Source organism: Ranitomeya variabilis, chromosome 3 (genome assembly GCF_051348905.1).
Source record: "Ranitomeya variabilis isolate aRanVar5 chromosome 3, aRanVar5.hap1, whole genome shotgun sequence".
NCBI classification, from domain to species: Eukaryota; Metazoa; Chordata; class Amphibia; order Anura; family Dendrobatidae; genus Ranitomeya; species Ranitomeya variabilis.
In genome coordinates this window covers 675,767,173-675,911,351 of record NC_135234.1, presented here as the reverse complement: position 1 = coordinate 675,911,351, position 144,179 = coordinate 675,767,173, and the positions used below count along the sequence as shown (strand labels likewise).

The following is a 144,179-nucleotide window of genomic DNA, read 5'->3' as shown; positions in this document are numbered from 1 at the left end:
GCAGGTCAGGGGTCCCCCAATAGCCTGCAGCCCCCCTCACACAACCAGGTCGCCTACCACAGAAGTCCACCACAACAGCCAGCAGCAGTCCCCCCCCCACAAAATCCCACAATAGCCAGCAGCAGCAGGTCCCCCCAAAATCCCACCACAGGGGTCCCCCACAAAAGCCAGCAGCAGCAGAGCCCCCCAAAATCCCACCGCAGGGGTCCCCCACAATAGCCAGCAGCAGCGGAGCCCCCCAAAATCCCACCACAGGGGTCCCCCACAATAGCCAGAAGCAGCGGAGCCCCCCCAAATCCAACCGCAGGGATCCCCCACAATAGCCAGCAGCAGCGGAGCCCACCAAAATCCCACCACAGGGGTCCCCCACAATAGCCAGCAGCAGCGGAGCCTCCCAAAATCCCACCGCAGGGGTCCCCCACAATAGCCAGCAGCAGCCGAGCCCCCCAAAATCCCACCACAGGGGTCCCCCACAATAGCCAGCAGCAGCGGAGCCCCCCAAAATCCCACCGCAGGGATCCCCCACAATAGCCAGCAGCAGCGGAGCCCACCAAAATCCCACCACAGGGGTCCCCCACAATAGCCAGCAGCAGCGGAGCCTCCCAAAATCCCACCGCAGGGGTCCCCCACAATAGCCAGCAGCAGCCGAGCCCCCCAAAATCCCACCGCAGGGGTCCCCCACAATAGCCAGCAGCAGCCGAGCCCCCCCAAATCCCACCGCAGGGGTCCCCCACAATAGCCAGCAGCAGCGGAGCCCCCCAAAATCCCACCGCAGGGATCCCCCACAATAGCCAGCAGCAGCGGAGCCCACCAAAATCCCACCGCAGGGGTCCCCCACAATAGCCATCAGCAGCGGAGCCCCCCAAAACCCCACCACAGGGGTCCCCCACAATAGCCAGCAGCAGCGGAGCCCCCCAAAACCACACCGCAGCGGTCCCCCACAATAGCCAGCAGCAGCGGAGCCCTCCCCAAACCCAACCATAAGCAGGTCACCCTCACTAAAAGGGGTCCCCCGCACGCAGGTCGCCCCCAAATCACACCACAGGGGTCCCATCATCCCACCGCAGGGGTCCCCCACAATAGCCAGCAGCAGCGGAGCCCCCCAATATCCCACCGCAGGGGTCCCCCACAATAGCCAGCAGCAGCGGAGCCCCCCAAAATCCCACCGCAGGGGTCCCCCACAATAGCCAGCAGCAGCGGAGCCCCCCAAAATCACACCGCAGGGGTCCCCCACAATAGCCAGCAGCAGCGGAGCCCCCCAAAATCCCACCACGGGTCACTCCCCACACAGACAAGTAGGTCGACCACCACAGGGCCTCCCCCCCCAATTGGGGTGGGAGACCTGCTGCTGGCTATTGGGGTGACCCCTATGATGGGACCCCTGTGGTGTGATTTGGGGGCGACCTGCGTGCGGGGGACCCCTTTTAGTGAGGGTGACCTGCTTATGGTTGGCTTTGGGGAGGCGACCTGCTTGTTGCGGGACCCCTTTTAGTGGGGGCGACCTGCTTGTGGAGGGGTGACCTCCATGGCGTCCACAAGCTGTCATGCTGCTTTCCTTTGCCGCCTTGGAGAACACGCCCCCCTCCCGATTAGGACACGCCCCCGGAAATGACGTCACACCTGGAAGGAGCCCAATACCCATACGGTTGTGGCTAAATCCAAGTCGGCTAAAGGCCCAGGTCCCTCTGTTCACTGTAGTGATGGGCAGTCCGGCTCTTTTTGGTGATCCGGCTCTCATGGCTCCGCTCACCAAAAAGAGCCGGCTCTTTCGGCTCACGAACCGGCTCTTTTTGGATCCTAAATGGATCCCTATTTAATATCTGATCAGGCGTCCGAAACTCCGCCCACCTACCGCAGAAACTCCACCCACTTCTTAGAGCCAATTAAATTGAAGAGAGGGTGGAGTTTTGCTCAGGTGGGCGGAGTTACACATGCCGAAGTCCAGGACTTTACGCCCAGTGAGAGCCATTCAGGAATTTTAGTGGCTCTCACTGGTGTGCCGGCTCCCATCGTTCACAGCAGGGAGCCGGCCCTTTGTGTCGGCTCGTTCGTGAACGACACATCACTAGTGCACTGGGATTTAGCTTTCTCACACAGAGTCGGCTATTTCCCAGTCGGCAGAGGGACCAGGGCCTTTAGCCGACTTGGATTTAGCCTGCTCTATATAAGAATGCTAAATCCCAGTAGATAGAAGGACCCTCATTGTATATAGATATATATGAATCCTGTCATGTGATTTTTTTGCAGTAATATTGAGCCGCAGACTAGATCTGACATCTGATTACACATTTATTTACATGTGACAATTATACACACGAATTTTCCCCGTAATCCCAGTGTGTACAATATTCTGCGCCAATCTCATCCGCGTCCCGTTTTATTTACTGGTGATCATTTTTGTAGATCACACAACCACAGATTTTTTTCCATGCATGCACCTACAAGTGTTTAACCCTCGGGCGATTTTCCGTTTTTTTTTTTGTTTTTTTTTTAAATTTCCTTCCCATAACTTATTTTTCCATCCACATCGCCATTGGGATTTTTTTTTTATTTTGGCGGGACGTTCTTATTGATACCATTTTGGCGCGGATACCATGTTTTGATCACCTCTTATTTCATTTTATTGCAATGTTGCTGCGACCAAAAAAAAACGTCATTATGGCGTTTCTAGTTTTTTTCTCGTTATGCCGTTTACTGATCAGATTATTTTACATTTTGATTGGTCAGAACTTTCTGAACACGTCAATTCCAAATTTATTTTTTTAAATGGAGCAAAAGCGATATTTTTTTTTCTGATATTTTTATGATATATGACGTAGCTGCATCATGCGTTGTGAGGGGGTCAATACTATACTTATTGTCCAAATGGACCAGGTCCTTCTGCCGACTTGGAAATAGCCTGCTCTCTGTGAGAAAGCTAAATCCCAGTCGGCTAAAGGCCCAGGTCCTTCTGTGCACTGGGATTTAGCTTTCTCACACAGAGTGGGCTATTTCCCAGTCGGCAGAGGGACCAGGGCCTTTAGCCGACTTGGATTTAGCCTGCTTTATATAAGAATGCTAAATCCCAGCAGATAGAAGGACCCTCATTGTATATAGATATATATGAATCCTGTCATGTGATTTTTTTTGCAGTAATATTGAGGCGCAGACTAGATCTGACATCTGATTACACATTTATTTATATGTAAAAATTATACGCAAGAATTTTCCCCTTAATCCCAGTGTGTACAGTATTCTGCGCCAATCTCATCTGTGTCCCGTTTTATTTACTGGTGATCATTTTTGTAGATCACACAACCACAGATTTTTTCCATGCATGCACCTAGGAGTGTTTTATCCCTTGGGCGATTTTTCCGTTTATTTTTAATTTTTTCCTTCCCATAACTTATTTATTTTTCCATGCACATCGCCGTTGTGAATTTTTTTTATTTTGGCAGGACGTTCTTATTGATGCCACTTTGGCGCGGATACCATGTTTTGATCACCTCTTATTTCATTTTATTGCAATGTTGCGGCGACCAAAAAAAAGTCATTATGGCGTTTCCAGTTTTTTCTCGTTATGCCGTTTACTGATCAGATTATTTTACATTTTGATTGGTCAGACCTTTCTGAACACGTCAATTCCAAATTTATTTTTTTTAAATGGAGCAAAAGCGATATTTCTTTTTCTGATATTTTTATGTTATTTGATGTAACTGCATCATGCGTTGTGAAGGGGTTAATACTATAATTATTGGCCAAATGGACCAGGTCCTTCTGCCGACTTGGATTTAACCTGCTCTCTGTGAGGCCGGGGTCACACATGCGTGTTTTACGGACGTAAGAGCGCAAAAACTACGTCCGTAAAACTCGCATTACATACGGCACAATGCTTCTCAATGGGTCTAGTCCTATAAGGCGTATATTACGGATCCGTAATTTACGGAGTTGTACGGGCGCAGAAAATCGCAGCATGCTGCGTTTGTCAGCGTATCGCGCAAAAAATACGCCAATGCAAGTCTATGAGAGAGCGTAAAATACGGAATGCTTACGGACCATGCGTGTGCCTTGCGCGAAATACGGATTTACTGGCAGATGTCCTGAAATGTCCAAAGGCCTCAATCAGGCAGGTGAGACATGCTAATTAGCTGAAAAAGCCAGACAGTGAACCCGGAAGTCTGCTGCACGCCTCCACGGAGTGATATTCAGCATGGCAAACATTGTCAACGCGGACATGCTCATAATTTTGGTCCAAGAGAGGCCTGTAATCTGGGACCAAAGAGACCCTAATTATGCAAACAGGGCACAAAAAGAGGCAGCATGGAGGAGTGTGTGTGTGGCCCTCTTCCCACATTATGACCAGCAGCCACGTCAGGCACAGCGACAGATAAGTAAGTACACCCATGTTTGAAATGTAATGTTCTTGTGAATTATCAGGCCCTTACTACTTTGAATTTCTCTTCACGAATTTAGTAAATATTAATGAAGGAACTAGAAAGCCCACCAGTAGATACATGGTGTTGTACATGAGAAACGGATTTCATTAATGTTTAGAATAGGTGTCCCTTTTACTTACTAACAGTGTTTCACATTATTTGTCCTTTCTGTGATAGAGGTTAGTGGACTCTGTCCTTGTGGCTTTGCTTGCTAATTGTGTTTTTTGGGTATATTTATTCGTAAATCTTCTCCACAAATGCCTATTTGGATGCTACACTTAAATCTCTGTAGTCAGTTCCACCTTTTGTGAGCTCACTGATTAATGGCCTAAAGAATGTGTGTTTTTTTTGTTGTTTCAGTGGGTGATGTTACAACAAGGTGGCGGAGTATCCGCGACCAGTACAGGAGGGAGAGGCAGCAGCGGGAGAGAAGTGGAGCCGGGGCACCTCCTAAAAAAAAAAAAATACATTTATTTTGACCGACTCAACTTTCTTAATCCCAGCATGGACCTCAGGCTGTAAGTAACCATATTTTGTGCAATTTTTTTGGTTTTTGTCTTATTTTTGGAGCTAAAAAATTTTTTCTTTTTCAGAACTCAGTCTAACCTCACTGACAGGGAGACAGGGTCTGACTCGGAACTTGTCATTGACCCAGTTGGGGAAGTTGAAGAGGTGGCTGGTCCATCTGATGCTCCCTCTGGCTCCATCCCTCCTGGATCCTCATCTGGTCAGGCAGCTCCATCTGCCTCCGTCCCACACCCTGAGGACCCACATTTTGCCTCTTCTGCAGCAGCCTCATCAGCAGCACCACCACCTAGCCAGGAAGACCCTGGAAATAGCAGCAGCCCAACTGTTGCCCTGGCTCCATCCCCACAGGCTGCAGGCAGACCACAGCGTGCACTCCGCAGAAGAGAATTGCTCCAAAGGCGCCAAAACGTGGATGCTGGGGTCCTGAGCTACTTGGCCCGTGTTCGAGACGATGATGGGGAGGAGGGATTTACCAGGAGCATGGCCCATTACTTAAGGTCCCTAGAGCGTGAGTTAAGGCTTCGTGTGAGAGGGTGTTTTCAGATCCTTGTTGACGCATGCACCCCCCCAAATAACCCATACAATCTCATGCATCAGATTGAACAGTGGCAGATGTCACCTGAAAATCTTCTGCGGCCTCAGAGATTACAAGGCCTGGCAGCTCAACAAGGATCTGAAGCACCCCCTCCACGACAGCCAACACCTCAGCCCCAACCCACATCAAACACACAATGGCCACCTCAGCAACATATGGCGGGATATCTTCAACCATCCCAATATGGCCACTTGTCCACACCCAGTGCTGGAGGCTGGTCCCAACCTGGGTATGGACAATATGGTCATTTTGGGTTGGGTTATGATTCCCGGCAATATGGTTATCACCAGCAGGGGTATCTACCAAATCCTCGGCCCACTCTTCCAAGTTCCCAGCATCATAGCTTGGCAAATGTCCCTCAGGCCACTACAACATCTGCCCAGGGTGCAGGACAATTGGCCCTACAAATGCCACCTGATGCAGACAATGAGCAACCTACTTCTCCTGCCCCAACCTACCAGGACTTGTAATTTTTTTGTTTTTGTTTTGTTTATTTTTTATTGTTACTTTAAACTTTAGTTTTTTTGTTTTTAATATGATTTGGATACAATATTTCCGCTTGTATTGCCACTACAGAGCATGTTTTAATGTGGTTGTTTGCGCTCTTTTTTTGATCTAAAGAAAAATAGGCCTTTATAAGGCCATAAAAAGGTTCAGAACAAAACAGAACCTAGAAAGTAAAAAAAGTAATTCAGTAAAACGTTTTATTACTACCAATCACAGTCTGTATGCGCTGGCTTCATTCTTCCATCACACACACATGATATGCTGATAACCATATGTGAAAAAAGAAAATACAACACACACAGTTGGAAACTTGATTAACACATACTTTAGAGAGCTAATTAATTACACATGCAAAAAGGCATAGTCTTGCCAGGGAATAGCACCTTGAGGAGTCAGAAAATAATTTGTAAAGATATCACGAACTCTCAGTCCAGAAAGTGGACGACGCGGAGGAGGGACATATGGGGTAGGCCTAGGAACATTGTTCATGAGGTTATCTTCAAAATTTGGAGAGGAACAATCATGTATTCTTGTGAAATTATGGAGAATGACACAGGCTTTGATCACCTCATTGATTGTAGCCTCACTCAGCTGGATGGCAGACTGAAGAACACGCCATTTGGCCACAAGAATCCCAAAGGCGCACTCAACCAGTCTCCGTGCCCTGGCAAGTCTCAAGTTAAACACCCTCCGCCGGTGGTCAAGGTTGCGCCTGGGGTAAGGCCTCATGACGTGCCTCGACAGTTGGAAGGCCTCATCTCCAACAAAAACAAAAGGCACTGCTACCGCATTGGAGCCTGGGAGTTGTTGTGGTGGTGGGAGGTTCAACTGGTTGTCACGTAGCCGCCGACCCATTATGGACGAATTGAAGACCCTAGAGTCTCCAGTTCACCCATAGGCCCCAATGTCTACAATTACAAACCTGTAGTTACTGTCAGCAACTGCTAACAGAACTACAGAGAAAAACTGCTTGTAATTGTAGAATTGGGAACCAGAGTTCGGCGGCTTACGCACCCTGATATGTTTCCCATCCACAGCTCCAATGCAATTAGGGAAGTCACAATTATTTCGGAAACCTGTGGCGATTTTAAGCCAATCGTCCTGTTTTGGCTCCGGCAACACAGCTTCATGTAGTTTCTGCCAGATTTGGGAACAGGTTGTCCTAACAATGCCTGAAATGGTCGACCGCCCAATCAGAAACTCCAGGTGTAGACCCGCATAGGACAATCCTGTCGACAGAAAGCTGCAATACAACAAAAAGGGAAAAGAACAAAACATGAGGACGACGAACAAAGGAATAAGCCCAAGTGTATATTTCATTTACTATTACATTATTTACAGTATCCAAATTTACAGTTGACAAAAGAAATAGACTAGAATATTGCCAAAATTCTTTTATATGTGCTTGTGGCTTAATGTCAAAGTGAAGTTAATTAAACCGAGTAGAACACCACACATTTGGAAAGAATCCCCAAAAAAAGACAGTATTTTAAAATGTGGAATACATACCGTAAGGTTAGGAGCAGACGCTCCTCAGCAGAGATGGCTTTTCTCATCCAGGTGTCCTGAAAGGTGAGCCCAGGACGTAAGATCTCCAACAACATGTCAAAAGTCAGGATGGACATGCGAGTATACTGGTAAAACTTCTCTGGATGTGCCCTCAAAGCTGAATATAGTCTCTGGAAATGGCCTTTACTCTGGCGTTGGGTCAATAGAGGATGTACCCACAATCTTCGTCTCCTCCTTCGCGGATCCACATTGACCGGATATGGCTGGCCAAAGCGACGAGACAACACCCAGTGAAGCAACACCCGCTGAGTTGTGCTTAAATACACAGGGCCAGACATGTTTGTAATCTCCAAGCACCACAGCCAAAATATGCTAGAGAACATATAGGGCAGATGGGAGGGCTCCACCTGTTGTAGAGGGCTTAAATAGTGTGGTTAATGATGGTTTAAATGATTTGCAGGCCTGAAAACCGTTAAATGTCCATTTTGTGATGGTGCGTGATAAATACGCCATACGGATCACATACGGATTACACACGCACAAGCACATGCGCAAAATACGCGACCACACCTAAGCAACGCAGGAACTACGGAAGTCGCTTACGGAGACATTTTGGCGTATTGAACGCGTAGTACGGACGTATAATGCGTGGCGTATTGTCTTACGCCATGTGTGACTCCAGCCTGAGAAAGCTAAATCCCAGTCGGCTAAAGGCCCAGGTCCCTCTGTGCACTGGGATTTAGCTTTCTCACACAGAGTGGGCTATTTCCAAGTCGGCAGAGGGACCAGGGCCTTTAGCCGACTTGGATTTAGCCTGCTTTATATAAGAATGCTAAATCCCAGTAGATAGAAGGACCCTTATTGTATATAGATATATATGAATCCTGTCATGTGATTTTTTTGCAGTAATATTGAGCCGCAGACTAGATCTGACATCTGATTACACATTTATTTATATGTGACAATTATACACACGAATTTTCCCCTTAATCCCAGTGTGTACAATATTCTGCACCAATCTCATCCTCGTCCCGTTTTATTTACTGGTGATCATTTTTGTAGATCACACAACCACAGATTTTTTTCCATGCATGCACCTAGGAGTGTTTTGACCCTCGGGCGATTTTCCGTTTTTTTTATTTTTTTTTCCTTCCCATAACTTATTTTTCCATGCACATCGCCGCTGGGAAATTTTTTTATTTTGGCAGGACGTTCTTATTGATACCATTTTGGCGCGGATACCATGTTTTTATCACCTCTTATTTCATTTTATTGCAATGTTGCGGCGACCAAAAAAAAAGTCATTATGGCGTTTCGAGTTTTTTCTCGTTATACCGTTTACTGATCAGATTATTTTACATTTTGATTGGTCAGACCTTTCTGAACACGTCAATTCCAAATTCGTGTATTTTTTTAATTGAGCAAAAGCAATATTTTTTTTCTTATATTTCTATGATATATGACGCAACTGCATCATGCGTTGTGAAGGGGTTAATACTATAATTATTGGCCAAATGGACCAGGTCCTTCTGCCAACTTGAATTTAGCCTGCTCTCTGTGAGAAAGCTACATCCCCGTTGGCTAAAGGACCAGGTCCCTGTGAGTGTTTTAATACTAGACCTAGCAGGCTAAAGGACCAGGTCCTTCTGCCAACTTGGATTTTGCCTGCTCACTGTGAGAAAGCTAAATCCAAGTGGGATAAAGGACCAGGTCCCTTGGAGTGGTTTAATACCAGACTTAGTAAGCTAAAGGGCCAGGTCCTTCTGCCCACTTAGATTTAGCTTGCTGTATATAACAAAGTCTAGTGGGCATTGCAGTCCAATAGTGATTCACCAATCTGATGCACTGTAATGATCCCACTGGTTCACTGTTGGACTTCGGTACTGTAGTGCCCCTATGTCACGCTGGGGACAGTCCGGCAATCCAACCTACTACAATGTTTGCGCCAGGTTATGCGTATTGCCGGTCACTGTGCTTCTTGAGTTCACCTCCAGTGACAGCTCAGAGGGTGCTGTGATAACCGCAAACTGTAATCTCCGGTGACCTCACAGGTGGCGGCTTCCATGCCACCCTTAGTGTGTGTACGGCGGACACGGGGAGGGGTCACGTTTTATGATGTCACTGTGGCGTCTGTATGTATTGGAGCAGGGGATCGTCTTGGGACCTCGATGTGGATTACGCTGGACCTTGTGGATCTCATTGAACCTGCAGGTGTTTTTTTTTTTGTAAATGGGTGAAAGAGGGTGTCTGTTTTTATATTTTAACTAGATGGGTATTTCCTGAAGGAACTACAGATAGTGCTTTGGAATGGTGCCCGGGTTGCCCCAGCAAGACTTTCACACTTGGGTGCCCCTCAGGCGCTGTTTTGGTAGTTGTAGCCACTCTGGGTCCGATTTGGCGGGCGGCGCCTCTGAATCCAAATTTGAAAAGCAAGCTGAAGACCTCCGAGAAAGATTTAAATCTAGGGGTTATAGCAATAGAAGTATTAAGAGAGGGTACTTGAGTGCGAAATCCCAAACACGCGAGGCCTTATTATACCCCCAAAATAGAGGAAAACCCAAGCAGGATAATGTTATCCGGTTTATATCTATATACAACGGAGAATGGACCACCATGAGGGACTGTCTCCAGAAACACTGGAAAGTGCTGATGACGAACCCAACACTCTCTGGATTTCTGACGGAACGTCCAATGATGACGTCCAGAAGGAACAGATCCTTCTCATCCTGAGGTGCTGCCCAACCGGGATGGCTCTGATCGTACTACCTGGGTGACTCGAATCTGCATGTAGCAGGGAATTGACGGAGGTGGACTTCCTATAGACATCAGTCTGCAGGTAACGAAATTCATCCACCTCAATTTTGACATCAAGGAAGTCCACCGCCGTTTTACTGGTTTGATATGTTAGTTTAATATTAAATCTATTATGATTCAAATCCTGCATGAAGTTCTGTAGCTCATTCTCAGATCCCTGCCATATTATAAGTAGGTCATCAATGTACCTCAGCCAGCACTGCACATGGTCTGCGGCCCGGGCGCCCCCCCCCCCCCCCCCCCCCCGCCAAAAACCTCTCTCTCCCAATACCCTAAGAAGAGATTGGCGAACGAGGGCGCACAGGCCTGGATATGTTGGTTTCCAGTCATTACGTCCCCTCTCTTCCAAAAAATGCGTTTGGTTCTAGAGGCCCACCCATGGGATGTTTTCCATGTGGAGACTGCATTTCGTGCAAAAATATTAGTCGAACATCTGTATTTGAGTCAGTAGATGGAAAGAATTATCACATTAAACATCACATTACGTGTCATACGACTCAGGTCATCTATTATGCAGTATGCAGTTGTCCTAAAATCTACATTGGGCTAACTTCAAGACGTTTGGGTACCCGTACGCGGGAGCATGTCAGGGACATTATGGCGGCGAAAATAGAAAAGGACATCACGAAATTGAAAACCATCCCACGCCATTTTAAGGAACATCATAGATGTGACCCTGACATGCTCCGGGTTAGGGGTATTGAACATATCCAATGTGGGATCAGAGGGGGCGATATACATCGTCTATTAGCACAGAGGGAATGTAGATGGATAACCATTTTGGGGACCATTACACCAAAGGGGTTGAATGAGGCGCATGGCTTCTCTTCCTACTTATAATACTTTTGATAATCCTCTTTTCCTGAAATAGCCCATTCCATTTGAATAAACTCCATCCAGATTTTACATTCTGTCCTAGTTTTTATGTGATTTTAATAGTGTTTTTGTCTTTTTTCAGTTTATTATTTTAGTCTATTTAGGAATGATGGATACACTATGAACTTTGTGGATATGATCAGTACATCAGAAGATGTCTTACCAGTAAGATGAAGAGGCAGCAAAAACATTGGTGTCATAAATAAGAAAAGATCAGAAAGGGACACTTTGGACACAAAAAATTATTACATCAACTGAATGCTATGGACACAATAGTTGGTGAATATTATCTTGAACTCACCTTGTTGAGTGAGTTCATAGAAGTGACCTCTTCCGCAATTATATCCTAGTGTAGTGTAATTTATTATTTGTTTTTCTGTTATTGATGTATGGATAATATTATTAATGGTATTTTACTGTATGTTTATAATGTCACCATTTATATCATAAGCACAATATGCACTTTTTCACTTATATAAAACAATAGCACTATATCACTTTATTCTTTTTATGCCTCTTAGTATGGTCTAACATGCCTATCAGCTGTTGTTCTCTCCGCACGTTGGGATTCCCATCTCTCTGGGGGCATGGTGCGGGCCTGGCGCCGGCCCGCTCACGTGACCCGGGTGGGCGGGGTTACAGCGTGTGGATTGACGAAGCGGGGATATGCAAGACTAGCGCTCTACAACAGGCCATTAGATGTGTTTACCTTGGCGGTAAGACACGAGTGATGGTTGCCACAGCGGCATGATGCCACGACTACATGAGGCATCTGTTGGGAGTAGATGCATATCAGCACAGGGGCGGTGAACCAGGCCATGGGTAACCATGGCAACGGAACGCCATACAGACGCATGCGCACTTTAACTTAACACGGATAGGTGGCCGCAAGGTCAGGTGACCGGAACGGCCTACTATTAAAACAGGACTAGGATTTAGATCAAGCCACGCCCCCTGAGGAAGCGAGGCTACTGATAGCACGCGAAACGCGCGTTGGGGTGACTGAGGCCCACACAGGAATCAGACAAACATTACATGGGTAAATATTATTGTTAAATCTTTATGTGGACGTTTGCCAATGCAGTTAGTAACATTGTAATGCAGTGATTAGTGGCCCACCAGTAAAATGCTTAGGTATAGGTGAAAGGTCCAATCACATAAACTATATTGAGACATTGGGATGTCATTATTACTGTGCACAAGCAGGTTTTGTCTTGGTTCTCTGTGTGGCCCATAGGTCATTTTACACTCACCTGGGTAGTTCACTCTTTTTTGCATTTGATATGTATTATCCATTTTTACTATGTAAATCTTGTGTCTTTCTTTGGATTTAATAAATTGTATGTTCAGTAAAACTCTTTGTTCTCCTATTTATATATATAGTTAGTAACATAGTTAGCAAGACTGAAAAAAGACATTTGTCCATCCAGTTCAGCCTATATTCCGTCAGAATAAATTAGCAAAACGGACCCATTAGCTACCCCAAAAAACATTAGGTAGCTATCCATTCGCTACAGGGTCCAGTATAAACTCATCTCTCTCACCCACAAAGCCCTCCACAGTTCTGCACCGCCTTATATCTCCTCTCTCATCTCTGGCTATCGCCCTACACGTGCCCTCCGTTCTACCTAAGACTAACATCCCCCGTAATCCGAACCTCGCACCTTCGTCTCCAAGACTTCTCTCGTGCTGCGCCAGCTCTCTGGAATGCACTTCCCCAGACGATCAGACTGATACCTAGCCCCGACCTATTCAAGCGCGCTCTAAAAACCCATCTCTTCAAACAAACCTACCACATCAACTAACTTTGCCCTGTTCCCTCCTTCCAAATATTATTCTGAATCTGCCCCCTACTATTCATCTGTCTTCACACCCTCCATGCACACGATAACTGCACTTGATACTTGACTATTGCACTTAAGCACACGGGCTGATGACCGGATCATGCAGCTTTATATGAAAATCCCTATGTATTATAATTGCCAGACCTGAAATAACAAGCACTGTTCACCTATTGTGTCCCCCCCACTTCCTTGTAGATTGTAAGCTTGCGAGCAGGGACCTCACTCCTAATGTCACTGTCTTAACTTGTACTGAATTTATTGTCTGTACATGTCCCTGCTTAATTGTAAAGTGCTGAGGAATATGTTTGCGCTATATAAAAAAAATATTATTATTATTATTATAGATTTACCCATTACTGAGAGAGAAGATGATAGTTAGAGCTCACAAGCTTCTATGGAGGGGGAGGAGCTAGAGGCGGAGACAGAAATTCTGCCACAAGTTCCATAGAACTTTATAAGCACCAACTGTCATTCTTTCTCAATATTCGGATAGTCTTGGACGGAAAATGGATAATACCTGTGAAATGGAATTTTTTTTCAGTCCTGGAGGAGAAAGCAGATTTCTCTGATAAAAAAAACTTTAAACTTTTGTGATTTATCTGATTTTCACATGTACTATTAATTTATTAAATAACAATGAAAATGACAATCACTCTTTAAAGCAAATTCTGTAAAAAGGGAATGCTGGTAAGTTTCACGATGAAACCTCAGGGGTAGCACTGACAGGTTCCATCACCAGCAACTACCTGGACAATATACTGACACGTTGGGTTCTACTTTCTTCAAGAAACTGTTGTTGGTGCTACATTATGACTCATGCGTAGAGTCCGGACATAGGTCATAGTGATACAATAATAATAATAATTTTATTTTTATAGCACCGACATATTCCGCAGCACTTTACATTTTAGAGGGGATTTGTACATACAATAGATATTACAGCATAACAATAATCACATAGATCAAAACAGATACCAAGAGGAGTGAGGGCCCTGCTGCTCCCAAGCTTGCAATCTATGAGGGAAGGTAGGGGAGACACTACAGGTAGATGGTAACAATTGCTTTCATTGTTCGGACCAGCCATAGTGTAAGAATCGGGTGTTCATGTAAAGCTGCATGAACCGGTTATCAGCCTAATTATGTAGCAGTACAGACACAGAGGGATATTAACTGCATAAAGTGTATGAGAACATGATGCGAGGAACCTGATTATAGTAAAAATTTTAAATGGGCCACAAAGGGATAGTTAGGTTAATGCGTTGAGGCGGTAGGCCAGTCAGAGTAAATGAGTTTTTAGGCCACGCTTAAAGCTGAGGGTTTGGGGGATTAATCGTATTAACCTGGGTAGTGCATTCCAAAGAATCAGCGCAGCATGTGAATAGACTTGGACTTGGAAGCGGGAGTGGGAGGTTCTGATTATTGAGGATGCTAACCTCAGGTCCTTAGCAGAACGGAGGGTGTTGTGAAATTGGATTTTGGGCTCCCCCGGTGGCCACTGGTGGAATTGAACTTGTGTGCATCATCCCCTCTGTTCACCTGTTCCCATCAGGATGTGGGAGTCGCTATTTAACCTTCCTCCTCTGTCACTTCCATGCCGGTCAACATTGTAATCAGAAGCCTTTCTGTGCATGTTCCTGCTGCTAGACAACTTCCAGCTAAGTTGGACTTTTGTCCTCGTTTGTTTTTGCATTTTGTTCCAGTTCACAGCTGTAGTTTCGTTTCTGTGTCTGGAAAGCTCTTGTGATCTGAAATTGCCACTCTGATGTTATGAGTTAATACTAGAGTCTTAAAGTAATTTCAGGATGGTATTTTGATAGGGTTTTCAGCTGACCATGAAAGTGCCTTTTCTGTCTTCCTGCTATCTAGTAAGCGGACCTCAATTTTGCTAAACCTATTTTCATACTACGTTTGTCATTTTCATCTAAAATCACCGCCAATATATGTGGGGGCCTCTGTCTGCCTTTCGGGGAAATTTCTCTAGAGGTGAGCCAGGACTATATTTTCCTCTGCCAGGATTAGTTAGTCCTCCGGCCGGCGCTGGGCGTCTAGGGATAAAACGTAGGCAAACGCTACCCGGCTACTGTTAGTTGTGCGGCAGGTTTAGTTCATGGTCAGTTTAGTTTCCATCCTTCCAAGAGCTAGTTCTTATGTTTGCTGGGCTATGTTCTCTTGCCATTGAGAACCATAACAGTTTGACCGGCCACAAAAGGGTTAAATTAATTGACAGAGAAAGGAGAGAAAAGAGAAGTCTGCTGAAGATTTTTTTTTTTTTTTTTTTTCCCCTTCAGTTCTGAGTGTGCTTGTAATTGAATCTCTTGCAAGTCTGCCTATATTGCAGCCTTTCTCTCTCTCTCTCCTTCTAATCCTGGAATGGCTCTGTGTTCACCTGTTTAAAATGGATATTCAGAGTTTAGCTGCAGGTTTGAATAATCTCACCACGAAAGTTCAAAATTTACAAGATTTTGTTGTTCATGTTCCTATATCTGAACCTAGAATTCCTTTGCCTGAATTTTTCTCGGGGAATAGATCTTGCTTTCAAAATTTCAAAAATAATTGCAAGTTGTTTTTGTCCCTGAAATCTCGCTCTGCTGGAGATCCTGCTCAGCAGGTCAGGATTGTGATTTCCTTGCTCCGGGGCGACCCTCAGGATTGGGCTTTTGCATTGGCTCCAGGGGATCCTGCGTTGCTCAATGTGGATGCGTTTTTTCTGGCCTTGGGGTTGCTTTATGAGGAACCTCAGTTAGAGCTTCAGGCGGAAAAGGCCTTGATGTCCCTATCTCAGGGGCAAGACGAAGCTGAAATATACTGCCAGAAATTCCGTAAATGGGCTGTGCTTACTCAGTGGAATGAGTGCGCCCTGGCGGCGAATTTCAGAGAGGGTCTCTCTGATGCCATTAAGGATGTTATGGTGGGGTTCCCTGTGCCTGCGGGTCTGGATGAGTCCATGACAATGGCTATCCAGATCGATAGGCGTCTGCGGGAGCGCAAACCTGTGCACCATTTGGCGGTGTCTACTGAGAAGACGCCAGAGAATATGCAATGTGATAGAATTCTGTCCAGAAGTGAACGGCAGAATTTTAGACGAAAAAATGGGTTGTGCTTCTATTGCGGTGATTCAACTCATGTTATATCAGCATGCTCTAAGCGTACTAAGAAGCTTGATAAGTATGTTTCAATTGGCACTTTACAGTCTAAGTTTATTCTATCTGTGACCCTGATTTGTTCTTTATCATCTATTACCGCGGATGCCTATGTCGACTCTGGCGCCGCTTTGAGTCTTATGGATTGGTCCTTTGCCAAACGCTGTGGGTATGATTTGGAGCCTCTTGAAACTCCTATACCCCTGAAGGGGATTGACTCCACCCCATTGGCTAGCAATAAACCTCAATACTGGACACAAGTAACTATGCGGATTAATCCGGATCACCAGGAGATTATTCGCTTTCTTGTGCTATATAACCTACATGATGTGTTGGTGCTTGGATTGCCATGGCTGCAATCTCATAACCCAGTCCTTGACTGGAAAGCTATGTCTGTGTTAAGCTGGGGATGTAAGGGAACGCATGGGGACGTACCTGTGGTTTCCATTTCATCATCTATTCCCTCTGAGATTCCTGAATTCTTGACTGAATATCGTGACGTTTTTGAAGAACCTAAGCTTGGTTCATTACCTCCGCACCGGGAGTGCGATTGTGCCGTAGATTTGATTCCGGGTAGTAAATACCCTAAGGGTCGTTTATTTAATCTGTCTGTGCCTGAACATGCTGCTATGCGAGAATATATAAAGGAGTCCTTGGAAAAGGGACATATTTGTCCTTCGTCATCTCCCTTAGGAGCCGGTTTTTTCTTTGTGGCTAAGAAAGATGGCTCTTTGAGGCCGTGTATTGATTATCGGCTTTTGAATAAAATCACCGTTAAATATCAATATCCGTTGCCACTGCTGACTGATTTGTTTGCTCGCATAAAGGGGGCCAAGTGGTTCTCTAAGATAGATCTCCGTGGGGCGTATAATTTGGTGCGAATTAAGCAGGGGGATGAGTGGAAAACCGCATTTAATACGCCCGAGGGCCACTTTGAGTATTTGGTGATGCCTTTTGGTCTTTCAAATGCCCCTTCAGTCTTTCAGTCCTTTATGCATGACATTTTCCGTGATTATTTGGATAAATTTATGATTGTGTATCTGGATGATATTTTGATTTTTTCGGATGACTGGGACTCTCATGTCCAGCAGGTCAGGAGGGTTTTTCAGGTTTTGCGGTCTAATTCCTTGTGTGTGAAGGGTTCTAAGTGCGTTTTTGGGGTTCAAAAGATTTCCTTTTTGGGATATATTTTTTCCCCCTCTTCCATCGAGATGGATCCTGTCAAGGTTCAGGCTATTTGTGATTGGACGCAACCCTCTTCTCTTAAGAGTCTTCAGAAATTTTTGGGCTTTGCTAACTTTTATCGTCGATTTATTGCTGGTTTTTCTGATGTTGTTAAACCATTGACTGATTTGACTAAGAAGGGTGCTGATGTTGCTGATTGGTCCCCTGCTGCTGTGGAGGCCTTTCGGGAGCTTAAGCGCCGCTTTTCTTCCGCCCCTGTGTTGCGTCAGCCTGATGTTGCTCTTCCTTTTCAGGTTGAGGTCGACGCTTCTGAAATCGGAGCTGGGGCGGTTTTGTCGCAGAGAAGTTCCGATTGCTCCGTGATGAGACCTTGTGCTTTTTTCTCGCGTAAATTTTCGCCCGCCGAGCGGAATTATGATGTTGGGAATCGGGAGCTTTTGGCCATGAAGTGGGCTTTTGAGGAGTGGCGTCATTGGCTTGAGGGGGCTAGACATCAGGTGGTGGTATTGACTGACCACAAAAATCTAATTTATCTTGAGTCCGCCAGACGCCTGAATCCTAGACAGGCGCGCTGGTCGTTGTTTTTCTCTCGGTTTAATTTTGTGGTGTCCTACCTGCCGGGTTCTAAGAATGTTAAGGCGGATGCCCTTTCTAGGAGTTTTGAGCCTGACTCCCCTGGTAATTCTGAACCTACAGGTATCCTTAAGGATGGAGTGATATTGTCTGCCGTTTCTCCAGACCTGCGGCGGGCCTTGCAGGAGTTTCAGGCGGATAGACCTGATCGTTGCCCACCTGGTAGACTGTTTGTTCCTGATGATTGGACCAGTAAAGTCATTTCTGAGGTTCATTCTTCTGCGTTGGCAGGTCATCCTGGAATCTTTGGTACCAGGGATTTGGTGGCAAGGTCCTTCTGGTGGCCTTCCCTGTCTCGAGATGTGCGAGGCTTTGTGCAGTCTTGTGACGTTTGTGCTCGGGCCAAGCCTTGTTGTTCTCGGGCTAGTGGATTGTTGTTGCCCTTGCCTATCCCGAAGAGGCCCTGGACGCACATCTCGATGGATTTTATTTCGGATCTTCCTGTTTCTCAGAAGATGTCTGTCATCTGGGTGGTGTGTGATCGTTTCTCTAAGATGGTCCATTTGGTCCCCCTGCCTAAGTTGCCTTCTTCTTCCGAGTTGGTTCCTCTGTTTTTTCAAAATGTGGTCCGTTTGCATGGTATTCCGGAGAATATCGTTTCTGACAGAGGAACCCAATTCGTGTCTAGATTTTGGCGAGCATTCTGTGCTAGGATGGGCATAGATTTGTCTTTCTCGTCTGCTTTCCATCCTCAGACTAATGGCCAGACCGAGCGGACGAATCAGACCTTGGAGACATATTTGAGGTGTTTTGTGTCTGCAGATCAGGATGATTGGGTTGCTTTTTTGCCTTTAGCGGAGTTTGCCCTCAATAATCGGGCCAGCTCTGCCACCTTGGTGTCTCCTTTTTTCTGTAATTCGGGGTTTCATCCTCGATTTTCTTCTGGTCAGGTGGAATCTTCGGATTGTCCTGGAGTGGATGCTGTGGTGGAGAGGTTGCATCAGATTTGGGGGCAGGTAGTGGACAATTTGAAGTTGTCCCAGGAGAAGACTCAGCTTTTTGCCAACCGCCGGCGTCGGGTTGGTCCTCGGCTTTGTGTTGGGGACTTGGTGTGGTTGTCTTCTCGTTTTGTCCCTATGAGGGTTTCTTCTCCTAAGTTTAAGCCTCGGTTCATCGGCCCGTACAAGATATTGGAGATTCTTAACCCTGTGTCCTTCCGTTTGGACCTCCCTGCATCTTTTTCTATTCATAATGTTTTTCATCGGTCATTATTACGCAGGTATGAGGTACCGGTTGTGCCTTCCGTTGAGCCTCCTGCTCCGGTGTTGGTTGAGGGCGAGTTGGAGTACGTTGTGGAAAAAATCTTGGACTCCCGTGTTTCCAGACGGAAACTCCAGTATCTGGTCAAATGGAAGGGATACGGTCAGGAGGATAATTCTTGGGTGACTGCCTCTGATGTTCATGCCTCCGATCTGGTCCGTGCCTTTCATAGGGCTCATCCTAATCGCCCTGGTGGTTCTGGTGAGGGTTCGGTGCCCCCTCCTTGAGGGGGGGGTACTGTTGTGAAATTGGATTTTGGGCTCCCCCGGTGGCCACTGGTGGAATTGAACTTGTGTGCATCATCCCCTCTGTTCACCTGTTCCCATCAGGATGTGGGAGTCGCTATTTAACCTTCCTCCTCTGTCACTTCCATGCCGGTCAACATTGTAATCAGAAGCCTTTCTGTGCATGTTCCTGCTGCTAGACAACTTCCAGCTAAGTTGGACTTTTGTCCTCGTTTGTTTTTGCATTTTGTTCCAGTTCACAGCTGTAGTTTCGTTTCTGTGTCTGGAAAGCTCTTGTGATCTGAAATTGCCACTCTGATGTTATGAGTTAATACTAGAGTCTTAAAGTAATTTCAGGATGGTATTTTGATAGGGTTTTCAGCTGACCATGAAAGTGCCTTTTCTGTCTACCTGCTATCTAGTAAGCGGACCTCAATTTTGCTAAACCTATTTTCATACTACGTTTGTCATTTTCATCTAAAATCACCGCCAATATATGTGGGGGCCTCTGTCTGCCTTTCGGGGAAATTTCTCTAGAGGTGAGCCAGGACTATATTTTCCTCTGCCAGGATTAGTTAGTCCTCCGGCCGGCGCTGGGCGTCTAGGGATAAAACGTAGGCAAACGCTACCCGGCTACTGTTAGTTGTGCGGCAGGTTTAGTTCATGGTCAGTTTAGTTTCCATCCTTCCAAGAGCTAGTTCTTATGTTTGCTGGGCTATGTTCTCTTGCCATTGAGAACCATAACAGGAGGGCACGGGTAGGGTGGTAGGCTGAGACGAGGGAGGAGATGTAGGATGCTGAGCCATGGAGTGCTTTGTGGGTGAGGCTAATAAGTTTGTACTGGATTCTGGAGTGGATGGGTAACCAGTGTAATGACTGGCACAAGGTAGAGTCATAATGATTGGTGAGGAATTTGATCCTGGTTGCAGCATTCAAGACAGATTGCAGAGGGGAGAGTTTGGTAAGAGGGAGACCAATTAGTAGAGAGTTACAATAGTCCAGACGAGAATGAATAAGAGAAACAGTAAGACAGTAAGAGTTTTTGCAGACTCGAAAGTAAGAAAAGGTTGAAATCTATAAATGTTTTTGAGGTGCAGATAACAAGAGCGAGCCAGTGATTGGATGGGGGGGGGGTGAATGAAAGTTTGGAATCAAGTATGACCCCAAGACAGCGGGCGTGTTGCTGGTGATTAATGGTGGAACCACACACGGAAATGGCAATGTCGGGTGTTGTGAACTCTATTTTTGGGCTCCCTGTAGTGGTCACAAGCGGTACTGTGTAGTGTTGTCTTTCTGCAGGTTGGCAGTATCAGCTGGTTCGTTATCCTTGGTTGGTTTCCTATTTAGCTCACCTGGATACTCAGTTCCTTGCCTGCTATCAATGTATTCAGTGCTCTTCAGATTCCTTGTGACTACCTTGCTCCCAGTCTCTCCAAGACAAGCTAAGTTTTTGTTTGTTCATTTTTGATTATCAGCATTCATCATGTTTCTTGTCCAGCTTACTAAAATGTGATTTCCTCGCTTGCTGGTTGCTCTAGGGGACTGAGTTTCTCCCCCCACACCGTTAGTTGGTGCGGGGGTTCTTGAAATCTCAGTGTGGATATTTTGTAAGGGTTTTTTACTGACCGCATAGACCCCTTTTCTATTCTCTGCTATCTAGTATTAGTGGGCCTCATTTGCTGAATCTGTTTTTGCCCCTGTGTATGTGCCTTCCTCTTACCTCACCGTTATTATTTGTTGGGGGCTTCTATATCTTTGGGGATTATTTCTCTGGAGGCAAGAGAGGTCTTTCTTTCTCTCTAGGGGTAGTTAGTTCCTCAGGCTGGCTCGAGACGTCTAGGATTTTTAGGCACGTTCACCGGCTACTTCTAGTGTGTTTGGATAGGTTCAGATTTGCGGTCAGTCCAGTTTGCCACCTCCCTAGAGCTTGTCCTATGTTTGTTACTTAGCTGGAGTAATTTGTGATCCTCAACCACTAAGGATCATAACAGTCGGGCATAGGTACACTAGTAGAAGGAGGAAACACAAGGAGTTCGATTTTAGACAGGTTCAGTGTTGCGCCGTTCAGGACGCGATGCTGCAGTAACCGCATGGTGGCGCAGGAGGCAAAGCCCTAGGAAGAAGGACCGGCCAGAAATCAGAGCCGACACTGCAAAAATGCAGCTCGGCCAAGCTGGTGAGGAGACCATCAGTAACCCGGTACCAGGAGCGTGGACGAGAGCTGTGCTGGATACGAGTCAAAGTGATGGAGATCTGCGGAGTTGAGCACCAACAGAAAAGAAGAGACGAGAGTGTGGTGAGTGACAAGCCAAGGGGTCGGGAACCAGCCGGGAGTGTAGTGCCACAAAGAGGAGATGGAAGTCAAGCCACGAACAAGCAAAGAGGTCAGAAGCCAGAGACAACAAAGCAGTACCAAATCAGAGAACGATGAGACAGGTCAGGTAACGAGCAGAGTCATACATGTGGGAGTCAAGCATACACAGAGAAGTAGGACAGGGGCACAGGGAAACAAGACAGACACTACACAGGAAGGCAGAGAATCACTGAGTACTACGGAGTAGCCTAGGTCAGCTGCTCTAGCCGAGGGACCGGAACTATCACCGACACCAGACCTAGGCAGAGACAGCACTAAACAGCTGCCCCTGAATCAAAGAGAGGCGGATAAAATTAACCCTGACCTGACCAGGACGCGAAAGAAGCAAACCCCGTCCTGGATCATGACATTCAGTTTCAGATAGAGGGAGGACATGATGTTAGAGACAGCAGTAAGACAATCACTGGTGTTTTCTAAAAAGGCAGGCGTGATATCAGGAGAAGTGTATAATTGGGTGTCATCAGCATAGAGATGGTACTGGAAACCAAATCTACTGATTGTTTGACCAATAGGGGCAGTATACAAAGAGAAGAGGAGGGGGCCTAGAACCGATCCTTGAGGAACCCCAACACTAAGGGGAAGATGAGAGGAGGAGCCATCAAACGATACAGAGAATGAGCGGTGAGAGAGGTAGGAGGAGAACCAGGAGAGAACGGTGTCGATGGAGCAGAGCATAGTGAGAAGGAGCTGGTGATCCACAATGTTGAATGCTGCAAAGAGATCTAGGAGAATTAGCATGGAATAGTGGCCATGAGATTTAGCTGTTAGTAAGGGCAGTTTCAGTAGAGTGTAAAAAGCGGAAACTGGATTGTAGAGGGTCGAGAAGTGAGTTATCCAAGAGATAGCGGATAAGACTGGAGTGGACCAGGTGTTCCAGGAGTTTAGAGATGAAGGGAAGATTAGAGACAGGCCTATAGTTAGTGGCACAGTTTTGGTCGAGGAATGTTTTTTAACCCCTTCACCCCCAAGGGTGGTTTGCACGTTAATGACCGGGCCAATTTTTACAATTCTGACCACTGTCCCTTTATGAGGTTATAACTCTGGAACGCTTCAACGGATCTTGGCGATTCTGACATTGTTTTCTCGTGACATATTGTACTTCATGATAGTGGTAAAATTTCTTCGATATAACTTGAGTTTATTTGTGAAAAAAACGAATATTTGGCGAAAATTTTGAAAATTTCGCAATTTTCCAACTTTTAATTTTTATGCCCTTAAATCACAGACATATGTCATGCAAAATACTTAATAAGTAACATTTCCCACATGTCTACTTTACATCAGCACAATTTTGGAACCAAAATTTTTTTTTGTGACGGAGTTATAAGGGTTAAAAGTTGACCAGCAATTTCTCATTTTTACAACACCATTTTTTTTTAGGGACCACATCTCATTTGAAGTCATTTTGAGGGGTCTATATGATAGAAAATACCCAAGTGTGACACCATTCTAAAAACTGCACCCCTCAAGGTACTCAAAACCACTTTCAAGAAGTTTATTAACCCTTCAGGTGTTTCACAGGAATTTTTGGAATGTTTAAATAGAAATTAACATTTAACTTTTTTTCACACAAAATTTATTTCAGATCCAATTTGTTTTATTTTACCAAGGGTAACAGGAGAAAATAGACCCCAAAATTTGTTGTACAATTTGTCCTGAGTACGCTGATACCCCATATGTGGGGGTAATCCACTGTTTGGGCGCATGGCAGAGCTCGGAAGGAAAGGAGCGCTATTTGACTTTTCAATGCAAAATTGACTGGAATTGAGATGGGACGCCAAGTTGCATTTGGAGAGCCCCTGATGTGCCTAAACATTGAAACCCCCCACAAGTGACACCATTTTGGAAAGTAGACCCCCTAAGGAACTTATCTAGATATGTGGTGAGCACTTTGACCCAACAAGTGCTTCACAGAAGTTTATAATGCAGAGCGGTAAAAATAAAAAATCATATTTTTTCACAAAAATGATCTTTTCGCCCCCAATTTTTTATTTTCCCAAGGGTAAGAGAAGAAATTGGACCTCAGAAATTGTTGTGCAATTTGTCCTGAGTACGCTGATACCCCATATGTGGGTGTAAACCATTGTTTGGGCGCAGGGCAGAGCTCGGAAGGGAAGGAGCGCCATTTGACTTTTCAATGCAAAATTGACTGGAATTGAGATGGGACGCCATGTTGCATTTGGAGAGCCCCTGATGTGCCTAAACATTGAAACCCCCCACAAGTGACACCATTTTGGAAAGTAGACCCCCTAAGGAACTTATCTAGATGTGTGTTGAGCACTTTGACCCAACAAGTGCTTCACAGAAGTTTATAATGCAGAGCCGTAAAAATAAAAAATCATATTTTTTCACAAAAATGATCTTTTCGCCCCCATTTTTTTTATTTCCCCAAGGGTAAGAGAAGAAATTAGACCACAAAAGTTGTTGTGCAATTTGTCCTGAGTACGACAATACCCCATATGTGGGGGTAAACCACTGTTTGGGCGCATAGCAGAGCTCGGAAGGGAAGGAGCGCTATTTTACTTTTCAATGCAAAATTGACTGGAATTAAGATGGGATGCCATGTTGCGTTTGCAGAGCCCCTGATGTGCCTAAACATTGAAACCCCCCACAAGTGACACCATTTTGGAAAGTAGACCCCCTAAGGAACTTATCTAGATGTGTGGTGAGCACTTTGACCCAACAAGTGCTTCACAGAAGTTTATAATGCAGAGCCGTAAAAATAAAAATTCTTTTTTTTTTTCACAAAAATGATTTTTTAGCCCCCAGTTTTGTATTTTCACAAGGGTATCAGGATAAATTGGACCTCAAAAGTTGTTGTCCAATTTGTCCTGAGTATGCTGATACCCCATATGTGGGGGGGAACCACTGTTTGGGCGCATGACAGAGCTCAGAAGGGAAGGAGCGCCATTTGGAATGCAGACTTAAATGGATTGGTCTGCAGGCGTCACGTTGCATTTGCAGAGCCCCTGATGTACCCAAACAGTACAAACTCCCCACAAGTGACCCCATATTGGAAACTAGACCCCCCAAGGAACTTATCTAGATGTGTTGTGAGAACTTTGAACCCCCAAGTGTTTCACTACAGTTTATAACGCAGAGCCATGAAAATAAAAGTTCTTTTTTTTTTCACAAAAATGATTTTTTAGTCCCCAGTTTTGTATTTTTACAAGGGTATCAGGATAAATTGGACCCCAAAAGTTGTTGTCCAATTTGTCCTGAGTACGCTGATACCCCATATGTGGGGGGGAACCACTGTTTGGGCGCATGACAGAGCTCGGAAGGGAAGGAGCGCCATTTGGAATGCAGACTTAAATGGATTGGTCTGCAGGCGTCACGTTGCATTTGCAGAGCCCCTGATGTACCCAAATAGTACAAACCCCCCACAAGTGACCCCATATCGGAAACTAGACCCCCCAAGGAACTTATCTAGATGTGTTGTGAGAACTTTGAACCCCCAAGTGTTTCACTACAGTTTACAACGCAGAGCCGTGAAAATAAAAAATCTTTTTTTTCCCACAAAACTTATTTTTTGGCCCCCAGTTTTGTATTTTTCCAAGGGTAGCAGGAGAAATTGGACCCCAAAAGTTGTTGTACAATTTGTCCTGAGTACGCTGATACCCCATATGTGGGGGTAAACCACTGTTTGGGCGCATGGGAGAGCTCGGAAAGGAAGTAGCACCGTTTGACTTTTCAATGCAAAATTGACAGGAATTGAGATGGGACGCCATGTTGCGTTTGGAGAGCCACTGATGTGCCTAAACATTGAAACCCCCCACAAGTGACACCATTTTGGAAAGTAGACCCCCTAAGGAACTTATCTAGATGTGTTTTGAGCGCTTTGACCCACCAAGGGCTTCACAGAAGTTAATAATGCAGAGCCGTAAAAATAAAACAAAAATTTTTTCCCACAAAAATTATTTTTTTAGCCCCCAGTTTTGTATTTTCCCGAGGGTAGCAGGAGAAATTGGACCCCAAAATTTGTTGTCCAAGTTGTCCTGAGTGCGATGATACACCATATGTGGGGAGAACCACTGTTTGGGCGCATGGGAGGGCTCGGAAAGGAAGGAGCGCCATTTGGAATGCAGACTTAGATGGAATGGTCTGCAGGCGTCACATTGCGTTTGCAGAGCCCCTAATGTATCTAAACAGTAGAAACCCCCCACAAGTGACACCATGTTGGAAAGTAGACCGCCTAAGGAACTTATCTAGATGTTTGGTGAGCGCTTTGACCCACCAAGGGCTTCACAGAAGTTTATAATGCAGAGCCGTAAAAATAAAACTAAAAATTTTTCCCACATAAAATATTTTTCAGCCCCCGGTTTTGTATTTTCCCGAGGGTAACAGGAGAAATTAGACCCCAAAAGTTGTTGTCCAATTTGTTCTGAGTGCGCTGATACCCCATATGTGGGGGGAACCACCGTTTGGATGCATGGGAGGGCTCGGAAGGGAAGGAGCGCCATTTGGAATGCAGACTTAGATGGAATGGTCTGCAGGCGTCACATTGCGTTTGCAGAGCCCCTAATGTACCTAAACAGTAGAAGCCCCACACAAGTGACCCCATTTTGGAAACTAGACCCCCCAAGGAACTTATCTAGATGTGTTGTAAGAACTTTGAACCCCCAAGTGTTTCACTACAGTTTATAACGCAGAGCCGTGAAAATAAAAAATCTTTGTTTTTCCCACAAAAATTATTTTTTAGCCCCCAGTTTTGTATTTTCCCAGGGGTAACAGGAGAAATTGGACCCCAAAGGTTGTTGTCCTATTTGTCCTGAGTACGCTGATACCCCATATGTTGGGGTAAACCCCTGTTTGGGCACACGGGAGAGCTCGGAAGGGAAGGAGCACTGTTTTACTTTTTCAACGCAGAATTGGCTGGAATTGAGATCGGACGCCATGTTGCGTTTGGAGAGCCCCTGATGTGCCGAAACAGTGGAAACCCCCCAATTATAACTGAAACCCTAATCCAAACACACCCCTAACCCTAATCCCAACAGTAACCCTAACCACACCTCTAACCCTGACACACCCCTAACCCTAATCCCAACCCTATTCCCAACCGTAAATGTAATCCAAACCCTAACCCTAACTTTAGCCCCAACCCTAACTGTAGCCTTAACCCTAGCCCCAACCCTAGCCCTAATGGGAAAATGGAAATAAATACTTTTTTTTTATTTTTCCCTAACTAAGGGGGTGATGAAGGGGGGTTTGATTTACTTTTATAGCGGGTTTTTTAGCGGATTTTTATGATTGGCAGCCGTCACACACTGAAAGACGCTTTTTATTGCAAAAAATATTTTTTGCGTTACCACATTTTGAGAGCTATAAATTTTCCATATTTTGGTCCACAGTCATGTGAGGTCTTGTTTTTTGCGGGACGAGTTGACGTTTTTATTGGTATCATTTTTGGGCACGTCACATTTTTTGATCGCTTTTTATTCCGATTTTTGTGAGGCAGAATGACCAAAAACCAGCTATTCATGAATTTCTTTTGGGGGAGGCGTTTATACCGTTCCGCGTTTGGTAAAATTGATAAAGCAGTTTTATTCTTCGGGTCAGTACGATTACAGCGATATCTCATTTATCTCATTTTTTTATGTTTTGGCGCTTTTATACGATAAAAACTATTTTATTGAAAAAATTATTATTTTTGCATCGCTTTATTCTCAGGACTATAACTTTTTTATTTTTTTGCTGATCATGCTGTATGGCGGCTCGTTATTTGCGGGACAAGATGACGCTTTCAGCAGTACCATGGTTATTTATATCAGTCTTTTTGATCGCGTGTTATTCCACTTTTTGTTCGGCGGTATGATAATAAAGCGTTGTTTTTTGCCTGGTTTTTTTTCTTTTTTTCTTACGGTGTTTAATGAAGGGGTTAACTAGTGGGCCAGTTTTATAGGTCGGGTCGTTACGGACGCGGCGATACTAAATATGTGTACTTTTATTGTTTTTTTTTATATATTTAGATAAAGAAATGTATTTATGGGAATAATATATATTTTTTTTTTTTTCATTATTTTGGAATATATATATATTTTTTTTTTTACACATTTGGAAATTTTTTTTTTAACTTTTTTACTTTGCCCCAGGGGGGGACAATACAGATCGGTGATCTGTCAGTTTGCATAGCACTCTGACAGATCACTGATCTGAGAGAAGTGCAGGCTGCTTCACAGTGCCTGCTCTGAGCAGGCTTCTGTGAAGCCACCTCCCTCCCTGCAGGACCCGGATCCGCGGCCATCTTGGATCCGGGTCTGGAGCAGGCAGGGAGGGAGGTAAGACCCTCGCAGCAACGCGATCACATCGCGTTGCTCCGGGGGTCTCAGGGAAGCCCGCAGGGAGCCCCCTCCCTGCGCGATGCTTCCCTGCACCGCCGGCACATCGCGATCATGTTTGATCGCGGTGTGCCGGGGGTTAATGTGCCGGGGGCGGTCCGTGACCGCTCCTGGCACATAGTGCCGGATGTCAGCTGCGATATGCAGCTGACACCCGGCCGCGATCGGCCGCGCTCCCCCCGTGAGCGCGGCCGATCGCGTATGACGTACTATCCCGTCGGCGGTCATGGGGGCCCACCCCACCTCGACGGGATAGTACGTCTGATGTCAGGAAGGGGTTAAAGTAATGGATGTATGATATCATGCTTAAATGAGGAGGGAAACCAGAAGAGAGAGAGAGGTTGAATATTTCTGTTAGGTGAGTGGTGACAGCAGGGCAAAGGGACTGGAGGAGATGTGACGGAATGGGGTCAGTGGTGCAAGTGGTCAGGCGAGAAGATGCAAGGAGCCTGATTACTTCTTCTTCTGTGACTGGTTCAAAGTCAGAGAGTGAGCTAGATGCAGTGGGGGAGGGAGAACAGTGCATGGTATGAGGGGAATGGGAGATAATTTCCTGTTGGATATGGTCAATTTTTTCTTGGAAATAATTGGCCAGATCATCAATGTGGAGATCCGTGGATGGGGCATGCACTCTTGGGTTGAGTAGGGAATGAAACGTGTCAAAGAGAGGTTTCAGGTTATTGGATAGTGAGGTGATGAGGGTGTTGAAATAGGTTTGTTTGGAGAGGTGAAGGGCAGAGTTGTACTGTATGTTTTAAGCATAAACTTATAATGGATGAAATCTTCAGGTAGATTGGATTTTCTCCACAGACGTTTGGTGCACCTGGAGCCGCTGCAGGAAACATGTTTGCAGCGTGTGCCATAGTTGTTGCCATCTGTGCTGAGTTGTTCTATGTATTGTAAGTGCAGCTTCATCAAGGGAACTTTGCAGGGTTTCATTGTAATGCTTCATTGCAGAATCAGGACTTGAAAGGGAGGAGATAGGGGCCAATGATAACTGCAAGTTCTTTATAATTTTCTTGGTGTTAATTTTCCTATATATTTCTATATGTGTGTGCAGCACCCCAGGTTCCTGGTCATTGCAGTAATATCATTCTCCTCAAGGGGGAGTGATGTTACGTTTGGAGGCAATAAAGGAGATCTCTTTACCAGGTATCACAAACATACAACACATTTCATACTCCAGTCCACCAGGGGGAGCTATGCTCCTATTTATTAGGGCACTCTTCACACTTAGGTAAAACTGGTGGCCTGGAGAGGAAGTAAGGCAGTTGCTGTCTGAGCTCCGCTCAGGTAGTTGGTCCCTGACAGGGGTGGGAGCCTGTCAGAGGCCTAGACAGAAGGTCACGGAGCTGTGCCTGCCCCACGTGCGGCAGTTCCTAAGAAAGGACACGAACAGAGAACTGTATTGTAGAGAGGGTGAGAAAGACGTCATAGCAAAGTGGATACCAGAAGGAGTTCTACCCTGCACAGGCTGCCTCCTTCTGAGGCGCAGGATCCGGTAGCCGGAACACCGAGGGAGCAACAGTCCTTTATGCCTTGCTCCAGAGACCGGCAGGACAGCTAATTTCATGTTACTGATCCGCCCCATACCCAGGAGGCAAGGTGGCACCCACGAGAGGCCGGGGCATGATAAAGTCCCTGTAAAAAGCCTCAAGCCACCGGTCATATGGGTTGTCCTATCCATCTGGGGGACAGAGAGAGAGAACATCTATAACATCTACAACATCTGTGAGGACCTTATGAGAGGCTCAGCAATAAGTTACTACAACACCAAGGCGCTAGAGGAAGGCTACTGATTTCCACCTGGATAAGGGAACTCTGGATTTGCCTCCAAACCGGCCGGACTCTGCCTGCCCTGTGATCTGGTGCTCTGGACTGTGGATGCTGAAGCCTTCAGTAAAAAGGTAAAGAGACTGCAACCTTGTGTCCTCGTTCTTCACTGCGCCTCACACCATCCACCATCTACACACTGGGAAGCCCTGGGGATATACTTCACATGTGGGAAGGTATACCATCTAGCTGCCATAACATCACCCCAGCGGACCCCTTAAAGCAGCGTCGGTCACCCTGACTGAATACCACAGGTGGCGCCACAAACATTTCCCCTTTAAAGACCTTTCTTTTTTAATACGGACATCCCTAGGGCCATGGACTGGGTCAGCCACCGTGACAGCCCCCTGAGAACCGAAGGATCTGGTAACGAGTACCCCAGCCCTACACGGGGGCGATCCATGTGGAAAGTAGGGGTGACCTGAGCGGGGTGGCAGTTCTTGATAGAGAATGAAGGAAGATTGTGGTCACAGAGCGGGAGAGGGGAGTTGGTAAAATCATGCACTGAGCAAAGCCAGGAAAAGACCAAGTCGAGGGAGTTTCCATCTTCATGCGTTGGAGAGTTAGTGAGCTGCGAAAGGCTGAAGGAGGAGGTTAGAGATAAAATGTGAGTGGCAGATTGGGAGAGGGGAAAAGCAATGGGGATGTTGAAATCACCCATGATGACGGTGGGGATGTCACATGAGAGAAAATCTGGAAGCTAGGCAGCAAAGTGATCCAGGAACTGATGGGCTGGGCCGGGAGGAAGATACACCACCGCCACTCGCATGAAGAAGGGGATGTAGAGTCTGACAGCATGGACCTCAAAAGAAGGGAAGACAAGTGAGGGTACTTGAGGGATAACCTGAAAGGTACATTTGGGTGATAGGAGCCTCCACCTGCTCTGTTGTTTGATCTTGGTGTATGAAAGAAGTGTAGTCCACCATATGAAAGAACAGCAGCAGTGGTGGTATCTGACTGCTGGATCCAGGTTGCAATGTCAGTCGCCAACATTTTACTATGGATCTTGACGGCGCTCATTGAAAGTCATCGTCCAGTACCGGCCCCAGTGTGACGATCACTGCCATAGACGGGTCTGATCTTACATTTCACATCGTACTTTACAAATCTATGATTAGGAACACGAGGGATGGAAACTCTAAGTGAGCCGATACCCCACGGGACGCACGCTCCACATCTTCCCTCCGGTATTCATTAGGATAACAGCTGCTTATGACAATATTTTCTCCATTAGTCTTGCACTGATGAGACTCGAATTATCTCCGGTCACTGAGCAGTAAACATCACATTTCATCAAGATGTAAGAGGTGTGAGCGGCCCGGGGCCAAGAGGGTAAACAACGGCCTCAGGAAAGAAGCTCGTCTCCTTATGGTGATGTCTCCTGACCCCGGAGAGATCCTATTAATTAGCACAAAGGCTTCTACAAGAAACGCACAATTACAGGAGCCAAGTAATGATGGTGATTACTAGAAGGCAAAATATCAAAATGAACAAAAAGTAATAAAATAAGAAATAAATGGCGAAGGCCAGAGCGAGTAAAGGGCAGGGATGAGATGAGTAGTGCTCCAAATCAGCCATCATCTGCCTTTAACAGCCACGGCTGGAACGTAGCTGCACCCATGGCTGCTAACTTGATAAATGTGGCTGTCAATCTCTGATAGCGGCATTTTCAGCGAACCAGCAGGGGTTTGTGCTGATTGGTGCTCTCTCCGAGGGTGGTGGATAGTCGGACGTGTTGAGGCATGGAATTCCAGAGGATGGGGGATATTCGGGAGAAATCTTGGAGGCGGTTGTGTGAGGACCGAATAAGTGTGGTGGAGAGTAGGAGGTCTTGGGAGGATCGGAGATTACGTGAGGGAAGGTATTGGGAGATTAGTTCAGAGATATAGGGAGGGGACAGGTTGTGGATGGCTTTGTAGATCAGTGTTAGTAGTTTGAACTGGATTCGTTGGGGAATTGGGAGCCAGTGGAGGGATTTGCAAAGGGGAGAAGCAGGGGAGTAGCAAAGAGAGAGGTGGATTAGCCGGGCAGCAGAGTTGAGGACAAACTGGAGTGGTGCAAGAGAGTTAGCGGGGAGGCCACAGAGGATGGTGTTGCAGTAGTCGAGGCGGGAGATGATAAGGGCATGCACAAGAGTCTTAGTAGATTGTGGGATGAGGAAGGGACGGATTCTGGCAATATTTTTGAGTTGGAGGCGACAGGAGGTGGCAAGAGTTTGAATGTGCGGTGTTGTGAATTTGGATTCTGGGCTCCCCCGGTGGCCGCTTGTGGAATTGGACTTGTCATCCTCTTTCCTGTTTCACCTGGTTCCATCAGTAGTGGGTGTCGCTATTTAAGCTCATTTCTCTGGTGGTTTCTTGCCGGTCAACAATGTTATCTGATGCCTCTCAGTGCTTGTTCCTGCTTCTAGACAACTTCTAGATAAGTTGGACTTTTGTCCATGTTTTGTTTTGCCTATTTGTTCCAGTTCACAGCTGAAGTTTTGTTACTGTGTCTGGAAAGCTCTCGTTGATCAGGGATTGCTACTCTGGCGTTATGAGTTAATGCCAGAGTTTAAGGTAATCTCTGGATGGTGTTTTGTTAGTGTTTTTCTGCTGACCATGAAAGTATACTATCTGTCTTCTGCTATCTAGTAAGCGGACCTCAAATTTGCTAAGACTATTTTCCTGCTGCGTTTGTTGTTTCATCTGAACTCACCGTCATTATATGTGGGGGGCTACTGTCTTCTTTGGAATATTTCTCTAGAGGTGAGCCAGGTCTTATATTTCCCTCTGCTAGCTATTTAGGTCTTAGGCCAGAGCTGGGCATCTAGCTATAAATAGGAAATGCTACCTGGCTATTTCTAGTTGCGCGGCAGGCTTAGTTCATGGTCAGTATAGTTCCATCTTCCGAGAGCTTGTCCCTCTATAGGCTTGCTATGATCTCTGTCTGCAGAGATCATGACAGTTTGACCGGACGCCTATCAAGTGTTAAAGACCCAGGTTGAGAAAGGAGAGTTATAAGAAGTCTGCTGGAATTTTTTTTTTTTTTTTTTTCCCTCCAGTCTGCCTTGCTGCAGTCTTTTTTCTCTCTCTCCTCCTAATCTCTGTATGGCTCTGTGTGCACCTGACAATAATGGATCTCCAGAGTGTAACTGTGGGTTTGAATAATCTCATCACGAAAGTACAAAATTTACAAGATTTTGTGGTACATGCTCCGGTATCTGAGCCGAGAATTCCTTTGCCGGAGTTCTTTACAGGGAATAGAGCTAGCTTCCAGAATTTCCGAAATAATTGTAAGCTTTATTTGTCCCTGAAGTCTCGTTCAGCTGGAGACCCTGCTCAGCAGGTTAGGATTGTGATTTCCTTGCTCAGGGGTGACCCTCAAGATTGGGCCTTCTCATTGCCAGCAGGGGATCCTGCGTTACGCGATGTGGATGCGTTTTTTCTGGCCTTGGGCTTGCTTTATGAGGAACCTCATTTGGAACTTCAGGCAGAAAAAACTTTGATGGCACTATCTCAGGGGCAAGACGAAGCTGAAGTTTTCTGCCAAAAATTCCGTAAATGGTCTGTGCTTACTCAGTGGAATGAGTGCGCCTTGGCGGCAACTTTCAGAGAGGGTCTCTCTGATGCCGTTAAGGATGTTATGGTGGGGTTCCCTGTGCCTGCAGGTCTGAATGAGTCCATGACAATGGCTATTCAGATTGATAGGCGTCTGCGGGAGCGCAAACCTGTGCACCATCTGGCGGTGTCTATGGAAAAGACGCCAGAAAGTATGCAGTGTGATAGAATTCTGTCCAGGAGCGAGCGACAGAATTTTAGACGGAAGAATGGATTGTGTTTCTATTGTGGGGATTCTACTCATGTTATATCAGCATGCTCTAGGCGTACAAAGAAGCTTGATAAGTCTGTTTCCATTGGCACCATTCAGTCTAAGTTTATTTTGTCTGTAACCCTGATTTGCTCTTTGTCATCCATTGCCACGGACGCCTATGTTGACTCTGGCGCCGCTCTGAGTCTTATGGATTGGTCCTTTGCCAATCGTTGTGGTTTTGATTTAGAGCCTTTGGAGACTCTTATTCCTCTGAAGGGGATTGACTCCACCCCATTGGCTAATAATAAACCACAATACTGGACACAAGTAACCATGCGTATCAATCCGGATCACCAGGAGATTATTCGTTTCCTGGTGCTGTATAATTTACATGACGATTTGGTACTGGGATTGCCATGGTTGCAGTCTCACAACCCACTCTTGGACTGGAGAGCAATGTCTGTGTTGAGCTGGGGATGTAAGGGTATTCATGGGGGCTTACCTTTGGTTTCTATTTCGTCGTCCATTCCCTCTGAAGTCCCTGAGTTCCTCTCTGATTATCAAGACGTCTTTGACGAACCCAAGCTTGGGTCGTTACCTCCGCACCGTGAGTGCGATTGTGCCATAGATTTGATACCGGGTTGTAAATATCCAAAGGGTCGGTTGTTTAATCTGTCTGTGCCGGAACATGCTGCTATGCGGGAATATATAAAGGAGTCTCTGGAAAAGGGACATATTCGTCCATCTTCTTCTCCCTTGGGAGCTGGGTTTTTCTTTGTCTCAAAAAAAGACGGCTCTTTGAGACCATGTATTGATTATCGGCTTCTGAATAAGATCACTGTTAAGTATCAATACCCATTGCCATTGCTTACTGATTTGTTTGCTCGTATAGAGGGTGCTAAGTGGTTCTCTAAAATTGATCTTCGTGGGGCGTATAATTTGGTGCGGATCAGGCAGGGGGATGAGTGGAAGACCGCATTTAATACGCCCGAGGGCCACTTTGAGTATTTGGTCATGCCTTTTGGTCTTTCTAATGCCCCTTCAGTTTTCCAGTCTTTTATGCATGATATTTTCCGCGATTTTCTGGATAAATTTATGATAATATATCTGGATGATATTCTGATTTTTTCTGATGACTGGGACTCTCATGTCCAGCAGGTCAGGAGAGTTTTTCAGGTTCTGCGGTTTAATTCCTTATGTGTGAAGGGGTCTAAGTGCGTTTTTGGGGTCCAGAAAATTTCCTTTTTGGGGTATATTTTTTCTCCCTCTTCCATTGAGATGGATCCCGTCAAGGTGCAAGCTATTTGTGACTGGACTCAGCCCTCCTCTCTTAAGGGTCTTCAGAGATTTTTGGGCTTTGCCAACTTTTACCGCCGATTTATTGCTGGTTTTTCGGATGTCGTTAAACCACTGACTGATTTGACCAGACAAGGCGCTGATGTTGCTAATTGGTCCCCTCATGCTGTAGAGGCCTTTCAGGAGCTTAAGCGCCGTTTTGCCTCTGCCCCTGTGTTGCGTCAGCCTGATGTGAATCTGCCTTTTCAGGTTGAGGTTGACGCTTCGGAGATCGGAGCTGGGGCAGTGTTGTCGCAGAAAGGTTCCGACTGCTCCGTCATTAGGCCTTGTGCCTTCTTTTCTCGCAAATTTTCGCCCGCAGAGCGGAATTATGATGTTGGGAATCGGGAGCTTTTGGCCATGAAGTGGGCGTTTGAGGAGTGGCGCCATTGGCTCGAGGGGGCTAGGCATCAGGTGGTGGTATTGACTGACCACAAAAATTTGATTTATCTTGAGACTGCCAGACGCCTGAATCCTAGACAGGCGCGCTGGTCTTTATTTTTTTCTCGCTTTAATTTTGTGGTGTCATACCTACCGGGTTCTAAGAATGTTAAGGCAGATGCCCTTTCTAGGAGTTTTGACCCGGACTCTCCTGGTAATTCTGAACCCACAGGTATCCTTAGGGAGGGAGTAATTTTGTCGGCCGTTTCTCCTGATCTGCGGCGGTCCTTGCAGGAGTTTCAGGCGGATAGACCGGATCGTTGTCCGCCTGATAGACTGTTTGTTCCGGATGATTGGACCAGCAGAGTCATCTCTGAGGTACATTCTTCTGCATTGGCAGGTCATCCCGGAATTTTTGGTACCAGGGATTTGGTGGCAAGATCCTTCTGGTGGCCTTCCCTGTCACGAGATGTGCGAGTCTTTGTGCAGTCATGTGACGTTTGTGCTCGGGCCAAGTCTTGTAGTTCTCGGGCTAGCGGACTGCTGTTGCCCTTGCCTATTCCTAAGAGGCCTTGGACACACATCTCGATGGATTTTATTTCAGATCTGCCTGTTTCCCAGAAGATGTCTGTCATCTGGGTGGTCTGTGACCGTTTCTCTAAAATGGTCCATTTGGTTCCTCTGCCCAAGTTGCCTTCTTCTTCTGAGTTGGTTCCTCTGTTTTTTCAGAATGTTGTCCGATTGCACGGTATTCCTGAGAATATTGTTTCCGACAGAGGTACCCAATTTGTGTCTAGATTTTGGCGGGCATTCTGTGCTAGGATGGGCATAGATTTGTCTTTTTCATCTGCTTTTCACCCTCAGACTAATGGCCAGACCGAGCGGACTAATCAGACCCTGGAGACATATCTGAGGTGTTTTGTCTCTGCTGACCAGGATGATTGGGTTGCTTTTTTGCCATTGGCGGAGTTCGCCCTCAATAATCGGGCCAGCTCTTCCACCTTGGTGTCCCCGTTTTTCTGTAATTCGGGGTTTCACCCTCGATTTTCCTCCGGTCAGGTGGAATCCTCGGATTGTCCTGGAGTGGATGCGGTGGTGGAGAGATTGCATCACATCTGGGGGCAGGTTATGGACAATTTGAAGTTGTCCCAGGAGAAGACTCAGCGTTTTGCCAACCGTCATCGTCGTGTTGGTTCTCGGCTTTGTGTTGGAGATTTGGTGTGGTTGTCTTCTCGTTTTGTCCCTATGAGGGTCTCTTCTCCTAAGTTTAAACCTCGGTTCATCGGCCCTTATAGAATATTGGAGATTCTTAATCCTGTTTCTTTCCGTTTGGACCTCCCTGCGTCCTTTTCCATTCATAACGTTTTTCATCGGTCGTTATTGCGCAGGTATGAGGTACCTGTTGTACCTTCAGTTGAGCCTCCTGCTCCGGTGTTGGTTGAGGGTGAGTTGGAGTACGTTGTGGAGAAAATTTTGGACTCTCGTGTTTCCAGACGGAGACTCCAGTATCTGGTTAACTGGAAGGGTTACGGCCAGGAGGATAATTCTTGGGTCAATGCATCTGATGTTCATGCTTCTGATCTTGTTCGTGCCTTCCATAGGGCTCATCCTGGTCGCCCTGGTGGATCTGGTGAGGGTTCGGTGCCCCCTCCTTGAGGGGGGGGTACTGTTGTGAATTTGGATTCTGGGCTCCCCCGGTGGCCGCTTGTGGAATTGGACTTGTCATCCTCTTTCCTGTTTCACCTGGTTCCATCAGTAGTGGGTGTCGCTATTTAAGCTCATTTCTCTGGTGGTTTCTTGCCGGTCAACAATGTTATCTGATGCCTCTCAGTGCTTGTTCCTGCTTCTAGACAACTTCTAGATAAGTTGGACTTTTGTCCATGTTTTGTTTTGCCTATTTGTTCCAGTTCACAGCTGAAGTTTTGTTACTGTGTCTGGAAAGCTCTCGTTGATCAGGGATTGCTACTCTGGCGTTATGAGTTAATGCCAGAGTTTAAGGTAATCTCTGGATGGTGTTTTGTTAGTGTTTTTCTGCTGACCATGAAAGTATACTATCTGTCTTCTGCTATCTAGTAAGCGGACCTCAAATTTGCTAAGACTATTTTCCTGCTGCGTTTGTTGTTTCATCTGAACTCACCGTCATTATATGTGGGGGGCTACTGTCTTCTTTGGAATATTTCTCTAGAGGTGAGCCAGGTCTTATATTTCCCTCTGCTAGCTATTTAGGTCTTAGGCCAGAGCTGGGCATCTAGCTATAAATAGGAAATGCTACCTGGCTATTTCTAGTTGCGCGGCAGGCTTAGTTCATGGTCAGTATAGTTCCATCTTCCGAGAGCTTGTCCCTCTATAGGCTTGCTATGATCTCTGTCTGCAGAGATCATGACAGTGCGGTTTGAAGGACAAGGCAGAGTCGAGTTACCCCGAGGCAGCGGACTTCAGGTGCGGGAGAGAACGTGATGCCGTTTACCATAATAGATAGATCAGGTAGGGGGGATACGTTAGATGGTGGAAAGATGATGAGTTCGGTTTTGTCTACATTGAGTTTTAGGAAGTGTTGGATGTGATTTCCCGTCCTGTATCCTGTCCTGAATATTTCCTATACAATCAATAACTCAAGTTTGGGAAAATGACAAAGATATTTAATGACAAGTAAAATAAGATAGTAGTAAGACAATTCAAATAATAACATTAAAACCTTTTCTTCAATGTCCTATAATTAGATAAAATACAAATACAAATATCTACAAGTATACTTAGCAGTGATTCTTCATGGCAATAATGAGAGAGAGATGGCCTTGATTCTTCCTCCATTTATACCAATATTTCACATCCACACCCACATACAAGCCATGACTCCACCCTTGCTTCTGGTATCTTCTGTGGCAAATGTCCAATCATCTTCCGGCAATGTGAACATTGTCATTGGCAGCAGTAATCATCACCTTCCTGTAGATGGCATCCTCGTACTTGGGAAGAAAGTTCTTGTGTTGGACAATTCAACCCCATTTGGGATGGCTCCAAGATGTCCATTCAAAGACCAATGGTTTGTCACCCAAACGCCACAGGCATTGTGTATCAATATTCATATCCATAGGCCGAAGACAGGATGTCTATCTCAGGACCACCGGCTTATAATGGAAACCCACAGGAGTTGTGTACATATTTAGATAATGATAGGTCTCAAACAGGATAGAGGCTATTCATTCAAGATTTCCACAGTGTATACCTGTGTCCTCCATTAGGCTTTAGGGCCAATATTCATTTCGTATGTAGATGCACCTCTGTCTTATCACTAAAACAAAGGACATCACACAAAAGAACACAGGCCTGACCGCCCAATAGGTATCTCATCAACAGAGTCCTGGACATAGTCAGCACTCATAAATTCAATATATGTCTATGGTACGCACATTGTCCATGTTGTCTTCCAACATACCCCCCTTTGTGTCTGAATGACACATAACTGTTAAAGGGCCACAAATCCAGAATCCTCTTCACCACTGTAGTTGCTTCTTCTTAGGGCAAGGAGTCTTGACGCATTCACTCACCAGTTGCCAACATTCACTCCAAAAAAAAATTAACTTTGTTATAACTTGATTTCTATTAGGACATTGAAGGAGGCATGAAAAAAAAAATACACATCACAGTACACATATGATCATTACATCACACAAAAAATCATAGAAAACAATTTCATAATTTGTGATAGGATATCAATTTCGTACTAGGATTTACTCATAGGTTTCGTTTTGGAATCAAACAACCTTTTTTACTGTGCCCTCTTCTGCCACAGTTCTCACATATTACAATTTCTTTTAATTCAATGGGAATTTGTACATCTGTATCACATGATGCAATTTTGACATTGGCTTGTCCTTTCACAGTTAAACTTTGAATCTTCCTATATAGGTAACGGGTAACACAGCACATATAGACTTGTAAAAGGATTAGAATTACAGAAACAATAAGCAATATAACAATCGGATGGATTAAATAATTCAGTATGCCATTTGCTGCATTTGAATGACCGAAAATTACCTCCCACCAATAACCCTTAGCATTATTTTCCAACAGATGGGTAACTTCCTTTAGTTCATTTTGGTCATGATGTAATAGAATTGTGGCATTTGTCTTTTCTTGATTAAGCTTCATCAACAAATATTCATCCCTATTAAATTTTACCAACCATTCTCCAAGTTCTTTCCCTATTCCTAGGCTTAAGGCTTGCAAATTAACTGGAGTGTGGTATTTCAGATCAATTGACAGATTAGCAATAGTAGGAATTACATAATCCCAGTTAGGTGTCTTTATTTTTGTAACTCCACTAAGAGTGCACCATGCTCCCCTAGCTACAGATGTCATTACATAACAATGTTGTGTTGTTATAGATACATTGTCGGTACTTAGGAGAAAGAAACAAGCTCTTTGATGCCCTAGGCAGAAGACTGGTGCTTTGTCTTTTGAGATTGATTCCCCATCTAGAATACAAGTGGATGAATTACTCCAGCATTTGTCTTCAACTAACCTAAACTGTCCTGGCATACATAGAACATTATGATTCCTTTGTATGCAAAGAGAAGTGTCAACCTGTTTCTACTTTCCATTTCTCCTAATTACTTGAGGATGTTCTAATCTAGAGTGTAGTAATGTAGAATCTCCAGTTAAAATGCCTAGTGAATTAACTTTATGTATGAGCTCTAAAGGTGAATTAGTATATGGAATAAATGAAGAAGCATAGCATTTCTCAAAATCATAGTTGTTGCACCCAACCCATGCATTCACCCACCATTTTGAATGTGTACAACTCATGAGTTCAGGTAGCACGGTAGTGGCTTGAGACAACCACTCAAATGGCCATTGTCCATCATAGATTGTACTGCTAGCTTAATGTTAGTTGATAATTCCATTTGTCCTTGTGTACAGACTAGAGCCCAAGACATATTCCTACCTCTGTAGCATCTCCAATGTATGCCTCACGATATGTGAGAATAATCCTTTTTGGCCTGGACATTGGGTGTATATTATTATGCCAATATATACCACATACAAACAAATATTCTCCTTCTTTTAAGTTGTCACTAAAAAACCCATAATCTATCCCCTTTTCCTCATTTTTGTTAGGTAACTTAGACTCTTCCCCAACCAGTACCCAGTTTCATTTACATACACTATAGCCTTCATGAATGGCTGTAGTGATTCTGGATCTATATTTTGTACACCTTCCATATATGTTAATCTCTGGGTACTAGAGCTATGATTGACTCTCCCAAAAGAAAAGACAACACTGTACTGATTGCTGGGACCCTGATAATATCTCCCAGTTACCTTTCTACCCTCTGGTATCAGTCTCACTGTCCTACTTTTAACACCATTGACTTTGTAGTCGCTATTTGCATCAATGGTTATGTCTGGGTGTGTAAATAATACATTCTCATATTCCTTGTTGGGTAATATACCCTGACCGATATCTCCAGAGTGTTCAATGTGAGTTGATTCCACAACTCCTGTGGGTTTCCATTATAAGCCAGTGGTCCTGAGATAGACATCCTGTCTTCGGCCTATGGATATGTATATTGATACACAATGCCTGTGGTGTTTGGGTGACAAACCATTGTTCTTTGAATGGACATCTTGGAGCCGTCCCATCTGGGGTGCCAAATGTTGGATGTGATTTCCCATCCTGTATCCTGTCCTGAATATTTCCTATACAATCAATAACTCCAGTTTGGGAAAATGATAAAGATATTTAATAACAAGTAAAATAAGATAGTAGTAAGACAATTCAAATAATAACATTAAAACCTTTTCTTCAATGTCCTATAATTAGAGAAAATACAAATACAAATATCTACAAGTATACTTAGCAATGATTCTTCATGGCAATAATGAGAGAGAGAGATGGCCTTGATTCTCCTCCATTTATACCAATATTTCACATCCACACCCACATACAAGCCATGACTCCACCCTTGCTTCCGGTATCTTCTGTGTCAAATGTCCAATCATCTTCCGGCAATGTGAACACTGTCATTGGCTGCAGTAATCATCACCTTCCTGCAGATGGCATCCTCGTACTTGGGAAGAAAGTTCTTGTGTAGGACAGTTCAACCCCATTTGGGATGGCTCCAAGATGTCCATTCAAAGAACAATGGTTTGTCACCCAAACACCACAGGCATTGTATATCAATATACATATCCATAGGCCGAAGACAGGATGTCTATCTCAGGACCACCGGCTTATAATGGAAACCCACAGGAGTTGTGTACATATGTAGATAATGATAGGTCTCAAACAGGATAGAGGCTATTCATTCAAGATTTCCACAGTGTATACCTGTGTCCTCCATTAGGCTTTAGGGCCAATATTCATTTCGTATGTAGATGCACCTCTGTCTTATCACTAAAACAAAGGACATCACACAAAAGAACACAGGCCTGACCGCCCAATAGGTATCTCATCAACAGAGTCCTGGACATAGTCAGCACTCATAAATTCAATATATGTCTATGGTACGCACATTGTCCATGTTGTCTTCCAACAGCTGGGCATTGATTTATCTTTTTCCTCTGCATTTCATCCTCAGACAAATGGCCAAACCGAGCGAACTAATCAGACCTTGGAGACTTATTTGAGATGCTTTGTGTCTGCTGATCAGGATGATTGGGTGGCCTTTTTGCCATTGGCCGAGTTTGCCCTTAATAATCGGGCTAGTTCGGCTACTTTGGTTTCGCCTTTTTTTTGTAATTTTGGTTTTCATCTTCGTTTTTCTTCTGGGCAGGTTGAGCCTTCTGACTGTCCTGGTGTGGATTCTGTGGTTGACAGGTTGCAGCAGATTTGGGCTCATGTGGTGGACAATTTGGTGTTGTCTCAGGAGGAGGCTCAGCGTTTTGCTAACCGTCGTCGGTGTGTTGGTTCCCGGCTTCGGGTTGGGGATCTGGTTTGGTTGTCTTCCCGTCATGTTCCTATGAAAGTTTCTTCTCCTAAGTTTAAGCCTCGGTTTATTGGTCCTTATAGGATTTCTGGGATTATTAATCCGGTGTCTTTTCGATTGGCGCTTCCGGCCTCTTTTGCTATCCATAATGTCTTCCATAGATCTTTATTGCGGAAATATGTGGTACCCGTTATTCCCTCTGTTGATCCTCCGGCCCCTGTGTTGGTTGATGGGGAGTTGGAGTATGTGGTTGAGAAGATTTTGGATTCTCGTTTTTCGAGGCGGAGGCTTCAGTATCGGATAATTCTTGGGTTTTTGCCTCTGATGTCCATGCTGCTGATTTGGTTCATGCTTTTCATCTGGCTCGTCCTGATCGGCCTGGGGGCTCTGGTGAGGGTTCGGTGACCCCTCCTCAAGGGGGGGGGGGTACTGTTGTGAATTCTGCTTTTGGGCTCCCTCCGGTGGTTGTAGGTGGTAATGCAGTTGCCCCTGGGTTGCAGTCCTGGTCAGGTGTATCTGCTGATTGCAGCTCTGACTGGGGTATTTAGGCGTGCAGGATTCATTAGTCCTTGCCAGTTGTCCATGGTTTTGGGAGGTGTTGGTCCTTGTTTAGTTCCTTCTGCCTTGCTGCCAAATCTGCAAAGATAAGTGTCTGGTTTGTTTTTGTGGCACACATGCTGTGTGCTTAATAATTCAGTTCTATTCATTGTTTTTTGTCCAGCTTAGATTGTGTCAGTATTTTCTCAGTCTTGTTGGATTCTCAGGAGTTGCAGATATACATTCCATGTCTTTAGTTAGATTGTGGAACTTTTTGTATTATCTGCTGTGGATATTTTTGGAAGGGTTTTAATACTGTCCGCTTAGTATTCTGTCCTATCTTTCCCTATTTAGCTAGAGTGGCCTCTTTTGCTGAATTTTGTTTTCTGCCTGCGTGTGTCTTTCCTCTCCTACTCACAGTCAATATTCGTGGGGGGCTGCCTATCCTTTGGGTTTCTGCTCTGAAGCAAGGTAGTATTCCTATTTCTATCTATAGGGGTATTTAGTCCTCCGGCTGTGTCGAGGTGTCTAGGGTTTGTTAGGCACACCCCACGGCTACTTCTAGTTGCGGTGTTAGTTCAGGGTTTGCGGTCAGTACAGTTTCCACCTACTCCAGAGAAAGTTTCATGCGGCTCCAAAGTCACCGGATCATAACAGATGACGTAGCGGTCTCGCGAGACTGCTACGTCATCATCTCGCGAGACCGCAATGCATGGACCGGTCACCGGAGCGACGCGAGGAGCGGAAAAGGCCTGGCATAACGCGGTGTAACGCTGCCATTAACCCTGTGTGAGTGCTGACTGCAGGGGAGTATGGAGCGGGCACTGACGGCAAAAGAGTAGTGAGCGGCCATTTCGCCGCCGGACTGTGCCTGTCGCTGATTGGTCGTGGCTGTTTTGCCACGACCAATCAGCGACTTGGGATTTCCGTGACAGACAGACAGAAAGACGAAAGTGGCCCTTAGACAATTATAGTAGATTGGTCACTTTTTATTGCAATTTTTTTTTGGGGGGGGACTTTAAATCTGGGTTTTGGATTTATTTTTTACTTTTATTTATTTATTTTTTTTTATTTTACACAACTTTCTTTGCCTACCTAGAGGATTTTAACCATTTTAAATGCTGTGATGTCCCTCTGCTTCTTCGGGAAGCAGAATACAACTATTGTGTATGGTGAATCAGAAGTCACTGCCACTTACTGTGTGTGCAGGGCACTGCAGTAGCTTAGGTATCCCTGGTTACAACCACTAGCTACTGCCGCTATATGAGTGGTTGTAACCATGGATACTGCAATGCCCTGCACATGGGGTAAGTGACACAGCGAATCAGAAGAACTATACCACATTTCTAATTGCATGTATTTGCTAATATTATTATTGCACCTACATATTTGGATATTATTATTATATAATCTTAGAGATGGGAATACCCCTTTAATCTTAAAGCATTTTTTTATGCATATGAAGAAAACGGATGCCAAACAAACCAAAAACAGATGAAAATTGGATCACAATTATGGCTCTAACAGGGCATGTGTACATGAAACATTCACTGAGCCTATGGCCACGTTCACACTAACAGTATTTGGTCAGTATTTTACATCAGTATTTGTAGCCAAAACCAGGAGTGGGTGATAAATGCAGAAGTGGTGCATATGTTTCTATTATACTTTTCCTCTGATTGTTCCACTCCTGGTTTTGGCTACAAATACTGAGGTAAAATACTGACCAATATTGAACATGTGAACGTGGCCTATGGGAAAAAATGTGTTGAAAGGGCACAAACCTTTTAAATAGAGATTTCCAGCAAGACCAGACAAGGTCAAAGAAAAAGTGTGTTTTCTGGAAAAAAAAAAAATTCTCTAAGGCTGGTTACCACTCAATTCACTCAACAGCTCGATCTCAGGGTTGGCACAGTCACCGAAAATGAGAAGCCTTAAAGAGGTTGTCCAGTGAAGATAGGTTAACTTACCAACCATCAACAGGCTAGGCCATAACTTATAGGTCATGGGGGTCCGACCTCTGAAACCTGTACTGATTAGCAGAACAGGGAAATTGAATCCCCATAAGAATAGGGCACCCCTGAACATGCCCGACCGCCGCTCCATTCATTCATTCTCAACAGAGTTGCCCCATAGGGAATGGATGGAGTGGCGGTCGGCAATGGTAACTGGTGCTCATTTTCGTTGATAAGAGTGCCCCTTTGTGTCGATTAGTGATGAGCGATGTGCTGGGATAAGGTGTTATATGAGCATGCTCGGGGACTAACCGAGTGACTTCGGCATGCTCCAATAATATGTTTAAGTCTCCGCATATGCATGTCTCATGGCTGCTCGACAGCCTCAGCACATGCAGGGATTGACTGTTTGTTAGGCAATCCATACATGTGTTGCGGCTGTCTAACAGCCACTAGACATGCTGCCACAAGGACTCGAACATATTACTGGAGCACCAGGGGCAGACACAGACAGCTTGGGGCCCCTGTGTAGGAAACGTGTCGGCGCCCCCCTCCTTTTAAGGCGACAAAGCTATATATATATAGCCACGCACACATTTATTATCCTTTATTATGTATATTGCCGTCCCTTATTATACAGTCCTCTCGTTGTGTACTGCACCGTCCCTTACATATTGGATTTTATAGAGCCCTGTTTTTTTATTACATACCGTCCTGTTTTGTTAGCTGTACTGTGTTAATGCAATGATGGCTGATGAAGCATGGGAAAGCTTCTTTTCTAAAGGAGGAGCTGATGGACTGGTCGTCTGGTCACCGGCTCCTCCGTCAGTAGTCATTTTACATCTAACAAGAGACGGGACTATGTAATAAAAGAGGGCACTGTGAATAACAAAAATAAAAAGAATGCACTTTTTAAAAGACAGCACTGTACATAAGAGCAGAGGAAGCTATATAATAAGGGACGGCACCATATATAACTAGAGAGGATGGTATGTAATAAGGGACGGTGTTATACATAAGAAAAGAGGAAACTATGTACAGGGGTTGGACAAAATAATGGAAACACCTAACATTTTGGCATAATAATCTTCGAACATGTTCTAAACATGCAAACTGTGACATATGGTAATGTTTTGTAGTTGATTATTTGTGTTATGTGATATGTGTATGTAAATTAACTGTTTGTTTTGCATAATTGTAAGTACATGGATGAAAACCTGATACCAATGGCAGACCTCTCAGATTTTCAAAGAGGCCAAATTGTTGGTGCTCGTATGGCAGGCGCTAGTGTAACAGAAAGTGCCCGAATGCTTGGTGAGGTACTGTCTCCAAAGCAATGACTGTGTTTGAAAGAGAAGGAAAAATGTCGGCAGCAAAGCACAGGTCCGGACGAAAGTCAAAGTTGACTGAGAGAGACCGTCTGACTCTAAAGCGAATTGTGAGAGAGAATCGCAAGACCACGGCTCCGAAAATTACTGCTGAGCTCAATGAACACCTACAGAACCCAGTTCCCATGAAAACTGTTCGCCGGGAGCTGCACAAATCTGGATTCCACGGAAGAGCTGCAATTAGAAAACCGCTGCTCTCAATGACAAATGTTTCCAAGCGTTTAGAGTGGTGGAGAAACCTCCAGAATTGGTCCCTCGAGCAGTGGAATCATGTGATATTCTCAGAGGAATCATCGTTTACCCTATTTCCGAACTCCGGCCGAATGTACGCTTGGAGACAGCCGAAAGAAGCATTCCATCCAGGCTGCCTTCTCCCAACCGTAAAACATGGCGGAGGTTCTGTGATGATCTGGGGTGCTATTTCATGGAGATCCGCCGGGCCAATGATATCCCTTCATGGAAGAATTAACAGCCGAGATTATTTAGGCATTTTGGGCAACCAAGTGCACCCAATGCTTCAAGCACTGTTCCCGGAGGGGAACGCCATATTTCAGGATGATAATGCACCAATTCATACAGCTAGAATCATTAAAGTATGGCGCGAGGAACATTCTAATGAAGTTGAGCATCTCATCTGGCCCCCACAATCCCCAGACCTCAACATTATTGAGCATTTATGGTCGATTTTAGAGATTCAAGTTAGACGTTGATTTCCGCCGCCATCGTCGCTCAAAGAACTGGAGGGTGTTTTAACTGCAGAATGGGCTAAAATTCCTTTGGAAACAATTCACACTTTGTATGAATCCATACCTCGGAGAATTGAGGCTATAATCGCCGCAAAAGGTGAACCTATACCAAATTAAACTAACTTTTGTTGATATTTCCAGGTGTTTCCCTCATTTTGCCAACCCCTGTAACTAAGGATGGTGTTATACATAATAAGTGAGTACACTATACACTAAGGGACTGTGCTATACATAATAAGTGAGTACACTTTATAGTAAGGGACTGTGTTAGACATAATAAATGATAATAACGTCTTCCTCAACCTCCCTCGTTCCTAAATCAATTATATATCCTCCTTCCTCCCATCCCAATCCCCCACACCCTTCATTGTCCTCCTCCCCCCGCATCCCATTATTGCGCTCTCCCCCACCCCCATGATTGCCCTCTTCACCACCACCATCATTGATTTCTTTCCACCACCCCATTATTGCCCATTCCACAACCTCCATCATTTCCTCCTCCCCACCACCCGATCATTACCCACTCCACCCCATCATTACCCATTCCACCACCTCCATCATTGCCTTGTCCCCACCACCCCATCATTGTCCTTTCCACTGCCATCATTGTCTATTCCCCATTACCCATTCCATGACCTCCATCATTTCCTCCTCCCCCACCATCCCCATCATTGCCCTTTCCACCATCACCATCATTCTTTTCCCCCAGCACCCCATTATTGCCCATTCACCACCTCCATAATTTCCTCCTCCACCACCCCCATTATTGCCCTTTCCACCACCATCATTGCTTTCTCCCCATCATTGCCCTGTCAACCCAATCATTGCCTTCTGCCCCATCACCCCATAATTGCCCTCTCTGTCAACCCAATCATTGCCTTCTGTCCCATCACCCCCATCATTGCCCTCTCCTCCACCTACACACACAGCACCATTCACCTCTCTGCGCACACACACACACACAGCACCATTCACCTTTCTGCATACACACAGTCGCCTCACCTCACGCCTCTGCGCATGGTATCCTGAAGCCGCACCATCGCCGGCAGCTTCCTATCTCGCACAGTCATGGCGCTGAATGATGGTCATTCAGCTGCTGCTGTATGAGACCGGAAGCGCGGGCAGTAAGCAGGACGGATCCATTACCTGCAGCTCAGCTCCGCTGCCATTTTCTCTTGCAGGCAGCGGAGCTGCAGGGCTTGCTTCCTGCCCGCTGCACATGAGGGCAATAAACTGGCCAGATTGCCCTCTAATAGCAGCCCTGCAGGGGTCCCTCGAGCCTCCGGACCCCGGTGCAGCCGCATCGGTAGAACCGGCGGTATGTTCGCCCATGTGGAGCACGCTGAAGACACTCGGTTAGCACCCGAGCATGGCAGATAACTCCTTATCCGAGCACGTTCGCACTTCACTAGTGCCGATCTCCCACTATCAGCAAGTTAGCGCCTATCCTGTGGATTTCTGATGACTTGTTTTTACAGGAGAACCCCTTTAAAAATGTGGAGCGGTTTGTGGTTGGATTTTTCCTAATCTGCGGTGCAGGCCTGCCGTGTCACGTTATGTATTATTACTTAAGCACAGCGGTGCAGCGGAATGAGCTGCTGGGAGCCTCCCGCCGAGATGTTGACACAGATGTGGGAATGTTTTACTTGCGAGTTGTGGGTTTTTCCTTTGATGTGTTTACATATGAGAAAACGGAGAGCTCAAATCCAACAAAAAGAGGCCATCCGCCATGCTGCCGTGCGATGCTATAGAGTCTGCTTTGTGCGCATATTATCATTACGTGAACAAATCATGTCTGATACCATCCAATAGTGAGGACTGATGCAGAAAGAGCTCATCTCTGCTGAGGGGGAAAACAACGTCTCCCCCCACAACACTCCCCTCCAGTGACGCTGAACTGGAAAATTGAAGCTGACCTAATGGGACCTGTCGACCTTTCGCTTGCTTCATCCTGCCAGCAAGCTGGAATCGCTTCGATGGGATGTTATGCGGAAAATACTTATTTTACCTTCATTGAAAGGTCCATAAATAAGAGAAAGATACCAGCGCTCCAAGCCAATTCCTTCTTTCAAGAGGCACCGGGCTCCGGCCATCATTGCAAGTTTAGAAGTGCAAATATATATATATATATATATATATATTGAAAGCAATGAAGAAAGGGGGAGTGTCCCTCTCCCATCACTCTTCCTCGGCGTCTGGTGTCTCAGCGCAGCGGGCTTGGTAATGTCACTACATGGCGCCTGCTACGCTAAGGCTTCTTTCACACTTGAGTCGTGTGATGTCCGTCGCAATGCGCCGTTTTGGGGAAAAAACGGATCCTGCAAATGTGCACACAGGATCCGTTTTTTGCCCATAGACTTGTTTTGCTGACGTATTGTGACGTATGGCCATACGTTGCATCCGTCGTGCACTGGATGCGTCGTGTTTTGGTGGACCGCCGGCACGAAAATACGTTCAAGGGAATGTTTTGTCGTACGTCGGGTCCGCCATTTCCTACCGCGTATGCGCGGCCGGAACTCCGCCCCCTCCTCCCCGGGACTTTACAATGGGCAGCGGATGCGTTGAAAAACTGCATCCGCTGCCCACGTTCTGACAAATTTTCACAACGTGCGTCGGTACGTCGCGCCGACGCTTAGCGACGGACCCGCGCCGACGCTTAGCGACGGGCCCGTTCCGACGCAAGTGTGAAAGAAGCCTAAGATGTGCAGTACTTCAGGAGAAAGCTGCAGACCAGAGCAGCGGGGGTACAAGGAGGAGAGGCAAGTATTACATTTTTTTTTAAATGAGTGAGAAAATGGTGGTGATCAGAATACTGCATGGAGGACTATGGAGAGTGCATTATACTATATGCTGGACTATGGGGTCCATTATACTGTATGGAGGACTGTGGGGTCCATTATACTATATGGAGGACTATGGGGAGTGCATTATACAATATGTAGGATGATGAGGAGTGCACTAAGGTATATGGAGGACTATGGGGGGCATTATATGAAGGCTATGTGGGGGCTATTATAATATTTGGAGGGTTATGTGAGAGCCTTTATACTGTATGCAATTATACAGTGTGAAGGCATGTGTGAGTCCCATAATACTATGTGAGGCCATTACACTGTATGTAGGCCCATTATACTGCATGGAAGGCTGTGTGGGGGTCACAGTTGGGGGATCATACTATGTTGGCGGTCACCATACTTTTCCAGGTGAGTAGAGGGGTGGGGAACAGTAGGGTCATTATACTGTGCGTGTATTCACTGTGGGGGTATCTTACAGTGTTCAAAGGGCACTTTTATTGACAGTATAGTTTATGAGTGCATTGAATCTAGGGCTCCAGTAGGAGGAAAATTAGAGGGCACACAGTAGATGCAGTAATAGGGGCACATACGGCAGCCGTGGCTCAGCATTGGGGGGATCAGCAGAATGAGGAGTTTGTGAAGGTTGGGGATAGATGGGGACAGTGCTGGAAATGTGAGAAGTAATATACAGTGGGAAAAGTAATTATTTGACACACTGCTGATTTTGCAAGTTTTCCCACCTACAAAGAATGGAGAGGTCTGTAATTGTTATTGTAGGTACACTTCACCTGTGAGAGACAGAATCTTAAAAAAAAAAAAATCCAGAAGATCACATTGTATGATTTGTAGATATTTCATGCAATAAAATGCAATTTAATTAGGTATTTTATCACCTGCCAACCAGCAAGATTTCTGGCTCTCACAGACCTCTTAGTAATTCTGTAAGAAGCCTCCTACTCTGTACCCATTACCTGTATTAATTGCACCTGTTTGGACTCATTACATGTATAAAAGCCACCTGTCTACACACTCAATCACACTCCAACATCTCCACCATGGCCAAGACCAAAGAGCTGTCTAAGGACACCAGTGTTAACATTGTGGACCTGCACAAGGCTGGGATGGGCTACAGGACAATAGGCAAGCAGCTTGGTGAGAAGGCGACAACTATTGGCACAATTATTAGAAAATGGAAAAACACAAGATGACTGCCAATCTTCCTCGGTCTGGGGCTCCATGCAAGATCTCACCTCAAGTGGCAAGGATGATTCTGGGAAAAGGTCAGGAATCAGCCCAGAACAACACAGAAGGACCTGGCCAATGACATGTTGAGAGCTGGGACCACAGTCTCAAACATTACCGTTAGTAACACACTATGCCATCATGAATTAAAATCCTGCAGGGCACGCAAGGTCCCCTCTGCTCACGACACCACATGTCCAGGTCCATTTGAAGTTCGCCAATGACCATCTGTATGATCCAGAGGAGGCATGGGAGAAGGTCATGTGGTCATAGACCAAAACAGAACTTTTTAGTACCAACTCCACTTGCTGTGTTTGAAGGGAGGAGGACGAGTACAACCCCGAGAACACCATCCCAACCATGACGCATGGTGGGGGAAACATCATTTTTTGGGGGTGCTTATCTGCAAAGGGGACAGGACAACTGCAGCGTATTGAAGGGAGGATGGATGGGGGTCATGAATTGCAAGATTTTTGCCATCAACCTCCTTCCCTCAGTAAGAGCCTTGAAGATGGGTTGAGATTGGGTCTTCCAGCATGACAATGATCCAAAACACACAGCCAGGGCAACTAAGGAGTGGCTCCATAAAAAGCATTTCAAGGTCCTGGAGTGGTCTAGCCAGTCTCCAGTCCTGAACCTAATAGAACATCTCTGGAGGGAGCTGAAATTTAATGTTGCCCAGCAACAGCCCCAAATCCTGAAAGATCTGGAGAATATCTGTATGGAGGAGTGGGACAAAATCCCTTCTGCGGTGTGTGCAAACCTGGTGAAGATCTACAGGAAAAGTCTGATCTCTGTAAATGCAAACAAAGGTTTCTGGACCAAATATTAAGTTCCGTTTTTCTATTGCATCAAATACTTATTTCATGCAATAAAATGCAAATTAATTACGTAAAAATCATACAATGTGAGTTTCTGGTTCTTATTTTTAGCTTCTGACTCTCACAAGTGAAGTGTACCTACGATAAACATTACAGACCTCTCTATTCTTTGTAGGTGGAAAAAAATGGCAAAATCAGCACTGGATTTGTTGTAATCTTTGCAGACGAGTCCTGGCTGGAAGAAGCTGCCATGTCGGTCTGAGCCAGATGGAAAAAGATGAGAAAGTGAATGACAATCATAGTTATAATCAGGGTTACCTGGCTAGGGACCAGCTCAGAAGTTTAAACCCCCTGAACCAAACCCCTTAGCTACGCCTCTGGGGACACATGTACAAACACAGAGCAGGTCCAGAAATGGGGCACAAGCCTAGGGACAGCGCTGAACTGGGGCTGTCGTTTCCATTTAGGATTCATATATGATCTATTTAAATAAAGGAGAGCGTTGGTCGGCCCATCCATAAAGGGGCGACGTTATTAGGAGATGACATTTTAAAGTCACTTTTGTGACTCTGTTGCACTTATCTGCTCTGAACAATACCAAAGTGTCTCACGGAGTTACACAAATGTTAACCCATTTTTTATGACCACCATTACTAAAATGTATTGCCATGGCTATCCACGCGCAGCAACAGGGATGTAAAATTGCATAAAGTTGATGTTATTTCTGCATTTAAAAAAAAAAAAAAAATTGTGCACCAAAACTTTTTATTTTTCTACTACAAAAAACGTATTGGATGTGCACTCAGTACTGATGACGGTCTATCATATACAAAGAACACTGCGAGATGCAAACAGGATTCGGGTGCCCCTATAGGATGTTTTAGGCCACGTTCAGTATTTGGTCAGTATTTTACATCAGTATTTTGTAAGACAAAACCAGGAGTGGAACAATCAGAGGAAAAGTATAATAGAAACCTGTCACCACTTCTGTATTTATCACCCACAAATCCTGATGTAAAATACTGACGAAGTACTGAACGAGGTCTTAGTCATAGATCAACCAAGAAGGAACCATTATTAGTTTTCAGAATTCTCATCTCTTGTAAAAATAAAAAAGGGTCTCTTGTTATGGAGGACTAGTGCCATCCTGTACTACACCCTGTGATATGAATGGGTACTGTGTAATGCATCATTTCTCCAGTGGGGGCACCGCAGGGATATTCAACACTTGCGGTTTGGCTTCTCCACACACTAGAGCCGATCAATGGGGATCAGACATGTTGTGATCATCTTCCATGGAATTTTTGTATGCAAATAAGCTGCATTTTAAAAAGTGCTAGGAAAAGCTATGAGAGAGCAGAAATTTCAAGCACACACGTGTTTTTTTTTTTTCTAGACTGAATTTAACCCCTTCATGACCTTGGGATTTTCCATTTTTCCGTGTTCGTTTTTCACTCCCCTCCTTCCCAGAGCCATAACTTTTTTTATTTTTCCTTCAATATGGCCATGTGAGGGCTTATTTTTTGCGGGACGAGTTGTACTTTTGAACGACATCATTGATTTTACCATGTCGTGTACTAGAAAATGGGAAAAAAAATTTCAAATGCGGTGAAATTGAAAAAAAAAGTGCAATCCCACACTTGGTTTTTGTTTGTCTCTTTTGCTAGGTTCACTAAATGCTAAAACTGACCTGCTATTATGATTCTCCAGGTCATTACGAGTTCATAGACACCTAACATGACTAAGTTCTTTTTTATCTAAGTGGTGAAAAAAAATTCAAACTTTGCTAAAAAAAAAATAAAAATTTGCCATTTTCCGATACCCGTAGCGTCTCCATTTTTCATGATCTGGGGTCAGGTGAAGGCTTATTTTTTGCGTGCTTAACTGGCGTTTTTAATGATACCATTTTGGTGCAGATACGTTCTTTTGATCGCCCGTTATTGCATTTTAACCCCTTCCCGACCTTTGACGCCACTTAGGCGTCATGAAAACCCGTGCCAATCCGACCCATGACGCCTATGTGGCGTCATGGAATGATCGCGTCCCTGCAGATCGGGTGAAAGGGTTAACTCCAATTTCACCCGATCTGCAGGGACAGGGGGAGTGGTACTTCAGCCCAGGGGGGGTGGCTTCACCCCCCCGTGGCTACGATCGCCCTGATTAGCTGTTAAAAGTGAAACTGCCAATCAGAGTGATTTGTAATATTTCACCTAAAAAACTGGTGAAATATTACAATCCTGCCATGGCCGATGCTGCAATATCATCGGCCATGGCTGGAAAACCTAATCTGTCCCCCCCCCCCCACACACCCACCGATCTCCTCCCCAGTCCTCCGTTATGTGGTCCGCCCCCCTAAGTCGTCCTGTCCGCTCCCTCATCCTCCTGCCCGCTCCCCCCGTGCTCCGATGCCACCCCCCGTCCTCCGATCCACCCGTTATGCTCAGATCCCCCCCCCCCTCATACTTACCGAGCCTCCGGGCGTCCGTCCGTCTTCTCCATGGGCGCCGCCATCTTCCAAAATGGCGGGCGCATGCGCAGTGCGCCTGCCGAATCTGCCGGCCGGCAGATTCGTTCCAGGTATATTTTGATCACTGCGATATAACCTGATCAAAATAAAAAAAAAAATAGTAAATGACCCCCCCCCCCCCCCTTTATCACCCCCATAGGTAGGGACAATAATAAAAAAAAAAGAAAATATTTTTTTTTCTTTTTCCACTAGGGTTAGGGTTAGAACTAGGGTTAGGGTTAGGGCATGTGCACACAGTGCGGATTTGGCTGCGGATCCGCAGCGGATTGGCCGCGGATCCGCAGCGGATTGGCCGCGGATCCGCAGCAGATCGGCCGCGGATCCGCAGCAGATCGGCCGTTGCGAATTCGTAGCAGTTTTCCATCAGGTTTACAGTACCATGTACACCTATGGAAAACCAAATCCGCTGTGCCCATGGTGCGGAAAATACCGTGCGGAAACGCTGTGTTGTATTTTCCACAGCATGTCAATTTTGTGCGGATTCCGCAGCGTTTTACACCTGTTCCTCAATAGGAATCCGCAGGTGAAATCCGCACAAAAAAACACTGGAAATCCGCTGTAAATCTGCAGGTAAAACGCAGTGCCTTTTACCTGCGGATTTTTCAAAAATGGTGCGGAAAAATCTCACACGAATCCGCAACGTGGGCACATAGCCTTAGGGTTAGGGTTGGAATTAGGGCTAGGGTTGGAAATAGGGTTAAGATTAGGCTTGTGGTTAGGGTTACGGATAGGGTTAGGGGTGTGTTGGGGTTACAGTTGTGGTTAGGGTTGGGATTAGGGTAAGGGTTGGGATTAGGGTTGGGATTAGGGTTATGGGTGTGTTGGGGTTAGGGTTGCGGTTAGGAGTGTGTTGGGGTTAGGGTTGTGATTAGGTTTATGGCTACAGTTGGGATTAAGGTTAGGGGTGTGTTGGGGTTAGTGTTGAAGTTAGAATTGAGGGGTTTCCACTGTTTAGGCACATCAGGGGTCTCCAAACGCAACATGGCGCCACCATTGATTCCAGCCAATCTTGCGTTCAAAAAGTCAAATGGTGCTCCCTCCCTTCCAAGCCCCGACGTGCGCCCAAACAGTGGTTTACCCCCACATATGGGGTACAAGCATACTCAGGACAAACTGGGCAACAAATATTGGGTTCCCATTTCTCCTGTTACCCTTGTGAAAATAAAAAATTGCTTGCTAAAACATCTTTTTTGAGGAAAGAAAAATTATTTTTTATTTTCACGGCTCTGCGTTGTAAACTTCTGTGAAGCACTTGGGGGTTGAACGTGCTCACCACACATCTAGATAAGTTCCTTGGGGGGTCTAGTTTCCAAAATGGGGTCACTTGTGGGGGGTTTCTACTGTTTAGGCACATCAGGGGCTCTGCAAACGTAACATGATGCCCGCAGACCATTCCATCAAAGTCTGCATTCCAAATCGTCACTACTTCCCTTCCGAGCCCCGGCATGTGCCCAAACAGTGGTTTACCCCCACATATGGGGTATCATCGTACTCAGGAGAAACTGGACAACAACTTTTGGGGTCAAATTTCTCCTGTTACCCTTGGGAAAATTAAAAAATTCTGGGCTAAAAAAATATTTTTGAGGAAAGAAAACATTTATTATTTTCACGGCTCTGTGTTATAAACTTCTGTGAAGCACTTGGGGGTTCAAAGTGCTCACCACATCTAGATAAGTTCCCTAGGGGGTCTAGTTTTCAAAGTGGGGTCACTTGTGGGGAGTTCCTACTGTTTAGGCACATCAGGGGCAGTGCAAACGCAACGTGACGCCCGCAGAGCATTCCATCAAAGTCTGCATTTCAAAACGTCACTACTTCCCTTCCGAGCCCCGGCATGTGCCCAAACAGTGGTTTACCCCCACATATGGGGTATCAGCGTACTCAGGAGAAACTGGACAACAAATTTTGGGGTCCAATTTCTCCTGTTACCCTTGGGAAAATAAAAAATTGTGGGCTAAAAAATCATTTTTGAGAAAAGAAAACTTATTTTTTAATTTTCATGGCTATGCGTTATAAACTTCTGTGAAGCACTTGGGGGTTCAAAGTGCTCACCACACATCTAGATTAGTTCCATGGGAGGTCTAGTTTCCAAAATGGGGTCACTTGTAGGGGAGCTCCAATGTTTAGGCACACAGGGGCTCTCCAAACGCGACATGGTGTCCGCTAACGATTGGAGCTAATTTTCCATTCAAAAAGTCAAATGGCGCCTTCCCTTCCGAGCCTTGCTGTGCACCCAAACAGTGGTTTACCCCCACATATGAGGTATCGGCGTACTCAAGAGAAATTGCACAACAAATTTTAGGATCCAGTTTATCCTGTTGCCCATGTGAAAATGAAAAAAATTGAGGCTAAAAGAAATTGTGTGAAAAAAAGTACTTTTTTATTTTTACGGATCAATTTGTGAAGCACCTGAGGGTTTAAAGTGCTCACGATGCTTCTAGATAAGTTCCTTGGGGGGTCTAGTTTCCAAAATGGGGTCACTTGTGGGGGAGCTCCAATGTTTAGGCACACGGGGGCTCTCCAAACGCGACATGGTGTCCACTAAAGATTGGAGCCAATTTTTCATTCAAAAAGTCAAATGGCGCTCCTTCCCTTCCGAGCCCTGCCGTGTGCCCAAACAGTGGTTTACCCACACATATGAGGTATCAGCGTACTCAGGACAAATTGCACAACAACGTTCGTGGTCCAGTTTCTCCTTTTACCCTTGGGAAAATAACAAAATTGTTGCTAAAAGATAATTTTTGTGACTAAAAAGTTAAATGTTCATTTTTTCCTTCCATGTTGCTTCTGCTGCTGTGAAACACCTGAAGGGTTAATAAACTTCTTGAATGTGGTTTTGAGCACCTTGAGGGGTGCAGTTTTTAGAATGGTGTCACTTTTGGGTATTTTCTGCCATATAGAACCCTCAAACTGACTTCAAATGTGAGGTGGTCCCTAAAAAAAATGGTTTTGTAAATTTTGTTGTAAAAATGAGAAATCACTGGTCAAATTTTAACCCTTATAACTTCCTAGCAAAAAAAAAATTTGTTTCCAAAATTGTGCTGATGTAAAGTAGACATGTGGGAAATGTTATTTATTAACTATTTTGTGTCACATAACTCTCTGGTTTAACAGAATAAAAATTAAAAATGTGAAAATTGCAAAATTTTTCGCCAAATTTCCGTTTTTTTCACAAATAAACTCAGAAATTATCGACCTAAATTTACCACTAACATGAAGCCCAATATGTCACGAAAAAACAATCTCAGAATCGCTTGGATCCGTTGAAGCGTTCCTGAGTTATTACCTCATAAAGGGACACTGGTCAGAATTGCAAAAAATGGCCAGGTCATTGAGGTCAAAATAGGCTGGGTCATGAAGGGGTTAATGCAATGTCGCGGCGACCAAAAAAAGGTAATTCTGGCGTTTTGAATTTTTTTCTCCCTACGCCGTTTAGCGATCAGGTTAATGCTTTTTTTTTACTGATAGATCGGGCGATTCTGAACGGGGCGATACCAAATATGTGTAGGTTTGTTTTTTTAATTGATTTATTTTGATTGGGGCGAGAGGGGGGTGATTTAAACTTTTATATTTTTTTTTACATTTTTTTCACTTTTTTTTTTTTTTTTTTTTACTTTTGCTATGCTTAGAAGCTGGCACAACTCGATCACCTCTGCTATATAGCAGCGATCATCAGATCGCTGCTATGCAGCAGAAATGCAGGTGTGCTGTGAGCGCCGACCACAGGGTGGCGCCCACAGCTGCCGGAGATCAGTAACCATAGAGGTTTCAAGGACCTCTATGGTTACAATGCAGAAGCATTGCTGACCCCCGATCATGTGACGGGGGTCGGCGATGCGCTCATTTCCGGACGCCCGGCTGGAAGCACCGGTTAAATGCCGCTGTCTGCGTTTGACAGCGGCATTTAACTAGTTAATGGCTGCGGGTGGATCGCGATTCCACCTGTCTCTATTGCGGGCATATGTCAGCGGTTCAAAACAGCTGACATGTCCCGGCTTTGATGCGGACTCACCGCGGAGCCCTGCATAAAAGCGGGGGATCTGACCTCGGACGTACTATCCCGTCCGAGGTCAGAAAGGGGTTAAGAGAACAAACATTTTTTAAATTTGCAGCATGTCAATTCTTTCTGTTTTTTTTCACACATAAACGAGAAAGTGCAAAACCAAAAAAAAAACCAAACCGCAATAAACAAGGCTTTGCTGCGTTTTTGGTAAATAAGACTAACTTTATTAAAATGGGAACTGCACCAAAATACAAACAAAATAGGTGCAAGAAAACGCTGAAAAAAAAACAAAAAAAAAACAAAACCCCAACAAACCAAAAACAAAAACACACCTGTGTTTTGAAAGCTGTATACTACCTAAAGAGTAGGTTTTTGCTGCAGAAAAAAAGAACCGAGTATGAACACAGCCTTAGTATTTTTGAAAATCTTTCTTCTTTTTGCAGTCTTTTGATTGGACAGTGCCTAGTTTGTAGAAGTTTTGTTCAAAAGATGCTTTAAAAAACAAAACAAAACAAAAATAATAATAAATCACATGCATTTCTGACCCCCCATCCAGCATTTTTCAAAATCTTGACAGGAAGAAAATCTCCTTATATGAACAGCAGAGCAGTTTCACCTTGGAAATGAATAAAAAGAAGGACTTTGGAGCTCAAAATTATAAACAAACAAAACTCCTTTGCGTGTGCTTTAGGAAGCGTAGCACTTACGACGCCACGGTCTGCTTCCTAGAAGTTCTGATATTTTGAAGTGAAAGTTGCCTCAAGAAAAATCAAGAATAAGTTGATGGTTTGGGCTTCCATAGATGAGCAGTCACAGAGTAAGTTTTCTCTAGCGTAGGTATGAACTTTGTGAATAGGGGAGTCTATCCGGAGTCGCGGGGAGAACATGCCAAGTTCCTCCCATGTCACCGCTGTATGAAACCCTTTTCTAGATCTTTCGGAGGCCTCTGGGCACACGCACCGCTGATCTGCACGTTATATTTAGCAGAGGATTACGGTAGTTTTCATACAAACTAAACAAACTGGAAATTCAAGTTCTTCCAAAAGATTGCAGTAGTTAAAAGCATGTAGACTTTTTTTTATAGAGGGTAACGATCTCCCATAGCTATCAAACCGCAAGAAAAAGCATTGGCTATGTGCACAAAACCTTTGCCAAATTTTTGGAGCAAAAACTACAAGTTTTTGAGACGTTTTGCACTTATATTTTTAGGGGGGGGGGGAAATTTGGAAAGTTTCTGCTCTGATATAAAAAAACAAACAAAAAAAAATGCAACTGTGCACATACCCAGTGATTCTTACTATTTTATTTTAAGGCTATGTGCACACAGATTTTTTAAGGTGGTCAAAAATGATGATTTTTTTTTTTTTTTTTTAGAGGAACTGCTTCAGGAATTGATCACTGGTATTATTCACCTCTTTTTTTCAGGTGGATTCTATTAAAAGTTTGTATGTCTATGTAAAAAATAAAAAAAAATAAAAAATTTAACAAAAAAGTAACATGTCCATTCTTATTCGTTTTTTTCCGCTCAGTGGACACTTTACCATACAAGTCAACGGGAATGCTAAGAAGATGATCGGACTTCTTTTGGTGACCTTTGCCATCCTTGAGAAACAAATCCATGAGAAACAAAAAAAAAAAAAAAAGACCGCTTCCCTGAGTATGTTGAAGAGTTTTCAGCTTGAAAAATAGTGGGGTTCACTTGAGTTTAAAAAACGTGTGCACATAACCATTCTCTGCGGCTTTTATTTTTGAGGAGTTTTAATTTCTTCAAAGTCTTTAAGATATGCTTGGAACAGATTCCATTAGAAGCCACTTAAAAAAAACAAAAAACAAAACAAAAAATAGAAAACATAAAAAGCACAACAATGAATAGAGCGTTTTTTTGGGGGTTTTTTTTTGGGGGGGCTACTTTACTCCAAAATTCTGGCTTGAAACAAATTTGAAAACTTTTGCAGAAAAATGATGATCTTTTAGAGTTTGTCCTAAACTTCCGTTTTTCAGAACGTTGATGGAACTGGCCTGGACAGTCGTAAAAATGCCAGAAGTTGAAACATTTTTGCGCAACTATAATTTGAAAGTCTTAAAATATATGAACTTTATAGAAACTGGTTCCCCAGTGACATGGTGAGTCTGTGCATTACAGGATGGTTGAGATTAGCAAACAATATAAGAAGGACTCTGGTTTGACGTCCATGTCGGTAACTCCGTAGCATATGGGCAAATTTCCTTGGAAGGCACTCGAATGGCAGCGTCTTGTGCACCTCTGGAAGACCCCCGTGATGCCATGGAGTGCATTGAGTCATGAATTTCCAGGGACCTAGTAGATACCAGAGGTCCCAAGGGTATTCTCCTTCAAGTTCCAGACTAGGAAATTCCCAGGACACTAGTCACTTTGCCACGGAGAACCAATGTGGACAACAGATCAAGGTCCGGCGTATATACTTTTGTTCTGCTCTAATGCACCGCAATTTATTTTGGACAGCTACCGTGTAATACTACATTTGACCTGTAGTGGCTGGTAATAGCACCACCTCGGCGATCACAGCTGATCACTATTGAAGTCAGACAACCTCTTATTAAAATAGGAAAGACACAAAAAAAAAACTATAAAAAAAAGTCTTGTTTATTAAAGCAATTTAGGTGATCTCCTACTTGTCTGCTGGGAATATCGAGACTGCGTACACAATCTAGCACGGCGTCAGTGCAGCCATTAATAATTCCATTTTATAGACAAAGTTGCGCCCCTCCATTTTATTCCACTGGACTTCTTTAGAGGGTCCTCGCAGGTAATTCCACTTGGTGTCCTGCAGGACGTCGCTCTTGGGGAGCTCTTTACTCTGACATCGAGGGAACTGCACCATGACTTTGTGGCCACTCTCCGGTCCGTTGCGAACTGCGAGGGATATATAGAGAAAATCCAGATTATACAGGAGCACCGGTCTAATCACTAGAAGCTGCAGCCCTAAGCCAGCCCGCGATACGAAAACTCCTCTGAAAAAAGGAACATCACTAGTGATGAGCGAACGTGGTCCTATAAGGCGTTATCTGAGCATGCTCGGGTGCTTACAGAGTGGATTAGATAAACAAAAATGTTGATTGAGTGATAAATCCTGCAGATTCCCCAATGTGTGGTTGATAGGTACATATACAATACTTAGATGTGCGATTGGTAAATGCAGCCACACTGATACATAACCTAGATGAGGGGAACTGATCACTTGACGTCAGATGGATGTACATGATACAGAAGAGATAAATAGATCAGAATCAAATAAATTATCTAGATTAAACCTTACAGTATAATAATTAGAGCAACATTCCGATTAAAGGGAATCTATCAGCAGGTTTTTGTGGTTTATTGTGAGAGTAGCATAATGTAGGGGCAGAGAGCCCGATTACGGGGAAATCTGCGGCTTGCTCAGCAGCTTGCTGCAGTTTCAAAACAAACATTGTTTTATCAGCAGGAGATAATCACTCCAGGACTAGGTGTCTTGTGCAGGCTAGTCAGGCTAATATAACCCCGCCCTCAACACAGATTGGCAGCTTCATGTGCATGCTGTCAGCAAGCTGCCAATCAGTGGTGTGGGCGGAGTTATACACAGCTCAGCATTCTGACCACAGCTACATTTACAGCAGAGAAAACAGGGATTCTATCAAAACTCCACAAAGTAGTCCAGTAAGTGATACATGCCTGGAATCGGGCTCCCTGTCCCTACATCATGGTGCTCTTAGATTACATAGCAAAAAGCTGCTGACAGATTCCCTTTAATGCTCCCCAATGATCGGACATCTGTTGTGTTGAATACGGTCGGCCCCGTGCAGGTCCTGGGAGACGACTTAGGCTATGACCAGCTCATGGAGACACAGAGATTCTCTGCGGTTTTCTCTGGAACCTGCAGGGAGGCTGGAAGTGAAAAGCCTCGGCTCACACAGAATATGTTCTTGGTGCCAAACAATCACTTGTGAGAAGATACAGATATCATCACACATTCATTCCTTTATGGTTCCCAGGGCAAAGGTTGCTGCAAAACAAATCTGGAGGCCAAAAATAGTAATTTGACTATGTTGAAAGTTTAATTTTCCATCTTTTAAACAATCAAGATTTTCTAATGGAGAGTTTTGAAAAAAAAAAAAAAAAAAAAAATTTAAAAGCAAGAAAGATAAATGCAAGAGTCTCTAAAATGTGGCTATTAAAGGGAACCAGTCATTGATTCATGCTTTCTAAACCGCGGGAAGCATGAATGGGGGCCCGGCTGCACAATTGCACCCAGGTACAAGGGAGAAACCTGTTAATCATCTGCAATGGTGCTGGGAATAGTCTGTCTAGGACGAATCCAGACGGATCTTTAAAAGGGGTATTCCAATTTCAAAGATCCTATCCCAATAAGTAGTTGCAATAATAATAATAACAACAAATTACTACCGTACATTTAGAATTGGAGGCAAGTTCTTCTGATTCGCTATGTCTCTTTCCTCATGTGCAGGCATTGCAGGGCCTTAGGTATCCATGGTTACATCTACTGATGAAGTGATAGCTAGTTGCTAATGGTTGTAACCATGGATACTTATAGTCCTGCAATGCCTGCACAATATTATAATAATTAGCAAATCTCTCCTAGAAATGTAGTATAGTTTTTCTGATTCGCTATGTATCTTTCCTCTTGTGCAGGACTATAAGTATCCATGGTTACAACCATTAGCAACTAGCCATCACTTCATCAGTAGATGTAACCATGGATACCTAAGGCCCTGCAATGCCTGCACATGAGGAAAGAGACATAGCGAATCAGAAGAACTTACCTCCAATTATAAATGTAGTAATTTGCTATTATTAATATTATTATTATTCCTACTACATTTTTTGATAGCATCTTGGAGATGGGAATACCCCTTTAAAGTTTATTTTCTCTGAAATGTTGGAGTATTTCAGAGAAAAATATACCTTGCTTCAATTGTGCAGCCGGTCTCAGATTCATGCTGCCTGCTGTTTGAGAAGCATAAATCAAATGACAGGTTCTCTTTAACCCCTTCACTTCGACGCCTACGTGAACTGGCCAATTTTACAATTCTGACCAGCATCATGTTACGTGGTCATTTTGGGTCGATCTGATTTGCGTTTATGAAAATATCAAAAATATGCCCCCCAAAAAAGTGAACATTCAGCAATTTTCCAAATTTTAATTTTTTTGCCCTTAAATCAAATTGTTTTACCACATAAAATAGATAATAAACATTTACCGCATGTCTACTTTACATCAGGATAATTTTTTCAATAATTTTTTTTTTGTTAGGAAGTTAGAAGGGTTAAAAGTTAAGCAGCATTTTATTCATTTTTCCAACACAAGTTACACAATTATATTATTTTTTCTTTTAGGGGCCACATTACATGTTAAGTGACTGAGGGGTCTATATGACAGAAAATGCCCAAAAGTGACATCATTCTAAAAACTGCACCCCTCAACAAAAACAATTATTAACTCTTTAGATTCTTCACAAAAATGTAAGCAATGTGAAAGCAAAAAAATAAAAATAAATACATTTCCAACAAAAATGTAACATTACATATCCTGTGTTACCTCCTGTATTATACTCCAGAGCTGCACTCACTATTCTGCTGGTGCAGTCACTGTGTACATACATTACATTAGGCTGCTTTCACACTTGCGTTTTTATCTGCATGCGTTTTTTAAAAAAACGCATGTGTGAAAAAACGCATGTAAACGCGGTAAAACGCATGCGTTTTTTAGACGCATGCGTTTTTATAGAAAAACACAAGAAAACACAAGAAAACACAAGAAAACACAAGAAAAAACAAGAAAACCCTAACCCTACCCCTAAATGTGACTGAAGTACGTGGCACTTACATACGTGGCACTTACAAACGTGGCACGTGGCACTTACATACGTGGCACGTGGCACTTACATACGTGGCACGTGGCACTTACATACGTGGCACTTATATACGTGGCACTTACATACGTGGCACTTATATACGTGGCACGTGGCACTTACATACGTGGCACGTGGCACTTACATACGTGGCACTTAAATACGTGGCACTATGACTGTCAGAAAATGTTCATTAAACGGTTAGGGGTGAGGTTAGGGGTAGAGTTAGGGTTAGGGTTTGGATCCCTTTATGACCTTGATGGTGGTGGGTGGTTTTTCAGTGTGTTTTCTGTTTTTTTTCTATAAAAACGCATGCGTTTTTAACGCAAACAAACGCATGTGCTTAAAAACGCATGCGTTTACATAGACAGCAATGCATTTTTTTACCGCGAAAAAACGCATGCGTTTTTTCGCGGCAAAAAAACGCGCAAGAAAATACTGCAGGTAGCATTTTTGAAAATGAACGCATGCAGACAAAAAACGCATGCGTTTGAAAACGCAAACAAACGCATGTGCAAAAAAACGCATGCGTTTTCAATGTTGAATATAGGGGGAAAAAACGCATGCGTTTTTTGTGCAAAAAACGCTGCAGACAAAAACGCAAGTGTGAAACCAGCCTTACTGATCCTGAGTTACATCCTGTATTTTAACCCAGAGCTGCACTCACTATTCTGCTGGTGCAGTCACTGTGTACATACATTACATTACTGATCCTGAGTTATATCCTGTATTATACCCCAGAGCTGCACTCACTATTCTGCTGGTGCAGTCACTGTGTACATACATTACATATCCTGAGTTACATCCTGTATTATACCCCACAGCTGCACTCACTATTCTGCTGGCGCAGTCACCGTGTACATACATTACATTACTGATCCTGAGTTACATCCTGTATTATACCCCAGAGCTGCACTCACTATTCTGCTGGTGCAGTCACTGTGTACATACATTACATTACTGATCCTCAGTTATATCCTGTATTATACCCCAGAGCTGCACTCACTATTCTGCTGGTGCAGTCACTGTGTACATACATTACTGATCCTGAATTACATCCTGTATTAAACCCCAGAGCTGCACTCACTATTCTGCTGGTGCAGTCACTGTGTACATACATTACATTACTGATCCCGAGTTACATCCTGTATTATACCCCAGAGCTGTACTCACTATTCTGCTGGTGCAGTCACTGTGTACATACATTACTGATCCCGAGTTATATCCTGTATTATACCCCAGAGCTGCACTCACTATTCTGCTGGTGCAGTCACTGTGTACATACATTACATTACTGATCCTGAGTTATATCCTGTATTATACCCCAGAGCTGCACTCACTATTCTGCTGGTGCAGTCACTGTGTACATACATTACATTACTGATCCCGAGTTATATCCTGTATTATACCCCAGAGCTGCACTCACTATTCTGTTGGTGCAGTCACCGTGTACATACATTACTGATCCTGAATTACATCCTGTATTAAACCCCAGAGCTGCACTCACTATTCTGCTGGTGCAGTCACTGTGTACATACATTACATATCCTGAGTTACATCCTGTATTATACCCCACAGCTGCACTCACTATTCTGCTGGCGCAGTCACTGTGTACATACATTACATTACTGATCCTCAGTTATATCCTGTATTATACCCCAGAGCTGCACTCACTATTCTGCTGGTGCAGTCACTGTGTACATACATTACTGATCCTGAGTTACCTCCTGTATTATACTCCAGAGCTGCACTCACTATTCTGCTGGCGCAGTCACTGTGTACATACATTACATTACTGATCCTCAGTTATATCCTGTATTATACCCCAGAGCTGCACTCACTATTCTGCTGGTGCAGTCACTGTGTACATACATTACTGATCCGGAGTTACCTCCTGTATTATACTCCAGAGCTGCACTCACTATTCTGCTGGTGCAGTCACTGTGTACATACATTACATTACTGATCCGGAGTTACATCCTGTATTATACCCCAGAGCTGCACTCACTATTCTGCTGGTGCAGTCACTGTGTACATACATTACATTACTGATCCTGAGTTACATCCTGTATTATATGCCAGAGCTGCACTCACTATTCTGCTGGTGCAGTCACTGTGTACATACATTACATTAGTGATCCGGAGTTACATCCTGTATTATACCCCAGAGCTGTACTCACTATTCTGCTGGTGCAGTCACTGTGTACATACATTACTGATCCCGAGTTATATCCTGTATTATACTCCAGAGCTGCACTCACTATTCTGCTGGTGCAGTCACTGTGTACATACATTACATTACTGATCCGGAGTTACATCCTGTATTATACTGCAGAGCTGCACTCACTATTCTGCTGGTGCAGTCACTGTGTACATACATTACTGATCCTGAGTTACATCCTGTATTATACCCCAGAGCTGCACTCACTATTCTGCTGGTGCAGTCACTGTGTACATACATTACATTACTGATCCTGAGTTACATCCTGTATTATACCCCAGAGCTGCACTCACTATTCTGCTGGTGCAGTCACTGTGTACCATACATTACATTACTGATCCGGAGTTACATCCTGTATTATACTGCAGAGCTGCACTCACTATTCTGCTGGTGCAGTCACTGTGTACATACATTACTGATCCTGAATTACATCCTGTATTAAACCCCAGAGCTGCACTCACTATTCTGCTGGTGCAGTCACTGTGTACATACATTATATTACTGATCCTGAGTTACATCCTGTATTATACTCCAGAGCTGCACTCACTATTCTGCTGGTGCAGTCACTGTGTACATACAATACATTACTGATCCAGAGTTACCTCCTGTATTATACCCCAGAGCTGCACTCACTATTTTGCTGGAGCAGTCACTGTGTACATACAATACATTACTGATCCTGAGTTACATCCTGTATTATACCCCAGAGCTGCACTCACTATTCTGCTGGTGCAGTCACTGTGAACATACATTAGATTACTGATCCTGAGTTACATCCTGTATTATACCCCAGAGCTGCACTCACTATTCTGCTGGAGCAGTCACTGTGTACATACAATACATTACTGATCCTGAGTTACCTCCTGTATTATACTCCAGAGCTGCGATCACTATTCTGCTGGTGCAGTCACTATGTACATACATTACATTATTCTACAGTATGGTGCTCTCCTTCCCCCTGTTCTGCTGTAAAGGCAATCTACAGAATAAACCTTTTATTTAATGAGCTGGCGAGGGAGGGAAAGTAACAGGGAGACCACTGAGAAAAGCTCCACATACCGGAGACAGAATAATCCCCATTGGGAGACGCCACAGTGATGGATGATGCGCTGCCGATACTCTCTACTGGGCCCAGACCGACATGGTTGCTGAAGCTAAGGACGTGCCAACCCATTACTTTAGTAGTAATCTGGTGCTGAGACATCTGAGAACACACAGGAGGAAATGGAGAATATAAATGTACAGGTGCTTCTCACAATTAGAATATCTTCAAAAAGTTAATTTATTTCAGTTCTTCACTATAAAAAGTGAAACTCACTATATAGAGTCATTACAAACAGTGAGCTATTTCAAATGTTTATGTCTGATCGTGTTTATGATTATGGCTTACAACCAATGATATCCCAAAAGTCATTATCTCAGTAATTTAGAATAATTAACAAAAAACACCTGAAAAGGCTTCCTAAGCATTTACAAAGGTCCCTTAGTCTGTTTCAGTGGGCTCCACAATCATGGGGAAGACTACTGATGTGACAGATGTCCAGAAGGCAGGCACTGACACACTCCACAAGGAGGATAAGCCATGAAAGGTCATTGCTAAAGAAGCTGGCTGTTGCCATCACAATCATACCATCACTATGATTGGTGGGGTCCAACCTTGAAGGCCACCAGCATATACCAGTATTGCTGTAGCTGACAGTCGCTTGCATATGCCATCTGAGATAACATTGATTGTGGCAGTTAAGCCCTTTACACAGTGCTGTGCAAATTAATTGGGACAAAGCATTTTTTTTTTTTTAAGTAAAATCGTAAGTTGGTTACCAGTCAGTGATTCAAACCAGTTTTAATATACAATAAATAAATCTTGGTCAACTAGCCAGTGGAAAAAGGTAATTTTCAGAATTAGTATGTAATCGTGCGTTGTAACATTTTATTTTTTTCCTTTGTCCCAATTAATTTGCACAGCACTGTATGTCACTGAGTAGCGACTACAGCCCAGCCCTCGCATACCCCTTTCGAGTTCCACAATTCTCACAGTGTCCTATTTAATGCTGCTTAAATCTCCCTGCCTCCTGCTCGAGATAGGTTTCTTTATGTCAGCTTTTACAAGCAGGAGGCAGAGGAAACAGGAGGGATCCCTGTCAACGCTATGTACAGAACCTACTTAAACTGCAGCTAATCATTATATGGACTCATCTGTTATATCAAGAAACTATATCTTCAACTGCATGGGAGGCCACATAGAAAAGCTAAGAGGGCAGAGCTCTGTGGGGAGTGGAGGCAGTGTTGTAAGCTTTGCAGTTACAGTTGAACACAATGGTCAAACTGAGCGTTGGCTCTCTACTCCAACATTCAGTCTGTCCGAGTCTCAGCGATGACGTCACTAAGGACTGCGTCAGCAGCATGGAACCTCAATCCACACTCTGTACTGGAAGAGTTGTCAGACTGGGATCAGATGACAAGTGCCCAAAATGCAATGGTCAGATGGTAACGGAGCTGCATATTGCTGGAGGGCAGGGAGGAGATGGAGGCTCACCTGGGACAGCAGGAAGTCCTGCAGCTCTTGCTCCTGATGGGACAGGGTGATCACTCTGCCATCTCTGTGGACGACTCTTATCTGTTCCACCGCGATGTTCAGCTGCAACTGAATTGATCTGGAGGAAGAAAAATCACAAAGAACGTAATCTAAGGGAAAATAATACAAGTACTGCTCATGGGACTGGCGAATATACGCCCCAAATCCCGTCATTTCTGCACCGCGAGTTACATAAAGACATGTTTGATCATTTCCGACCACTTAGCTACCCATAATGACATGGCTCCAGGAAACTGATCGCGCCTTTACCAGTGTGCAATGCTTTGCAAAAGTAACTAATTAATTCCTTTTGAATAGACCCAAAAGTCTACAATTATAGCCTCTACCTGCTTGACCTCTAAACATGACGAGCATGCTGGGATTTGTAGTTTTGGAAAGTCACTTTTTGGCTAATGGTTGGCCCCAGGCACAGTATGTATACAGACACCACCACTCACTTGCAGATCTGTTCATAACCTTGGGACGTTATTAAGACCTTCATGCTGGACTCGTAGACATCGTTGATATTGGACCAGTGGGCCTGGATTTGAGGGTCTTCGATTCTGCTGGCTAGGGTGTCTATAGTGCGGGCGGTCCTACAATGAAAAAAATAAAATAAAAATGATTTAATGTGCGTTAAAATGTATGACTAGAAAGTTTACCTGCAGTTACAGAATCTCAATTGTATTCCCCCATGATTCTTCCTGAAAAAGTATTATTAAATACTGACAAACTTCCCCTGCACTAGTAATGCTGGGAGGGCTCTGGGCGGAGACAGATCTTCTGCTACCCCCGCTCCCAGCCTAACTCCACCCCCCACGAGGTGATTGACAGTCAGCCCTGCTACAGTTTGGCGGTGAAGGAGGAAACCGAATCCCTAACTAAAAAGGAACCTGGAAACTACTGGGACAAATCAGCTTTAGTAAATGTATTCCATAAAGTGTGATTATGGAACACATTGTGGCAGATCTCCGCATTGTGATTTTCCCGTGTTATTCCTCCTGGAAATGTACTAACATAGAGCATCGGATTGTGTAGGGATACGCCCAGTTGTCAATTTACTTCTACATTTGCATGATGAATAACAGAGGAACGACATGAAAGCAGGATCTCAGAAAAGGACTTACTACTCCAGACTTGTCTCAGACCTTTAGGGTTTCTTTAAAGATGGACGTAGCGTAGGGTTTACGGCTCCTGTGTTATAGGGTCAATATAAAAGCATATCCTAGAAATAACAGGACACTTGGCAACAAAGAATTTTTCCCAAATTTTTGGGGTCAAAGATTCCTGGCTACATTATAAAAAAAAACAAAACAAAAAACACAACACACAGTAATGCACCATCCATTGAAAAAATGATAATTACTTACGGGTAATTTGATTTTCCAGATCCATGACAGCACCGGTACATGAGAGATGGTCCCGCCCCCAAGAACAGGAAACCTGCATATGAGATAAAAGATGGGGGCGGCACCTCTCTCCTCAGTTTGTTTACAGAGAATGTAAGGTAACCGCTACGTTAGTTTTAGGCATATATACATTATTTTAAACTCTAAAGATAATTTATCTATTGTTATGTTAAGTGGTTATTACCCCATTCTTATTTTTTTTTTTTGTGAATCACACAACCATCACCAAGATAGGGCGGGAACTAGAGCGGTGCTGTCATGGATCTGGAAAATCAAATTACCCGTAAGTAATTATCATTTTTTCCCTTCCCCATGACAGCACCGGTACATGAGAGGAAGAAATAGAAAGAACCTCTAGGGTGGGACAACGGCCGACAGTACTTTTCTACCAAAGGCAAGATCTGATAGCCCCAGATTTAATCTATAATGGCGGAAGAAAGTAGAGGGTGAAGACCATACTGCTGCATTACAGATTTGCTCTATCGACGCATTTGCCCTCTCTGCCCAAGATGTGGAAATAGCCCTAGTAGAGTGGGCCATAACACCAGGTGGAGGGACCTGCCCCACAGAGGAATAGGAAAGCGATATAGCCATACGGAGCCACCGTGCAATGGTTGATTTTGTGGCCTTTTTTCCCCTGTTTGCCCCCTGAAAGGAGACAAAAAGGGCTGAAGACTGTCGCCATGGATTTGTCACTTCTATATATTGAAGTAGGCAACGTCTGACGTCCAAGCAATGGAAGGTTTCTTCTCCCTGGGATTTTGGATTGGCACAAAATGAGGGCAAGACTATCTCCTGGTCCCTGTGGAATTTCGAGTTGACCTTTGGTAAGAAGGCCGGATCAGATTTTATAATTACCCTATCCTCCAGAAATGTAGTATAAGGAGGGTCTATAGATATAGCCTGAAGCTCACTAATGCGTCTGGCTGAGGTAAGGGCAATTAGGAGAACCGTTTTTAAAGTTAGCGCTTTTTCCGATATGGAGGAAAGCGGCTCAAAGGGAGAGGAGGTCAAGGCATTTAACACTAAATTTAAATCCCAGGGAGTGACCTTTGGACGAGGTTTGAATGGTCTGGCTGTAAAGGAGGCCCGAATGAACCTACACACCCAGGGGTGATCAGCCAATTTTTGGTCAAACAAGGCGCTAAGCGCCGAGACTTGCACTTTTAGAGTGCTGGTAGATAATCCCCTCTCCAGCCCCTTTTGGAGAAACTCTAGGATCTCTGATATAGGGACTTTCTGAACGGTATCTGTAATCCCTCGGCCTGAGAATTCTAAAAATTTTCCCCATACCTTTTGGTATTTATCAGTTGTGACTTTCTTTCTACTGGACAGTAGAGTAGTAACTAATGGATCCAAGAACCCCTTTGCTAGCAGAAGTCCCCTCTCAAGTTCCAAGCAGTGAGGTGTAGGCTGTGAACCTGAGGATGTGTCACCGGACCCTGGTGCAGAAGGTTTGGAACCTCTGGAAGTATCCATGGGTCCGAGACGGACATACGTCTGAGCCAAGTGAACCAAGCTCTCTTTGGCCAGAAGGGTGCAATTAAGATTATGCGTGATTTCTCTTCTCGGATCTTCTTCAGGACTGTAGGGATTAATGGGATTGGGGGAAACGCATAGGCTAGTTGGAATTTCCATTGGTGCAGTAACGCATCTACCCCTTCCGGGTTCTCTTTCGGGTTTAGAGTAGAATCTTTCTACTTTTCGATTCTGTCTTGTGGAAAAAAGATCCACTTGAGGAAGCCCCCAGATGGCACAGATTTCTCCAAATATCCTTTGATTTAGCGACCACTCGCCCTGGTGCAGGACGTGACGACTCAGAAAATCTGCGACAAAGTTGTCCGACCCCTTTAAGTGTGTACTTGTAAGAGACAACAGGTGGTTTTCGGCCCAAAGAAATAGTCTTCTTGCTTCTTCCATTAGGGGACTTGATCTGGTTCCTCCCTGTCGATTTATATACGACACCGTTGTGCTGTTGTCGGACAACACTACCAGATGTTTTCCTTTGAGATCCTCTTCCGTTTGAAGAATTGCTTGCCTTACTGCTTACTGCTGTTAATTCCTTCAGGTTTGAGGAGGCTAATTGCATCTGTGGATCCCATAGACCCTGTAGGATCCGATCTGATAGGTGTGCTCCCCAACCTAACGGGCTTGCATCCGTGGTCAGTACCACCGGATTCTGGATTGACCACGGGACCCCTTTTTTTAGATTTCCGGAATCTAGCCACCAGCTTAGAGAGTCCCGAACATGTTGTGACAATACGATTTTTCGATTTAGGTTGTAGGGTGTTTTTGTTTGTTCTGACAGGATCTGCCACTGTAGGTCCCTTGAATGAAGTTGCGCCCATTGGACTGCTGGGATTGTTGCAGTTAGCATACCTAGGAGGGACATGGCTTCCCTCACCGAGACATATTGGGCCACCTGTATTTGTCTTACTCGTCTTATGGCCTCGACTTTTCTGTCTGGAAGGATACAGACTTGTCTGATCGAATTTAATTGAATCCCCAGGAACTCCTGTATCTGGACCGGAATCAATCTTGATTTTTTTAAGTTTATTATCCACCCTAGTTTGGTTAGCAGCTCTCGTACTGTCGTAACTGATTTTATGCAATCTTCTTGATTGTCTGCTATCAAGAGGAATTCGTCTAAATAGGGCACTAGTAGAATGTTTTCTCTCCTTACGAAGGATGCTACTTCCGAAATTATTTTTGTAAAGATACGAGGAGCCACAGACACCCCGAAGGGGAGACATTGGTATTGTAGATGGGTGTAGACCTGCCCCAGCTGCACAACCAACCTCAGGAATTGTTGATGCTCTCTGCTGATTGGCACATGATAATAGGCATCGGTAAGGTCTATCACTGCCATGTAACATCCTGGATACAGCAGTTTTACCGCCGTTCTCAGAGTCTCCATTTTGAATTTTTCCACTCGGATGAATTTGTTTAATTCTTTTAGGTTGAAAACTGTTCTTAAAGACACATCCGGTTTTGGAGTGAGGAAAAGGGTGCTGTAAAATCCCCTCCCTATTTCCTGTGGAGGTACTCTTACCAGGACTTTTTTGTCTAAAAGGAGACGAACTTCTTTTTCGAGAACTAACTGGTTCTTTTTGGCCACACGAGTAACTTTTATTCGGTGAGGAGGCAGGGAGATGAAATTTAACCGTAGGCCGTCTGATAAGTTGATTATCCATTGAGACGGCTGTAAGGTTACCCACTGATGGACAAAAAACCGTAACCTTCCTCCCACCTGGAATATGGCGTCATTGTTTGGGATCTGGTTTTGGAGGTTTATTGAAAAGAAACCCTCTTTCTCTTTTCTCACCCCAAGGTTTCCCCCGTGTGGTTCTATCCGTTGGGCGGCCCCGGCCTCTACTCGATCCTCGAAAGGACCGACGATTGTCATACCAACGTCGTTTAAAGAAGGGAGGCGGAGGGAAGTGTTTTTTTCTTGTCCGCCGCTTTTTCTAAAATTTCATCTAAAGCCCTGCCGAATAAATATTGCCCCTCACAGGGTACAGCACAGAGCTTCACTTTTGATTGAAAATCAGCATTCCAGTTTTTTAACCATAACGCCCTTCTTCCTGAATTAGAGAGGGCACTAGCCCGGGCAGCAAACCGAACAGAATCAATGGCAGCGTCCGCCAGGAATCCTGCTGCATTTTGAAGTGGAGGGATGACTTCTAGAAGTCTGTCCCTTGGACACTTGTTTTTTATTTGGTCGCTTAGTTCCTCTAGCCATTTAATCATGGCACGGGCAGTGCAAGTAGCCGCTACTCCAGGTTTGAACACCCAAGTTGAGGCTTCCCAGGCTGATTTTAGAAAGGCATCCGCCTTTTTATCTAGGGGGTCTTTTAGGGCCCCCATATCCTCGAAGGGAAGTGCTATACCCCTGGAGGTACTTGCGATAGCTGCGTCCAACTTAGGCGCCTTTTCCCATTTCTCGCAAATTTCCTCACCAAAGGGATAGTTACGTTTTAAGGCCTGGGGAACTGAAATCCTTTTATTCGTTTTTTTCCATTCTTTTTTGATAAGATTTAATATGTTATCGTGAAATGGGAAAACTTTCCGTTTTTTATCTTCTAAATTACTAAACATAGAGTCCTGAATCGTTTGTTTTTCTTTTGGAGTCTCAACCACCAGGCTGGACCTGACCAGTTTTAGCAACTTCCCCATGTCTTCTGATAACATATATGGCCGGCCACACTCTTCATCTGAAGAGTCCAGGTCCGAACCCTCCTCGGGCGGAAGCTCCCCCAGTTCACCCTCGGATTCTACATCAGATACCTGGGCAGGCGCAGAGGGCGGGTTTACGGAGCTCTGCAATCCATGATGTTTTAACTGCTCCTTTACAGTGCTGTGCACTTCGTTTCTCACAATATCCTTTATACTCTGAAGCAATGATGATGACTCTTCAGATACAGTTTTTTCTATGCATGAGCGGCACATACGCTTCTCATATGCTTTGGGAAGGCTTCTATCACAGAGCGCACACACTTTATGCTTCTGCTTAGAGGTAACTTTCTTTCCCTGCATATACATACATAAAACACAGTGTTACTGACATGTTTTTTGCCTTACAAAGGCACTCACCCACCGGACCATTAGTACCACGACAGGCTGTGGGTTTTCTGCTGGGATCGCCGATTCCATCGGATCTGCCATCTTGCAGGAGACCGATACCGGTTCCTGCTTGCCGCCTTGTAGATTAAATATGGCCGGGCAGGAAGCGGTGTGTGCGCCCCTGAACTTCCTCCCCCCCCGGGGAGTGTCAGCACACCGTTCCTTCAGCTTTCAGCGCCACTTCCGGTTCCAAACCGGAAGTACCTCCATTCACTCGGCGCCAGCGTCGTGATGGGCACGCTTTCACTTTCTCCCCCAGCCCAGCCTCTGGCCAGGAGCGAACGCCGGGGAGTCCGCAGTGGGGAAGGACGCTTCTGCAGCCAGGTATGGAGGCGACGTGCGCACGCCGCCGCCGCTGCTCCCACCGCGGACCTCAGTCAGAGACCGGCTTAGCAAGGGAGATCTCTCCCCATGCAGCACCGCAGGTTTCCCGCAAGAACAGGAAACCAAACTGAGGAGAGAGGTGCCGCCCCCATCTTTTATCTCCTATGCAGGTTTCCTGTTCTTGGGGGCGGGACCATCTCTCATGTACCGGTGCTGTCATGGGGAAGGGAAAAAAAGGTGACAGAAGGTGCTGCCTCCTCCCTCTGTCAAGCACCTTAGGTACCATGGTCAATAACAGGTTAAACCCGCAGGATATGATTGGGCACTGATCACGCAGTATGGAACCGCTGATCTATTGCAACTGCAATATTCATTTTTTGTCCCTGGAAGGGAAACCAGTTGTCCCAAGTGATGACCTCCAGGAAGAATCCTCACTAATCATTAAGGGACTGCACAGCCTAAAAACTGGCCATCACTAACAACTGGGAATCCCCCTGTAAACCCTATAAGGACCCAGCAATTTTTCATTTTCTCCTCCCCTGGTTCCAAAAAGTAATTTTTTTAAATTTTTCTGTTGACATATTCGTACAAAGGCTTGATTTTGTTTTGCGGGTTGAGGTGTAGTTTAGTTACTTCACTGTGCAATGTACTGAAAAATAAGTAAAACTTTCCAAAGTGCGATGAAACTGCCAATAAAAAAAAAATTCTGTCTTTTTTGGGGGTTTGTATTTACATTTTTCTTTAAACCACAAAATAAACAAGGAAAAGAAAAAGAAAAGGCCTGACAACATAATACTCCGAGAAGGCATTATTATAGTGACACCAATATTTGTCTTTTTTATTATTTTTGGGGTGAAATTTTTGAATTTCTTGCCATTTTCTGGGACCCATACATTTTTTTGTTTTTATGCCCATGACATGTATGAGGGCTTGTACTTTTGCGACTTGAGCTGATGTTTGATATCTTTGTAACGCTGGTGGGTGTGGACCCACTGCGCCATGGGCCCGGTTACCCTGGAGGGGCATAACTAAAGCTACGTTCACATTTGCGTTGTGCGCCGCAGCGTCGGCGCCGCAACGCACAACGTAAACAAAAACGCAGCAAAACGCATGCACAACGCTGCGTTTTGCGCCGCATGCGTCCTTTTTTTTCATTGATTTTGGACGCAGCAAAAATGCAACTTGCTGCGTCCTCTGCGCCCGGACGCGGGCGCCGCAGTGACGCATGCGGCGCAAAACGCAAGTGCACCGCATGTCCATGCGCCCCCATGTTAAATATAGGGGCGCATGACGCATGCGGCGCCGCTGCGGCGCCCGACGCTGCGGCGCTGACCGCAAATGTGAACGTAGCCTAAGTGACTACCGGGTATTCCCTACAGCCTCTGATGGTGAGGACAGGCTGGGCTGCCAGAAGTCACCAGGTGCCTCTCCAGGACAGGCCTTGGTCAGAGACACTGATGCGAGGTATAGGTGGAGAGTGAGACTTAATAGCAGGAGGATGCAGCAGTGTTGGAAATGCTACAAGAGGCAGCTCAGCAAGACAGCCCACGACGGGGAGAGCAGAGCAGCGATCGCAGTGAGTAGGGTGGGGCTAAGTCCGTGCGAATTGCCAGCGTGACAATCATTTTGGGCTGAATATGACACTGTGATCACCTTTAATTGTAGTTTTTTCATTGGGACGTGCGTGAACTGGAAAATGGCAATTTACTTTTTTTTTCCTTTTTGGCATTTAACGAATAGTTTAAATCATTTTACAATTTTATATTTTGATAGATCGGATTTTTTGGATATGACAATACCCAAAACGTTTCCTTTTTTTCTTGTTTCTTATTTCTGTATTTTTAATAGTCGAAAACAGGGGAAAACTGGAATTTTTATATTGTGCAAAACACCCCTCCATTTTTATTTTATTTTTTTTCCTTCTAGTCCTCCTAGAGAACTTGAACCTCAGACCTGTGTATATAGTGAAATCACAGTTCTCCTAGAGCTAAGCCTGTGGTGGACATGCATATGAGAACTTGTCTGTTACAGGGGTCTTCTGTAGGTTTCATCAGTTCCCCTGTGATTATGTAGTGTAATGACGTCATTTAAATGACGCTGTTAGCGATTGATCGCAACATTTAAAGGGTATCCAGTATTTGGACAAACCCTTCTGAATTCCTATTTATTTCCCTCAGTAAAATAAAACACCTATACTCATCTCCAGTGCTGGGGCTGTTCCAGTGCTGTTGGCGCTGGCTCTCCAGGGATTGCGTGGCATTATGTTACGCAATCCCAAAGGCCAATCACCGCTGGCTTCATTCTCCTCTCCTACGAATGTGACATCCGGGGCAAGTCAGAGCTGCGGCTAATCTGTCACTTCCTCCACATGTCTTGATTGATCCGAAGGAGAGGAGAGTGAAACCAGCGCTGATTGGCGGCAGGGATTGCGTGACATAATGTCACACAACCTCAGGGAGAGACAGTGCCGACAGCGCTGGAACAGCAACATCACCGGAGATGAGTATAAGTGTTATTATTTTAGAGTAAACATAGGGATTGAGAGTACCGGACAACCCCTTTAAATGGTTAAACTGCAATGATCTAAGAGTGCACTAGTCGCTGCAGCTGCAAGCTCCGTAATACAGTAGCCATCTGTGACGGGCTCCTGAGCCCGCTTCATACTGTCCTTATCGACCCATGACGAAAATCTACCGCTCAAGTCGTTAATGGTATATTGCAATCATGATAGGAAACCTGCTGACCTTCCATGTGCGCGCTCACCTGCTTCTCAGGAATATGTGCTTCGCCTGTTTGATGATCTTCTCCAGGAGGCCTTCGCTCTGCTGCATGGCATTAATATCATTCTTGTCATATGCCTGCGGTCCCGCGAGTCGCATCCGCTTGTGACCGAACAGAGCGCTGGCTGGATGGGGCATGACGATGTGGAACTGAGCAGATAAAGGGGAAATAAGAGAAGTCAGCCCTGAAATCTGTGCCGGGAGTAGTAACTCCAGGGTGCCCCTCAACCCTCCGGATGTCTCACCTCTCTCATGAGCTGGTGCAGGTTGTGCTCCAGGACGTACAGGTGATCTTCTGCGTTTACCTTATCGGAAGACGACTTTTGAGACTTATCATTTGTGGAGTGACAGAATGAGATGGAAAGCTGGAGGCCTGAGGGAATACAAAAGAAAAAAAAAATTCTAAATTAAATTATATAATGAAAATAATATATAGAAGTCACAGGTGTGCTGGGGAAATGGAGGGAATAATCCTGCGTGTTGTGAGAATTCGCCAGTGCCGGGAGTGGCAACTACATGACCGCAAGTATGTGATTTGCATACATGCAGTCACATGCTGACTAGACGTGTGCAGCCTCGCTCAATGAAATTGTACAGAGAGAGGCCGGACATCTAGTCTGAATGTGGCCGGTGGTATGAAAATCCCCACTGCCGCCACCAGAGAATCCTCACAGTGCAAAGTGCAAGCAATGTGGCTGCAGACTTGTAGCTTAAGGTCGGGCAACCCCTTTAATAGGTTAAACATCCCCAATTGCTGCTGCCAGAAGCAGGCGCTGGCTGTGTGATACATACAGAATCTCTCCTGCGTGAAGTCTTCTCGGCTCCCGAGCTCGCTCCTTGACTGGTATTTACTTCATAGCGCTTGAAGGGGTTAATGACTAAAGACACAAGTCAGACCAATAGAAAGGGACACCCGGCTGTTTTTGGGGGCTCTTGTCTCCCGACAGTGCAGAGAAGGACACTGGATGAGAGAGCATGGATGGCGATTTATGGAGGGACTACTTGCCGGAGCAGGGAGTATGCAGCTCTCCTGCAGAAAAAAAGAAGGGTGGTTCCCTAGCGCCCCTACTGGAGGTCGCCACCTTGTATATCAATGTCTGCCATCTCAGGGTCCTGGCTGGGTAGGTGAAGCGTCTTTACCTGGTGGGGTGGGACGGTCACAAGTAACCCCAGTGAGCGGTATACAGAGCCCCGCACACACAGAGGCCGTGTGCAGCGCCAGAGAGCGGCCCGAGCTCAGCCCACGATGGAGGAGCGCAGCACAAAGGCAACCAAGGAAACGGCACAGCGTGCAGCTCTCCGGCTGAGCCTCTTTATGCCGGGAAGCCCGGATGTTCCCGGCTGCAGAAAGTACCACAGCTCTGTCGATGTGCACAAAGAGCAGCCTGCGGGGGGCGCCGCAGCTACAGCAAACACCGGCGCGTTTAACATGGAAAAGTGGATATTTTAAGTGGAGACGCTTTGTTACTGCGTTTAATGACTGCTGCGCGGCACAAACACGCGGCGTTTTACAGGCGCCGAGGCCTCCGCTGTGCCACCTTTTGTCTGTTGGATTTTCCATCCAGGAGCACAAAGAAAGCTCATTAATAACAGCGAAAACCGGGAACAAAGAGCCGAGGAACATTAGATGCCGCAAAACTGCGCACTTAACCCCTGCACTGCCACTCCGCTGACGTCAGGACACAAGCCATGATGCAAGGGAAGGATTCCAACCAAATAACGGGGGGACGGGTTACCAATAAAATCACAGCTGGGAACAAAGAGCCCCCCCAAAATGAAGTAATTATTTACTTATTATAATTTAATTATTGCCAAAACGCTTGCATTTTTCCAATCAATGTAACAACATGAGACTTGATTTCTGAGGCACGATTTGCATTTCTCACCTTTCTGGAGAACATGTAACTAATTGATTAAAAAGGGATTCTCCACAACATACGAGGATATTACAGATGGGCCAATGTGAGCCTTATATAAATAACAAAAAAATACCACCAGGTACTCGCCTATTTCACCCCCCCGCTGCTCCTCTGCCTGTGTCCCTGCAGTCAATCAGCAGCCATCGAGGGATTAAATTCCATGAGTAGCCACTGATCGGCTGCAGCGGTCACGTGATATCCTCTGCCGAAAGAGGAAGTGCAAATACAGGTGAGGGACACAAGCAGCAATGACACCACATCAGTAGGAGGAGTGACCCAGGCGTCCCACAGCGTCAATGCCGTAAGGCAAAGCCCAACAGAAACAAAGGCTGCCACATAGCATGGGGACCAAGAGACCAACGCCGCCATGACACTATGCCAGCGGGGGGAGAGACCCAGGTGTCTTACAGCAACCATACTGCCAGGCAAAACAACGCTATGGGTCACACCACCCCACAGTCACAGCAACAATGGCCGCTACAGAGACAACAACCAAAAAATGGGAGGGACAGCAGCTCGGTGGCGCAGTGGATAGCATAGCAGCCTTGCAGCGCTGGAGTCCTGGGTTCAAACCCCACCAAGGACGACATCTGCAAGGAGTTTGTATGTTCTCTCCCTGTTTGCGTGGGTACCTCTGGGTTCTCCGGTTTCCTCCCACATTCTAAAGACATACTGATAGGGAATTTAGATTGTGAGCCCCAACGGGGACAGCGACGATAATGTGTGTGCAACCTGTAAAGCGCTGCGGAGTATGTTAGCGCTATATAAAAATAAAAAGATTATTATTATTATGCAATAACTGTACAAAGAGGCGCTGCCCCTGCTGGCCCCGGTGTTGTAGCGCAAGTGGATTATGTTGAATTCTGCTTTGCCACAGTCGGTCACTCGAAATATTATCCATCTGTGGTTTAGATTTTTTTTTTATTGCGCATTCTATTTTTATAAGATTTGAATGCTAGTTTCCAGCCCCACATACATGCTGACTGTTTCTAGCTCAGCGCTATAAGGAGGTATCTGCATCATGTGCAAGCATTAGCGATTCACAGAAAGCATCGCAATAACAGCAGAAAAGGTCGGTAGATATGATCCTATATATAGGAGGAAAAGAAGTCATTGATTGCAGGCAGCCCAGTCTACAAGATTGCTGGAAATAGCCAAGCTCTGTCCTCAGCGATCCCCAGCAGTCCCATAGACAATGAATGAGGCTGTGCACACAATCCAGATGGGACAAAGCTGAACCTCTTTCTCAAAATTGGTGCGGGTCCCAGCAATCTGCAAGCTAGGACTTCTCCATAGGAGAGATGATCACTAGAGCGGAGCACAAGCAGAGCCCCAAGAGTCCCCCTTCTACCTGCTGAGACCCCCACACCTCTTCTGATTAGTAGACCTGGCATGCGCGCGTCGTGCTGCACCGTGATGACGTTGCACCAGACCTGCCGGTATGCCGTAGGAGGATCACAGGACTCTGGCCCTACAGCCAAGGACTAATGACGTGACCGCCCAATTTTAAGGGAGGTCAAGATTTTGACCCTGTTCCCATTATGGCTGCTTCTTGGTGCAGATATTGGAAAGGAGAGGTGGGAAAAAAAAAAAAAAAAAAGGATTCCATCTCTGTAGCCACTATTACATCGTGTGTCTAAATCAACATGAAAAAGTTGGTGAAAAGACCTTTGTGGGGCATTCTACCAATAGATATGTATTTATTTTATTTCTCTGAGTAAATCAGACTTGTGGGGGCATCAGTGGTCTGGATCTCCTAGATTCTAGCAGCTCCTGCTCCCTCAAAACCCAGCCACCACAGCTCTGTGTATACAGCCATGGAGAAGGCAGACATGGTGATAAACCGGCTCTGCCTTCTCTATGGGGAGCCTGGCTGTGTCTTACAACCGGCTCCTCGGTCCACACAGCCGTGTGCAGCTGATCTACTATGCAGTGGCGTTTTAAAACATCGAAGTAGAACGCAGACCGCCAGGACATCTATTGTCTATGGGTGACCCAGAAGTAAATAAGAGTTCCCTGTATAAAAATAACAGTACATTTTAAATAATACAAAGGGTAAAAAAATTGTGTTTAACCCCTTCACCCCCAAGGGTGGTTTGCACGTTAATGACCGGGCCAATTTTTACAATTCTGACCACTGTCCCTTTATGAGGTTATAACTCTGGAACGCTTCAACGGATCTTGGCGATTCTGACATTGTTTTCTCGTGACATATTGTACTTCATGATAGTGGTAAAATTTCTTCGATATAACTTGCGTTTATTTGTGAAAAAAAACGAATATTTGGCGAAAATTTCGCAATTTTCCAACTTTGAATTTTTATGCCCTTAAATCACAGACATATGTCACACAAAATACTTAATAAGTAACATTTCCCACATGTCTACTTTACATCAGCACAATTTTGGAACCAAAATTTTTTTTTGTGACGGAGTTATAAGGGTTAAAAGTTGACCAGCAATTTCTCATTTTTACAACACCATTTTTTTTTAGGGACCACATCTCATTTGAAGTCATTTTGAGGGGTCTATATGATAGAAAATACCCAAGTGTGACACCATTCTAAAAACTGCACCCCTCAAGGTACTCAAAACCACTTTCAAGAAGTTTATTAACCCTTTAGGTGTTTCACAGGAATTTTTGGAATGTTTAAATAAAAATGAACATTTAACTTTTTTTCACACAAAATTTATTTCAGCTCCAATTTGTTTTATTTTACCAAGGGTAACAGGAGAAAATAGACCCCAAAATTTGTTGTCCAATTTGTCCTGAGTACGCTGATACCCCATATGTGGGGGGGAACCACTGTTTGGGCGCATGACAGAGCTCGGAAGGGAAGGAGCGCCATTTGGAATGCAGACTTAAATGGATTGGTCTGCAGGCGTCACGTTGCATTTGCAGAGCCCCTGATGTACCCAAACTGTACAAACCCCCCACAAGTAACCCCATATTGGAAACTAGACCCCCCAAGGAACTTATCTAGATGTGTTGTGAGAACATTGAACCCCCAAGTGTTTCACTACAGTTTACAACGCAGAGCCGTGAAAATAAAAAATCTTTTTTTTCCCACAAAACTTATTTTTGGCCCCCAGTTTTGTATTTTCCCAAGGGTAGCAGGAGAAATTGGACCCCAAAAGATGATGTCCAAATTGTCCTGAGTACGCTGATACCCCATATGTTGGGGTAAACCCCTGTTTGGGCACACGGGAGAGCTCTGAAGGGAAGGAGCACTGTTTTCCTTTTTCAACGCAGAATTGGCTGGAATTCAGATGCCATGTCCCGTTTGGAGAGCCCCTGATGTGCCTAAACAGTGGAAACCCCCCAATTATAACTGAAACCCTAATCCAAACACACCCCTTACCCTAATCCCAACAGTAACCCTAACCACTCCTCTAACCCAGACACACCCAACCCTATTCCCAACCGTAAATGTAATCCAAACCCTAACCCTAACTGTAGCCCCAACCCTAGCCCCAACCCTAACCCTAGCAATAACCCTAGCCCTATCACTAGCCCTAACACTAGCCGTAACACTAGCCGTAACACTAGCCCTAACCCTAGCCCCAACTCTAGCCCCAACTCCAGCCCCAACTCCAGCCCTAACCCTAACCCTAGCCCCAACCCTAGCCCCAACCCTAGCCCTAACCCTAGCCCTAACCCTAGCCCCAACTCTAGCCCTAGCCCTAACCCTAGCCCCAACCCTAGCTCCAACCCTAGCCCTAACCCTAACCCTAGTCCTAACCCTTGCCCTAACCCTAGCCCTAACTCTAGTCCTAACTCTAGCCCTAACCCTAATGGGAAAATGGAAATAAATACATTTTTAAATTTTTTTTATTTTTCCCAAACTAAGGGGGTGATGAAGGGGGGTTTGATTTACTTTTATAGCGGGTTTTTTAGCGGATTTTTATGATTGGCAGCCGTCACACACTGAAAGACGCTTTTCATTGCAAAAAATATTTTTTGCGTTACCACATTTTGAGAGCTGTAATTTTTCCATATTTGAGTGCACAGAGTCATGTGAGATCTTGTTTTTTGCGGGACGAGTTGACGTTTTTATTGGTAACATTTTCGGACATGTGGCATTTTTTGATCGCTTTTTATTCCGATTTTTGTGAGGCAGAGTGATCAAAAACCAGCTATTCATGAATTTCTTTTGGGGGAGGCGTTTATACCGTTCCGCGTTTGGTAAAATTGATAAAGCAGTTTTATTCGTCAAGTCAGTACGATTACAGCGATATCTCATTTATATCATTTTTTTATGTTTTGGCGCTTTTATACGATAAAAACTATTTTATAGAAAAAATAATTATTTTGGTATCGCTTTATTCTCAGGACTATAACTTTTTTATTTTTTTGCTGATGATGCTGTATGGCGGCTCGTTTTTTGCGGGACAAGATGACGTTTTCAGCGGTACCATGGATATTTATATGCGTCTTTTTGATCGCGTGTTATTGCACTTTTTGTTTGGCGGTATGATAATAAAGCGTTGTTTTTTGCCTCGTTTTTTTTTTTTTTTCTTACGGTGTTTACTTAAGGGGTTAACTAGTGGGGCAGTATTATAGGTTGGGTCGTTACGGACGCGGCGATACTAAATATGTATACTTTTATTGTTTTTTTTATTTTATTTAGCAAAAGAAATGTATTTATGGGAATAATATTTTTTTTTTTTCTTTATTTAGGATATTTTTTTTATTTATTTTTTTACACATGTGGGGAATTTTTTTTTAACTTTTTTACTTTGTCCCAGGGGGGGACATCACAGATCATTGATCTGGCAGTGTGCACAGCACTCTGCCAGATCTGCGATCTGCTGTGCAGGGCTGCAGGCTTACCAAGTGTCTGCTCTGAGCAGACACTCGGTAAGCCACCTCCCTCCCTGCAGGACCCGGATGCCGCGGCCATCTTGGATCTGGGACCTGCGGCGAGGAGGGAGGTAGGAGACCTTCGGAGCAACGCGATCACATCGCGTTGCTCCGGGGGTCTCAGGGAGCCCGCAGGGAGCCCCCTCCCTGCGCGATGCTTCCCTATACCGCCGGTACACCGCGATCATGTTTGATCGCGGTGTGCCGGGGGTTAATGTGCCGGGGGCGGTCCGTGACCGCTCCTGGCACATAGTGCCGGATGTCAGCTGCGATATGCAGCTGACACCCGGCCGCGATCGGCCGCGCTCCCCCCGTGAGCGCGGCCGATCGCGTATGACGTACTATCCCGTCGGTGGTCATACGGGCCCACCCCACCTCGACGGGATAGTACGTCTGATGTCAGGAAGGGGTTAAGGGTAAAGTAATAAAAGTCATAGTTACTCACCGTTAACGGTGTTTCTCGGAGCCCATGACAGCACTACGGAGAGAGGGGATCCGCCCTTCAGGGACAGGAAACCTACAGATAAAAGGGCGGTACCTCTCCCTCGCATCAGTTGGTTTACAGAGCATCAGAGGACCTCCAGGTTAGTTGCAACAGAGAGAACATTATTTTATAACATTTCTTAATAGAGGAACCCCGTGCCTAAACGTATAGTATATACATCATAAATTATATAAATTATATTTAAAAAGGTGCTCACCGCACTCGTGATGGGAGGGAATAAGCAGGTGCTGTCATGGGCTCCGAGAAACACCGTTAACGGTGAGTAACTATGACTTTCTCGGTCTCCCATGACAGCACTACGGAGAGAATTGCAGAGATTAAGCTTAGGGAGGGACCACCGCCTCAAGGACCCTTCGTCCGAAGGTTAAGTCAGATACAGAGGCTAGATTAAGTCTATAGTGCCTAAAAAAGGTTGATGGTGATGACCAGGTGGCCGCCTTACAGATTTGCTCTATTGATACCTCTGACCTCTCAGCCCATGAGGTAGCTACTGCTCTTGTGGAATGCGCTTTTATACCATCCGGGATTGTATTCCCCGAAGATGAATATGCCAAGGCTATTGCCTCCTTAATCCACCTGGCTAAAGTTCCCTTGGATGCCCGGAATCCTTTTCTGGGACCCTGAAAACAGACAAACAAAGAGCCTTCCTTCCTATACTCCCTGGTGGAATCTAGGTATTGGACTAGGCATCTTCTAACGTCTAGATTATGGAAGTTTAGCGCTTTCTCGTTTTTCGGGTCTGGACAGAAGGATGGTAGGGATACTTCTTGTGACCTATGAAATTTTGATGCCATTTTTGGCAAATAGGCTGGGTCGGGTCTAAGAATGACTCTATCATCCAAGATTTTAGTGAAAGGTGGATTAGAGGAGAGGGCTTGGATGTCACTTATTCGGCGCGCAGATGTTAGAGCTACTAAGAGAATAGTTTTAAGTGATAATGTTTTTATGGAAATCGTTTGTATGGGTTCAAATGGAGGGCCCGTTAATGCTGAAAGGACTAAATTTAGGTCCCATGAGGGTGTTTTTTGAATAACTAAGGGTTTTGATCTTGTAACCGCCTTAATAAATCTTATTACCCATGGGTTAGCAGCAATGTTTTGGTTATATAAGGCTCCTAAAGCTGCTATTTGTACCTTAAGGGTACTGACTGCCAGCCCCTGCTCCAGACCTTTTTGTAGGAACTCCAGAATTTTAGGAATTGAAGGCCTGTCCTGGATCTTTACCTTGGAGACAGATAGGAATTTCCTCCACGTCTTCCCATAAATTTTAGTGGTGATGGGCTTTCTACTTTTTAAGAGTGTAGCCACTAAGTTATCTGAGAAACCTCTTTCTCTTAATAGTCCCCGTTCAAAAACCAGGCTGTCAAATGGAGGTTCGACTCCTGTGGGTGGAAGATTGGACCTTGATGTAGAAGGTCTGGCATATCCGGTAGAACCCACGGGTCTGATATCGATAGTATCCTTAGCCAGGAAAACCATGCTCTTTTTGGCCAGAATGGGGCAATCAGGATCATTTTTGTTTTGTCCTCTCTGACTTTCCGAATGACTGCTGGAATCAGAATGGTTGGCGGAAAGGCGTATGTCAGTTTGTATGTCCATGGAATCAGAAAAGCATCCAGAGCCTGGGGATTCCCTTCTGGGCTTAGAGAACAAAATTTGCCTACTTTTTTGTTTTTGCAATTGGCGAACAGGTCTATTGTTGGTGTCCCCCACATTTTTGTGATCTGATTGTAGATGGATTGGTTTAGGGACCACTCGCCTTGTTTTAACTGAGTCCGGCTCAGGTAATCTGCCCTTTCGTTGTTTGAACCCTGGATGTGTAGTGCCGAGAGGGATAGTAAGTTTTCTTCCGCCAGTTTGATAATTTTGGCTGAAGAACTCATCAGTGAACGAGACCTTGTTCCCCCCTGGTGGTTTATATAGGCTACAGTCACTTTGTTGTCTGAAAGAACTCGGACATGGTGTCCCTGAATATCGGCTAGGAAAAAAAGAAGAGCATGATATACCGCCCAAAGTTCTTTTTGGTTTGAGGATGCTAATAGTATTTGATCTGACCAATTTCCCTGGGCTATTTTGTCCCCCAGGTGGGCCCCCCACCCTTTGGGGCTCGCATCGGTTGTTATTATCCGAGAGATGTTTGGTACCCAAGGGACTCCCTTTGACAGGTTTTGGTCTTTTCCCCACCAGAGAAGGGAATGAATAACTGATGAATCTAGGGTGAGCCGGCTTTCCAATTTGTTTTTTAGTAACAATTGCCATTCCAGGATGTGCCACTGAAGCTCTCTTGTATGAAATTGCGCAAAGGGTATCGCTGGTAGGCATGAGGACAGAGAGCCCAGAAGCGACATTGCTCTCCTTAGAGTCATTGAGGGATTGTGTAACGTTCGCGCTATCATGGACAATATGTTGTCTTTTTTGGGACCCGGAAGTCGGCATTCTTGGACCCGAGAGTCCAATGTCAGTCCTAGGAACTCTTGTACTTGACAGGGTTCCAATTTCGATTTTTTTACGTTTATAAGCCATCCCAAGTCCGTCAGGATGGTCATCACTTGGTCTCTCTTTTCTCTGCAACTTTGTGCTGAGTTGCTTGCGATAAGAAAGTCGTCCAGGTAAGGGACTATTAGTATATCTTGTTCCCTCACGTGGGCCATCATTTCCGCTATTATTTTCGTAAATATACGTGGGGCTATTGAAATCCCGAATGGAAGAGCTTTGTATTGAAAAAACCTTATTTGGCCCTTTATGGAGACTGCCATCCTGAGGAATGTTTGGGATTGATTGTGGATGGGCACATGATAGTATGCGTCGGTTAGATCTATTACGACCATGTAGCAGTTCGGGAAGAGAATCTTTATAGTGGACCTTATCGTCTCCATTTTGAATTTGTAATTTACGACGTATCTGTTTAGGTTTTTTAGATTTATGATTGTCCGAAAGGACCCGTCGGGCTTTGGTACTAAAAATAGAGGGGAGAAAAACCCTTCCCCTACCTCCTGAAGAGATATTTCCCGAATCACCGATTTTTGTAGTAGGGTCATAATTTCCTCCTCTAATGCAGTCTGTTCTGCAGCCGAAGATCTTGTTTTTGTTATCACATAATTCCAGGGAGGGAGAGACACAAAATCTATTTTTAGGCCATACCGTATGATATTTAGGATCCAGATGTTGTTGGAAATTTTTTCCCAGGCGGGAAGGAATGATGTTAGCCTTCCTCCCACCGGAGGATAAATGTCATTTGGAGAACTTTTTATCACGGGAGGTGTTGCCAAAGAGGTAACCCCTATCCTTTCTCCTTCCTTCTTCCCACTTATTCTGCTCTCTGGGGGGTCTACGGCGAAAAAATCTGCGGCTCCGAAAGGACTGTTTAAATGGAGTCGGACCCAGATTTGGAAACCCCTTCTTCTTATCTCCCGCCTTTTGGAGAATGTCATCCAGGGTTTCTCCGAATAAAAAATTGCCCTCACATGGGATAGAACATAATTTTAACTTTGTTTGTAGATCTCCCGGCCAGCTTTTTAGCCACAAGGTCTAAGGCAGCGGCCTTAGATGTTAGGCGTATAGAGTCCGCCGAGGAGTCCGCCAGGAACGCTGCTGCTGCTCTCATTGCAGGGAACGAATCTAGCAATTGTTTTCTGGGTAACCCGTCTTTAATCTGACTTTCCAGCTGGTCGATCCACACCATAAGGGATCTGGAGGTGCAAGTAGCTGCAACTGCAGGTCTCAGGCTACCCCCAGCTGATTCCCATGCTCCCTTGAGGAAAGTGTCCGCTTTTTTATCTAACGGGTCTTTGAGGGTACCCATGTCCTCGAATGGCAGCGCGAATTTTTTCGAGGCTTTGGCCACTGTAACATCTAGTTTTGGTGCCTTATCCCAGAAAGAGGAAGCCTCATCCTCGAAGGGATATTTTCTTTTAAGGGAGGGTACCGAGGAATTTCTTCTATCCGGTTTCTCCCATTCTCTTTTAATTAATGTTTGGACATTAGGATTTAGGGGAAAAGTCCTTCTCTTTTTTTGTCCCAGACCTCCAAACATCACATCTTGGGCCGTTTTGTCGGGTTTGGGTTCCTCCACCCCCATAGTAGCCCTAACTGCTCTCACTAAGGAATCCACTTCTTCTAGTGGGAAGCAATGTCGGCCAGACTCTTCCTCAGAAGAGGATAGGGGGAATTTTGAATCGTCCGAATCAGCATTTTCGGATGACGATCGGGCCGAGTGGGAATGTACCGACTCCTTCACCCTCTTCACCTCTTTTTTGGAGGATAGAAGGGCATTCTGAACCTCAGACCTGATTACATTTTTAAGTTCAGAGGCGAAGTCGGGGGTCTCCTCACATAGTAAGCTCTGGATGCATGACTTGCAAAGCTTTTTCTCCCAGGTTACTGGTAAAGCTTTATCACAGGTAGGGCAGACCCTATTTTTCTTTTTCTCCAGGCTCTTCTTACCCTAGTAAGGGAGAAGAGGGAGCCCCATTATAAATATGTACATTCACGAAGATCACTCACCACCTGGATGTGGAGGCAGGTACCGGTTCTGGAGGGGGACTTGGGCCTGTTAAGGAAGGTGCTTGAGACGGAGTATCAGTCTTCGCAGCGGATCTGCTGCGCCGTGTGGAACGGCTGCTAGATCCACTCCTGGTGCTCTTTGTGTGGCGCTGCTGTCCTGGCTGCAGCTCCTGTGGATCGCTGTCCTCCATGGTTACAGGGAGAAAGTGCGACCCCCATGTGCGCACAATCTCCCTTTTTGTAACCGGCGCCAATCCCCCAGCGTCTGCCGCACTTCCGGTTTCCTGCACGCTCCCAGGGAGAAGATATTACTGCGCATGCGCGCGCGATGACCCGGAAGTCCTTGCCGCATTTCCGGAGCGGCGGCCATCTTTGTACACCCGGAGCGTGCAGCGGTCGGCACAGGAACTCCGGGTGATCAGCGCCCCTTCTTCCTATGGAGTCTGGCGGCGTTCTCCCCTCGCTCACCCTGAAGGACCCCTCGGTCCCAGCGGTGGCGGCTTCGGGAGCCGGACAAGCCGTGGCAGGAGCCTCCTCGCTGCCGGAACTCGACCGCCCGGTCCCGGTCTCGGTCCATCGGTCTTCATGTCAGGTACCGTCCGATAGAGAGGTTCCCTGTCAGGGACAGGAAACCAACTGATGCGAGGGAGAGGTACCACCCTTTTATCTGTAGGTTTCCTGTCCCTGAAGGGCGGATCCCCTCTCTCCGTAGTGCTGTCATGGGAGACCGAGAAACAAATTTTTTTTTCCTCGCACAATAGCGTAAAAAAATATATAATGTTATTCATGAAATTGTATGATTTTTAGCAATAATCTGAAAATGGTAATAAAATGGTGGAAGAGAGTGATAACCGTTCATGGGTTTGGGGAGGCGCATTATACTTGTCTTGCCGCTGGTGTTGGTTGCCCACCGAACGTCACTGCCCTGGTGACAGGAGTAGGTTCTACATGATTGGGGGTAAAAGCTGCACACTGGTATAGGAGCCCCCTACTCTCCAATAAATAATAAATACATTCTGTAGAACCAGGATCAGCAACCTTTGGCACTCCCGTTACCGGATGGCCCCCCGGACATGCTGGGAGTGTGACAACCAAAGGACTGCTGCAGAGTGCAGACCCCTACCGTAAGGAGAGTATTTCTTACCAGGAAAAGGCTGGGAGATGATCTGGTTCTTGACGACGATGTGAGGGATTTGATCTGGACGGCTTCACGAGACTACTGCGCAAATATTTCTTTGCAGAGCAGGACGTTCTGTGCGGCGGCTTCCAGCCTCGTCTGCCAATGTGGCATCCCTGCAATCAGGAAGCACGGGGTGCAATTAAATATTGAGGGTGCTGGACGGATCCTCAGCAGATGGCATCACAGAACGGTTGCCCTTGCACACGTGACACATACTAAATATGAGGCAAAGAGGAGGAAGCTGCGGCTGCTAGTAATGGATGAGCGCTGCCCTCCCCACTGTGACGTCATTCTCTAAGTTTTACAAATCCCTAAATACAGAAGGGTTGGTGTCAGATATATTTTATTTTTCATGATCAGGATCTCCGCTTGCCGTCAGCGACTCCACTATGGAGCAAAAGCCGTTCTACAAAACCTACCGGGCTTGGCTTTGGGCAAGGTCCTTCTGAACAGATTCACCGTACCGAGGTCCCCGATATCTGACGACTGCTTCTGAATGGAAACCTGCAACCAAACGCAGTCCTCCAGTTAATCAATAGGTTATAAGATAAAGCTTCTGTCATAGCACAGGGGAAAAAAGATAAAAGCACCCCCAAAAAGAAAGGGGAAAAAAAAGCCTCCTGCTGCGCCCCAAATCACTAGCAGCGCCATTTTGAGTCTACTAGGGCCCCTCAGCTTTGCTGGGCAAATCCCCGGCAATCATCTGACCACCAGGTCCTGTCTCATTAGAAATGGTCTCCGATCTGCAGGAGGAGCTGATCGAGTCAAAAAGACATTTCTGTGGGATCATTTTCAGTATAACTTGTATTTTATTAATTGAAATCGCTGGTGTTTTGGGTATATTTGTTCAATGGGCGGCCTTACTAGCGATTGACAGTCTTCCCTTTATGCACGCAGGGATAGCTGTTAACCATTAGTAGGACTGCCCATTAGACTCCATCTATACAGAAAAACACCAGGGATTTTAATGAAAAAATACACAACCCAATTTCTACTGAATAATTTCCAATACGACTACATATTCTGCGCTGACCGGCTCCTAATAATAAGCACTATGATAAAAATATAAATGTCACACCTTCAGATAAGCAGATCCCTCCAGATCGCAGGGGATCTGCACATCTAGCGGGCAGTAATCTTCAGGGATTTTCTTATCCAAGTCAATATCAGTGTTCTTTATGACTTCAAATATTCCCTGATGAGGAAAGAGCGACCCTATAACAATGGGAAAAAGTGGAGACATCAAAACAGGAACAGAGACCCCCGATTCTACCTGACATGTGATCCTCCACTAGCCCTACTAAGAACACGCGCACAATTGTTTAGGTCGAGCGTTATGCGGTACTGCGGAGCTCAGCGGACCCCCATCTAAGCATATGGGCAGCTTTACATCAGACCCTGTAATGGAGGCAGTCGGGTTCTGCAGTCCCATTTCCCAATCATCTCTGCACCTAAACTCGTGGCTGTGCTGCTTTTGCTCTTTCGCTCCATCAGGTATGAGGGATTTGGTTATGCTCCAGCTTTTGTACGCACTGTCTCCCACTCACAAACTTCTTTCATGTTCTATTAATTGGACAACTATTTCCACCCATTTCTGGGAAAGCAATGTAAAAATCAATATGGCTTCCCCCATATAGGAGGGTGCAATATGAAAGCTTCCTACCTGCACTCCTGTAGCTCAGGTCCCCCAGGATCTTATCCCCCAGCTTCCAGTGCTGGCGCAATCTCAGCAGCTCGGAGTTAAAGTCGTGCTGCCTCTTGTTCTCCTGGTTCTCCGCCACAGACTTAGACAGACGCTCACCGCCTTTCCGTAGGATCTGGGCAGCACCCAGGAGGGATTTCCGCTTAGAAACCAACAGTAAACCGGGCTGACTCTGAAAAGAGAAGACAGTCACTCAATTAGAACTTATACTATATCCTCAGCATGGATCATCAGCATCAGAGCGGCAGTGGCGTTTTTACATAGGTTACAAAGCTGGAGCGGCACAGGTCCGTACACTGTCACCGAGAACCTCCGATACTTCAGTAGGTGACCTGCAGCACCCGAGACTGGCCATCACTCAATGATAGGAGCAGATCTAATATTAAAGGGTCTAGTGAAAATACGTTTTCACTAGGGATGAGCGAATAGCTTAAGATAACTCCTTATCCGAATAGCTGTAGCACTTACTGCCTAGCTGCATCGGGAACCCAGACACCTGCAGCGCTCCCGATAATCAGCTGACTGGCGCAGTAGCTGCATGTGTCGCGGCTGTTTCACAGTCACAACACATGAGAGGAGAGCCCAACAAACAGGTCCTCCATGCGTGTGTTGTGACTGTCACAGAGCTGCGACACATACAGCTGATTATCGGGAGCGCTCCAGGTATCCGGGTTCCCGCTGCAGCTATTCGGTAAGTGCTATAGCTATTTGGATAAGGAGTTATCCGAAGCTGTTCGATCAACCCTAGTTTTCACCAATCCTCTGGACAGATGATATCTTACTGATTGAGGCGGGTTCGACTGTGGGTCACATTTGACCATTTGACTTTTCCAGCTTCTTCTTCCATCATTTACCCTGGGAGACTCAGCAGATGCGATGACATCACTACATCGCATCTGCTGTGCGGAGCCTCGGTGCACACAGCTAAGACCAGAGCATCGGGGGAATGAGTGTGCATCCAAGGGGGAAGCTGGGGAAGTACAATGGCTGAATATCAGGAGCAAATGATTGACAATCTATAGAAAGCATTATATTATATGGTTTTGAATCGCTGTTACTGATAAGAATACACGTTACAATCAGACCCATTACATCATGAATTAGCAATTAGCAGAGAGTCAGTATCAATTCTGATCAGTATTAAGTGATACAATTATTATAAAATAATATTAATATTGAGTAACCAAAGTAATAGGAAGCCAAGCAGCCCATAAAGAAATCCAAATATAAAAACTTTATTAGAATTAAAAAAAATAAGACCAATAAAATCATAAAGGGAGAATGGACAACAGAAATCCCTTTACTCCAGAACCATAATTCATACATAGATTTGTAATGGTAATACCTATATGCATGAAATAAAAAAATAGAAATCTGTAAATCTGTAAAGCCCAATAAGCTCAAAGAGGGGGTACATAGAGTAGAGCCAAATCAAAACATATCAGGGGTAAAATTCAGGAAAAAACAAAACAAAACTGAAGTGCAAAAATAAATATAAAAGGGGAATTACTAAGGATATTAAAGAGAGTTTAACATGAATAGAAAATGCAAGTGCATTTACTGGGAGCAGAATAATGACAAGTGTAAGATAGACGCCCTCTAGTGGCTGATGTGTAAAATAACAATGCATGAGAAACAGATCCGGTAAAGTGGCCTGGAGAGTGCGGAGCAGAGACCCTGACGTGCGTTTTGCGTTTGCTTCTTCCTGGGGGTGTGTTTGCACATAGGGATCTATGTTCCCTGCAGGCAGACACAGAATGAGCCTACTGACCGCCACAGTGGCTCCTGGGGCATCCTTACCTGCTTTGGGGTCAGGGACTCTTGGGACACGGGATCTAGGTGCATGTACCTCTTGTCTTTCACCACAGTCAGCACGTCGTACAACACACACACATCTCCGTCAGTGAGCCTCGAAGATGGTTCCGCACAGAGTCCCATGGCCAGAGCGATGGCTGGAATTTGACCAGACCTGAAAGGGGAAGGACGGCCATAATTAGTGCAAAAGCAATCATATTTAACCATTTTATCCAGAACACATGAATACAACGGAACTTATCTGACAGATTCATTAACATGTGATACCAACACGCTGCAATAGTATAAGAGGCCAAGGTTGCCACTTGTCCAGACTGTCGATCAAGCAGAAATCTGAAGTGTGGGAGCAGTACGCTCATGAAGATCAATGGTGACACAATCCATTTAATAACAGCTGTAATCAGATCCCTCAGTGACCTGACAGTGTGTCCCATTACATCCAAGAAACATTTAAGCAGTTTTTCTTTCCCCAGAGTGGGTGGTGAATTCAGTATGCAGGGGAAGAAGTGGCTCAGAAGTGGAGAAAGCAGCAGATTTACTACAAAGGTTTTTTAAAGTCACTTGTACAGCGATTTAGATAGTTTGTAGAAATAACAGTGGCCACTGAAAAGGGAACCTGTCACCTGATTCATGTTGCTCATAACCTAGAGCAGGGCTGCAAAATTACATCCGGGTATATTTATTTCAGAAAATCTCCAGCAATTCAGGGAAAATAAAATGTATAAAAGGGTCTTTGGTCTAGTCCGTTCTTAGCAGGTCTCGTCTATAGTGTCAATCACCTGGAACAATACTGGTCTCAGCCTATAGTCCCCGACCCGATCTAATAACTATATTTTGCCTGAAACACTGGAGCATGTCAGAGATGAATCTACCCGGCTCAGGCCGTGCTGCTGGGATCTGCGGTGACGGATTCCCTAAAAAAACACCCATTGTTTCTGAGATCAGGGGCTGATATATATAGTGCAAGTCATGAAAGTCCCCAGGTGTCATGAGAGGGAACAACAAACAGATTGGACTTTGTTTTGCATACAAAAGAAAAAAAACAACAAACAAAACATTTCTTATATAAACAGTAAATTGAAAACCAAAATAAAGAGATCACGGACAAGCAAATAACAAAACATTTTGTATCTTCAGGTCCATAAAAGCATAACATTATGAAATCCTTTAAATGAAAAAAAACAAACAAAACAACACTGCACTTGCCCCCCAAAACTGGAATTATAAGTCAGGAAAATGTTGCAAAACTGGTACCCATAAAACGACAGCTCACAAGATGATCATCATCCAGCCGCAGAGCCTCATCCTCCCAGCCGCAGAGCCTCATCCTCCCAGCCGCAGAGCCTCATCCTCCCAGCCGCAGAGCCTCATCCTCCCAGCCGCAGAGCCTCATCCTCCCAGCCGCAGAGCCTCATCCTCCCAGCCGCAGAGCCTCATCCTCCCAGCCGCAGAGCCTCATCCTCCCAGCCGCAGAGCCTCATCCTCCCAGCCACAGAGCCTCATCCTCCCAGCCGCAGAGCCTCATCCTCCCAGCCGCAGAGCCTCATCCTCCCAGCCGCAGAGCCTCATCCTCCCAGCCGCAGAGCCTCATCCTCCCAGCCGCAGAGCCTCATCCTCCCAGCCGCAGAGCCTCATCCTCCCAGCCGCATAGCCTTATCACTGTCATTTCCCAATTTTGATTTTTTTTTCTTGTTTTTCAGGTCATTATTCAATAAAGTGAACGGCGTCATTGAAAAGTACAATTGCCCCCACAAGTCACCCGCACAATGTATTGGACACAGTGAATCCGCACGGTTCAGTGATCACAGCGGAGTCACCTGCGTTCAGTAGCTGGCAGTGCTCTGGATACCACGGACATGTGCTGCATTCAAAGCGCTGCCAATTCCGGATCGTCCGCTCCCGGCCTGAACGCACTGAAAAATGCAACATTTTGGAGGCTTCGTTTTTGCAGATAAAGAAATGACGCAGAAACCTCTGCACACACACAACGCTCACCGCGCACACACACACACACACACACACACAACGCTCACCGCGCGCGCACACACACAAAACGCTCACCGCGCACACAAAACGCTCACCGCGCGCACGCACGCGCACACACACACACAACGCTCACACACAAAAAACGCTCACCGCGCGCGCGCACACGCTCACCGCGCGCGCGCACACGCTCACCGCGCGCGCTCACACACGCTCACCGCGCGCGCTCACACACGCTCACCGCGCGCGCACACACACGCTCACCGCGCGCGCACACACACAATGCTCACGCACACACAACGCTCACCACACACACACAACGCTCACCGCGCGCGCACACACACACACACACAACGCTCACCGCGCGCGCGCGCACACACACACACAACGCTCACCGCGCGCGAACACACACACACACACACACACACACCGCTCGCGCGCACACACACACACACAACGCCCACGCACACACACACACAACGCTCACGCACACACACACAAAACGCTCACGCACACACACACACACAAAACGCTCACGCACACACACACAAAACGCTCACGCACACACACACACACAAGACGCTCACGCACACACACAAGACGCTCACCGCGCACACGCTCACTGCGCGCGCTCACACACACAAAACGCTCACCGCGCGCGCACACACACAACGCGCGCACACACACAATGCTCACACACACAACGCGCGCACACACACAGCTCACCGCGCGCACACACACACACAACGCTCACGCGCACACACACACACAACGCTCACGCACACACACACACACAACGCTCACGCACACACACACACACAACGCTCACGCACACACACACACACAACGCTCACGCACACACACACACACAACGCTCACGCACACACACACACACAACGCTCACGCACACACACACACACAACGCTCACGCACACACACACACACAACGCTCACGCACACACACACACACAACGCACACACACACACACAACGCTCACACACACACAACGCTCACGCACACACACACACACAACGCTCACGCACACACAACGCTCACGCACACACACACACACACACACACACACACACACACACAACGCTCACCGTGCGTGCAGACAGTGACGGATCATAGAAGGGGAAAAACTGCCAGTGACAGAAGGGGTTAAACGCGTATTCCCACCAGTGAGGGCAGAGGAGGAGGCGCCGCTGTCACTCGCACCAACAAGCCTGAGAGGAGCAACAGATATGGTGGAAGCTCCTGAACGATCACATCGGCCGATCTCAGCGAACTCACCTTCCTCCTCCTCCGGCTGCTCCCCCCAGTCGTTCTCCCGGGGAACGAGTCCATCTTCGATCCCTTCTTCATCAGAGTCCTGGCCGAAGTCTATTCTCTGCGCCAGACGGGCCAGGTTCTGCGAGATAGACAGCGGCTGCACGTACGTCTCCGAGCCATCCAGCCCCACCTCCTGCACCTGCTTCTCTGCACCGGCGGCCCCCCCGACATGATCCGCCCGACACAGACACAGCAACGCTCTAAGGAAGCGTCGGCGAGCACTGAGGGCATCACAGTCATGTGACCGGCGCGTAGTGACGCCACTGCACCACGTGAGCGCCGGCGTCCCTCGTGACCGCTTGTGTACCACGTGCTCTGAATAGGCTATATATACCCCTGCCTACCGCGCTCAACGCCATTTTCTCGGGGCTACGCAAGGGGAGGGAGAGGGAAACAGCGAGCTCAGCGGCCGTGTGGCCTCGTAATGGTGCCTAAGCGACCGACAAAGAAGTCGCGCGAATAATAATGATAATCAATGAACGTAGAATATTAATGAGACCCTGCACACCAGGGCGCTTTGTTTTCTGACAGGATCTGGTTTGGTCCCTCGGTGTAGCGCCATTTTTTTTTCACTCAGTCTTGTGAAAAAAGTTATTTCGCCACTATTTTTTTGTTGCTGTTGGCCCTTGAACTTGGGGTAGAAAGGGTGGATGAGGCCAGGGTGGGTGGTTGTGCCCTTTATTTTTATTTTTTTACAACCTCCATTTTTTTTCTTTTTTGTCAAATTTTGCTCCTGATTTAATCATAAAAAGACAATAGAAATGAAAGAAATTAAAAAGTACTTTAAGCGGAATGGGCCGAGATGCAAATGCGCAAAATGAAATAATTCTCATGTGTAGCATGATGGCGCTGATTGGGGCCCTGTGTGCTCTTTATTGCCTTTAACCCCTGGAGCTTTTTGCGTTTTCGGTTTTCGCTCCCCTTCTTCCCAGAGCTATAACTTTTTATTTTTCCGTCAATATGGCCGTGTGAGAGCTTATTTTTTACAGGACGAGTTGTACTTTTAATAATAATAATAATAATAATAATAATAATTATTATTTTTATTTATATAGAAATTATTATTATTATTGAACAACATCATTGGTTTTACCATGTTGTGTACTAGAAAATGGGAAAAAAATTCCAAGTGAGGTGAAAGTGCAAAAAAAAAAAGTGCAGTCCCAGACTTGTTTTTTGGTTGAAGATAAACCCTTAAAAAATTCCATCAGACCAAAACTTAATTTATAAAAATATAATTTTATTTATATTCAAATACAATCACAATAATATCACCAAAAATGTATAGAAATCTTTATTAAAAAATAAGAATAAAAGAAATTAGAATAAATGACTACTTTTATTAAAAACACATAAAATATACATATAGATATGTTTATCTCCTCAATTGAGGTCTTCTGGGGATTTAAATATTTCACTAATTTAATAAACCCCGTATGTGCAGGACAGACAAATCCAAACTGATTAGTATATAGAAAATTATTATATTTCTTATAAAACTATAAAATTTAATATGCAGCAAATAATTTTGAATAATATAATATGTGATAAAAATAAACCATATGAATAAATAATCTAAAAATGTATAAAGATATGTGTTTCACAAGGGGTGTGTGTATATATATATACACACATCTTTATACATTTTTATATTATTTATTAATATGGTTTATTTTTATCACATATTATTACAAATTATTTGCTGCATATTAAATTTTATAGTTTTATAAGAAATATAATAATTTTCTATATACTAATCAGTTTGGATTTGCCCTGTCCTGCACATACGGGGTTTATTAAATTAGTGAAATATTTAAATCCCCAGAAAACCTCAATTGAGGAGATAAACATATCTATATGTATATTTTATGTGTTTTTAATAAAAGTAGTCATTCTAATTTCTTTTATTCTTATTTTTTTATAAAGATTTCTATACATTTTTGGTGATATTATTGTGATTGTATTTGAATATAAATAAAATTATATTTTTATAAATTAATTTTTGGTCTGATGGAATTTTTTAAGGGTTTATCTTCATAGTTTTTTTCATTCGACCATACAAGGTGTTATCTCTGGTATCTTTTTCTATATAGGTTTTTGTTTTTTGGTTGGCCTTTTTTACTAGGTTCACTAAATGCGAAAACTGAGCTGCCATTATGATTCTCCAGGTCATTACGAGCTCATAGACACCAAACATGTCTAGGCTGTTTTTTATCTAAGTGGTGAAAAAAAATTCCAAACTTTGCTAAAAAAATAAAATTGCGCAATTTTCTGATACCCGTAGCGTCTCCATTTTTCGTGAACTCGGGTTGGGTTAGGGCTTATTTTTTGCGTGCCAAGCTGATATTTTTAATGATATGATCTTTTAAGCGCCCGTTATTGCATTTTAATCCGATCCGATGGCAGAAAGGGGTTAATACCACTTTTTTTTGTCCGCTAAATTTGCTAGATTATCACCATTTCATGTTTTGGTGCATTTTGCTAATTTTAGAATAAAAATAGACACCGTAGAAAGGGAAATATTAGAAATAGAGCAGGGGCAGGGCCTTAGCCTGAAAACAAATGTACAAAAGGGAATAATGCTCATATATATCACCTTATATGCATCCAGCAAGTCCGGACGTGGTGCTAAAATCAGCTGCCCCTCCAACAAAAACGTTAGAATGTACACATGTGTGCGGCTAATTCGTAGCAATTGCAAAAATACCCAGTACAAACAGTATTAGTAATGAGAACTATAATAAAGGTAATATAACCCTTTATCAGAAATACAAGGTGTGTAAAAGTGCAATTAGTCACAAAAATACTCTGTAAAAACAAAATTAGTGCTGAACATTAAATGATGGTGAACTTCCAGTTCTGCACAGGCGCTTGTCTTTAGAGTATGACTCAATAGGTGCTTTATGCGCATTCTAAAGTGTGAGAATCCATCTCCTGCCTCTCCTGCCTTTTATAAAAAAAGAAAAATCTGCTTTCGAAGGTGCATTTTGTTTTTTATTTTTTGGGGATTAGCACCAGTTTATCTCAGGCACGTGCACCATGGTTGAATTCTTTTTTTGCCCCTTTGTGTCTTAAAAACAGACACCTTAGAAAGGAAATATAAGAGACAAAAAAGCATGCATGGGACAGGACCAGAAGCTAAAAAAAAAAGAGGACTAGAGCACATAAATGTCGCTGTATATAAACTTGTAGCAGGACAATGGGTAATTGCACGTTGTGAGCGAACCAGTTTTGCACCATTTTATGTATAGGTGCATTTTGCTAATAATTTTGAATTAAAAACACACTGTAGAAAGGAAATATTAGACATTGTGCAGTGAAAGGCCGAAAGACAAATTAACAAAAGGAGGAATAATGCTCATAAGTGTTGCTATATATACATCTTGCAAGACAGGACATGGTGTTAAAATACAACTGACCCTCCAACAAAGACGTTAGAATTTACACTGCCGTGTGCGACTAATTCATGGCGTTAAGCTAGAAAGCAATCACAAAAATACTCGGTACAAACAATGTTAGTAATTAAAATAAAATGATAGCGAGATTTCAGCCCTGCACATGCGCTTGTTTTTGGAGAGGGTGTAATTTGATTCCTTGTTAGTGATGAGTGAGTATACTCGTTGCTTGGGTTTTCCCGAGCACGCTGGGTGGTCTCCGAATATTTGTGAGTGCTCGGAGATTTAGTTTTCCTTGCTCTTATTTTTGGGGATTCATTTTTTCCACTTTCTGTATTCTGATTTTGGACAAAAAAACAGACACCTTAGGAAATATATAAAGAATAATAGAATGTAGAGGGACAGGACCTGAAGCTGAAAAGCAAATGCAGAAAATGTGAAAAACAGAATATGGTTCTATAATGTAGCTGCCCCAATAAAGAATAATAATAATCTTTATATAGTGCCAACTAGGGTTGAGCGAAACGGTTCGGTCATTTTCATAAGTCGCCGACTTTTGGCAAAGTCGGGTTTCATGAAATCCGATCCCAGCGTTGCATCGGCCATGCGGTACGCGATCTTCGTGCCAAAGTCGCGTTTCACATGACAGTTAAAGTGACATTTCTCAGCCAATGAAGGTGCACGCAGAGTGTGGGCAGCGTGATGACATAGGTTCTGGTCCCCACCATCTTAGAGAAGGGCATGGCAGTGATTGGCTTGCTTTCTGCGGCGTCACAGGTGCTACAAAGGGGCGTTCCCGCCGACCGCCATCTTACTGCTGCTGATCTGAGCGCAGGGAGAGGTTGCTGCCGCTTCGTCAGAAGTAGGGAGAGCGTTAGGCAGAGTCCATTCACCCCAAAACCGCTTGTGCTGTAGCGATTTCCACTGTCCAACACCACCTTTTGTTTGCAGGGACAGTGGAGGCTAGATTTCTCTTCATCAGCTCTGTAGCTTATTGGGCTGCCCTAGAAGGCTCCCTGATAGCTGCGTTGCTGTGTACGCCGCTGTGCAAACCAACTGCTTTTTTCAAAGCACAAATCCTGTTGCTCCTTCATTTCTGCACAGCTATCTTGTTTGTTTGTCCACACTTTTGACTTTTGTGTGCAGCAGTCCTTTTTATTGCTGCCTGACATACTTTTCTGAGATAACTGTAGGGAGATAGTAATTGTAGTACAGTCCCTTTTATTTTTTTTTGTTATATCTCTTCAAGCCACTTTTTGCCACAGAAAATATACTTTCATACAGTGGCCCAGATTTCTTCACAATTCTCCCAGAAAAAAAAAAATAAAAGTGGGAGATTAAGATTGTCAAATCTGCATTAGTGCCAGTCCTGTGTGTGGCTTCTTTTTTTTTTTTTGCCACAGAAAACCTACTGTGTAGCAGTGGGCCTGATTTCTTCACAATTCTCCCAGAAAAAAAAATAAAAGTGGGAGATTAAGATTGTCAAATCTGCATTAGTGCCAGTCCTGTGTGTGGCATCTGTCTTTGTTTTTCTGCCACAGAAAACCTACTGTGTAGCAGTGGGCCTGAATTCTTCACAATTCTCCCAGAAAAAAAAATAAAAGTGGGAGATTAAGATTGTCAAATCTGCATTAGTGCCAGTCCTGTGTGTGGCATCTTTTTTTTTTTTTGCCACAGAAAACCTACAGTGTAGCAGTGGGCCTGATTTCTTCACAATTCTCCCAGAAAAAAAAAATAAAAGTGGGAGATTAAGATTGTCAAATCTGCATTAGTGCCAGTCCTGTGTGTGGCATCTGTCTTTGTTTTTCTGCCACAGAAAACCTACTGTGTAGCAGTGGGCCTGATTTCTTCACAATTCTCCCAGAAAAAAAAAATAAAAGTGGGAGATTAAGATTGTCAAATCTGCATTAGTGCCAGTCCTGTGTGTGGCATCTGTCTTTGTTTTTCTGCCACAGAAAACCTACTGTGTAACAGTTGGTCTGATTAAAGCACTTGTCTCACATATCCCCTAAAAAATTTAAAATAGAGGGAGAATACTCTTGCCAAACCTGTGCATCTGTGCGACTGCTGTCTGTGGTATCTGTCAGTCATTTTGTGCCACAGGAACTATACCGTGATATACAGGTCCTTCTCAAAAAATTAGCATATAGTGTTAAATTTAATTATTTACCATAATGTAATGATTACAATTAAACTTTCATATATTATAGATTCATTATCCACCAACTGAAATTTGTCAGGTCTTTTATTGTTTTAATACTGATGATTTTGGCATACAACTCCTGATAACCCAAAAAACCTGTCTCAATAAATTAGCATATTTCACCCGTCCAATCAAATAAAAGTGTTTTTTAATAACAAACAAAAAAAACATCAAATAATAATGTTCAGTTATGCACTCAATACTTGGTCGGGAATCCTTTGGCAGAAATGACTGCTTCAATGCGGCGTGGCATGGAGGCAATCAGCCTGTGACACTGCTGAGATGTTATGGAGGCCCAGGATGCTTCAATAGCGGCCTTAAGCTCATCCAGAGTGTTGGGTCTTGCGTCTCTCAACTTTCTCTTCACAATATCCCACAGATTCTCTATGGGGTTCAGGTCAGGAGAGTTGGCAGGCCAATTGAGCACAGTAATACCATGGTAATACCATGGTCAGTAAACCATTTACCAGTGGTTTTGGCACTGTGAGCAGGTGCCAGGTCGTGCTGAAAAATGAAATCTTCATCTCCATAAAGCATTTCAGCCGATGGAAGCATGAAGAGCTCCAAAATCTCCTGATAGCTAGCTGCATTGACCCTGCCCTTGATGAAACACAGTGGACCAACACCAGCAGCTGACATGGCACCCCACACCATCACTGACTGTGGGTACTTGACACTGGACTTCAGGCATTTTGGCATTTCCTTCTCCCCAGTCTTCCTCCAGACTCTGGCACCTTGATTTCCGAATGACATGCAAAATTTGCTTTCATCAGAAAACAGTGCTTGGGACCACTTAGCAACAGTCCAGTGCTGCTTCTCTGTAGCCCAGGTCAGGCGCTTCTGCCGCTGTTTATGGTTCAAAAGTGGCTTTACCTGGGGAATGCGGCACCTGTAGCCCATTTCCTGCACACGCCTGTGCACGGTGGCTCTGGATGTTTCCACACCAGACTCAGTCCACTGCTTCCTCAGGTTCCCCAAGGTCTGGAATCGGTCCTTCTCCACAATCTTCCTCAGGGTCCGGTCACCTCTTCTCGTTGTACAGCTTTTTCTGCCACATTGTTTCCTTCCAACAGACTTACCATTGAGGTGCCTTGATACAGCACTCTGGGAACAGCCTATTTGTTGAGAAATTTCTTTCTGGGTCTTACCCTCTTGCTTGAGGGTGTCAATGATGGCCTTCTTGACATCTGTCAGGTCGCTAGTCTTACCCATGATGGGGGTTTTGAGTAAAGGCCCCGTCTCACATAGCGAGATCGCTAGCGAGATCGCTGCTGAGTCACAAGTTTTGTGACGCAACAGCGACCTCAGTAGCGATCTCGCTATGTGTGACACGTACCAGCGATCAGGCCCCTGCTGTGAGATCGCTGGTCGTGTCAGAATGGCCTGGACCTTTTTTTGGTCGTTGAGGTCCCGCTGACAGCGCTGAATCGGTGTGTGTGACACCGATCCAGCGATGTCTTCACTGGTAACCAGGGTAAACATCGGGTTACTAAGCGCAGGGCCGCGCTTAGTAACCCGATGTTTACCCTGGTTACCAGCGTAAATGTAAAAAAAAAACAAACAGTACATACTCACCATCTGATGTCCGTCAGGTCCCTTGCCGTCTGCTTCCTGCTCTGACTGAGCCGCCGTAAAGTGAGAGCACAGCAGTGACGTCACCGCTGCGCTCTGCTCTCAGCTCTCACTGTACGGCGGCTCAGTCAGAGCAGGAAGCAGACGCCAAGGGACCTGACGGGCAACAGATGGTGAGTATGTACTGTTTGTTTTTTTTTACATTTACGCTGGTAACCAGGGTAAACATCGGGTTACTAAGCGCGGCCCTGCGCTTAGTAACCCGATGTTTACCCTGGTTACCCGGGTGCTGCAGGGGGACTTCGGCATCGTTGAAGACAGTTTCAACGATGCCGAAGTCGTTCCCCTGATCGTTGGTCGCTGGAGAGAGCTGTCTGTGTGACAGCTCCCCAGCGACCACACAGCGACGCTGCAGCGATCAGCATCGTTGTCTGTATCGCTGCAGCGTCGCTGTGTGAGACGGGGCCTTAATGAACCAGGCAGGGAGTTTTTAAAAGCCTCAGGTATCTTTTGCATGTGTTTAGAGTTAATTAGTTGATTCAGAAGATTAGGGTAATAGGTCGTTTAGAGAACCTTTTCTTGATATGCTAATTTATTGAGACAGGTTTTTTGGGTTATCAGGAGTTGTATGCCAAAATCATCAGTATTAAAACAATAAAAGACCTGACAAATTTCAGTTGGTGGATAATGAATCTATAATATATGAAAGTTTAATTGTAATCATTACATTATGGTAAATAATGAAATTTAACACTATATGCTAATTTTTTGAGAAGGACCTGTAGTGGGCCTGATTCAATCCCTTGTCTCCCATATAAAAAAAAAGGGACATTTCTATTGCCAGTGTTTTTATCTGCGTCACTCCTGGTAGTGCCATATCTGCCAGCCTCTTTCTGCTAATCAAACTGTGTTGTTGTGTAATACAGTGGGCCTGATTTTTCCCTGGATTCTCCCACTCATAAAAAAGGGAGATTTACATTCACAACAAGTTCACGCACACCTTATACCTGGTTTTACAGGACCACATAACGGTTGTTAGTTTGGTAACATTTTTCCAAGAATGAGGAAGTCTGGTGGAAGAGGTCGTGGCCGTGGGCGTTCATTGCCACCTGGTAATGATGGTAGTGGTGGTGGTCGTGGAGCATCAGGTGGTCGTGGCCGTGGGAAAAGCAATATAGCCCCTAAGTCTCCAGTTGTTGAGCCAGCGTCATCGTCTGGCTACACAATGCCTCGAAGGCTCCCTTTTCTGGGAGTAGGAAAACCGCTTTTGAAGCCGGAGCAGCAGGAACAAGTATTGGCTTTCATTGCTGACTCTGCCTCTAGCTCTTTCGCCTCCTCCTCGGAAAGTGCCAAATGTCAGAGCAGTGCGTCGTCAGTGGATGCTCCCGGTCAGGAACAAGTCGCTTCCTTGTGTCCTTCACCCAGAACAACAGTGAAGGATGCGTCAGTCGACACAACTGGTTACTCCATGGAGCTCTTTACACATACCGTGCCTGGGTTAGAAAGGGAAATTGTTAACAGGCCATGCCCATTACAAGATGAATCGGACATGGAGTGCACAGGTGCACAGCCAGATTATTATGCTGTTCCTTTGACTCATATCAGAACATTGCCCTCGCAGTGTACAGATCCAGAATCTGACCCCGATGAGACTATGGAGCCCCGTGACGAACGCTATAGCACCGGCTTACACGGTGAGAGGAAGGTGCACAGAACATAGAAGAGGTCATAGATGACCCAGTTGTTGACCCCGATTGGCAGCCATTGGGGGGACAGGGTGCAGGCGGCAGTAGCTCTGAAGCGGAGGAGGAGCCGCAGCAGGCATCAACATCGCAACAGGTTCCATCTGGCCAAAAACGTGTGGCAAAACCAGTTGTAGGACAGCGTGGCCATCAGGTTAAAGTAGCTCAGTGTGCAATGCCTGAAAAGGTATCTGATAGGAAGAGTGCAGTCTGGAATTTTTTTAACGAAGATCCCAATGATCAGCGCAAAGTCATCTGTAAGAAATGCTCAAGGACCTTCAGCAGAGGTCAGAATGTTAAAAATTTAAATACAAGTTGCATGCATAGGCATTTAAACACCATGCACTTGCAAGCCTGGACAAACAACCAAACGTCCCTTAACGTTGTAGCACCCTCTCACAATGAAGCTAGTCAGCAACGCGACATCCCTTCCCTCACTGTAAGCCCACCGTTTACCACACCACCTGCAGGTAATGTGGCATTTTCGTCGCAAGGCCAAAGCAGTCATCATGGAATCACCAGGTTCGTGGTAGCAAAAAATGTATGTAGGGCAACAGCAAGAACACCATCACCAACCCTCTCTCAGTCACCCATGTCCACCGGCACCCCCGCTAGTTCCACCCTATGCAGCTCTCCAGTCCAGCTCACCCTGCATGAGACTCTCGTTAGGAAAAGGAAGTACTCATCCTCGCATCCGCGTACACAGGGTTTGAACGCCCACATTGCTAGACTAATCTCAGAGATGATGCCCTACCGGTTAGTTGAAAGTGAAGCTTTTAAAGGCCTGATGGACTACGCAGTACCACGCTACGAGCTACCCAGCCGACACTTTTTTTTCCAGAAAAGCCATCCCAGCCCTCCACCAGCATGTAAAAGACCGCATTGTGCATGCGCTCAGGCAATCTGTCAGTAGAAAGGTGCACCTGACAACAGATGCATGGACCAGTAGGCATGGCCAGGGGCGTTACGTCTCCATCACGGCACACTGGGTTAATGTGGTGGATGCAGGGTCCACAGGGGACAGTAATATTGGGACAGTTCTGCCTAGCCCACGGTCTAGGAAACAGTTGGCTGTAGGCGTTCGTCACCCCTCCTCCTCCTCCTCCTCGTCCTCCAGCAGAAGCGAGAGCTCGTCCACAGACCGCAGTCGCATGACCACTCCATCCGCAGTTGGCACTGTAGCACACGAGGTGTCCAATTATGGAACAGCTAGTGGCAAGCGTCAGCAGGCTGTATTGGCAATGAAGTGTTTGGGCGACAACAGACACACCGCGGAAGTTCTGTCCGAGTTTTTGCAGCAAGAAACTCGGTCATGGCTGGGCACTGTACATCTTGAGGCAGGCAAGGTAGTGAGTGATAACGGAAGGAATTTTATGGCTGCCATAGCCCTTTCACAACTGAAACACATTCCTTGCCTGGCTCACACCTTAAACCTGGTGGTGCAGTGCTTCCTGAAAAGTTATCCGGGGTTACCCGACCTGCTGCTGAAAGTGCGCAGACTTTGCTCTCACATCCGCCGTTCGCCCGTACACTCCAGCCGTATGCAGAACCATCTGCGGTCTTTGAACCCTCCACAGCATCGCCTAATCATCGACGTTGCAACAAGGTGGAACTCCACACTGCACATGCTTCATAGACTGTGCGAACAGAGGCGTGTTGTTATGTATTTGTGGGAGGATACACATACAGTGGCAGGCAGTCGGATGGCAGACATGGAGTTGTCAGCTGTGCAGTGGTGGAAGCTCCAAGACCTGTGTAAAGTCCTTCAGTGTTTTGAGGAATGCACACGGCTGGTTAGTGCAGACAACGCCGTAATAACATGAGCATCCCCCTAATGCGTCTGCTGATGCAAAGTTTGACGCACATAAAGGAACAGGCGTCTGCAGCCGAGGACGAGGGAAGCCTTGATGACAGTCAGCCATTGTCTGCTCAGGGAAGTCTACAGGACGAGGTGGCGGGCGAAGAGGAGGAGGATGATGGGGATGAGTATTTTTGGGATGAGGAAGCTTCTCAGGGGGCAATAGAAAGTGCTGGCGGTGCAAGGCCGGGTTCAGGGTTTTTGAGGGAGACAAGTGACGTTGATTTGCCAGAAAGTGCTCCTCAGCCCAGCATATGCACTGAGTTGACAACTGGAACATTGGCCCACATGGCGGATTATGCCTTGCGTATCCTCAAAAGGGACCCACGCATTATAAAAATGATGACCGATGACGGTTACTGGTTGGCCTGCCTCCTTGATCCTCGCTATAAAGGCAAATTGCAAAATATCATGCCCCATGAGAACCTTGAACAGATATTGGCAACCAAACAAGCTACTCTTGTAGACCGTTTGATTCAGGCATTCCCAGCACACAGCGCCGGTGATGGTTCTCACACGAGATGCAGGGGGCAACAGGGCAGAGGTGTTAGAGGTGCACAAATCAGAAGTGGCGTAGGACAGAGGGGTTTTCTGACCAGGTTGTGGAGTGATTTCGCAATGACCGCAGAGACGACAGGTACTGCAGCATCTATTCAAAGTGACAGGAGACAACATTTAAAATAGATAAATAAAGACACCGCGCTAACTAAATGTAAAAGCAATAAAATGAGGAAGTGAACATAGGACAAAAATGATGAGGAAGAATCAATAAACGGTGGGCATAACCTAATAGAGGATACTGGTGATCAGTGGCACAATTTTCAGCAATAGCACAATATGGGTGTCACACAGAGTAATTGAATGCTCCTATGTAAACATACACCAAGCCAACACGAGGTATCCTGTTGCCGCAATCTGTCAGTGGGACAGAAGTCTCAGAGAAGATATAAATGTGTGGCGGATATATGAGTAAGTAAAAATAAACAAGCCGCGCACTTACTGGTAATAGTGTAGTTGTGGTGGAGGCGCTGGCACTGTGTAAAGCTGAGCAGGATCACCAGCGTTCCGGACATCCAATGGTGGGCGGACCAAAGGGCAGCGTGGGGCGGCAGAGACACCTGTGAGTGTGGGGAGCGTCCTCCCTAGTCGGTGCCTAACTGCCGCACACCTGAGACGCCGCTGGCCCGCGCACGTGGGCCGGAAGGGAGCCGCTACAGAGCGGTAACAGAGGGGGCGGCCTAATCTGGGTGACGTCACCTAGATAGCAAGGCTCAGAGCCCTGACGAAGAAGGTCTGGAGACCTTTGAAACGCGTAGGCAGTTTTTGGTCCTGTGCCGCATCCGTCCTCTACTCCTTCTCTTGCTATCTAGGTGACGTCACCCAGATTAGGCCGCCCCCTCTGTTACCGCTCTGTAGCGGCTCCCTTCCGGCCCACGTGCGCGGGCCAGCGGCGTCTCAGGTGCGCGGCAGTCAGGCACCGACTAGGGAGGACGCTCCCCACACTCACAGGTGTCTCTGCCGCCCCACGCTGCCCTTTGGTCCGCCCACCATTGGATGTCCGGAACGCTGGTGATCCTGCTCAGCTTTACACAGTGCCAGCGCCTCCACCACAACTACACTATTACCAGTAAGTGCGCGGCTTGTTTATTTTTACTTACTCATATATCCGCCACACATTTATATCTTCTCTGAGACTTCTGTCCCACTGACAGATTGCGGCAACAGGATACCTCGTGTTGGCTTGGTGTATGTTTACATAGGAGCATTCAATTACTCTGTGTGACACCCATATTGTGCTATTGCTGAAAATTGTGCCACTGATCACCAGTATCCTCTATTAGGTTATGCCCACCGTTTATTGATTCTTCCTCATCATTTTTGTCCTATGTTCACTTCCTCATTTTATTGCTTTTACATTTAGTTAGCGCGGTGTCTTTATTTATCTATTTTGAATCCTTTTATTTATGACAGATTGAGCACAGTAACTGTTTAGGCACCTGCAGCTTTCTAGCACACTCCTCTGGGAGCGTCGGTGTGTTCTTTTCTTTGTTAGGAGACATTTGTCCAGTATGGTTACTAACTATTTTTCCTCCATTACCGATGTTCTCCCTTAACCGTCATTCCCCTTTGATTACTGGGCATCCAAAATAGACACCTGGCCTGAATTGGCCGAATATGCATTGCAGGAGCTTGCTTGCCCAGCAGCTAGTGTGCTATCAGAAAGAGTATTCAGTGCTGCTGGTTCAATCCTGACCGAAAAAAGGACTCGTCTGGCTACCCAAAATGTTGATGATCTAACCTTCATTAAAATGAACCACTCATGGATTTCAAATTATTTTGCCCCACCTTTCCCGGCTGACACCTAGCTTTCCTGTAAAAAGGTCTTGCTTTGGGACTGGTGTTACTGACTGTTCCAATCTGTTAATTTGCAGCTGCTGTTTGTCCAGCATACGACATGTTTACACCTCCCTAAATGGCCTAACTCCCCCCACGGGGCCGTGGTCTCGACACTTGGCGCAAGCACCCGTCAGAGTGCCGTTTGTCTGAAGAGGTGGGTGTGCCCACTTTTGGTCGACGGCACTGGCACTGGGTCCCTCATAGTACAATGAAGTGTCTCTGGCGGTGGTGGCGCGCACCCAACGTCAGACACACCATTGTAACATGAGGGGCCCTGGGCTTGTACCGCCGGCCACGAGAGAGTGTCCCCCCCAAGGTCAAACAGTGCTGTACCACTGGCAAAATTATCTGTTGCTGCTCCACCACTGTTTAGTCTATGCGCTGAAATCCTTCAATGCCTGGCACAGACAATAACAATTTGTTGACATGTATGATGCTAGTTAAAATAGTCAGGGGCCCTGTCCTACTTTTACAACAGTAAATACTTTGCGCCAAATTACAATGTCTGAAAGTCAGAATAGGAGCCCCACCCTGTACCAAAGTATGCCCACCTTTTTTTTTGGGGGGGGCGGGGGGGGTCAGACATTGACATCTATTTAGTTTTTGGGAGTACTTACTGTCTGCGGTCCCTCCTTCGAATTGTCCTCCGCTGTCCACACCAATGCTGCCTGTGTACCCCTGCCACATAATTGAAGCTGCATATAGCCTATTTTATTATTTTAGGCCTAGGAAGTCTGTCTGCGGTCTCTCCTTCCAATTGTCCTCCGCTGACCACACCAATGCTGCCTGTGTACCCCTGCCACATAATGGAAGCTGCATATAGCCTATTTTATTTTAGGCCTAGGAAGTCTGTCTGCGGTCCCTCCTTCCAATTGTCCTCCGCTGACCACACCAATGCTGCCTGTGTACCCCTGCCACATAATGGAAGCTGCATATAGCCTATTTTATTATTTTAGGCCTAGGAAGTCTGTCTGCGGTCCCTCCTTCGAATTGTCCTCCGCTGACCACACCAATGCTGCCTGTGTACCCCTGCCACAAAATGGAAGCTGCATATAGCCTATTTTATTATTTTAAGCCTAGGAAGTCTGTCTGCGGTCCCTCCTTCGAATCGTCCTCCGCTGACCACACCAATGCTGCCTGTGTTCCCCTGTAACCAATTTAAAACTGCATAGAGCCAACTTTTTTAGTTAACACATACTACCTTTGTCTGTCTGCGCCACTGGATCACGCTGTCCTCCACTGAAAAAGCTGAGCTTCAACCTTCAAGCTCTAATTAAGTAGTTGTTTATATAAGACAGCAGTTGCCCTGCAACTTTGGATGGGGCCTAGTAACGGTGTCTGCCACTCCTTGGTGTTCTCCTCCTCCTTGGTGTTCTCCAGGTTTCCTTGTCTGAGCTTCAACCTTCAAGCTCTCATTAAGTAGTTATTTATATGAGACAGCAGTTGCCCTACTACTTTGGTTGGGGCCTAGTAACGGTGTCTGCCGCTCCTTGGTTTTCTCCTCCAGGTTTCCTTGTCTGAGCTTCAACCTTCAAGCTCTCATTAAGTAGTTATTTATATGAGACAGCAGTTGCCCTACTACTTTGGTTGGGGCCTAGTAACGGAGTCTGCCGCTGCTTGGTGTTCTCCTCCACTGAAAAAAGCAGTGCCGCCTGTTTCCTACTGTTACCAATTTAGAACTGCATTTAGCCTAGTTACTTATTTGGCCCTACTCACTGTGTCAGCCTCTCATTACAGTTGTCCTCCACTGAACAAAGCAGTGCCGCCTGGTTAGTCCTGTTACCAATTTAGAACTGCATTTAGCCTACTTACTTATTTGTGCCTAGTAACTGTGTAAGCCTCTCATAACAGTTGTCCTCCCCCGCGGAAACAAGCTAGGCCGCCTGGTTAGTCCTGCTACCAGTTTTGAACTGCATGAAGCCACCTTTTTTAATTTTAGTCCTCTGTCTGCGCCACACATTACAACTTTCCCCCGCGGAAGGCCGCCTGGTTAGTCCTGCTAGCAGTTTTGAACTGCATGAAGCCACCTTTTTTATTTTAGGCCTCTGTCTCTCTGTCTGTCTGTCTGCGCCACACATTACACTTACAACTGTCCCCCGCTGGAAAAAGATAGGCCGCCTGTGTACTCCTTTTACCAATTGTGAACTGAATATATCCTTCCTTTTTATTTTATGCCTACTCAGTGTGTCAGAGCCACTAATTACACATGCCCTCCTCCGCTGAACCACGCTATGCAGCCTGTGTACTCCACTTACCAATTTTGAACTGCATTTTGCCTAATTACTTATTTAGGCCTACTTATTGTGTCTGTCTCCCATTACAGTTGTCCTCTACTGAACAAAGCTGAGCTTCAATCTTCAGGCTTTCGGCCTATATTTTTAATATGAAACTGCTTTTGGGATAAGAGTTGGGTTGGGTCTACTAACGGTGTCTGCCGCTCCCTGGTGTTGTCCTCTACTGAACAAAGCTGAGCTTCAATCTTCAGGCTTTCGGCCTATATTTTTAATATGAAACTGCTTTTTGGATAAGAGTTGGGTTGGGCCTACTAACGGTGTCTGCCGCTCCTGGGTTTTCTCCTGTCTGGTTTTCTTGAGCTTCAATGTTCAAGCTCTCATTAAGTAGTTGGTTATATAACACTGCAGTTGCCCTACTAGTTTGGTTGGGGCCTAGTAGCGGTGTCTCCCGCTCCCTGGTGTTGTTCTCTACTGAACAAAGCTGAGCTTCACTCTTCAGGCTTTCGGCCTATATCAGATATTAAACTGCATTTGGGCTACTAGTTTGGGTGGGCCTACTAACGGTGTCTGCCGCTCCTTGCTGTTCTCCTCCACTGAACAAAGCAGTGCCGCCTGTTTCCTACTGTTACCAATTTTTAACTGCATTTAGCCTAGTTACTTATTTGGCCCTACTCACTCTGTCAGCCTCTCATTACAGTTGTCCTCCACTGAACAAAGCAATGCCGCCTGGTTAGTCCTGTTACCAATTTTGAACTGCATTTAGGCCACTTTATTATTTGGGCCTAGATCTGTGTTTCTTCCTCATCCTGCCCATTGCCCAGCCACTGCTAGATCAGTCTGCCGGTACATTGACCCAGACCACTACATTCCCATTGCACTCTACACAGCCTGAATCTGACCCTGCTGAAAGTCTGGTTCCTCTTCCCGCATACTATACCACCTTACACGGGGACAAAGAGGAAGGTGCAGGTGAAAGTGCAGGTTCCTTCATCAGGTGGGGGGGCCCACTCATTCACGACGTCACTGCCACAGGGCCCCTCATAGTACGCAAAAGTGTCGCTGCCGGTGGGAGGCGCCCCCGCTGTGCAAACACACCGCCGTACTGTGAGGGGCCCTGTGCCAGTGCCAATGCGAACGAGTGGGACCCCCTGCTTGCTCAGGATCACAGCACTTGCAACGTTGCAATACTTACCTCTAACTGCTCCACCGCCGTGACGTAGTCCACGTTTCCTGGGCCCACTAAAAACTTGAACCAGCCCTACCCCCCACAACTTTAGCCAAATGACCCCCCAATTTTCAATGGCTACCTATTATTGTAAGGTAAATTAAGATTGGCAAGCTTAAGTAACAAGAATTGATGTTTTTGGCATTAAAATGGGCACTGTAGGTGTTTTCCTGGCCTCCACTCACTGCCGACTATGCTTCCCCATTGACTTGCATTGGGTTTCGTGTTTCGGCCAAACAACGACCCCGACTTTTCAAGAAGATCGGCCGATTTCACTCGACTCGACTTTTGACAAAGTCGGGTTTCGCAAAACCCGACTCGACCCCAAAAAAGTAAAAGTCGCTCAACCCTAGTGCCAACATATTCCGCAGCGCTTTACAGTTTAACAGTTTCAAACACAACAGTCATGGGTAACAATGTTAACAATACAGTTATAAAGCGAAAGACAAAATAAGACGACCCTGCTCGTGAGAGCTTACAATCTACAAATAATAATACAATAAAATAATTGTACTTGTACAGACATGCGTTAATTTATCACATTTAGCAATTTAGTTGTAATATAGCAACAACTTGTAAATGACATTAGAAAAAATCTTGTTGCTTTCTGAGGACACGTACACGAAATCTCCCAATCTTTTACATGTCTCAGTGGGGGACACAGTCAGGCTCTGGATGGCAGATAATCCTTTTAAAATATGGCAGTATGTCATATTCTGCTGATTCTTCTCCTAATTAAATCAAAAGGTATCAGCGGCAAAACTGCATCAATTTCACAACCAAATTAACGTGATTTTGTGCAGATTTTGCAGATCATGGAAAACTCACATGTATAAGTACCCTAATGAAGGAATACATTGGGCAATAGCTTAACCCCTTCCCGACATGTGACGGTATAGTACGTCACATGTCGGGACCCCCGCTTTGATGTGCGCTCCGGCGGTGAGCGCACATCAAAGTCGCGACATGTCAGCTGTTTCTTACAGCTGACATGTGCGCGCAATAGCGGCGGGTGAAATCGCGATCACCCGCCGCTATTAACTAGTTAAATGCCGCTGTCAAACACAGACAGCGGCATTTAACTACCGCATCCGGCCGTGCGGCCGGATATGAGCGCATCGCCGACCCCCGTCACATGATCGGGGGTCGGCGATGCATCAGGACAGTAACCATAGAGGTCCTTGAGACCTCTATGGTTACTGATTGCCGGTGGCTGTGAGCGCCCCCCTGTGGTCGGCGCTCACAGCACACCTGCAATTCTGCTGTGTAGCAGCGATCTTATGATCGGTGCTGCATAGCAGAGCCGATCGGGCTGTGCCTGCTTCTAGCCTCCCATGGAGGCTATTGAAGCATGGCAAAAGTAAAAAAAAAAAGTTTTTAAAAATGTGAAAAAAAAAAAAAAAACATAAAAGTTTAAATCACCCCCCTTTCGCCCCAATCAAAATAAATCAATAAAAAAAGCGCCCAACCTACACATATTTGGTATCGCCGCGTTCAGAATCGCCCGATCTATCAATAAAAAAAAAGCATTAACCTGATCGCAAAACGGCGTAACGAGAAAAAAAATCGGAACGCCAGAATTACGTTTTTTTGGTCGCCACGGCATTGCATTAAAATGCAATAACGGGCGATCAAAAGAACGTGTCTGCACCAAAATGCTATCATTAAAAACGCCAGCTCGGCATGCAAAAAATAAGCCCTCACCTGACCCCAGATCACGAAAAATGGAGACGCTACGAGTATCGGAAAATGGCGCAATTTTGTTTTGTTTTGTTTTTTGCAAAGTTTGGAATTTTTTTTCACCACTTAGGTGAAAAATAACCTAGTCATGTTAGGTGTCTATGAACTCGTACTGACCTGGAGAATCATAATGGCAGGTCAGTTTTAGCATTTAGTGAACCTAGCAAAATAGGCAAGCAAAAAACAAGTGTGCGATTGCACTTTTTTTGCAATTTCACTGCACTTGGAATTTTTTTCCCGTTTTCTAGTACACGACATGCTAAAACCAATGATGTCGTTGAAAAGTACAACTCGTCCCGCAAAAAATAAGCCCTCACATGGCCATATTGACGGAAAAATAAAAAAGTTATGGCTCTGGGAAGGAGGGGAGCGAAAAACGAAAACGGAAAAACGGAAAAAGCTCCGGGGGTGAAGGGGTTAAAATCAAGTTTAGCGCTGGCTGTGTCTATATGTAGCTCCTCTTCAATTCCAAGGACCTCTTAACGTCTTCCTATTTGTGTTTGCTTTGAGGGAAATTAAGAAAAAAAATTAAAGATTTTTTGAGTAGGTTTACTGTAGAAAATGAAAAGGTTAAACTGAATACACTTTTCTGTTCAAGTGTAATTTGGGATAAAAACAGAGTGTTAGACGCCGGGATTCAACTTCTGCACAGGATGGATCCCAAGCCTTATCTTTCTCTGTGGTCTCCCATTCAGTTCAAAGTGGATGCTGCTCAGCAGAGTTCGGTCTCTGCATCTTGCTCAGACTTAGGGTACCATCACACAGTGCAACTTTGATTGCTACGACGGCACGATTCGTGACGTTGCAGCGTCGTATGATTATCGCTCCAGCGTCGTAGACTGCGGTCACACTGTGCAATCACGGCGCTGGAGCGATGCCGAAGTCCCCGGGTAACCAGGGTAAACATCGGGGTTACTAAGCACAAGGCCGCGCTTAGTAACCCGATGTTTACCCTGGTTACCAGCGTAAAAGTAAAAAAAAACAAACCGTACATACTCACCATCTGATGTCCGTCAGGTCTCTTGCCGTCTGCTTCCTGCTCTGAGTGCCGCCGTACAGTGAGAGCAGAGCGCAGCGGTGACGTCACCGCTGTGATCTGCTCTCACTTTCCGGCCGGCAGACAGTCAGAGCGGGAAGCGGACGGCAAGGGACCTGACGGACATCAGATGGTGAGTATGTACGGTTTTTTTTTTTTTACTTTTACGCTGGTAGCCACGGTAAACATCGGGTTACTAAGCGCGGCCCTGCGCTTAGTAACCCGATGTTTACCCTGGTTACCAGCGAACGCATCGCTGGATCGCTGTCACACACAACGATCCAGCGATGACAGCGGGAGATCCAGCGACGAAAGAAAGTTTCAAACGATCTGCTACGACGTACGATTCTCAGCAGGGTCCCTGATCGCAGTAGCGTGTCAGACACTGCGAGATCGTAACGATATCGCTAGAACGTCACGAATCGTGCCGTCGTAGCGATCAAAATTGCACTGTGTGACGGTACCCTTAGTCTGTGAGCATGGTTATCCGCTGCCTTCCCAGGTTCTGCTTTAGTAACCAATAATACTGTAGACTGCAGCGAGTGATCACTCCTGGGTCTAAGTCTTGATTTCGCTCTACTGAGCATTCTCGTGGGACGACTTCTCGTTGGTGCTCGCCTGTCACAACCTCAGGTCCTGGTCCGACTCTGGATAGGCCAGTGAGCAAGGTCCTGTTAGATTGACAGAAACTATAAAAGGATCTTTGGTGCGCCTGTCGGTGCGCTAAGATCATTTATGTTTGGTGTGTGTGAGGAACCTAACGGTAGTGTGGACTCTGCTGTATGTGCTCAGGGCAGGCTCAGTGCCTTTAGAATTCCGGCTTTTCTGGAGAGGAGTTTGTGTGGTTGAATTCAGGGCAAGCGTAAGTGCCTTTAGAATTCCAGCCCCTCCAAAGAGTTCTGTGAATGATTGGAGCCCACTACTAGTTCCCTTGCCCCAGTGGGTCTTGCGCACTCCTGTTGAGTTAACAGGGTGCACGTTTAGTGCTATATTTCTCTGCAGCTGTGTGTCGATAAACACAGTGCTAAAGCAGGGTTCCTTTTCCGTCGCTGTGTGCGATTGGCACAGCCACGTGCTTCTCCACTGAGTGAAGTTAAAGGGACTCTGTCACCTGAATTTGGAGGGAACAATTTTCAGCCATAGGGACGGGGTTTTAGGGTGTTTGATTCACCCTTTCCTTACCCGCTGGCTGCATGCTGGCTGCAATATTGGATCGAAGTTCATTCTCTGTCCTCCGTAGTACATGCCTGCACAAGGCAATCTTGCCTTGCGCAGGCTTGTACTATGGAGGACAGAGGATGAACTTCAATCCAATATTGCAGCCAGCGGATAAGGAAAGGGTGAATCAAACACCCTAAAACCCCGCCTCTATGGCTAAAGATTGTTTCCTCCAAATTCAGGGGACAGAGTCCCTTTAAGGGTACGTTCACACAGGACTTTTTTGCTGCTTTTTTTTGCTGCTTTTTTTTTATGCTAATTTTCAGCTGCTTTTTACAGTACCAGTAAAGCCTATGAGATTTCAGAAATCTCATGCACACACGTTGGTTTTTTGTTTGATCAGTTTTTTCTGCTTTGCTGCTTTTTTTGGACATAGGGCATGTCACTTCTTTCAGCGTTTTTGCTGCGTTTTTGCAGCGTTTTTTCACCCATTGACTTGAATGGGTGATGAAAAAAACGCTGCAAAAACGCTGAAAAAACGCATGTAGCATTATTTGCTGCGTTTTTTGTGCAGAAAATCATGGCCAGCAGGAAGGGATCTCAAAGCCAAGAGCTTAGGGGTGTGGTTAGTGAGGTGTGAAGAGCCATTGTGAGGTGTCCTGTTTGTGATCTATTGTGAGGGAGTTCCTGGTAGTGAGGTGTGAAGAGCCATTGTGAGCCATTGTGAGGTTGAAGAGCCATTGTGAGGTGTCCTGATTGTGATCTATTGTGAGGGAGTTCCTGGTAGTGAGGTGTGAAGAGCCATTGTGAGGTGTGAAGAGCCATTGTGAGGTGTCCTGATTGTGATCTATTGTGAGGGAGTTCCTGGTAGTAAGGTGTGAAGAGCCATTGTGAGGTGTCCTAGCAGCTGAAAATTGGCATAAAAAAAGCAGCAAAAATCTGCAGCAAAAATCTGCAGCAAAAAAGTCCTGTGTGAACGTACCCAAAAAACGCACCAAAAACGCACCAAAAAACCGCACCTAAATTAGCATAAAAAAAAGCAGCAAAAAAAAGCAAAAAAGTCCTGTGTGAACGTACCCTAACTCAGTGCGAGTCACTTTCACTCGCTGCTTGTATTCGCCATTGTCTCCTAGCTGCAGTTTGCCATCTCTGCAAGTGGGAACCCGGGTGGCGAATGCACTTTATTTTCATATTTATTTAGTGTGTTCCGCCAACCCTAACACAGACACCTTGGAAATCTTAGACCCTGCCAATACAGAGTTAGCATGTGACGCTATGAAATAAATGCAATAAAGAGGGATTATTCACATTAATCTGGTGCTAAAATATATCTGCCCCTAGAAAAGTTACAATGATGTGCTAATCTTCCAATTTAGTTTTATCTGCTGCCAGTGTTTTCTCCTTGTTATCGACCATCAAAATGTAGAGAAACTCAGGTAAATTAAAAATTCAGACATTTTGTAATTTCTGCTATGTTAGGTTCCAGATCTGCAGTGTATAAGGCCGGAGACACACTGCTGCGAGATACGGCCGAGTCTCGCTGGTTAAAAGCAAGCTGTGGCACCTGCACTCCGGAGCGGAGCGTGCAGCTGCATAGTAATACATGGAGCTGCACGCTCCGCTCCGGAGTGCCGGTGCCACAGCTTGCTTTTAACCAGCGAGACTCGGCCGTATCTCACAGCAGTGTGTCTCCGGCCTTAGAGTACCAGCATTGGAAATAAGATCTCGTTCACACAGTTAAAAACAAATTAGTGAAAATTAACCAGCGCCACTGGATTAAAATAATGTCAATTTATATAGCTGATTTTCTGCATTTGCAGTGCAATAAAAAGGTAAAAACAAGCACAAATTGACATTTCCAGAACCAGTACACCATGTTTTATGTGGATTTTACCTCTATCATAAAAACCTCTTTTGTGCATGTACTCTATGGTCTCATTCAGTCTTCCTTTTTTCTTGCACGTGATAAAATCAGACCGATATCAGAAACTGGATCATGTTTTCATCAATGTTTGTTCTTTGTTCCAGATTTTATTACCAGTTTTTCATCAGTTTTTCTCACACAGAAACGGATGTTTTTGCAGCTTCTATTAAACCGTGTGAAACAACACTGAATTGCCATCGTGGCTCCTTTTTATCATACTGGTTTAGAAAAAAATAGGTTGGTACATTGTTTATTTTGTTACTTAATTCACCTTAAGAAAAGTTAGACATTAACCCTTAGTGAAAAAGCCAATTTGCAACTTATTGACCAAGCCAGTTTTTACAATTCTGATCACTGTCACTGTGGTTATAACTCTGGAACGCTTTAACGGATCCCGCTGACTCTTAAGATTGTTTTTTTCGTGATGTCGTAGCTGTTTGCATTCTGACCCAATGTCAGATATGACAGATTACCAATGAGGCAAATTCAGGAGGTTACGCCTTTCATTGACAAGCGTGCTTGGAGAATAAGGAAACTGCACACATGTTGTGAGCAAAATCACTTTATCTGATCTAATGGAGCAAGAGGCAGTATTTTATACAATTTACAACAAATGTAACTCAATGTAAGTCATGTAGCCCCCGTTACCCCGGGTCATGCTGACCTTTATTTACCATGTTCCCAGAACATGTTTGCTGACTATTCAAAACATATAATAAGATGTATAGTATCTTTGAAGATGAGACTAGCAGACTTTGCATGACTAAACACATTCTAGCAATTAAAGGCAAAACATTAACCCTTCTATATCAGTGACATATTGTACTTCATGTTAGTGGTAAAATGTCTTCGATATTACTTACGTTTAGTTATGAAAAAAATGGAAATATGGCGAAAAGTTTTAAAATTTAGCAATTTTCAAACTTAATTTTTATACCCTTAAATCAGAGAGATATGTCACAAAAAATACTTAATAAATACCATTTCTCACATGTATTCTTTACATCAGCACAATTTTGGAAACAATTATTTTGTTAGGAAGTTATAATAAGGGTTAAAAGTTGACCAGCAATTTCTCATTTTTACAACCAAATTTACAAAATCATTTTTTTAGGGACCACCTCACATTTGAAGTCACTTTGAGGGGTGTACATGACAGAAAATACCCAAAAGTGACACCATTCTAAAAACTGCACCCCTTTGAGGTGCTCAAAACCACATTTAAGAAGTTTATTAACCCTTTATGTGCTTCACAGGAACTGAAGCTATGTGGAAGGAAAAAATGAACATTTAACTTTTTCACAAACCTTTTTATTCACAACCAAATTTTTTTATTTTCACAAGGGTAATAAGAGAAAATGAACCACACAATTTGTTGTGCAATCTCTCCTGAATACGCCGATACCCCATATGTTGGGGCAAACCATTGTTTGGGCGCACGGCAGAGCTTGGAAGGGAAGGAGCGCCATTTGACTTTTTCAACGCAGAATTGGCTGGAATTGACGCCACGTCGCGTTTGGAGAGCCCCTGATGTGCTAAACAGTGCAAATCCCCCACAAGTGACACTAATTTGCAGGAATTAAGTACAGTCATTGATAGACCATTATTTTGAATCTTCAAAGACTCCATAGTAACAGGGTCTGTACCACAGGACTGGCGTATAGCAAGTGTGGTGCCAATATTCAAAAAGGGGACAAAAACTGAACTTGGAAATTATAGGCCAGTAAGCTTAACCTCTACTGTGGGTAAAATCCTGGAGGGCATTCTAAGGGATGCTATACTGGAGTATCTGAAGAGGAAGAACCTCATGACCCAGTATCAGCACGGGCTTACTACGGACCGGTCCTGTCAGACTAATTTGATCAGCTTCTATGAAGAGGTAAGTTCCGGACTGGACCAAGGGAACCCAGTAGATGTAGTGTATATGGACTTTTCAAAAGCTTTTGATACGGTGCCACACATAAGGTTGATACATAAAATGAGAATAATGGGGATAGGGGAAAATATGTGTAAGTGGGTTGAGAGCTGGCTCAGGGATAGGAAACAAAGGGTAGTTATTAATGGAGCACACTCGGACTGGGTCGCGGTTAGCAGTGGGGTACCACAGGGGTCAGTATTGGGCCCTCTTCTTTTTAACATATTTATTAATGACCTTGTAGGGGGCATTCAGAGTAGAATTTCAATATTTGCAGATGACACTAAACTCTGCAGGGTAATCAATACAGAGGAGGACAATTTTATATTACAGGATGATTTATGTAAACTAGAAGCTTGGGCTGATAAATGGCAAATGAGCTATAATGGGGATAAATGTAAGGTCATGCATTTGGGTAGAAGTAATAAGATTTATAACTATGTGCTTAATTCTAAAACTCTGGGCAAAACCGTCAATGAAAAAGACCTGGGTGTATGGGTGGATCACAAACTCATATTCAGTGGCCAGTGTCAGGCAGCTGCTACAAAGCCAAATAAAATAATGGGATGCATTAAAAGAGGCATAGGTGCTCATGAGGAGAACATCATTTTACCTCTATACAAGTCACTAGTGCGACCACACTTAGAATACTGTGCACAGTTCTGGTCTCCGGTATATAAAAAAGACATAGCTGAACTAGAGCGGGTGCAGAGAAAAGCGACCAAGGTTATTAGAGGACTGGGGGGTCTGCAATACCAAGATAGGTTATTACACTTAGGGCTATTTAGTTTGGAAAAACGAAGACTAAGGGGTGATCTTATTTTAATGTATAAATATATGAGGGGACAGTACAAAGACCTTTCTGATGATCTTTTTAATCATAGACCTGAGACATGGACAAGGGGGCATCCTCTACGTCTGGAGGAAATAAGGTTTAAGCATAATAACAGACGCGGGTTCTTTACTGTAAGAGCAGTGAGACTATGGAACTCTCTGCCGGATGATGTTGTAATGAGTGATTCATTACTTAAATTTAAGAGGGGACTGGATGCCTTTCTTGAAAAGTATAATGTTACAGGGTATATACACTAGATTCCTTGATAGGGTGTTGATCCACGGAACTAGTCTGATTGCCGTATGTGGAGTCGGGAAGGAATTTTTTTCCCCAATGTGGAGCTTACTCTTTGCCACATGGTTTTTTTTTGCCTTTCTCTGGATCAAAATGTTAGGGCATGTTAGGTTAGGCTATGAGTTGAACTAGATGGACTTAAAGTCTTCCTTCAACCTTAATAACTATGTAACTGTAATTTGGAAACTAGACTCCCTAAGGAACTTATATGTGTGGTGAGCACTTTGAACCCCCCAAGTGCTTCACAGAAGTTTATAATGTAGAGCCATGAAAATAAAAAATCATATTTTTTCCACAGACATGATCTTTTCACTCCCAAATTTTTATTTTCCCAATGGTAACAGGAGAAATTAGACCCCCAAAGTTGTTGTGCAATTTGTCTTGAGTATGCTGGTACCCCATATGAGGAGGTAACCCACTGTTTGTGTGAACGGCAGATCTCGGAAGGAGCACTGTTTCATTTTTTCAACACAGAATTGGCTGGAATTGAGATTAGACGCCATGTCACGTTTGGAGAGCCCCTGATGTGCCTAAACAGTGCAAATCCCCCACAAGTGACACCATTTTGGAAACTAGACCCCCAAGGAACCTATCTAGATGTGTTGTGAGAACTTTAAATCCCCAAGTGTAGCACCGTTTGACTTTTTAATCTCAAAATTGTGATAGTGGATTCCATGTCGGGTTTGGAGATGTGTCTAAACAGTAGAAACCCTCACAACTGACCCCATTTTGGAAGCTACACTCAAGAGATTTTATCCAGGGGTATCTTGAGTAATTTGAACCAACAGGTGTGACTTAGAATTTCATAACATTAGGTCGTCATTTTGAAAAAGTTCATTTTTTTCATAAAAATCTTGTTTTAGACCTGAATTTCTCATTTTTGTCAGATTACACCAAAAAGGGGATCCCACAATTTGTTACCTACTTTCTTATGAGCCCATATACCATATGTAGTCAAAAAGTTCTGTTTGGACAAACGGCAGAGCTCGGACAGGAAGGGGCACAATGTGACAAATTTGACTTTATTTGAAATAGATTGTCATACTGGCAGAGCCTGTGTGGTTCAAGAGCAACAGAAATCCCCCATAAATGTCTTTTTTTTTTTACAAATTGTACCCTCTAATCTATCTAGGGAGGTAGTGAGTAGTTTTATACCACCATTTTTGTGCAGTTGATGCAACACAAGTTTGAAAATTTACAATACAATTTGCATTTTTTTCAACATCTCTTTTATGATTCTTTTTTGTACATTCTGAGGAACAAACCTAAAATTTTGTTGCAGTAGTTTTTATGTGTTCAGAAATATATCCAATATGGCACCAATGTGAGTACTGGACACGTCTTTGCCTATAATAGATGGCACACCATTTGCTCTTTAAGGTAAAATTAAAGTTTCAGGACCCTTTCAAAGCTTCTAAAGACATTAAGCAAACAAGAAAATCCTTCCAGGAATTATTACTTACAGAGGGAGGCATACTCTTAAAACACTTTGGATGATTATAAAATTTGGTCTTGCTAACAAAACAGTTGTCCCGTATTTGCCTATATTGTAGCAGGAAGAATAAACAGCACTGGAATGAAGGGGAAAATGCAGCCAACTGGCAAAGCTGAGTTTGTTCCAAAGATGAAAGAACACCAGCAGGGCTAGAATGGCAGAAACTTTCAGAGACTGGTCGTACAACGCCCGTTTGTCTCCATCATGTCACAATCCATTTTTGGATTGTTGCAGATCTGGTTCCATAGAGTTAAATCTTTTTTCCTTTTGGACTATTGGGGCTTAATGTCAGTTTTTCCACTATGGCAAGCTGATGTAATTGCATTGCTGCTGGGTCAGCTGATGTGGGCGGTGACCACTCCCACCATCGTTTAAAAAGTCACCTGATGGAACAACTGACTGTCGGTGTTAGAGCAATCTGCAGTGACCAAGCTGGAGTAAGGAGCTCTCTGGGTGCAGTGGTGCTTTTACTGAGTTCGATGATCTGGTGCCTTCTGCTGTGCGGTGCTTTGCAGCAGAGAAAGCTAAGTGTGAAATTTTTGTTACCATGTCCCTTTGGTGTCTCACTTCCCCCTGTGTTTATTATCTGCAGTGGTGCGGCTAGTGCCAGTCACCGTTCAGGGCAGAGTTAGGTTACAAGGATGAGGAATCCTGACGGCTCCGGGGGGGAAGGACCCGCATAGGGAGTTACGGGAGTGCAGGGTCAGGCTCAGGTTTGAGCTCAGGTGGTTACCATTCCCTACGGGTAGGGCCTTCCTCTCACCTATGCCATCCCCGTTGTATGTGCATTGTGCCGTTAGTTGGCCACCCATCCTTTGGGTTGACTCACACCGTGATAGTCACCGCTTGACACATCAATCCCTATATGAGAGACGAATGTGCCAATAGACGTGGTACACCATAGCAAGCTCCCACCCGCCAAGGTCGGAACCGATATATGCACAAAACAACCAGTTCTCTACAGAAACCGTAAAGTATTGTCTGGTACTAGAGATTCGGCAAGAACCATAAAGTAAAGCCTATAGTGTATAAGTACAGAACTTCCTCATTATCAGAGACCCTTCAATAAAATGTTCATGCCCGTATCACCAACATAAATAAGTATATAAGTACTGTAAATGGAGGCCAAAGTTTTGTGTAGCAAGACAGTCGTTAACCCTAGAACGCATGACGTTAAAAATATACATCTTAAGGTATTGGGGGCCTTTTAGGCCCCCATGCACATAATGTAGAAAGACACACTTAAATAACTTTCACAATTTTATTTCAAAATTGCTCAATAAAATATGAATAGTGGACAAAATTTTAATTATAATTTTTCACAGAAAACACCAAAAAATCTTTTTTTTTCCCAAATTTCACACTAAGACATGAAAACACACAAAAATGCATAGAAATCTATAGCAAACTTTCTTTTCTATTATATTAGTCTTCCAAACAATTCTGACATGTTATTTTTTCAGAAGAGTGTTCTTTGCAAACAGTTTCCTTACAAGTGGAACAATATCGCTCAGTTTTCCTCTCTATGTTTCTTGGACACATGAAACAACGCTTTCGTTATTTTTCTCCTGGCTCTGGAATAATCTGAAACTGTACGCCACACCGTTTCATTGCTTCTTTAGTTTGCTTTGGCAAGCATTTCAAGTCGCTTCGCTCTATCATGTGAGGCATTACAAGTTCATGACAAAGGTCCTTCAAGAATATGCGTCTCCTGTCCTTCCTCTGTGCATGAAATTCTGGACGAGTTTCTGTATAAATAATGAATGAATTTAGGGCTGCTACATCAAGCATATTTGAAAATAGTACTAGAGGCCATCGTTTTGTTTGCCTCTTACACGAATATTCTCCCACCATCTCATCCATTTTATCTACACCTCCTTTTGTTGTATTGTAATGCAGGATGACAGCTTTTGCAAGCAGAAAATTGCCTAGTTCAACATTGGTGAAATAATTGTCCATGGTAATGTTTCTACCTGAATTGTATATTGGAACAGCAAGAGTTTTGACTATTTCAGACCCCAGATCCTTCTGTACTGGTGCACCAACCTCTTTGCCACAGTAGATTACGCCATTTATGCCATAATAATTTGCAGAATCGCACATCGGCTGGCTTGCTGGGCATGTATTGTATGAACTTGCAGCGTCCTCTGAACGGTACAAGTTGCTCATCTACAGTAACATTAGTACTAGGATTGTAAAGTTTTGTGCAATTTTTGATAAATATGTTCCAGATATAACTGATAGGGGCTAATTTGTCTGTTTCAAACCTTGCTGCACGAGTTCGCTTATCATCAAAGCGAATGATTCTTCTAATTTCCTCATATCTGCCCACTGACATTGTCACCTTATAGTGTGGATCAGAAAGTGGGTCCAGAAATAATTCTCGTATTGGGACATCATATGATTTTTGACTCCCTGCCAGCAGTAAAAGTCCAATATATGCATAAAGTTCTTCTTTTTAGATATTTTTCCAGGACTTTTTTTCTGCAGAAGCGATACGTCTTCCTTCTAGGTTTGAACATAATAGGACCTCTTCTGCAATATTGTCAGAAAAATAAGTACAGAATACATCTTTAGGGGTAAAGTAACTGGGACTTCCCACAGCTCCTTGAGCCTGTCTCACAATATTATGTGAGTTCGTCCGACTAATGTAGGATTACTGTCCCAAAAAACAATCGTTTTGGATGTTCTGCTTATCACTTCTTGAGGATCCACTAGATTCACTTCATCATCAGAAGAATCACTGGATGAGGATGTTTGATTAGCTGGTGGCAGATATTCTTCATCAGACAAAGATAGTTCACTTTCATCATCGCTTTGAAACATAATCACTTCGAAACATAATCGCTTCAATCTCTTGGTCAGTCAGACACTTGGAGGAAGAGTGTGCCATTGCTGACTAGATGTTAGCAAACTAAAAGAAAAAACAATGAACAGAATCAGGGTTGTCCACGCTTTGCTTGTGTGTGACACACTGTAAGTGTAATGTCCCCCCTTCCTCTCACCCTCAGCAGCTCTTACCTTTTATACTTTTAGGTGGTGTACAATTCTCTGGATTTTTGTGGCTCACAAGCTCTAGCTTTTAAAAGCTTCTTAGGCTGGTTTCACACTTGCGTTTTGATCTGCAGCGTTTTTAAAAAAACCGCAAGTGGTGCAAAAACGCATGCAAACGCTGCGTTTTTTAGACGCATGCGTTTTTGCATGCGGTAAAAAAATGCGACGTTTTGCCGCGTTTTCATGCGTTTTTTTCATGAGTTCGCGTTTTTGAAACGCATGCTGAGTAGTGTTGAGCGAAACAGATCAACCAATTTCAAAAGTCGGATCGGGTCGGCGATCTTTGCGCTAAAGTCGGGTTTCGTTTCATATATATATATATATATGTCATTGAGACACACACATATATATATATATATATATATATATATATATTTACTTCAGCGCGATACATGTGAAAAGCCGGTAATTCAATTGCCGGCTTTTCATTTCTCCTTCACAGACCCGACATGATATGAGACATGGTTTACATACAGTAAACCATGTCATATCCCCCTTTTTTTGCATATTCCACACTACTAATGTTAGTAGTGTGTATGTGCAAAATTTCGGCGCTGTAGCTATTAAATTTAAGGGTTAAATCGCTGAAAAAATTGGCGTGGGCTCCCGCGCAATTTTCTCCGCCAGAGTGGTAAAGCAAGTGACTGAGGGCAGATATTAATAGCCAGGAGAGGGTCCATGGTTCTTGGCCCCCCCGTGGCTAAAAACATCTGCCCCCAGCCACCCCAGAAAAGGCACATCTGTAAGATGCGCCTATTCTGGCACTTGGCCACTCTCTTCCCACTCCCGTGTAGCGGTGGGATATGGGGTAATGAAGGGTTAATGCCACCTTGCTATTGTAAGGTGACATTAAACCAGATTAATAATGGAGAGGCGTCAATTCTGACACCTAGCCATTATTAATCCAATTGTATGAAATGGTTAAAATAAACACACACAATATTGCAAAGTATTTTAATGAAATAAACACAGGTTGTTTTAATATTTTATTGCTCTCTCAATCCACCTGAAGACCCTCGCTCTGTAAAATAATAAAACAACAATATACATACCCTCCGATGATCTCTAACGTCCCACGATGTAAATCCATCTGAAGGGGTTAAAATATTTAACAGGCAGGAGCTCTGCTAATGCAGCTGTGCTCGTGCCTGTTAAACCCCGGGTGAATGAAGGAAATGTAGGTCAATGACCTGTAGTTACCTTCAGTCGCGGTGATGCGCCCCCTGCAGGATGTCCCTCGAACGTGTGAACCTATTCAGAAAAGTTCCCAGGCTCGAGGCCATATGAGGACATCCTGCAGGGGGCGCATCACCGCGACTGAAGGTAACTACAGGGCATTGACCTACATTTCCTTCATTCACCCGGGGTTTAACAGGCACGAGCACAGCTGCATTAGCAGAGCTCCTGCCTGTTAAATATTTTAACCCCTTCAGATGGATTTACATCGTGGGACGTTACAGATCATCGGAGGGTATGTATATTGTTGTTTTATTATTTTACAGAGCGAGGGTCTTCAGGTGGATTGAGAGAGCAATAAAATATTAAAACAACCTGTGTTTATTTAATTAAAATACTTTGCAATATTGTGTGTTTTTTTTAACCATTTCATACAATTGGATTAATAATGGATAGGTGTCATAATTGACGCCTCTCCATTATTAACCTGGCTTAATGTCACCTTACAATAGCAAGGTGGCATTAACCCTTCATTACCCCATATCCCACCGCTACACGGGAGTGGGAAGAGAGTGGCCAAGTGCCACAATTGGCGCATCTTCCAGATGTGCCTTTTCTGGGGTGGCTGGGGGCAGATGTTTTTAGCCATGGGGAGGCCAATAACCATGGTCCCTCTCTAGGCTATTAATATCTGTCCTCAGTCACTGGCTTTACCACTCTGGCGGAGAAAATTGTGCGGGAGCCCACGCCAATTTTTTCCGCAATTTAACCCTTAAATGTAGTAGCTACAGTGCCCAAATTTTGCACATACACACTACTAACAGTAGTGTGGAATATGCAAAAAAAAGGGGGATATGACATGGTTTACTGTTTTATGTAAACCATGTCACATATCATGTCAGGTTTAGGCAGGAGAAATGAAAAGCCGGCAATTGAATTACCGGCTTTTCACATATATCGCGCTGAAGTAAATATAAAAATATATAGATTTCCTATTGACTTTATCAATGTGTATGTGGCTTATCAAGGTGTATTCTTGTTTTTTTCTATTGAAACGCATGCGTTTACATAGACATCAATGCATTTTTTTGCCGCAAAAAAAGCATGCGTTTTTTTTGCGGCAAAAAAACGCAGCTAAAAATTACTACGTTGCATTTCTGCAACTGACCGCATGCAGCAAAAAAACGCATGTGTCATTAAACGCGGACAAACACGTACAAAAAAACGCATGAGTTTTTAATGTTAAACATAGGGGGAAAAACGCATGCTTTTTTTTCAGCAAAAACGCTGCAGATCAAAACGCAAGTGTGAAACCAGCCTAACATGTTCATTTAGCTGCAAATTTTACATTGTCACAGGAAGCAATAGGAGAAAATGGCCTCCATCATTTGTTACACAATTTGTCCTGAACGCGGTTATATTCTGTATGTGGACAAAAGCTGACGTTTAGGTACATGGCAAAGGTCAAAAAGAAAAGAGAGTTATTGGATTTTTGGAGCGCACCTTTGGCTGGAATAAACTGTGGACCTTATGTTGCATTTGCAGAGCCCCCGACATGCTGCAGCATCAGAAACCCCACACAAGTGACCACATTTTAGAAACTAGACCTCCAAACAAATTCACCTAGGGCTGTGTTGAGAATATTCAATCCACAGGGGCTTCAGAAACTATACTGTGACAACTGAAAATTGATTTTTTTTTCCAGTAAAATGTTGTTTAATCACTAAATTTGTGATTTTCACAAAGGGAAATAGAAGAAAATGGAGCCCACACTTTGTTGTGTAATTCCTGCCAAATGCGGTGATTTCAGAAACTACTGTTTGGTCTCACGGCGGGGCTTAGGAGCTAAGAATGCTATCTGGCTTCTGGAACGTAGATTTCGCAGGAATATGTTGCAAGTGACATTTGCGGGTGACATTTTCAAGCCCCTAAGGTGCCAGAACAGCAGAACAAAAAAGAGACCCAATTTCAGAAACTATACTGTGACAACTGAAAATTGATTTTTTTTTCCAGTAAAATGTTGTTTAATCACTAAATTTGTGATTTTCACAAAGGGAAATAGAAGAAAATGGAGCCCACACTTTGTTGTGTAATTCCTGCCAAATGCGGTGATTTCAGAAACTACTGTTTGGTCTCACGGCGGGGCTTAGGAGCTAGGAATGCTATCTGGCTTCTGGAACGTAGATTTCGCAGGAATATGTTGCAAGTGACATTTGCGGGTGACATTTTCAAGCCCCTAAGGTGCCAGAACAGCAGAACAAAAAAGAGACCCAATTTTAACCCTTTCACCCCAAAGCCTGCTTTCACCTTCCTGACCAGGCTAATTTTTACAATTCTGACCGCTGTCACTTTAGGAGGTCATATCTCTGGAACAATTAAATGGACCCCACTGATTCTGAGACTCTTTTCTCGTGACATATTGTACTTCATGATAGTGGTAACATTCTCTGACATGACTTGCTTTTATTTGTGATAAAACAGAATTTTTGCGAAAATGTAAAAAATTTAGCAGATTTCAAACTTTTAATTTTTATGCCCTTAAATCAGAGAGTCATAATGCGCAAAATAGTTAATAAATAACATTTCCCACATGCCTACTTTACATCAGCACAATTCAATTTTTGAAACATTTTTTGATAGGAAGTTAAAAGGGTTAAAAGTTGACCAGCGATTTTTCATTTTTACAACAAAATTTGCAAAACCATTATTTTTAGGGACCACCTCATATTTGAAGTGACTTTGAGGGGCCTACGTTACAGAAAATACCAAAAAGTGACACCATTCTAACCACTACACCCATCAAGGCACTAAAAACCGCATTCAAGAAGTTTTTAACCCTTCAGGTGCTTCACAGGAATTTTCTGACTGGAAGGAAAGAATAAACATTTAATTTTATTTCACAAAAATTTTCCTTTTGATCTAATTTTTTTTTCACTTTTGCAAGTGTAACAGGAGAAAATGGACCATATAATTTGTTGTGCAATTTGTCTTGAGCATGCCGGTACCCATATGTGGGGGAAATCTACTGTTTGGGTGCACGGCAGAGCTTGGAAGGGAAGGAGCGCCATTTCACTTTTTGAATGTAAAATTTGCTGGCATAATTTGCAGACACCATGTCGAGTTTGGAGAGCCGCTAATGTACTTAAAACAGTGGAAACCCCCAACAAGTGACCCCATATTGGAAACTAGATCCCTTAGGGAACTTATCTAGATGTGTATTGAGAACCTTGAACCCACAGGTGTTTCACAGAAGTTTATAAAGTAGAGCCATGAAAATAGAAAAATCAAATTTTTCCCAGATAAATCTTTTTTACCCAATATGTAGAGGAAAACAGCTGTTTTGGTGCACGGCAGGGCTTGGGAGGGAAGGAGCCATGTGACTTTTTGAGTGTAAAATTGTCTGGAATAATTAGCAGACACCATGTCGCGTTTGGAGAGCACCTGATGTCAGTAAACAGTGGAAACCTCCCAGAAGTGACTTCATTTTGGAAACTAGACCCCTTAGGGAACTTATGTAGATGTATATTGAACACCTTGAACCCCCAGGTGCTTCACAGAAGTTTATAATGTTAAGCCGTGAAAATGAAAAAAAAAATCACATTTTTCACACAAATATCTTTTTTAGCTCCACATTTTGCATTTTGACAAGGGTAACAGGAGAAAATGGACCCCAAAATTTGTTGTGCAACTTCTCCTTAGTTTACCGATATCCCAAATGTCCTCGAAAACTACTTTTGAGGCACAGTTCACAGCTCAGAAGGGAAGAAATGCTATATTATAGTGCAGATTTTGCTGCACTTGTTTGAGGGTGACATGGTACATTGGCAGAGCCCCTGTGGTGCCAACACAGCAGACCTCTCAATGAATTCATCTAGGAGTGCAGTGATCATATTGACACCACAGGTGTGTCACAGACTTTTATACCATTGTTTAGTGAAAATTAATTTACATCTTTACCACCAAGATTGTGTGTTAGCCCCAAGTTTTACATTTTCATCCTGGGAAATGGGTAAAAATGGCACCAAAAAGTGTCCCACAATTTCTACTGAACATGGTAATACCCCATATGTGGCTGTACAATACTTAGCCATATGGATAGACTCGGGAGGGACGGAGCGCTATTTGCCTCCTGGAACTCAGATTTTCCTACAGTAGTTTGCGGATTCCATATACAGAGCCCCTTAGTGATAGAAAAGCAGAATCCCTCCTCAAGTGACCCCATTTTGGAAATTATAACCCATTGGGAATTTATCTACAGATATAGTGATGATTTTGACTTCATGGGTGTTTTCCAGAAACAAGCAGCAGTGGATGTTGCTGAGTAAAAATTACAAACTGCCGTTGTAGTGACCAGTGCGTTGTGGTCACCAGTACGTTATGCCCAGCCCGTGCTTCTGGAGACATGCACCCGTAAATTAGGTGGGCTCTCATCATTACAGAAATGCTAAACGTGGGTGCTAAGTGTAGATTAGGCACACTGGTGCTCAGAACGGAGGGGGGGGGCATTTGGATTTGGGAACTCAGATTTCAATGGATTTTATTTGAAGGGGTGGGAGCCATGTCGCTTTTCTGGAGTCTTTATGCTACCAGTAAGGTGAAGCCCCTATAATTCCATTGAACGATGATGGACCTGAGTGAGACTTGTTTTTTTCATCATAAGTTGACATTTTTATTGTGCCATTTGGGGCACATAACATTTTTTTAAGTCTTTCAATAAGGCTGGGATAACATTTATCCTTTGCTCTATGCTGAGCACTTAACTCTGCGATTCTGTCTAAATCCACAAAATCCAGGATTCAGACAAAACCCCTGATGGAAGCACTCACTATAATGAGGCCGATGGAGTCACTTTGATCTCTCAGATTTTTCAGTCGCAGAATGAACAGAAACCAGCAATTTGGAGTTATTGTTTTTTTTTTTTAAACTCTGTTCATTGTAGAGTAAAATTGAAAAGACGGCTTTGTTCTTCAGGTCAGTGTGAATATACGATACCAGATTAATATCTTTTTTTTTTACATTATTTGGTAAGTTTTACAAAAAAAATTAGAAAATTAAATTTTCTTTGCCTCTCCATATTCTGGGAGCTGTAATTTCTTATTTTTATGCCAACATAACCATATGAGGACTTGCATTTTGCGGAACAAGTTGCCATTTTTATTGGTGCTTTTTTTTTTTTACATATGACTTTTTGATAACTTTTATTCCATTTGTCGTATGTCAATATGATGGATAATCTACATTCTTGGAGTTTTTTTATTTTTTTACTGTCCTTCCCATAATAAATAAAGTTTTATAATTCAGGTTGTTTCCGATGCAGCCATACCAGTTATGGGGACATTTTTACATTTGCCTATATGTGCAGGAAAGAGTTATTCTTCGGGGTCAGGGGTAATTGGGGGTCCCTACACGTCGTGTCCAGGTTACAATTCCCCTATTGCTTTGGCAGCTCTGACTCGTCATTACTGACAGAACGCTGACAGACCCAGTGGTCGGAGCCCCGGCCATCACCTGCTTATTCCCTATGCTGAGGACAATGGAGGACTTGATATTTAGGAATAACCTATATTCCTGTCAGCCTGTAGCCACCACTAGGATAAACTGAAAGCTTCTATTACACTCAGTGGAAGCACAAAGGCTTTTCTGCCCCCATAGGCCTCATTTATCAGGACTGAAAGAAAAGCTGTTTGCTGCCCATAGCAACCAATCACAGCACAGCTTTCATTCCTTACACTGCTCCTATAAGATGAACGGTGTGCTCTGATTGGTCGCTCTGGACACACACAGACCGTTCTATTAGACACTTATGATAAATCTGCTCCATTATCTTTTATGTGGCCGTAATGTGCAATGTCTGGGATTAGACTCAGGGGTCTGGGGGGCTGCAGTCCTTGCCAGTATAAGGGGTCTCTATTCATTCCGGGTGATGGAGTTGTGTGCACATTTGTGAGGTGAAATATGTCTGACCACATTGTATGCCGCCTTTAGATGTCCCTTCTCACACGGCGCCCGGTCTGCAGCCACCAGATGGGATTGTTTTAGACTCTGTTCACATTTGAGTCTTACGTTCTGTTATAAACTGAAACCCCCGACACATAGTCGCAACCGTTGCATGACGGACATCAATGGCCGACAGCAGAACCCTGTACAGGAAATCCTTATCGGGTCCTCCCATGTCTGGGAGCGGCGCCATCACTATGAGATCAGAGCGGTTCTTGCAGCCTGGGTGACACAGCGTTAGATTCAGGCTATATGCACACACTGCGGATTTTGCTGCGGATCCGCAGCGTTTCCGCAGCTGCGGATCCGCAGCGTTTCCACAGCTGCGGATCCGCAGCGTTTCCGCAGCGTTTCCGCAGCAGTTTCCCATGCGTTTATAGTACAATGTAAACCTATGGGAAACTAAATCCGCAGTGCACATGCTGCGGAAAAAAACGCGCGGAAAAGCAGCGGTTTACATTCCGCAGCATGTCAATTCTTTGTGCGGAATCCGCAGCGGTTTTACACCTGCCCCATTATAGAAACCCGCAGGTGTAAAACCGCTGTGGAAACCGCACAAAAAAACCGCACAAAACGTAAATCCGCAGTAAAAAAGCAGTGCTTTTGCACTGCGGATTTATCAAATCCGCTGCAGAAAAATCCGCAACGGACCACCTCTACGTGTGCACATACCCTCAGACCTGCAGTATTTTACCTGCTCATGAATTATGGCCGACTGTTGCCCCCTTGTCAAAGCTCATCACCTTCACATCCGTCATAGGGTGGACGTACCCATATGTCATGGTCGGATAGGGTTCCTGAATTTTAATGTATGGCTACATCATGGCGATGGTGCAGCACCAAGAAGCTGTGCTGAGGGACTAAGTAAAAAAGTTTTTTAAAAAGTTAAAAAAGTAATTTTAAAAAAATAAATAAAAAAGAACAAATAAATGAAAAAAAACCCCATAAAAATAATTACACATATTTATGTAAAAAACACATAAAGTACACATATTTGGTATCGCCACATCCAGAAAAACACGACCTATAAAACTCACACTAGTTAACCCCTTCAACGAACACCGTAAAAGAAATAAATAACAAATATTGCAAAAAACTATGCTTTCTCATCATAGTGCTAAAAAAAAGTGAAATATGACACGACCAAGAAGTCGAATGGAAATAAAAATATCTCTGAAAACGCCATCCGGCAAAAACCAAGCTCTCACATGACTCTGTCGGCAGAAATAGAGGAAAATTATAACTCTCAAAATATTTTCTGGCACTAAAAAGCGTCTTTTAGTGTGTGACAGCAGCCAAACATAAAAACCCAATATAAATCTGGTATTGCTCTAATCGCACCAACCTGAAGAATAAAGTCGTCTAATCACTTCTACCACACAAGGAATGGTGTGAAAAATAAATAAAGCCAATTATTATTTAAAAATAAACTTGGTTTCAAGAGACCTAGCAATTACAAAACGTGTAAGGCGTGCGGTAATGGACGGGGAAGTGGAAGTGCTGATGATGGTGCATGCAAATGCCGAGGACGTGGGCCGCTATGACTACGACAGTTGCTGCAGCAAAATAAACTCGTCCATTTTAGGGAAAATCGAACGTCCCGTCTCACTGCCTCCTCCTTCTTCTCCCACCAGAAGACATGGCAGAAGCATTTTCACACTTTGAATGGTTATATCCTTAAAGCAGACAAAGAATTAATAACTCACACTTCCCATATTTCTACTTTACATCAGCATCATATTTGTTAGGATGTTTCAAAAATTTGTTGCATTTTCAAAGAAATTAGCAAATTTTACTTTTTATGGAACTATTCAGCTTAGAAACCCCAACAAGTAATGTTCGTCTCAAAGCAAAGAGAACAAGAATTCCTAAATCATGTGTGAACGTATAATCCCTTTGAAACGTTACCTCTAATGTTGAAATTTCTAAAAAAAACAACCCAGTGATTTAATTGGTTAGGTATCATAAATACAGAAAATTGACGATATAGATGCCTAACACGACCCTACATTAGGCCTAATACTCAAACCTGTCTGGCTGTTAAGGTTGGCACCCTAAGGCTACATTAACACTAGCGTCGGTATGGGCCCGTTGCAGTGCATTGGGCCGGCGTACCGACGCATGCTGTGAAATAAAAGCACAATGGGGACAGCGGATGCAGTCTTTCAACGCATCCGCTGCCCCATTGTAATGTCCGGGGAGGAGGGGGCGGAGTTCCGGCCGCACATGCGCAGTCGGAAATGGCGGACACAACGCACAAAAAAAGTTACATGTAACTTTTTTTTGTGCTGACGGTCCGCCAAAACAGGACGCATCCTTCGCACGACGGATGCGATGTGGGGCCATACGTCGCAATGCGTTGCTAATGTAAGTCTATGGGGAAAAAACGCATCCTGCAGACAACTTTGCAGGATGCGTTTTTTCTCCTAAACGACGCGTTGCGACGTATTCCAAATGACGCTAGTGTGAAAGTAGCCTAAGAGAACGATTTTTTGGCGCCCCCACTCACCGTGGACTATTATTATTATTAATATTTATTGTTATAGCGCCATTTATTCCATGGCGCTTTACATGGGAGGAGGGGTATACATAATAAAAACAAGTACACTATTCTTAAACAATACAAGTCATAACTGGTACAGGAGGAGTGAGGACCCTGCCCGCGAGGGCTCACAATCTACAAGGGATGGGTGAGGATACAGTAGGTGAGGATGGAGCTGGTCATGCAGCGGTTTGGTCGATCGGTGGTTACTGCAGGTTGTAGGCTTGTCAGAAGAGGTGGGTCTTCAGGTTCTATTTGAAGGTTTCGATGGTAGGCGAAAGTCTGATGTGTTGTGGTAGAGGGTTCCAGAGTAGGGGTGATACGCGAGAGAAATCTTGTATGCGATTGTGGGAAGAGGAGATAAAAGGGGAGTAGAGAAGGAGATCTTGTGAGGATCGGAGGTTGCGTGTAGGTAAGTACCGGGAGACGAGGTCACAGATGTATGGAGGAGACAGGTTGTGGATGGCTTTGTACATCATGGTTAGGGTTTTGTACTGGAGTCTCTGGGCAATGGGGAGCCAGTGAAGGGATTGACAGAGAGGAGAGGCCGGGGAATAGCGGGGGGACAGGTGGATTAGTCGGGCAGCAGAGTTTAGAATAGATTGGAGGGGTACGAGAGTATTAGAGGGGAGGCCACAGAGCAGGAGGTTGCAGTAGTCAAAGCGAGAGATGATGAGGGCATGGACTAGGGTTTTTGCAGATTCTTGGTTGAGGAATGAACGAATTTGTGAAATATTTTTGAGTTGAAGTCGGCAGGAAGTGGAAAGGTCTTGGATATGTGGTTTGAAGGAGAGATCAGCGTCAAGGATTACCCCGAGGCAGCGAGCTTGTGGGACTGGGGAGAGTGGGCAGCCATTTACTGTAATGGATAGATTTGTTGGGGCGTCACGTGAGATGGGGGAAAGATGATGAATTCTGTTTTGTCCATGTTAAAGGGAACCTGTCACCTGAATTTGGCGGGACCAGTTTTGGGTCATATGGGCGGGGGTTTCTGGTGTTTGATTCACCCTTTCCTTACCCGCTGGCTGCATGCTGGCTGCAATATTGGATTGAAGTTCATTCTCTGTCCTCCGGAGTACACGCCAGCGCAAGGCAAGATTGCCTTGCGCAGGCGTGTACTCCTGAGGACAGAGAATAAACTTCAATCCAATATTGCGGCAAGCATGCAGCCAACGGGTAAGGAAAGGGTGAATCAAACACCCGAAAACCCCGCCCATATGACCCAAAACTGGTCCCGCCAAATTCAGGTGACAGGTTCCCTTTAAGTTTCAGAAATCTAGCGGAGAAGAAGGATGAAATAGTGAACAGACATTGAGGGATTCTGGTTAGTAGGGAGGTGATATCTGGTCCATAGATGTAGATCTGTGTATCATCAGCATAGAGATGATACTGAAAGCCATGAGATTCTATGAGCTGTCCCAGGCCAAAAGTGTAAATGGACTATCCCTCACTTCCCTACAGCTGCCCTATCAATATAGGTGGGAAAACAATATAGCAAAGAGCAGGGATGAAAAAAAGATGAATTTACATATATTCCCTGTAGGGACCTTGTGAGGCACCCATAGATAGTATCATATCAAATCTCATCCAACAACATGTATAAATTCATCAAAAATATATAGCAATATTGCCTGTCAAATAGTAGCTTGGCCCCTTATCTATATCAATTGAAAAAAAATTGTTATTATTTAACATGCGTTGAGACACCCCATATAGATAACATCGGGGAATATATGTAAATTAATGTATCTTTTTTTCATCCCTGCTCTTTGCTATATTGTTCTCCCACCTATATTAATAGGGCAGCTGTAGGGAAGTGAGGGATGGTCCACGGTGAGTGAGGGCACCAAAAAAATCGTTCTCTTAGGGTGCAATCCTCCACTGTCAGGCAGGTTTGAGTATTAGACCTAATGTAGAGTCATGTTAGGCATCTATATGGTCAGCTTTCTGTATTTATGGTATCTAACCAATTAATTCACTGGGTTGTTTTTTTTTAGAATTTTGAACATTAGAGGTAAAGTTTCAAAGGGATTATATGTTCACACACCCCACAAGAAATACCATTGTAAAAACTGCTCCCCTTAATAATATTCTAAACTGCTGTCAGGAAATTTGTTAACTCTTCAGATGCAGAAATTAAGACGTCAAACGATAAATTGAAAAATTACATGTTTTTTTCAATAAAATGTTGCTTTAGCTTCAAATTTTACATTTTCACAAGGAGAAATAGGAAATAATGGACCATACAATTTGTTGTGCAATTTGTCCTGAGCATGCCGATACCCATATGTGGGGGAAATCTACACGGCAGGGCTTGGGAGGGAAGGAGCGCCATTTTACTTTTTGAATGTAAAATTTGCTGGCATAATTAGCGGACGCCATGTCATGTTTGGAGAGCTACTAATGTGCTTAAACAGTGGAAACCCCCAACACGTGACCCCATATTGGAAACTAGACCTATTACGGAACTTATCTAGTTGTATATTGAGAACCTTGAACCCACAGGTGCTCCACAGAAGTTTGTAACGTAGAGCCATGAAAATAAAAAAAAAAATCACATTTTTCCCAGATAAATCTTTTTTTAGATCAAAATTGTGCATTTTCATAAGGCTAATAGGAGAAATTGTTCCATAAAATTCATTGTGAAATTTCTCCTGAATGCACAGATACCCATTATGTAGAGGAAAACAACTGTTTTGGTGCACGGCAGGGCTTGGAAGGGAAGGAGCCATTTGACTTTTTGAGTGCAAAATTGTCTGGAATAATTAGCAGACACCATGTCGCGTTTGGAGAGCACCTGATGTGCGTAAACAGTGGAAACCTCCCAGAAGTGACATCAATTTGGAAACTAGACCCCTTAGGGAACTGATGTAGATGTATATTGAACACCTTGAACCCCCAGGTGCTTCACAGAAGTTTATAACGTTAAACCGAGAAAATTTTCACAAGGGTAACAGGAGAAAATGGACCACAAAATTTGTTGTGCAACTTCTCCTGAGTTTACCGATATCCTATATGTCGTCGAAAACTACTTTTGAAGCACAGTTCAAAGCTTAGAAGGGAAAAAACGCTATATTGTAGTGCAGATTTTGCTGCACTTGTTTGAGGGTGACATGTTACATTGGCAGAGACCCTGTGGTGCCAACACAGCAGACCTCTCAATGAATTCATCTAGGGGCGCAGTGATTATATTGACACCACACCACAGGTGTGTCACAGACTTTTATACCATTGAGCAGTGAAGAAAAAATCATTTACATCTTTACCACCAAGATTGTGTGTTAGCCCCAAGTTTTACATTTTCATCCTGGGAAATGGGTAAAAATGGCATCAAAATTTGTCCCACAATTTCTACTGAACATGGTAATACCCCATATGTGGCTGTACAATACTACTTAGCCATACGGATAGACTCGGGAGGGACGGATCGCTATTTGCCTCCTGGATCTCAGATTTTACTAGAATAGTTTGCGGATTCCATATACAGAGCCACTAAGTGATAGAAAAGCAGAATCCCTCCTCAAGAGACCCCATTTTGAAAATTATAACCCTTTGGGAATTTATCTACAGATATAGTGATGATTTTGACTTCATGGGTGTTTTCCAGAAAGAAGCAGCAGTGGATGTTGCCGAGTGAAAATTGCAAACTGCCGTTGTAGTGACCAATAAAATCCTTCAAAAGAAAGACTGCAATAAAAGACAATATTTGAATTTTTTTTTTACTTTATTGAAAATAATACGAAATATTAAAAAATTATTAATATTATTTTACAGCTGATAATAGGAGCACATAGAATAATATTGCAAAGCAAGCACAACAATTAATAATAAATATACCAATATACCATACTAAAAGATGTGTATAAAGAATGTGGATAATACTCAGAAAACAATGTGAAAAAAACAAAATATCATACACTATAAATTATATTTATATTTTAATGTCTAGTGTATAAACCTGAATAAGTGACAAACCAAACCACACTACGTAAATAATAATAATTGATGAATGTTGTCAAAAAAGTGCAACAGTGCTAATACTAAAGGCCGTAATGGGTGTGTCCCAATAAAAAAGTGCAACGATGCTAATACTAAAGGTCGTAATGGGTGTGTCCCAATAAAGTGCAACGGTGCTAATACTAAAGGTCGTAATGGGTGTGTCCCAATATAAAAGTGCAATGGTGCTAATACTAAAGGTCGTAATGGGTGTGTCCCAATAAGAAAGTGCAATGGTGCTAATACTAAAGGTCGTAATGGGTGTGTCCCAATATAAAAGTGCAACGGTGCTAATACTAAAGGTCGTAATGGGTGTGTCCCAATATAAAAGTGCAATGGTGCTAATACTAAAGGTCGTAATGGGTGTGTCCCAATAAAAAAGTGCAATGGTGCTAATACTAAAGGTTAGGCCGGAGTCACACTAGACCGCAATTACGGTCCGTAATTTAACACTTTATTTTAACAGCTAGAAACCCCAAATTTAGCACACAGACACTTCTAACATTAGTAGTGAGGGATATGTAAAAAAATAAGGGGTATGAAATGGTTTACTGCATGTAATCATGTCTCATATCCTGTCGGTTTTGGGAAGGAGATAGCAAAAGCCGACAATTGAATTACCAGCTTTTCTGCTATCTAGCGCTATATGAAATATATATACATATATATGTGTCTCACTGACATATATATATATATATATATATATATATATACTGTATATATGTTTTTATGAATATTTGAGGCCATGGATCCATTCTATGTCCATTTTGCAAGCTGGTGAGAAAATCTCGCCGTACGGATGACACACGGATAATTTTTGGAGAAAAAAATTGCATCCTTGCACTGAATACCGATCACTGTTCAGGAAATTTTCTGCGTATCTCGGCCATCAAAAACGGACCGTATTTTTATTGGTTGTGTGTGTCTCCAGCCTTAGGCCGGTTTCACACGTCAGTGGCTCCGGTACGTGAGGTGACAGTTTCCTCCCGTACCGGAGACACTGACACACGTAGACCCATAAAAATCAATGCATCTGTTCAGATGTCATTGATTTTGTGCGGACCGTGTGCGGACCGTGTCTCCGTGTGCCAAACACGGAGACATGTCAGTGTTCGTGGGAGCGCACGGATTACACGGACCCAATAGAGTCAATGGGTCCGTGTAAAACACGGACCTCACACGGACATTCTCCGTCTGGGGTCCGTGTGGCGTGCCGGAGACAGCGCTACAGTAAGCGCTGTCCCCCCCACATGGTGCTGAAGCCGGTATTCATATCTTCCCTGTAGCACCGTTTGCTACAGAGAAAATATGAATGATAGTGTTTAAAATAAAGATCCATGTGTCCGCCGCCCTCCCACCCCCTGTGCGCCCCCCCCGCTGGTCAGCAAATACTCACCCGGATCCCCCGTCGGCAGTCGCTCCTTCCTGGTCTGGCCGCGGCTTCTCTACTGTATGCGGCCGATTACACTCATGAATATGTGGCTCCACCTCCAATAGGGGCGGAGCCGCCTATTCATGAGTGTAAATGAGCGGCCCCACGTGACCGCATACAGTAAGCCGCGGCCAGACCAGGAAGGAGCGACTGCCGACGGGGGATCCGGGTGAGTATTTTCTGACCAGCGGGGGGGGCGCACAGGGGGTGGGGGGGCGGCGGACACATGGATCTTTATTTTAAACACTATTCTTCATATTTTCCCTGCAGCAAACGTTGCTACAGGGAACATATGAATCGCAGCTTCAGCACCATGCAGAGTGGGTACCACACGCTCCGTGTGGTACCCACTCGCCATACGGGTGGCACACGTGTGCCGCAGGTATGGCCTCCGTGAGTTCCCAGGCACACGGACACGGATAACTCCGGTACCGATTTATTCCGGTACCGGAATTATCTGGACGTGTGGGACAGCCCTTAGGCCTAATGTAGGGTCGTGTTAGGCATCTATATGGTCAGTTTTCTGTATTTATGGTACCTAACCAATTAATTCACTGGGTTGGTGTTTTTTTTAGAATTTTCAACATTAGAGGTAAAGTTTTAAAGGGATTATACGTTCACACATGATTTAGGAATTCCTGTTCTCTTTGCTTTGTGACGAATATTACTTGTTGGGGTTTCTAAGCTGAATAGTTCCATAAAAAGTAAAATTTGCAAATTTCTTTGAAAATGCAACAAATGTTTGTAACATCCTAACAAATATGATGCTGATGTAAAGTAGAAATATGGGAAGTGTGAGTTATTAACTCT

At 44.6% G+C, this 144,179-nt stretch overlaps 1 long non-coding RNA gene and 1 pseudogene across 2 annotated transcripts in view; both read right to left on the bottom strand.

The window, feature by feature from the left end:
• LOC143818505 (uncharacterized) overlaps positions 1–1,600 on the bottom strand; it is an 11,167-nt gene extending 9,567 nt beyond the window's left edge. The window contains exon 1 of the long non-coding RNA XR_013224578.1: positions 1,522–1,600. This is a non-coding gene — a long non-coding RNA (uncharacterized LOC143818505). The remainder of the gene's footprint in view (positions 1–1,521) is intronic.
• Positions 1,601–61,131: 59,531 nt separating this feature from the next.
• On the bottom strand, positions 61,132–98,508 carry LOC143817767 (mediator of RNA polymerase II transcription subunit 17-like; annotated as a pseudogene). The gene is made up of 13 exons (XR_013224183.1): positions 98,494–98,508; positions 98,111–98,447; positions 94,819–94,987; positions 92,980–93,190; positions 92,395–92,531; positions 91,736–91,820; positions 91,281–91,429; positions 78,593–78,720; positions 78,331–78,497; positions 69,670–69,807; positions 69,173–69,290; positions 67,696–67,840; positions 61,132–61,419 (listed from the first exon to the last, which is right to left on the bottom strand). The product of XR_013224183.1 is annotated as a mediator of RNA polymerase II transcription subunit 17-like (transcript).
• Positions 98,509–144,179: the final 45,671 nt, after the last annotated feature.